Genomic DNA, 144,179 nt, shown 5'->3' on the forward strand with positions numbered 1-144,179 from the left:
ATGTTCTCTGAATGCAGATAACAATATACTGCATAGTACAGAAATATGTATATATGTATAGATACATATATATGTATGGATACATATATATGTATAGATACACATATATGTATATATGTATGGATACACATTTATGTATATATGTATAGATACATATATATGTATATATGTATAGATACATATATATGTATATATGTATAGATACGTATGTATATATTTATAGATACACATATATGTATATATGTATAGATGCACATATATGTATATATGTATAGGTCAGGGGTAGGGAAACTATGGCTCTAGAGCCAGATGTGGCTCTTTTGATGACTGCGTCTGGCTCTCAGATACATCTTAGCTGACATTGCTTAACACGATAAGTAATGAATAATTCCGCTGGTAATAAGGGGCAAAAATAACGTTCAAAATATAAAACATTCTCATGCATTTTAATCCATTCATCTGGTTTCTATCGCACCTGTTCAAGAAGTCGCATTAACGGTAAGAATTATTGGATCTATTGTTGGTTAGCTTCAGAATAACAATGTTATTAAAAAGAATAAGAAAATTATTATATTCTAAAAATGTTGGTCTTACTTAAAAATGCACGCATTTAGTTGTATTCAGTGTTAAAAAAATATATATATTCATGGCTCTCACGGAAATACTTTTGAAAATATTTGGCTTGTATGGCTCTCTCAGCCAAAAAGGTTCCCGACCCCTGGTATAGATACACACACACACACACACACATATATACAATATATATATATATATATATATATATATATATATATATATATATATAGCATAGCTCGGTTGGTAGAGTGGCCGTGCCAGCAACTTGAGGGTTGCAGGTTCGATTCCCGCGTGTGCCATCTTAGTCACTGCCGTTGTGTCCTTGGGCAAGACACTTTACCCACCTGCTCCCAGTGCCACCCACACTGGTTTAAATGTAACTTAGATATTGGGTATCACTATGTAAAGCGCTTTGAGTCACTTGAGAAAAAGCGCTATATAAATGTAATTCAATAAATAAAAAAATTTAATTCAATTATATATATACATATATATATGTTTACTGTTATATTGTTATTCCCATTGTTTTTATTCTTTTTGTAATATTTCTCTATTTTGTTTCCTTTTAAACCCCCATTATTTACTTTTTACTTTTTTCTTTAAATTGATCTCAACTCTGTACACTGCTGCTGGAATTTTAATTTTCCTGAAGGAACTCACCTGAAGGAATCAATAAAGTACTATCCATCTATCTATCTATCTATCTATATATATATATATATATATATATATATATATATATATATATCTATATATATATATATATACACATTTACATATACATATATACATATACATATATACATATACATATATATACATCCATCCATCCATTTTCTACCGCTTATTCCCCTGTGGGGTCGCGGGTGGCGCTGGTGCCTATCTCAGCTACAATCGGGCGGAAGGCGGAGTTCACCCTGGACAAGTCGCCACCTCATCGCAGGGCCAACACAGATAGACAGACAACATTCACACTCACATTCACACACTAAGGACCATTTAGTGTTGCCAATCAACCTATCCCCAGGTGCATGTATTTGGATATATATATATATATATATATATATATATATATATATATATATATATATATATACTTCTGTAATATGCAGTATATTGTTCTCTGTGTACAGGTTATATTTAATTGTAATTTTACTTAATTTATATACAGTAGTTGTAACCTTTGTTTATGTACATAACTAATGCTAATAAACATTTATTAAACAGTTTTTGGACAACAAACTACTAAATATGACAATGCGTATATTGTAACTGTTAGCACAATACAAACAGTAATCTATTGATCATACTAAAACATTACTAAAATATTATATTATATATATACATATATATATATAAAATTAAAACTTATAATAAAATCATCATTAATCAATGTGTTTGAAGGTTACCGACTTCTAATAGGGCTTCTAAATTGCGTATTTATCAAATCTGACAGAAATAAATGACTAAATAATAACACAATGTTTTGTAAACATGTTTGCATCAATATCGTCATGAGTAGCGTGTTGGCTAGTGTGTAAAACAGTTTAGAGTCGAAAGTTGCAAATAAAAGGTGTGACGAGTTTCTTAGTGACTGCAAACAAGAGCAGTGTTTGAAATGCATGACTTCTGTGGCATTGTGGGTAATGTAGTTGTGACATGCGTGTTTGCCATTGCTAGGGGCGTCCTCAAGACTACAAACCCCATCCACGCTGTCGGAAGTTCACGGATGTGTATCGCGCCGGAAGAGAAGCACCTCCTTTTCCCAGCCATCTTGTGGCTTCACCGAGCGAAGTGTTCGCACCGAGCCTCATAGAATCGGAGGAACATCCTGCTGAAGGGGCGCCATCATGCCCGGACAAATGCAAGAAGGTTTCGGCATCGCCGTAACCAACCGATACGACCAGTTATTGGACGATGAATCGGACCCGTTTGAGCTGATCAAGCAGGCCGAGAAGAAGAAGAAGGAGGCTGCCGCTGCTGGCGCCGCCAAGCCCGCAGCGCCGGTCAGCAGACAGCCCAAAAAGGAGTCCCAGAAGGAAAGGAAAACCCCGCTGGGGGACAAGAAGGAGGAGACGCAGACGCCGGCCCCGCTCAAGAAGGATGGTGAGCATATTCGTCTTTTAAAGCCTCCTTTCGGACTAAATGTTAGCTCATAGCCTGCTAGCAACGCGCGTCGAGCCGCGGTGACGGCATGGCTGCCTCTCCGTGGAACAATGGCCGCCCAAAACACGCTTTTATCCCCGCCAAGTGGGCTTCTCGCATAACGTCACAAACTGCTTTGTGGGAGTCCTCCTGGCTGCCCACGGCCCACACTTGACTCTTCTACGGCTTGCTCCTCGTCATTAGCCGCGCTAACTAGTTAGCCAGCTCACGTTGCGTGTTAATAACCTGCACAAAACACGCGTGACCGTGGGAGAATTAAAGTGGCCGATGTGGGCGAGCACGAAGTCACTTTGGAGAGCAGCTTGTCAACAGAGGCGCGAACCTCGTGCTTCTTTCACACGAGCATGCGGGTCTTCAAACGGTGGGGCACAACCAAAAGTGCCCCATGGTGTACCATCAAGCTACTACAGCTGTACTTTAAACTTTCACTCTTAAAAAGTAGGACACTCATCTAGATATTATTGTTGTAAATGTACAACACAAGTGTTTAGGTCTCCAAACGGTGGGGCACAACCAAAAGTGCCCCATGGTGTACCATCAAACTATTACAGCTGTACTTTAAACTTTCACTCTTAAAAAGTAGGACACTCGTCTAGATATTATTGTTGTAAATGTACAACACAAGTGTTTAGGTCTCCAAACGGTGGGGCACAACTTGAAGTGCCCCATGGTGTACCATCAAACTACTACAGCTGTACTTAAAACTTTCACGCTTATAAAGTAGGACACTCGTCTAGATATTATTGTTGTAAATGTACAACACAAGTGTTTAGGTCTCCAAACGGTGGGGCACAACTTGAAGTGCCCCATGGTGTACCATCAAACTACTACAGCTGTACTTTAAACTTCCACTCTTAAAAAGTAGGACACTCGTCTAGATATTATTGTTGTAAATGTACAACAAGTGTTTAGGTCTCCAAACGGTGGGGCACAACTTGAAGTGCCCCATGGTGTACCATCAAACTACTACAGCTGTACTTTAAACTTTCACTCTTAAAAAGTAGGACACTCGTCTAGATATTATTGTTGTAAATGTACAACACAAGTGTTTAGGTCTCCAAACGTTGGGGCACAACTTGAAGTGCCCCATGGTGTACCATCAAACTACTACAGCTGTACTTTAAACTTTCACTCTTAAAAAGTAGGACACTCGTCTGGATATTATTGTTGTAAATGTACAACACAAGTGTTTAGGTCTCCAAACGGTTGGGCACAACTTGAAGTGCCCCATGGTGTACCATCAAGCTACTACAACTGTACTTTAAACTTTCACTCTTAAAAAGTAGGACACTCGTCTAGATATTATTGTTGTAAATGTACAACACAAGTGTTTTGGTCTCCAAACGGTGGGGCACAACCAAAAGTGCCCCATGGTGTACCATCAAACTACTACAGCTGTACTTTAAACTTTCACTCTTAAAAAGTAGGACACTCGTCTAGATATTATTGTTGTAAATGTACAACACAAGTGTTTAGGTCTCCAAACGGTGGGGCACAACTTGAAGTGCCCCATGGTGTACCATCAAACTACTACAGCTGTACTTTAAACTTTCACTCTTAAAAAGTAGGACACTCGTCTAGATATTATTGTTGTAAATGTACAACACAAGTGTTTAGGTCTCCAAACGGTGGGGCACAACTTGAAGTGCCCCACGGTGTACCATCAAACTACTACAGCTGTACTTTAAACTTTCACTCCTAAAAAGTAGGACACTCGTCTAGATATTATTGCTGTAAATGTACAACACAAGTGTTTAGGTCTCCAAACGCTGGGGCACAACCAAAAGTGCCCCATGGTATACCATCAAACTACTACAGCTGTACTTTAAACTTTCACTCTTAAAAAGTAGGACACTCGTCTAGATATTATTGTTGTAAATGTACAACACAAGTGTTTAGGTCTCCAAACGGTGGGGCACAACCAAAAGTGCCCCATGGTGTACCATCAAACTACTACAGCTGTACTTTAAACTTTCACTCTTAAAAAGTAGGACACTCGTCTAGATATTATAGTTGTAAATGTACAACACAAGTGTTTAGGTCTCCAAACGGTGGGGCACAACCAAAAGTGCCCCATGGTGTACCTTTAAACTACTACAACTGTACTTTAAACTTTCACTCTTAAAAAGTAGGACACACGTCTAAATATTATTGTTGTAAATGTACAACACAAGTGTTTAGGTCTCCAAACGGTGGGGCACAACCAAAAGTGCCCCATGGTGTACCATCAAACTACTACAGCTGTACTTTAAACTTTCACTCTTAAAAAGTAGGACTCTCGTCTAGATATTATTGTTGTAAATGTACAACACAAGTGTTTAGGTCTCCAAATGGTGGGGCACAACCAAAAGTGCCCCATGGTGTACCATCAAACTACTACAGCTGTACTTTAAACTTTCACTCTTAAAAAGTAGGACACTCGTCTAGATATTATTGTTGTAAATGTACAACACAAGTGTTTAGGTCTCCAAACGGTGGGGCACAACCAAAAGTGCCCCATGCAGTACCCTCAAACTACTTCACCAGTCTTTTAATCTTTCACTCTCAAACTACTTAAAGGCCTACTGAAATTAGATTTTCTTATTTAAATGGGGATAGCAGGTCCATTCTATGTGTCATACTTCATCATTTCGCGATATTGCCATATTTTTGCTGAAAGGATTTAGTAGAGAACATCCACGATAAAGTTTGCAACTTTCGGTGCTAAGACACAAGTGACAGATGATGACGTCGCAGGTGTGGGGGCTCCTCACATATTCACTTTGATTTTAATGGGAGCCTCCAACAAAAAGCGCTATTCGGACAGAGAAAAGGACAATTTTCCCCATTAATTTGATCGAGGATGAAAGATTGCTGTTTGAGGATTTGATAGCGACGGACTAGAAAGAAAAAAAAGTTATAAAAAAAAAACGCGATTGCATTGGGACGGATTCCGATGTTTTTAGACACATTTACTAGGTCAATTCTGGGAAATCCTTTATCTTTCTATTGTGTTGCTAGTGTTTTAGTGCGTTAAATAGTACCTGATAGTCGGAAGGGTGTCTCCACGGGTGTCTTGACGCGCAGTGTCTCAGGTGAGTCGACGGCAGCTATGGATGGAGCAAGCTCAGCTTTTCTCCGGTAAGAAGCGACTTTTTAACCACAATTTTCTCACAGAAACCTGCTGGTTGACATCCGTCGTGTTTCATGTTGGTTTGACCGCGCTCTGATCCATATTAAATTTTCACCTCCAGGAATTTTAAACAAGGAATCACCGTGTGTTTGTGTGGCTAAAGGCCAAAGCTTCCCAACTCCATCTTGCTACTTTGACTTCTCCAATATTAATTGAACAAATTGCAAAAGATTTAGCAACATAGTTCTCCAATATACTGTGTAATTATGCCGTTAAAGCAGACGACTTTTAGCTGTGTGTGTGTGCAGCGCTCATACTTCCTAAAAACCCATGACGTCTTGCGTACACGTCATCATTACACAACGTTTTCAAGATGAAACTCCCTGGAAATTTAAAATTACAACTTAGTAAACTAAAAAGGCCGTATTGGCATATGTTGCAATGTTAATATTTCATCATTGATATATAAACTATCAGACTGTGTGGTGGGTAGTAGTGGGTTTCAGTAGGCCTTTAAATCAATCACTCAATCAATGTTTATTTATATAGCCCTAAATCACAAGTGTCTCAAAAAGCTGCACAAGCCACAACGACACCCGCGGTACAGAGCCCACATAAGGACAAAGAAAAACTCATCCCAGTGGGACGTCAAACTACTACACCTGTATTTTAGATTAGTCTCCGTCAGGAGAGTTCCTTCAGGAAAATAAAAAATTTTATTTTTATTTTTTTTTATATTAGATATTTAATCTTTCACAGTTATAAAGTAGGACATTTGTGTAGTTTGTATTGTTTTAACTACACAACACAAGTGTTTAGGTCTCCAAAAGGTAGGGCACAACTTGAAGTGCCCCATGCAGTACCCTCAAACTACTTCACCTATCACTCAATCAATGTTTATTTATATAGCCCTAAATCACAAGTGTCTCAAAAAGCTGCAGAAGCTACGACATCCGCGGTACAGAGCCCACATAAGGGCAAAGAAAAACTCATCCCAGTGGGACGTCAAACTACTACACCTGTATTTTAATCTTTCACACTTATAAGGTGGGGCGTTTGTGTAGTTTGTATTGTTTTAACTACACGACACGAGTGTTTAGGTCTCCAAATAGTGGGGCACAACCCAAAGTAGCCCATGCAGTACCCTCATGTGACCCAGACCACTCCACCTGTCGTTTAATCCCTCGCCTAAAAGTAGGACGTGTCTAGTTTTTATTATTTTAAATGCCCGACACGGGTGTACAGGTCTCCAAACGGTGGGGCACAACTCCTAGTGCCCCATGCAGTACCCTCACGTGACCCAAACTGCAGGAGATTTGTCAGTTTTTATTGTTTTAAATACATAGCACAAGTGTATAGGTCTCCAAACGATGGGGCACAACCCAAAGTGCCCCATGCTGTACCCTCACACTACTTCACCTGTCTTTTAATTTTTCACACTCATGAAGTAGGACATTTATCAGTTTTTATTTTAAAAACACAACACACGTGTTTAGGTCTCCAAATGGTGGGGCACAACCCAAAATGCCCCATGCTGTACCATCGAACTGCTACAGTTGTACTTTAAACTTTCACACTTAAAAAGTAGGACACCTGTCTAGTTATTATTGTTGTAAATGTACAACACAAGTGTTTAGGTCTCCAAACGGTGGGGCACAACCCAAAGTGCCCCATGCAGTACCCTCAAACTAGTTCACCTGTCTTTTAATCTTTCACACTCAAACTACTTAAATCAATCACTCAATCAATGTATAATTTAGGCTCACAAAATTAGGCTCACAGCCTATTGTGATCGAGGGAGTTGAGGTACAGACCGTGGACTCATTCAAGTACCTCGGGGTTTGGGTGGACAATAAGCTGGACTGGACTGTTAACATGGACCACCAGTACAAGAAAGGACAGAGCAGGCTGTACTTCCTCAGGAGACTGCATTCCTTCAACATCTGCAAAAAACTCCTGTGGATGTACTACCAGTCTGTGGTTGCCAGTGTTCTGTTCTACATGGTAGTGTGCTGGGGGGGCAGTACATCTAAGAAGGACAGCTCCAGACTTGAGAAACTAATCAGGCGGGCCGGTTCTACAATCGGAATGAAACTGGACACACTGGTGACGGTGGCAGAGAAGAGGACTGTTGACAAACTAGTGAGCATCCTGGATGATGCCAGTCACCCTCTGCATAGTGTTATCAGTAGCCAGAGGAACCTGTTCAGTGCTAGACTGCTTCATCCCAAGTGCAGGACTAATAGACTCAAAAACTCCTTTGTCCCACACGCCATTAGACTGTACAACTCCTCTCTGGGGCGGGGGGCGAGGATGACAGGGGATGCAAAACAATAACAGTGCAATATGTTTTTATAACATGGTCACTACTGCCTACTTTCTCTTGTTAAAATCTTATTTTACTGTTATATTTGTATTCCCATTGTTGCTTTTTAGTTTTTATTCTTATTGTAATATTTCTCTATTTTGTTTCCATTTCAACCCCCATTATTTACTTTTTACTTTTATTTAAATTGATCTCAACTCTGTACACTGCTGCTGGAATTTTAATTTTCCTGAAGGAATCAATAAAGTACTATCCATCTATCTAATGCCCTAAGTCACAAGTTTCTCAAAAAGCTGCACAAGCCACAACGACATCTGCGGTACAGAGCCCACATAAGGGCAAAGAAAAACTCATCCCAGAGGGACTTCAAACTACTACACCTGTATTTTAGATTAGATTTGATAGTACTTTATTTATTCCGTCAGGAGAGTTCCTTCAGGAATTTTTTTTTTTTTTAAATATTTTTTTTAGATTAGATATTTAATCTTTCACACTTATAAAGTAGGACGTTTGTGTAGTTTGTATTGTTTTAACTGCACAACACAAGTGTTTAGGTCTCCACAAACGGTGGGGCACAACTTGAAGTACCCCATGCAGTACCCTCAAACTACTTCACCTGTCTTTTCATCTTTCACACTCAAACTACTTAAATCAATCACTCAATCAATGTTTATATATATAACCCTAAATCACAAGTGTCTCAAAAAGCTGCACAAGCCACAACGAAACCCGCGGTACAGAGCCCACATAAGGGCAAAGAAAAACTCATCCCAGTGGGACGTCAAACTACTACACCTGTATTTTAATCTTTCACACTTATAAAGTAGGACGTTGCGTGGTTTGTATTGTTCTAACTACACAACATGAGTGTTTTTGGGGACACAACCCAAAGTACCCCATGCAGTACCCTCATGTGACCCAGACCACTCCACCTGTCTTTTAATCCCTCTCCTAAAATTGGGGCGTGTATCTAGTTTTTATTTTAAACGCACGACACGGGTGTACAGCTCTCCAAACGGTGGGGCACAACTCATAGTGCCCCATGCAGTACCCTCATGTGACCCAAACTGTAGGACATTTGTCCGTTTTTATTGTTTTAAATACACAACTCGAGTGTATAGGTTTTCAACCGGCGGGGCACAAGCTAAACAGCCCCATACTGTACCCGCAAACTATTTCGCCTGTCTTTCAATCTTTCACACTTACAAAGTAGGACATTTGTCTAGTTTTTATTAATTTAAACGCACAACACGTGTGTACAGCTCTCCAAACGGTGGGGCACAACTCAAAGTGCCCCATGCAGTACACTCATGTGACCCAAACTGTAGGACATTTGTCAGTTTTTATTGTTTTAAATACACAATATGTGTGTATAGGTTTCCAAACGGTGGGGCACAACCCAAAGTGCCCCATGCAGTACCCTCATGTGACCCAAACTACTCCACCTGTCTTTTAATCTCTCGCTTTTAAAAAGTAGGACATTTGTCTAGTTTTAATTGTTTTAAACGCACACCACGCATGTTTAGGTCCCAAAATAGTGGGGCAAAACCCAAAGTGCCCCATGCAGTACCCTCATTTTATGTTTTATTTCACTTTTATTAAAGGGATTGTTGGGACCTAACATGTATAACGGTAAGAATAAACCCACTTGTTCAAATAAAAGCATCAATATCAATGTATTCAATTCTTTTTTAGATATATTTAGCTGATATGTTCCATTTTTTACAGGGTTTACCAATATTTTGGGTCAGAACCCAAAACGAGTCACCTTTGACCTTATAACCCTCGATGTGCACATTCTGCTTACCGTATTTTTCGGAGTATAAGTCGGTCCGGAGTATAAATTGCACCTGCCGAAAATGCATAATAAACAAGAAAAAAACAACATATATAAGTCGCACTGGAGTATAAGTCGCATTTTTTGGGGGAAATTTATTTGATAAAACCCAACACCAAGAATAGACATTTGAAAGGCAATTTAAAAAAAAAGAATAGTGAACAACAAGCTGAATAAGTGTGTTATATGACGAGTAAATAACCAACCGAGAAGGTGCCTGGTATGTTAACGTAACATATTATGGTAAGAGTCATTCAAATAACTAACATATAGAACATGCTATACCTTTACCAAACTATCTGTCACTCCTAATCGATAAATCCCATGAAATCTTAGACGTCTAGTCTCTTACGTGAATGAGATAAATAATATTTGACATTTTATGGTATTGTGTTAATAATTTCACACATAAGTCGCACCCCCGGCCAAACTGAGAAAAACTGCGACTTATAGCCCGGAAAAATAAGGTTTTCTTTGATGTCGATATTTTCTAAAATATTTCATAATATTTAATGTAAACAACAACTTATTTAACTTTACTAGGATTTTTTTTGTGTTTGATCACAAGTTGAGTGTAGTTTTTGGCTGTTTTTTTAATTGGGGAAATCTGTAGTTCTTGTGACATATATAATTCATTAAAAGATAGAATACCGTGAAGATTTGATGTCAAATTGAAAAATGTTTTTCTTACAATCATAAGAGGAATGGATTTGGCCCAGAAGAATACAACTACTTAGAAGGCCCACAACCATGTTTATTTAGTCAGAAATGTAGTTTCAGTTGATGTGTAGCTTTGGGAAAGTCACCCAAAGACATTGTTCCAATTGTGCACGTAAACTGTGTTGGTCCTGATTAGCATGTGTAAAAAGGTGTGCTTTAATAAAGTTGTGGATGAGTACTGTGTTGGTCCTGATTAGCACTGTAAAAGGTGTGCTTTAATAAAGTTGTGGATGAGTACTGTGTTGGTCCTGATTAGCACGTGCAAAATGTGGGCGTTAGTGCATGAATAAATGTTGGTCCTGATTAGCACGTGTAAAAGATGTGCTTTAATAAAGTTGTGTATGAGTACTGTGTTGGTCCTGATTAGCTGGTATAAAAGGTGTGCTTTAATAACCTTGTGCGGGAGTAACTGTTGGTTCTGATTAGCGCGTGTAAAAGGTGTGCTGTAATAACGCCGTGCATGAGTACTGTGTTGGTCCTAATTAGCACATGTAAAACGTGTGCTTTGGTGCATGAATAACTGTTGGTCCTGATTAGCACGTATAAAAGGTGTGCTTTGGTGCATGAATAACTGTTGGTCCTGATTAGCACGTATAAAAGGTGTATTTAAATATAGTGTTGGTCCTGCTTAGCATGTGTAAAATGTGTGCTTTAGCATATGATTAACCGTTGGTCCTGATTAGCGCTTATAAAAGGTGTGCTTTAGTGAATGAAACTGTTGGTCCTGATTTTCACGTATAAAAGGTGTGCTTTAATAACAAAGTGCATGAGTACTGTGTTGGTCTTGATTAGCACTTGTAAAAGGTGGGCTTTAGGGAATGAAACTGTTGGTCCTGATTTGCACGTATAAAGTATGCTTTAATTACACAGAGCATGAGTACTGTGTTGGTCCTGATTAGCACATGTAAAAGGTGTGCTTTAGTGCATGTATAAATGGTGGTGGTAATTAGCACGTGTAAAAGATGTGCTCTGGCGCATGAAACTGTTGGTTGTAATTAGCAGGCGTGCATGAATAATTCACGATTTGCGTAAGTGCCGTGGACCAGCTCACGCACGCCAGCGTACTCTTTCCGCTTTTCTTCAAGTCGTCGCGGCCGAGGAACGTCACGCCGCAGCCGTTCCGCATTCCAGTGCTAAATATACACAGCACTCCTATTTTTGCTGACGCTGCAGTAAATCCATTACATTTTGGTAAACTGCTAGGGTTGGACAAGCAACACTAAAAGTATGTTGTTACCTTTCAAAATAAAATACTCCCTCTTCAAGGCGGATGGTGTTCTACACTTTGAAAGGCGACAAATGTGGTGAGGTAGACAAAGCCGCACCAGAAGGCGGTGGGGATTGGCGAGGGCAGAGTGTGGTGAAGCCGTTTGGCAGTGAGTGTAAATGTGAGCGTGCTGACCTCAGAGGAGATGGAACAGGTGCTCCTGTGTGCCGCACAGCTGCTACATGGGTCTATTTCTGTAAGGAGGACGACTCTCTGCTTGTCAGTCATGATCACGTCGTCCTGCACACACCCCAGCAGCACACCAGTCCGCACCATCTTGGAAAACCGCCATGTTTGTTAGCCATGCAGTCAAATTGTCACTTAGAATGATATCATCATTCTTTGTTGGCGCACTATCACAAACCTGCATGATATGGGTCAAAGTATTAATTATATGTGAGTCAATATTGGTATGTATCACAGTGTCACTTAGGAATACCCGATCAGATTCGATTTTGAGTCCTGATTTACAACTGACAATAATAGATCATGGAATGTTTTGTAGCAAGTTACCACAGCAAACACGATCTTACCTTATTACATGTTGAATTTGATGGTATTGTTGTATATCCGATGTACCAATATTTGGTATCGGTACCAAAATGTATTTCTATACTTTTTGATACTTTTGTAAACAATGGGGAGCCCAAAAAATGCCATTACTGGCTTTATTTTAACAAAAAAATCTTAGGGTACATGAAACATGTTTATTATTACAATTGTTTTGTTAAATAAAATAGTGAACAAGCTAGACAACTTGACTTTTAGTAGTAAGTAAACAAAGAAAGACTCCTAATTAGTCTGCTGACATATGCAGCAACATGTTAAGTTAAAGTACCAATGATAGTCACACACACACTAGGTGTGGCGAAACTATTTGACCCGTCATCCTTGATCACCCCCTGGGAGATGAGGGGAGCAGTGAGCAGCAGCAGTGGCCGCACCTAGGGATCATTTTTGGTAATTTAACCCCCAATTCCAACTTTTGATGCTGAGTGCCAAGCAGGGAGGTACCAGGTCCCATTTTTTTATAGACTTTGGTACGACTCAGCCAGGGTTTGAACTCACAACGTACCCATCTCAGGGCGAACACTCTAACAACGAGGCCACTGAGTTGTCATTTTCTATTATTGTGTCAACATTATTAAGGACAAGTAGTAGAAAATTGATTATTAATCTACTTGTTCATATACTGTAACTGCTTACTTTTTCTTTTAACATGGTGTCTGTCTATCCGTGTTGGTCCTACGATGAGGTGGCGACTTGTCCAGGGTGCACACCGCCTTCCGCCTGATTGTAGCTGAGATAGGCACCAGCGACCCCAAAGAGAATAAGCGGTAGAAAATGGATGGATGGATGTTCTATCTACACTTCTGTTCAAATGTAATAATCGCTTATTCTTCTCTTCTTTGATACTTTACATTAGTTTTGGATGATAACACAAATTTGGGTATCAATCCGATACCAAGTAGTTACAGGATTATACATTGGTCATAATTTAAGTCCTCATGTGCCCTGGGATGTATTTCCTGAGTTTATGAACATAATATACATTTTTGACAACAAACAATTGTAATCGTAGTAGTATCGACTAGATACGCTCTTGTACTTGGTATCATTACAGTGGATGTCAGGTATAGATCCATCCATGGCATTTGTTTACATTGTGACGCCGGTGAGCTACAGTAGTGAAGCATGTTTAGCTACTCCTCGTCCTGCAGGGATGATATCTGTGAGAAACTTTGTCAACATGGAGACAATGATTAGTGATAGGGTTGGGTATCGAGTATCGATTGGGACCGGGACTAACTTTCCGATTCTCCTGGTATCGTTCAAAAGTTTAAATTCCGATTCCTAGTTTCGATACCCAGTCCGCCAACCGGAAGAAAAAAAATGTCCGCCGACCCGGAAGAAGAAGCCGTTGAACACCAACGAAGGAGCGCCCACCGTGTTGTTTTTTAAAATTGGGGACATTGTGAGTATACCAGGGACTCACTACCATGGAAACCTAACATCGCTGCAACCCTATGCTATATGGATTTTAGAACATGCTACTTACTCTGTATGAAGTGTAAAGTTAGATACTTTAAAGATGAATAAAGCATATCAATCATCTAAGCCAGTGGTTCTCAACCTTTTTTCAGTGATGTACCCCCTGTGAACATTTTTTTAATTCAAGTACCCCCTAATCAGAGTAAAGCATTTTTGGTTGAAAAAAAGAGATAAAGTTGTAAAATACAGCACTATTGTCGTCAGCTTCTGATTTATTAAATTGTATGAAAGTGCAAAATATTGCTCATTTGTAGTGGTCTTTCTTAAACAATTTTGCAAAAAAAGATATAACAAACATTTGTTGAAAAATAAACAAGTGATTCAATTATAAATAAAGATTTCTGCACATAGAAGTGATCATCAACTTAAAGTGCCCTCTTTTGGGATTGTAATGAAGATCCATCTGGATTCATGAACTTAAAGGCCTACTGAAATGAGATTTTATTATATAAACGGGGATAGCGGGTCCATTCTATGTGTCATACTTGATCATTTTGCGATATTGCCATATTTTTGCTGAAATGATTTAGTAGAGAACATCGACGATAAAGTTTGCAACTTTTGGTTGCTAATAAAAAAGCCTTGCCTTTACTGGAAGTAGCAGAGGATGAGCGTGTGATGTCACCGGTTGTAGGGCTCCTCACGTTGTTTATAATCATAGCCTCCAGCAGCAAGAGCTATTCGGACCGAGAAAGCGACGATTTCCACACACACAAACACAGCAGGCCTAGACAGGAGGAAGACAGAATGTAGGTACGCAGAACATCAAACTGTCAAATGTGCGAGAAAATGAGAGCAGACTGTGTTGACAAACAATGTTGCAACCTTGTGTGGGAACCACAGGTGCAGAAACACAAAAGAAGAATCCCTGTGGGATGCAGAAACGGGCAGAGAAATTTTCCGTGCAACGTTCATATTGTTGTTACTCAACCAGCGTTTGTGGGTCTGATGGACCCGTTGCATTTCGTGGCTTTTAATGCCTCACAATCAAACACTTTTATGTTAAAATACTGAACGGATGTTTATTGGGATAACGTGAACATCTGCTCAGTATTTTAGCATAAAAGTGGCTGAACAATATGAACATTACACAAGGGTTAAACTAGCAACACATTTAGCATCATCTTCTGGCGTTATTATAGAATGTAGTCATGTTTGGAGACTCTACATCTGTCCCTCCACGACCCCTGACCAAAGAGCACTGCAGCAAGCACGACATCATACTTGCTTGGCGCTGTTGCTCTAGTTTCCCTTTCTCTTTTTAAAAAGCTGCCACTGTCTTCTTAATGTTGACACATTTTGTACGTCTGCAATATACCACGCCGCTCGTCCACATCACAGACATGCTGACAACGCTTCAGACAGTGCCGTGTGTTTCGTCAACACCCGTTTTCGGGTGATCAAAATCTTTTTCCGGTACATCACTTGTCAATAGTGCTTAAATAGTAGGCTATACATACATCAATTCATAGTATAATGACCAGCTAATGTTTCATGTTCCTGTGGTTTAGAATAGAATGGAATTTATTGTCATTATATTTGCATATAACGAGATTAAGGACTCCAACTTAAGGTGCGGTAGTGGGAACAAATATGGGGGGAAATAACACAAGAGGTAAAACTGACAGTTGAAATAAACAGACTACTATCCAATAAAAATAATAAGCAATCCTGTACAATATACAAAACACTATAGAACTACAAAATACTGTACAATATACAGAACAAGACAAGAGTCCCGAAGTAATAAATAGCAAACAGTGTCGGACGTGTTGCACTCGAAGGGTAGTATTGCACAGTAGGGTATTATTAGGGCATGATATTGTATAATTATTATTATTGTAAGTTAGAGTTTGGGCTTGATGTCAGTTTTCCCCACGTTTGCAAACACACCGTACGTTCCTGAAAGGTGATTGGCGGAGAATGAGGAAGTGTTGTGTGTCGAGGGATGCAAAGACTTGAGGAGACAAAAGTGTTTTCATGGGAGCTAAAACCTTTTAGAATTGTGCTGTTGGTTGTTATCATAAGATTGGTAATAAAGGTGAAAACATTTCCTTCAAGGGCTACAATATATTTAGTTTTCAAGTAAAAAAAAAAAAAAGATGCCCTTATTTTCAAGGTGTGCTGGTAACAAAATGGCGTGGCTGCGTGCCACATTCACTTGCACTAAGGGGAAACCCTGATATATCATGGGAGCTAAAACCAAGGGCCATAGGCTAAAACAAGGGAGAGTATTACTTGCAAGGTAAGCAAAAATAAATATTTGTCACAAGTTAGTGTTTAAAAATTGACAATAACGTGATTGAACATTGTTATTCAAGTAATGCTACTTTTTCAACATCTGCATCTTGCAGCAATTTGAACTATCCAGGGTTTTGTTAGCAATTTTAGTCAATTGGTGCTGAATCAAATGGTCAAAATTGGAACGGAAGCGTTTGTTGTTGTAAGAGGCCCGCAACCAATGAAATAAAGGGTTACTGCGTTGTTTGAATAAATAGATTTGTGGCAGTCAAATGTGATGTCATCCTTAGGCCCCGGCGTGAGGAGAATGGGCCGCAGGCCAGAGGGCGAGGGTTCGAGACCCCAGGGCGGCCAACAGGGAGATGGACGTTTCCCCGCAGACAGACGGCCGATGGACAGGCGGCCACCACCCCGCCGCTTCGAACGACCCCCCACCGACGCCAGCGACAAGCCTGAGGGCGGAGAGTTCTCTGTGGAGAAGTAGGCTCCCCTTCCCAGAAGAATCCACCTGGACCAGTTCTCATTTGTGATTTCCACCCTCAGACCAGTTGGCGACCGGCCAATGAGAGGGCGTGGCGGCGGCCGGGGAGCACGAGGGGGCAGAGGGCGCGGCATGGGTCGCAGCGACGGCTTTGACTCCAGAGGGAAACGGGAATTTGACAGGCACAGTGGCAGCGACCGATCGTAAGTACGCTTTTACTTCAGCAATATCCACACTCAGAAGTACTTTTCTACATCTCAAAACATCAGTAGGCTTTTTCTGCTGGAATATCCACATTCAGAAGTACTTTCGTACTTCTCAAGACATCAGTAGGCTTTTTGTACAGTAATATCTACATTCAGAAGTACTTTTCAAGACATCAGTACGTGTTTTTCTTAGTAATATCCAATATCAGAAGTACTTTTCAAGACATCAGTACGTGTTTTTCTTAGTAATATCCAATATCAGAAGTACTTTTCAAGACATCAGTACGTGTTTTTCTTAGTAATATCCAATATCAGAAGTACTTTTCTACTTCTCAAGACATCAGTAGGCTTTTTGTACAGTAATATCTACATTCAGAAGTACTTTTCAAGACATCAGTACGTGTTTTTCTTTGTAATATCCAATATCGGAAGTACTTTTCTACTCAAGACATCAGTAGGCTTTTTGTACAGTAATATCTACATTCAGAAGTACTTTTCAAGACATCAGTACGTGTTTTTCTTAGTAATATCCAATATCAGAAGTACTTTTCTACTTCTCAAGACATCAGTAGGCTTTTTCTACAGTAATATCGACATTCAGAAGTACTGCATTAAGAAGTACTTTTCTACATCTCAAGACATCGGTATGCTTTTTCTACAGTAATATCCACATTCAGAAGTACAAACCCTGTTTCTATATGAGTTGGGAAATTGTGTTAGATGTAAATATAAACGGAATACAAGGATTTGCAAATCATTTTAAATGAATGAATGAAATAAGTTTATTTCGGTCATATAATCAATCAAATCAAATCAATCAACCATTGTATGTGACCAGTTTTACAGTACATGTTATATATATACAATAATGCACATTTATACATGAAAGAAAAGAAAAAGAATGACCAAAAAAGGAATAGGCTGAAGCCAAAGCTTATATTTGCCTATCCTATACCTTCACAGAAAATTAGATTGCCTGGAACATCAACATAAAAAAATAAATAAATCAAAAATCAATGGGATGAAAGTAATTGTTACTATATTTTATAATTTTCAATTATTTCACCTTTCAATGTTTTCTTAAACCTTACCAAAGAATTGCATGTCTTCAGCTCATCACTGAGCTTGTTCCACCATTTAACTCCTAAAACTGTAATACTTTTGTATTTTATATTTGTTCTCGCTTTACCCATTTTCAACCCATATTCAGTTGAATATGCTACAAAAACAACACATTTGATGTTCAAACTGATAAACATTTTTTTTTTGCAAATAATCATTAACTTTAGGATTTGATGCCAGCAACACGTGACAAAGAAAGTGGGAAAGGTGGCAATGAATACTAATAAAGTTGAGGAATGCTCATCAAACACTTATTTGGAACATCCCACAGGTGTGCAGGCTAATTCAGCTATCTCAGCTACCATCGGCATAATGATGCAATATGTACATACAGCTAGCCTAAATAGCAAGTTTGCATCGATTAGCATGGCGTGACCATTATGTCTGATTAGCACACTTCACGTAAGTCAACTTGAATCGGTCTCTGTTAGTGTTGTTACACCCGACAACACACCGAAAAGGCACAATGTCTCCAAGGTACAGAAAACAATCGAAAAAACGGAAAATAACAGAAGTTTTTTTACTTGGTGTGTGTAATGTGTTTGAGAAAATGGCGGATTTTTCCCGTTGTGACGTCACGGGTGAAGGGTCATTGCTCCGACAGCGAACAATTGAAAGGCGTTTCAATCGCCAAATTCACCCTTTTGGAGTTCGGAAATCGGTTAAAAAAACATGGGCTTTTTTCTGCAACATCAAGGTATATATTGACGCTTACATAGGTCTGGTGATAATGTTCCCCTTTAAAAGAAAAGGTGATGTAACACAGTGGTGAACATGCCCTTTCTCAACTACTTTGGCACGTGTTGCAGCCATGAAATTCTAAGTTAATTATTATTTGCAAAAAAATATAAAGTTTATGAGTTTGAACATCAAATATTTTGTATTTGTAGTGCATTCAACTGAATATGGGTTGAAAAGGATTTGCAAATCGTTTTATTCAGTTTATATTTACATCTAACACCATTTCCCAACTCATATGGAAACGGGGTTTGTACTTTGGTACTCTCAAGCCATCAGTAGGCTTTTTGTACAGTAATATCTACATTCAGAAGTACTTTTGTACCTCTCAAGACATCAGTAGGCTTTTTCTACAGTAATATCTACATTCAGAAGTACTTTTGAAGACATCAGTACGTCTTTTTCTACAGTAATATCCACATTCAGAAGTACTGCCTTAAGAAGTACTTTTCTACTTCTCAAGATATCAGCATGCTTTTTCTCCAGTAATATCCACATTCAGAAGTACTGCATTAAGAGGTACTTTTCTACATCTCAAGACACCGGTATGCTTTTTGTGCAGTAATATCCACATTCAAAAGTACTTTTGGTAAAAAGTACATCTCAAGACATTGGTGCGTTTTTTCTGCAGTAATATCAACATTCAGAATTTTTTTTTACTTCTCAAGACATCAGTATGCTTTTTGTACAGTAATATCCACATTCAGAAGTACTTTTGTACCTCTCAAGATATCAGTAGGCTTTTTGTACAGTAATATATCCACATTCAGAAGTACTTTTGAAGACATTAGTACGTCTTTTTCTACAGTAATATCCACATTCAAAAGTACTGCATTGAGAAGTACTTTTCTACATCTCGAGACATCTGCATGCTTTTTCTCCAGTAATATCCACATTCAGAAGTACTGCATTAAGAGGTACTTTTCTACATCTCAAGACACCGGTATGTTTTTTGTGCAGTAATATCCACATTCAAAAGTACTTTTGGTAAAAAGTACATCTCAAGACATTGGTGCGTTTTTTCTGCAGTAATATCCACATTCAGAAGTAGTTTTCTACTTCTCAAGACATCAGTATGCTTTTTCTACAGTAATATCCACATTCAGAAGTACTGCATTAAGAAGTACTTTTCTACATCTCAAGACATTGGTACGTTTTTTCTGCAATAATATCCACATTCAGAAGTACTTTTGTACTTAACAGATCAGTAGGCTTTTTTTACAGTAATATCTACATTCAGAAGTACTTTTTCTAGACATCAGTACATCTTTCTACAGTAATATCCACATTCAGAAGTACTTTTCTACTTCTCAAGACAGTATGCTTTTTCAACAGTAATATCCACATTCAGAAGTACTGCATTAAGAAGTACTTTTCTACAGCTCAAGACATCAAGTAGGCTTTTTCTCCAGTAATATCCACATTCTGTAGTACTGCATTAAGAAGTACTTTTCTACATTTCAAGACATTGGTACGTTTTTTTCTCCAGTAATATCCACATTCAGAACTACTGCATTAAGAAGTACTTTTCTACATCTCAAGATATTGGTACCTTATTTCTGCAGTAATATCCACATTCAGGAGTACTTTTCTACTTCTCAAGACATCAGTATGCTTTTTCTACAGTAATATCCACATTCAGAAGTACTGCATTAAGAAGTACTTTTCTACATCTCAAGACATCGGTATATTTTTTCTGCAGTAATATCCACATTCAGAAGTGCTTTTTAAGACATCAGTATGTCTTTTTCTACAGTAATATCCATTTTCAGAAGTACTTTTCTACTTCTCAAGACATCAGTAGGCTTTTTCTACAGTGATATCTACATTCAGAAGTACTGCATTACAAAGTACTTTTCTACATCTCAAGACATCAAGTCGGCTTTTTCTACAGTAATATCCACATTCAGAAGTACTGCATTAAGAAGTACTTTTTTACATTTCAAGACATTGGTACGTTTTTTTCTGCAGTAATATCCACATTCAGAACTACTGCATTAAGAAGTACTTTTCTACATCTCAAGATATTGGTACCTTATTTCTGCAGTAATATCCATTTTCAGAAGTACTTTTCTACTTCTCAAGACATCAAGCATGCTTTTTCTCCAGTAATATCCACATTCAGAAGTACTGCATTAAGAAGTACTTTTGTACTTCTCAAGACATCAGTAGGCTTTTTCTCCAGTAATATCCACATTCAGAAGTACTGCATTAAGAAGTACTTTTGTACTTCACAAGACATCAGTAGGCTTATTGTACAGTAATATCCACATTCAGAAGTACTGCATTAAGAAGTACTTTTGTACTTCACAAGACATCAGTAGGCTTATTGTACAGTAATATCTACATTCAGAAGTACTTTTCAAGACATCAGTACGTGTTTTTCTACAGTAATATCCACTTTCAGAAGTACTTTTCTACTTCTCAAGACATCAGTAGGCTTTTTCTACAGTAATATCCACATTCAGAAGTACTGCATTATGAAGTACTTTTCTACATCTCAAGAGATCGGTACGCTTTTTCTACAGTAACATCCACATTCAGAAGTACTACATTAAGAAGTACTTTTCTACATCTGAAGACATCATGTAGGCTTTTTCTACAGTAATATCCACATTCAGAAGTACTGCATTAAGAAGTACTTTTCTAAATCTCAAGACATTAAGTAGGCTTTTTCTACAGTAATATCACATTCAGAAATACTACATTAAGAAGTACTTTTATACTTCTCAAGACATCAGCATGCTTTTTGTACAGTAATATCCATATTCAGAAGTACTATATTTAGAAGTATTTTTCTATATCTCAAGACATCATGTAGGCTTTTTCTACAGTAAGATCCACATTCAGAAGTACTGCATTAGGAAGTACTTTTCTACATCTCAAGACATCAAGTAGGCTTTTTCCCCAGTAATATCCACATTCAGAAGTACTGCATTAAGAGGTACTTTTCTACATCTCAAGACACCGGTATGCTTTTTGTGCAGTAATATCCACATTCAAAAGTACTTTTGGTAAAAAGTACATCTCAAGACATTGGTGCGTTTTTTCTGCAGTAATATCCACATTCAGAAGTACTGCATTAAGTACTTTTCTACATCTCAATATATCGGTACGTTTTTTCTGCAATAATATCCACATTCAGAAGTACTTTTGTACTTAACAGATCAGTAGGCTTTTTTTACAGTAATATCTACATTCAGAAGTACTTTTTCTAGACATCAGTACATCTTTCTACAGTAATATCCACATTCAGAAGTACTTTTCTACTTCTCAAGAAAGTATGCTTTTTCCATAGTAATATCCACATTCAGAAGTACTGCATTAAGAAGTACTTTTCTACAGCTCAAGACATCAAGTAGGCTTTTTCTCCAGTAATATCCACATTCTGTAGTACTGCATTAAGAAGTACTTTTCTACATTTCAAGACATTGGTAAGTTTTTTTCTGCAGTAATATCCACATTCAGAACTACTGCATTAAGAAGTACTTTTCTACATCTCAAGATATTGGTACCTTATTTCTGCAGTAATATCCATTTTCAGAAGTACTTTTCTACTTCTCAAGACATCAAGTAGGCTTTTTCTCCAGTAATATCCACATTCAGAAGTACTGCATTAAGAAGTACTTTTCTACTTCTCAAGACATCGGTAGGCTTTTTCTACAGTGATATCCACATTCAGAAGTACTGCATTAAGAAGTACTTTTGTACTTCACAAGACATCAGTAGGCTTATTGTACAGTAATATCTACATTCAGAAGTACTTTTCAAGACATCAGTACATCTTTTTCTACAGTAATATCCACTTTCAGAAGTACTTTTCTACTTCTCAAGACATCAGTAGGCTTTTTCTACAGGAATATCCACATTCAGAAGTACTGCATTAAGAAGTACTTTTCTACATCTCAAGACATCAAGTAGGCCTTTTCTCCAGTGATATCCACTTTCAGAAGTACTTTTCTACTTCTCAAGACATCAGTAGGCTTTTTGTACAGTAATATCTACATTCAGAAGTACTTTTCAAGACATCAGTTCGTCTATTTCTACAATAATATCCACATTCAGAAGTACTTCATTCAGAAGTACTTTTCAAGACATCAGTTCGTCTATTTCTACAATAATATCCACATTCAGAAGTACTTTTCTACTTAAGACATCTGCAGAGGATACATTTTGATGGTAGTGCACTTTATTAGCAGCTGTGGTGTCAGATTGTAGTGCTTTAACGTGTTGATCCTGCCTAAAGCTAATGTTGTTCCAGTGGTCTGAAAGGGGAAGAAAAGCGAGGCGGCAGTGGATCTCACAACTGGGGCAACGTCAAAGATGAAATCAAGTGAGTTTCAATTTACACCTGAAGTGAAGTACCTTCAGCTGCATGCTTTTGCTCAAAGAACAGCTTCATTCTATTCAGTCGTGAATTAAACCTCATTACTAAAGTCAAATAATGACATGAAGTAGTTACAAAGTGAAATAATAACAGGAAGTAGTTATACAGTGAAATGATTACATGTTGTAGTTATAAAGGGAAATAATGACATTTTGTGAATTGAAATAATGACATGATGTACTTATAAAGTGAAATAATGACGTGTTGTAGTTAAAAAGTGAAATAATGTCATGTATTTAAGTGAAATAATGACATGATGTACTTAAGTGAAATTACATGATGTACTTATAAAGTGAAATAATGAATTGAATTAATTATAAAGTAAAATAATGTAATGATGTAGTTATAAAGTGAAATAATGACTTGATGTAATTATAAAGTAAAATTATGTAATGATGTAGTTATAAAGTGAAATAATGACTTGATGTAATAATAAAGAAAAATAATGACATGATGTACTTAAGTGAAATGACATGATGTAGTTATAAAGTGAAAAAATGACATGATGTAGTTATAAAGTGAAATGTTGTGATGTATTTAAGTGAAATAATGACATAATGTTGTTATAAAGTAAAATAATGACATGTGATGTAGTTAAAAAGTGAAATAATGTTGTGATGTACTTAAGTGAAATGATGACATGATGTACTGGAAGTTATAAAGTGCAATATCGAAGTTATAATGTGAAATAATGACAATGATGTAGTTATAATGTGAAATAATGACAATGATGTAGTTATAATGTGAAATAATGACAATGATGTAGTTATAATGTGAAATAATGACATGATGTAGTTATAATGTGAAATAATGACAATGGTGTAGTTATAATGTGAAATAATGACACAATGTACTTAAGTGTAGGGACATGTGATGTAGTTATGAAGTGAAATAATGACATATGATGTAGTTATAAAGTGAAATAATGACATGCTGTAGTTATAAAGTGAAATGATGACATAATATAATTATAAAGTAAAATAATGACATGATGTACTTAAGTGAAACAAAGTGAAATAATGACATGATGTACCGGTAGTTATACAGTGAAATGATTACATGATGTAGTTATAAAGTGAAATAATGACATGCTGTAGTTATAAAGTGAAATGATGACATAATATAATTATAAAGTAAAATAATGACATGATGTACTTAAGTGAAACAAAGTGAAATAATGACATGATGTACCGGTAGTTATACAGTGAAATGATTACATGATGTAGTTATAAAGTGAAATAATGACATGTGATGTAGTTATGAAGTGAAATAATGACATGTGATGGAGCTGTCATATAATTATAGTTATACAATGAAATAATGACATGTGATGTAGTTATAAAGTGAAATAATGAAGTGTGATGTAGTTATGAAGTTAAATAATGACATGATGTAGTTATGAAGTGAAATGATTTTTGACGTAGTTATGAAGTGAAATAATGAAGTGTGATGTAGTTATGAAGTTAAATAATGACATGATGTAGTTATGAAGTGAAATGATTTTTGACGTAGTTATGAAGTGAAATAATGACGTGTGACGTAGTAATGAAGTGAAATAATGAAGTGTGACGTAGTAATGAAGTGAAATAATGACATGATGTAATTATGAAGTGAAATAATGACATGATATAGTTATGAAGTGAAATAATGACGTTTGAAGTGAAATAATGACATGTGATATAGTTATGAAGTGAAATAATGAAATTGATTTAGTTATGAAGTGAAATAATGACGTTTGATGTAGTTCCATCCATCCATCCATCCATCATCTTCCGCTTATCCGAGGTCGGGTCGCGGGGGCAACAGCCTAAGCAGGGAAACCCAGACTTCCCTCTCCCCAGCCACTTCGTCTAGCTCTTCCCGGGGGATCCCGAGGCGTTCCCAGGCCAGCCGGGAGACATAGTCTTCCCAACGTGTCCTGGGTCTTCCCCGTGGCCTCCTACCGGTTGGACGTGCCCTAAACACCTCCCTAGGGAGGCGTTCGGGTGGCATCCTGACCAGATGCCCGAACCACCTCATCTGGCTCCTCTCCATGTGGAGGAGCAGCGGCTTTACTTTGAGTTCCTCCCGGATGGCAGAGCTTCTCACCCTATCTCTAAGGGAGAGACCTGGAAACTCATTTGGGCCGCTTGTACCCGTGATCTTATCCTTTCGGTCATGACCCAAAGCTCATGACCATAGGTGAGGATGGGAACGTAGATCGACCGGTAAATTGAGAGCTTTGCCTTCCGGCTCAGCTCCTTCTTCACCACAACGGATCGGTACAACGTCCGCATTACTGAAGACGCCGCACCGATCCGCCTGTCGATCTCACGATCCACTCTTCCCTCACTCGTGAACAAGACTCCTAGGTACTTGAACTCCTCCACTTGGGGCAGGGTCTCCTCCCCAACCCGGAGATGGCACTCCACCCTTTTCCGGGCGAGAACCATGGACTCGGACTTGGAGGTGCTGATTTTCATTCCGGTCGCTTCACACTCGGCTGCGAACTGATCCATCGAGAGCTGAAGATCCCGGTCAGATGAAGCCATCAGGACCACATCATCTGCAAAAAGCAGAGACCTAATCCTGCGATTACCAAACCGGAACCCCTCAACGCCTTGACTGCGCCTAGAAATTCTGTCCATAAAAGTTATGAACAGAATCGGTGACAAAGGACAGCCTTGGCGGAGTCCGACCCTCACTGGAAATGTGTTCGACTTACTGCCGGCAATGCGGACCAAGCTCTGGCACTGATCGTACAGGGAACGGACCGCCACAATAAGACAGTCCGATACCCCATACTCTCTGAGCACTCCCCACAGGACTTCCCGAGGGACACGGTCGAATGCCTTCTCCAAGTCCACAAAGCACATGTAGACCAGGTGGGCAAACTCCCATGCACCCTCAAGAACCCTGCCGAGAGTATAGAGCTGGTCCACAGTTCCACGACCAGGACGAAAACCACACTGTTCCTCCTGAATCCGATGTTCGACTATCCGACGTATCCTCCACTCCAGTACACCTGAATAAACCTTACCGGGAAGGCTGAGGAGTGTGATCCCACGATAGTTGGAACACACCCTCCGGTCCCCCTTCTTAAAGAGAGGAACCACCACCCCGGTCTGCCAATCCAGAGGTACCGCCCCCGATGTCCATGCGATGCTGCGGAGTCTTGTCAACCAAGACAGCCCCACAGCATCCAGAGCCTTAAGGAACTCCGGGCGGATCTCGTCCACCCCTGGGGCCTTGCCACCGAGGAGCTTTTTAACTACCTCAGCGACCTCAGCCCCAGAAATAGGAGAGTCCACCACAGATTCCCCAGGCACTGCTTCCTCATAGGAAGACGTGTTGGTGGGATTGAGGAGGTCTTCGAAGTATTCCTTCCACCTATCCACAACATCCGCAGTCGAGGTCAGCAGAACACCATCCGCACCATACACGGTGTTGATAGTGCACTGCTTCCCCTTCCTGAGGCGGCGGACGGTGGTCCAGAATCGCTTCGAAGCCGTCCGGAAGTCGTTTTCCATGGCTTCCCCGAACTCTTCCCATGTCCGAGTTTTTGCCTCCGCGACCGCTGAAGCTGCGCACCGCTTGGCCTGTCGGTACCTGTCCACTGCCTCCGGAGTCCTATGAGCCAAAAGGACCCGATAGGACTCCTTCTTCAGCTTGACGGCATCCCCCACCGCTGGTGTCCACCAAGGGGTTTTAGGATTGCCGCCCCAACAGGCACCAACTACCTTGCGGCCACAGCTCCGATCTGCCGCCTCGACAATAGAGGTGCGGAACATGGTCCATTCGGACTCAATGTCCAGCACCTCCCTCGTGACATGTTCAAAGTTCTTCCGGAGGTGGGAATTGAAACTTTGTCTGACAGGAGACTCTGCCAGACGTTCCCAGCAGACCCTCACAATGCGTTTGGGCCTCCCAGGTCTGTCCGGCATTCTCCCCCACCATCGCAGCCAACTCAACACCAGGTGGTGATCGGTAGAAAGCTCCGCCCCTCTCTTCACCCGAGTGTCCAAAACATGAGGCCGCAAATCCGATGACACAACTACAAAGTCGATAATGGAACTGCGGCCTAGGGTGTCCTGGTGCCAAGTGCACATATGGACACCCTTATGTTTGAACATGGTGTTTGTTATAGACAAACCGTGACGAGCACAAAAGTCCAATAACAAAACACCACTCGGGTTCAGATCCGGGCGGCCATTCTTCCCAATCACGCCTCTCCAGGTTTCACTGTCGCTGCCAACGTGAGCGTTGAAGTCTCCCAGTAGGACAAGGGAATCACCCGGGGGAGCACTTTCCAGTACTCCCTCGAGTGTTCCCAAAAAGGGTGGGTACTCTAAAACTGCGGTTTGGTGCGTAAGCACAAACAACAGTCAGGACCCGACCCCCCACCCGAAGGCGGAGGGAGGCTACCCTTTCGTCCACCAGGTTGAACTCCCAACGTACAGGCTTTGAGCCGGGGGGGAACAAGAATTGCCACCCCAGCCCGTCGCCTCTCACTGCCGGCAACGCCAGAGTGGAAGAGGGTCCAATCCCTCTCGAGAGAAGTGGTTCCAGAGCCCTTGCTGTGCGTCGAAGTGAGTCCGACTATATCCAGCCGGAATTTCTCGACTTCGCGCACTAGCTCAGGCTCCTTCTCCCCCCAGTGACGTGACGTTCCACATCCCAAGAGCTAGCTTCTGTAGCCGAGGATCGGACCGCCAAGTGCCCTGCCTTCGGCTGTCGCCCAGCTCACAATGCACCCGACCTCTATGGCCCCTGCTATGGGTGGTGAGCCCATTGGAGGGGGGACCCACGTTGCCTCTTCGGGCTGTGCCCGGCCGGGCCCCATGGGAACAGGCCCGGCCACCAGGCGCTCGCCATCGTGCCCCACCTCCGGGCCTGGCTCCAGAGGGGGGCCCCGGTGACCCGCGTCCGGGCGAAGGAAATCTGGGTCCATGATTTTTCTTCTTCATAAAGGTCTTCGAGCTGCTCTTTGTCTGATCCCTCACCTAGAACCTGTTTGCCTTGGGAGACCCTACCAGGGGGCTTTATGCCCCCGGACAACATAGCTCCTAGGATCATTGGGACACGCAAACTCCTCTACCACGATCAGGTTGCAGCTCAGAGAGGAGTTTGATGTAGTTATGAGGTGAAATAATGATGTTTGACGTAGTTATGAAGTTAAAAAATGACGTGTGACGTAGTAATGAAGTGAAACAATGACATGATTTAATTATAAAGTGAAATAATGACATGTGATATAGTTATGAAGTGAAATAATGACATAATATAATTATAAAGTAAAATAATGACATGATGTACTTAAGTGAAATAAAGTGAAATAATGACATGATGTACCGGTAATTATACAGTGAAATGATTACATGATGTAGTTATAAAGTGAAATAATGACGTGATGTAGTCATGAAGTGAAATAATGACGTGTGATGGAGTTATGAAGTTAAATAATGACGTGATGTAGTTATGAAGTGAAATTACTTTTGACGTAGTTATGAAGTGAAATGACGTGTGATGTAGTAATGAAGTGAAATAATGAAGTGTGACGTAGTAATGAAGTGAAATAATGACATGATGTAATTATGAAGTGAAATAATGACGTGATATAGTTATGAAGTGAAATAATGACGTGATATAGTTCTGAATTGAAATAATGACTTGATATAGTTATGAAGTGAAATAATGACGTGATATAGTTATGAAGTGAAATAATGTAATTGATCTAGTTATGAAGTGAAATAATGACGTTTGACGTAGTAATGAAGTGAAATAATGACGTGATTTAATTATAAAGTGAAATAATGACGTGATGTAGTTATGAAGTGAAATAATGACATCTGATGTAGTTTTGAGGTGAAAATGATGTTACGTAGTTATGAATTTAAATAATGTTTGATGTAGTTATGAAGTGAAATACTGACGTGTGATGTAGTTATGAAGTGAAATAATGTTTTATGTAGTTATGAAGTAAAATAATGTTTTCTGTAGGTATGAAGTGAAATAATTACATGTGATGTAGTTATGAAGTGAAATAATTTCATGTGATGTAGTTATGAAGTGAAATAATGACATGATGTAGTTATGAAGTGAAATAATTACATGTGATGTAGTTATGAAGTGAAATAATGACGTGATGTAGTTATGAAGTGAAATAATGACATGATGTAGTTATGAAGTGAAATAATGACGTGATATCGTTATGAAGTGAAATAATGTAATTGATCTAGATATGAAGTGAAATAATGACATGATGTAATTATGAAGTGAAATAATGACGTGATATAGTTATGAAGTGAAATAATGATGTGATATAGTTATGAAGTGAAATAATGTAATTGATCTAGTTATGAAGTGAAATAATGACGTTTGATGTAGTTATGAGGTGAAATAATGATGTTTGACGTAGTTATGAAGTGAAATAATGACGTGATTTAATTATAAAGTGAAATAATGACATGTGATGTAGTTATGAAGTGAAATAATGACATTTGATGTAGTTATGAGGTGAAAATGATGTTACGTAGTTATGAATTGAAATTATGTTTGATGTAGTTATAAAGTGAAATACTGACGTGTGATGTAGTTATGAAGTGAAATAATGTTTTATGTAGTTATGAAGTGAAATAATTACATGTGATGTAGTTATGAAGTGAAATAATGACGTGATGTAGTTATGAAGTGAAATAATGACGTGATGTAGTTATGAAGTGAAATAATCACATTATGTAGTTATGGAGTGAAATAATGACATGATGTAGTTATGAAGTGAAATAATGACATGATGTAGTTATGAAGTTAAATGGTGACGTGTGATGTAGTTATGAAGTGAAATAATGACGTGTGATGTAGTTATGAAGTTAAATGGTGACGTGTGATGTAGTTATGAAGTGAAATAATGACGTGTGATGTAGTTATCATATATTACAGTTGTAAAGTGTTGACTGTTTGATGTTTACAGTGAACTTAAGCAATCAAACGTGACGGAGGAGAACGCTGAAGGGGAGGAACATCCACCTGCCGACTCTGAGAACAAGTAAGTTCTTCTTATGCTTGGAGTTTGGTTTAGGGTCGTGCAGTTGACTCATTGTGTGTGTGTGTGTGTTTGCGCGTGTGTGTGTTTGCGTGTGTGTGTGTGTGTGTGTGTGTGTGTGTGTGTGTGTGTGTTGAAGGGAGAATGAGGTGGAGGAGGTGAAGGAGGAAGGACCCAAGGAGATGACATTGGACGAGTGGAAGGCCATGCAGAACAAGGAGCGCACCAAAGTGGACTTCAACATCCGCAAAGCCAACGAGGGAGCGGATTGGAACAAAGGGTTCGTGCTGCACAAGTCCAAGGCAGAAGTGAGTCCTTCACACTCAACACCAGCTGCAACTGTTCCAAGTTGCTGGCTTGCATCCAATCATTTAGTGGCAGCTGTCAGTAGTTGAAGGTTTTACTTGTACTCACATTACACGGCATATACTGTAGCACCCTCTATGGACAACTGAAGGTATTTCTAGGAATGTGCGTTGTTTTACAATCTTTTTACTGACATTACACGGCATATACTGTAGCACCCTCTATGGGTGACTGAAGGTATTACTAGGAATGTGTGTTGTTTTACAATTTTTTTACTGACATTACATGTCATATGTAGTGGCACCCTCTATGGACAACTGAAAGTATTACTGAAGGTATTACTAGTTATTGCTGTATTTTCAATCGTTTTACTAACATTACAGATATACTCTAGCACCCTCTATGGGCAATTGAAGGTATTGCTAGTTCTTTGTGTATTTTACAACCTCTACTATCATTACACATCATATACTCTAGCACCCCATGTGGACAACTGACGGTATTACTAGTTATTGGTGTATTATTTTACAATCTTTTTACTAACATTACACATATACTGTAGCACCCTCTTTGGGCAATTGAAAATATTGCTAGTCATTTGTGTATTTTACAATCTAGGCACCAGCGACCCCAAAGGGAATTAGCGGTAGAAAATGGATGGATGGACAACCTCTACTATCATTACACATCATATACTGTAGCACCCTCTATAGACAACTGAATGTATTGCTAGTTATTGGTGTGTTATTTCACAATATTTTTACTAACATTACATATACTGTAGCACCCTCTATGGGTAACTGAAGGTATTACTAGTTATTGCTGTATTATTTTACATCCTTTTTACTAACATGACGCAATAACTGTAGCACCTTCTATGAACAACTCATGGTGTTTCTAGATATTGGTGTATTATTTTACAACCTTTTTGCTAACATCCATCTATGTTCTACTGCGTATTTCCTTTACACATCATATACTGTAGCACCCTCTATGGGCAACTGAAGGTATTAGTAGTTATTGCTGTATTATTTTATATTCGTTTTAATCAATAAAGTACTATCTATCTACCAACATTATGTCATATACTGTAGCACCCTCTATGGGCAACTGATGTTATTGGTGTGTTATTTTACAACCTTTTTACTAACATTACACATTTACTGTAGCACCCTCTATGGGCAATTGAAGGTATTAGTAGTTATTGCTGTATTATTTTATATTCGTTTTAATCAATAAAGTACTATCTATCTATCTACCAACATTATACGTCATATACTGTAGCACCCTCTATGGGCAACTGATGTTATTGGTGTGTTATTTTACAACCTTTTTACTAACATTACACATTTACTGTAGCGGGCTTCACGGTGGCAGAGGGGTTAGTGCGTCTGCCTCACAATACGAAGGTCCTGGGTTCAAATCCAGGCTTGGTATCTTTCTGTGTGGAGTTTGCATGTTCTCCCCGTGAATGCGTGGGTTCCCTCCGGGTACTCCGGCTTCCTCCCACTTCCAAAAACATGCACCTGGGGATAGGTTGATTGGCAACACTAAATTGGCCCTAGTGTGTGAATGTGAGTGTGAGTGTTGTCTGTCTATCTGTGTTGGCCCTGCGATGAGGTGGCGACTTGTCCAGGGTGTACCCCGCCTTCCGCCCGATTTTAGCTGAGATAGGCGCCAGCGCCCCCCGCGACCCCGAAAGGGAATAAGCGGTAGAAAATGGATGGATGGATGGATGGATTAACTGTAGCACCCTCTATGGGCAATTGCAGAAGTGAGTTGTTATTGCTGTATTATTTTACAACCTTTTTTACTAATGTGACACATTAACTGTAGCACCCTCTATGGACAACTGAAGGTATTACTAGTTATTGGTGTAATATTTTACAACAGGACACAAATAGACATACGTGTCACACCTGCCTTCTTTTCTAAAACATGCTCAGGTGTGAGTGATGCCTCATTAGAGCCTTTTTAAATTGTACTGAGATTATGGGGTGGAATTCCTAATGACGGGATCATTATTGTGCAATAATGTTTGTGAACATTCATGATTTACTTTCCATCAAAATGTTGTATTTATTTAGCGGAATCACCTTAAAGACGAGAAGAAACATAGATCCTTTAGAATTGAGAGGATGCTCACTCTGACCAAAGTTGACCAACCTTTTCTTCTGGCTTCTCTCTCAGGGCAAAAAAGATGAGCTGATAGACCCGGAATCCTTTGAGTCCAAGGTGAGCCTGGTGGTGTATGTGCTTGTGTATTCTATGGCCTTCATCACACTTCTCCTGGCAGATGGATGACAACGAGCACCACTTCCGCAAGCCGGCCAACGACATCACGGCCCAGCTGGACATCAACTTCGGAGAGCTGGGGCGTCGCGGTCGCGGCGGCCCGCGTGGAGGCGGCGGTGGACGGGGCGGACGTGGGCGCGGCGGCCCCGGCAGCAGCGGCCCCGGGGGCAGCATTGCTGCTGGCGGCGGCAGCGAGATGGCCCCCAGGCCAGCACGCGGAGGACGCAGCGAAAAGGTAAAGTTTGAAGAACACAGGTCACACTCACTCAGGAATGTTGACTAATCAACCCCCCTCCCCCGTCAGTCGTCGTCCTCAGTGCCCAACGTGGACGACCCCGAGGCCTTTCCCGCCTTGGCTTGAAGCCTCCGGAGCACCTTGCATGTTTGGATCCTTCAGCAAAGCAATGATGGAGTGGAGGTGAGGACTGCCTTTTAGCCAATGGAAAGCAAAACCAAGGACTTGTTGCTACTGCGGAGCAGCACATTGCTCCAGGTTTTCTACTTCTGGCTTCACACCATTTGTTTCAGAGCGCATCTTGTAGTCGCGCATTGTGCCATCCGCCCTTCCCCTTCTGTCGTGCACTGGACCGCCGTTTTTCTCTTTTCTACTCTCTTCTTCAAACCTCTCTTCTTCTCCTGCTCCCAGGAAGCAACCTTAGGTCATTGAGCTCTTTCCCCCGCTAACTGTTGACACACTCCTCCTCCTCTGCCACACGCACCACTGCATCATGGCTCTGAAAGAAATGTGGTTCACTGCGCTCAACATGTGTGAAGTCCAGCCCTGCTATTGATGCCTCTGTCGCTAAATAAAGATGGTCGCTCAATTCTTCTCATGGTCCTTTCATTTTGACAACTTGTAATGTCACCTCTTATATAGGTAATACACCTGCACGTCACCTTTAATAGTGGTAATACACCTTCACGTCACCTTTAATAGTGGTAATACACCTGCAGGTCACCTTTAATAGTGGTAATACACCTGCAGGTCACCTTTAATAGTGGTAATACACCTGCATGTCACTTTTAATAGTGGTAATACACCTGCACGTCACCTTTGATAGTGGTAATACACCTGCACGTCACCTTTGATAGTGGTAATACACCTGCACGTCACCTTTAATAGTGGTAATACACCTGCATGTCACTTTTAATAGTGGTAATACACCTGCATGTCACCTTTAATAGTGGTAATACACCTGCAGGTCACCTTTAATAGTGGTAATACACCTGCATGTCACTTTTAATAGTGGTAATACACCTGCACGTCACCTTTGATAGTGGTAATACACCTGCACGTCACCTTTAATAGTGGTAATACACCTGCATGTCACTTTTAATAGTGGTAATACACCTGCATGTCACCTTTAATATTGGTAATACACCTGCACGTCACTTTTGATAGTGGTAATACACCTGCACGTCACCTTTAATAGTAGTATTACGCCTGTATGTCACCTTTAATAGTGGGTTTACACCTGCACGTCACCTTTAATAGTGGGTTTACACCTGCACGTCACCTTTAATAGTGGGTTTACACCTGCACGTCACCTTTAATAGTGGGTTTACACCTGCACGTCACCTTTAATAGTGGGTTTACACCTGCACGTCACCTTTAATAGTGGGTTTACACCTGCACGTCACCTTTAATAGTGGGTTTACACCTGCACGTCACCTTTAATAGTGGGTTTACACCTGCACGTCACCTTTAATAGTGGGTTTACACCTGCACGTCACCTTTAATAGTGGGTTTACACCTGCACGTCACCTTTAATAGTGGGTTTACACCTGCACGTCACCTTTAATAGTGGGTTTACACCTGCACGTCACCTTTAATAGTGGGTTTACACCTGCACGTCACCTTTAATAGTGGGTTTACACCTGCACGTCACCTTTTAATAGTGGTAATACACCTGCACGTCACCTTTTATAGTGGTAATACACCTGCAAGTAACCTTTAATATTGGTAATACACCTGCATGTCACTTTTAATAGTGGTAATACACCTGCACGTCACCTTTAATATTGGTAATACACCTGCACGTCACCTTTAATAGTGGTAATACACCTGCATGTCACTTTTAATAGTGGTAATACACCTGCACGTCACCTTTTAATAGTGGTAATACACCTGCATGTCACCTTTAATAGTGTTAATACACCTGCACGTCACCTTTTAATAGTGGTAATACACCTGCACGTCACCTCCAATAGTGGTAATACACCTGCACGTCACCTTTAATAGTGGTAATACGCCTGCACGTCACCTTTTAATAGTGGGTTTACACCTGCACGTCACCTTTAATAGTGTTAATACACCTGCACGTCACCTTTAATAGTAGTATTACGCCTGTATGTCACCTCCAATAGTGGTAATACACCTGCACGTCACCTTTAATATTGGTAATACACCTGCACGTCACCTTTAATAGTGGTAATACACCAGCACGTCACCTTTAATAGTGGGTTTACACCTGCACGTCACCTTTAATAGTGGTAATACACCTGCACGTCATCTTTGATATTGGTAATACACCTGCACGTCACCTTTAATAGTCGTAATACACCTGCACGTCACCTCCAATAGTGGTAATACACCTGCACGTCACCTTTTAATAGTGGTAATACACCTGCACGTCACCTTTAATAGTGGTAATACACCTGCACGTCACCTCCAATAGTGGTAATACACCTGCACGTCACCTTTAATAGTGGTAATACGCCTGCACGTCACCTTTTAATAGTGGGTTTACACCTGCACGTCACCTTTAATAGTGGTAATACACCTGCACGTCACCTTTAATATTGGTAATACACCTGCACGTCACCTTTAATAGTGGGTTTACGCCTGTATGTCACCTTTAATAGTGGTAATACACCTGCACGTAACCTTTTATATTGGTAATACACCTGCACGTCACCTTTTATATTGGTAATACACCTGCACGTCACCTTTTATATTGGTAATACACCTGCACGTCACCTTTAATAGTGGTAATACACCTGCATGTCACTTTTAATAGTGTTAATACACCTGCACGTCACCTTTTAATAGTGGTAATACACCTGCATGTCACCTTTAATAGTGTTAATACACCTGCACGTCACCTTTTAATAGTGGTAATACACCTGCACGTCACCTTTAATAGTGGTAATACACCTGCACGTCACCTCCAATAGTGGTAATACGCCTGCACGTCACCTTTAATAGTGGTAATACGCCTGCACGTCACCTTTTAATAGTGGGTTTACACCTGCACGTCACCTTTAATAGTGTTAATACACCTGCACGTCACCTTTAATAGTAGTATTACGCCTGTATGTCACCTCCAATAGTGGTAATACACCTGCACGTCACCTTTAATATTGGTAATACACCTGCACGTCACCTTTAATAGTGGTAATACACCAGCACGTCACCTTTAATAGTGGTAATACACCTGCACATCACCTTTAATAGTGGTAATACACCTGCACGTCATCTTTGATATTGGTAATACACCTGCACGTCACTTTTGATAGTGGTAATACACCTGCACGTCACCTTTAATAGTGGGTTTACACCTGCACGTCACCTTTAATAGTGGTAATACACCTGCATGTCACTTTTAATAATGTTAATACACCTGCACGTCACCTTTTAATAGTGGTAATACACCTGCATGTCACCTTTAATAGTGGTAATACACCTGCACGTCACCTTTTAATAGTGGTAATACACCTGCACGTCACCTTTAATAGTGGTAATACACCTGCACGTCACCTCCAATAGTGGTAATACGCCTGCACGTCACCTTTAATAGTGGTAATACGCCTGCACGTCACCTTTTAATAGTGGGTTTACACCTGCACGTCACCTTTAATAGTGCTAATACACCTGCACGTCACCTTTAATAGTAGTATTACGCCTGTATGTCACCTCCAATAGTGGTAATACACCTGCACGTCACCTTTAATATTGGTAATACACCTGCACGTCACCTTTAATAGTGGTAATACACCAGCACGTCACCTTTAATAGTGGTAATACACCTGCACGTCACCTTTAATAGTGGTAATACACCTGCACGTCATCTTTGATATTGGTAATACACCTGCACGTCACTTTTGATAGTGGTAATACACCTGCACGTCACCTTTAATAGTGGGTTTACACCTGCACGTCACCTTTAATAGTGGGTTTACACCTGCACGTCACCTTTAATAGTGGGTTTACACCTGCACGTCACCTTTAATAGTGGGTTTACACCTGCACGTCACCTTTAATAGTGTTAATACACCTGCACGTCACCTTTAATAGTAGTATTACGCCTGTATGTCACCTCCAATAGTGGTAATACACCTGCACGTCACCTTTAATAGTGGTAATACACCTGCACGTCACCTTTAATAGTGGTAATACACCTGCACGTCACCTTTGATATTGGTAATACACCTGCACGTCACTTTTGATAGTGGTAATACACCTGCACGTCACCTTTAATAGTGGGTTTACACCTGCACGTCACCTTTAATAGTGGGTTTACACCTGCACGTCACCTTTAATAGTAGTATTACGCCTGTATGTCACCTTTAATAGTGGTAATACGCCTGCACGTAACCTTTTATATTGGTAATACACCTGCAAGTCACCTTTGATATTGGTAATACACCTGCTCATAACCTTTTATATTGATTATACACCTGCACGTCACCTTTCATAGTGGTAATACACCTGCTCATCACCTTTTATATTGGTAATACACCTACACGTCACCTTTTAATATTGATAATACACCTGCAAGTCACCTTTGACATTGGTTATACACCTGCACGTCACCTTTATTAGTGGTCTTATACCTACATGTCACCTTTTAATATTGGTATTACACCTGCATGTCACCTTTTAGTATTGGTAATACACCTGCATGTCACCTTTTAATAGTGGTTATACACCTGCACATCACCTTTTATATTGGTTATACACCTGCATGTCACCTTTTAGTATTGGTAATACACCTGCATGTCACCTTTTAATAGTGGTTATACACCTGCACATCACCTTTTATATTGGTTATACACCTGCACATCACCTTTATTAGTGGTCTTATACCTACACGTCATCTAATGGTGGTAATATACCTACACGTCACCTTTAATAGTGGTAATACACCTGCAAGTCACCTTTATACACTTGCATGTCACCTTTAATATTGATAATACACCTGCATGTCACCTTAAATGTCGGTAATACATCTGCATGTCTCCTTTATCGTCGGTAATACACCTGATAAACCTGTCCAACAGGTGTGTCCTCTACTTGAGGTACATCTGCTTGTAGAATCTAGTTGGGTGAGTTATATTTTGACAGGATAAACTCTTAATTCCAGAAGAAGGTTGAACAAACTCAATGTTTATTTTATACAATACTTTGTTGACCTCCAAACTGTCACAAGTTAACTAAGTTTCATGCATTGGGAATTGAGCCTGCAGGCAGTTTAAGAAGGGTCACCTTCTTTAGTAAGACCACATGTGCCTCGGTTTTGGTACGGCCCACTTCTCCACTGACTTGGCTTCCTTTTGTCTTAGTCCTGATGCAGCAAACCTTACGTGAAACTCAATCATTCCTGGAGTCTAGTGTCCAAACTACGGTGCTCCTGATACCAAAATGTATCTCGATCCTTTTCAAAATAAAGGGAACTAGAAAAAATGTCAAAATTGGCTTTATTTTAACAGAAAATCTTACAAAATCCAAAAGCAGTGAAGTTGTCACGTTGTGTAAATGGTAAATAAAAAGAGAATACAATGATTTGCAAATCCTTATTAGCTCATTTAGAATTTGATGCCTGCAACATGTTTCACAAAAGCCGGCACAGGTGGCCAAAAAGACTGCTCATCAAACACTTATTTGGAACATCCCACAGGTGAACGGGCTAATTGGGAACAGGTGGGTGCCATAATTGCGTATAAAAGCAGCTTCCACGAAATGCTCCGTGTTTCACAAACAAAAACGGGGCGAGGGTCACCACTTTGTCAACAAATGCCTCAGCAAATTGTTTAAGAACAACATTTCTTAACCAGCATTTGCGAGGAATTTAGGGATTTCACCATCTACGTCTGTAATATCATCAAAAGGTTCAGAGAATCTGGAGAAATCACTGCACTTAAAGGGGAACATCATCACCAGACCTATGTAAGCGTCAATATATACCTTGATGGTGCAGAAAAAAGACCATATGTTTTTTTAATTGATTTCCGAACTCTTAAATGGGTGAATTTTGGCGAATTAAACGATGACGTCAGAACATGACGTCTCCGAGGTAATCCAGCCGCCATTTTCATTTTCAACACATTACAAACACCGGGTCTCAGCTCTGTTATTTTCAGTTTGGTGCTAGCGGGGTGTATAATACAGCCAAGAGTCATGGATGCATTGGAATCCTGGGTAATTCTTATGTTGCGTTTATAATGTGTTACACAGCCAATGTTCTCTAGAAATGTGTTTGTTATTCTTGTTTGGTGTGGGTTCACAGAGTGTGGTGCATATTAGTAAGTGTTAAAATTGTTTTACATCACAGCCATTAGTGTGATCTGTATGGCATTGGAACAAGACCCCTGATTTATTAACAGTAAATACAAATATAAACTCCTCCGCCATTTTGAAAATGATGGCAGGGGAAGTGTCACTCGTGACATCACAAATTTGACTCGGTGGCAAAAGTAAGCATGCAGTAATATATTTGGGGAGCAGTAATTCAAGGCAGGTGCACATTAGATGCCAGGTGGATATTCAAGGAAATATGGTAAGTTGAAAAGGACTTGCAAATCATTGTATTCTCTTTTTATTTAGCATTTACACAATGTGACAACTTCACCACTTTTGTACAATACAATAAACATGTTTCCTATTGCACTCAAAGAACAATGTTAGGTTAAAATATAAATTAAAAGGCATTAAACACATCAGGCTTTTCTTGCAAGTCCAATTTCCATATTACATCTCGTCTGCCATAATCAAATATTAGCTTAGAATATGGGAAAAAAAAGATTGATGGACATATTAAATGTTTCTCGTTTGTGCTTTCAGAAAAATACAATTATTAGTAGATACTAAAAACAAAACCATGGATAAATGTAGTGCAATAAGTCATGTAACAGGTAAAACACACTTTTGTTAAAAATAGAACACAAATTGTAGAATTTTATTACACATTATTATTATTTTACTTGCATAAATGACTTAAGATGGGCGGTCCTAACTCTGCTAATATTTGCCATCAATCAAAGCAGCTCTATACTTGTCACAGATCTACTTGTCACGTATCTACATGTCACGTATCTACTTGTCACGTATCTACATGTCACCACGTATCTACTTGTCACGTATCTACATGTCACGTATCTACATCTCACGTATCTACATGTCACGCATCTACATGTCACCACGTATCTACATGTCACGTATCTACTTGTCACGTATCTACATGTCACCACGTATCTACTTGTCACGTATCTACTTGTCACGTATCTACATGTCACGTATCTACTTGTCACGTATCTACATGTCACCACGTATCTACTTGTCACGTATCTACTTGTCACGTATCTACATGTCACGTATCTACTTGTCACGTATCTACATGTCACCACGTATCTACTTGTCACGTATCTACTTGTCACGTATCTACATCTCACGTATCTACATGTCACGCATCTACATGTCACCACGTATCTACATGTCACGTATCTACTTGTCACGTATCTACATGTCACCACGTATCTACTTGTCACGTATCTACTTGTCACGTATCTACATGTCACGTATCTACTTGTCACGTATCTACATGTCACCACGTATCTACTTGTCACGTATCTACTTGTCACGTATCTACATCTCACGTATCTACATGTCACGCATCTACATGTCACCACGTATCTACATGTCACGTATCTACTTGTCACGTATCTACATGTCACCACGTATCTACTTGTCACGTATCTACTTGTCACGTATCTACATGTCACGTATCTACTTGTCACGTATCTACATGTCACCACGTATCTACTTGTCACGTATCTACTTGTCACGTATCTACATGTCACGTATCTACATGTCACGTATCTACATGTCACGCATCTACATGTCACGTATCTACTTGTCACGTATCTACATGTCACGTATCTACTTGTCACGTATCTACATGTCACGTATCTACTTGTCACGTATCTACTTGTCACGTATCTACTTGTCACGTATCTACATGTCACGTATCTACTTGTCACGTATCTACATGTCACGTATCTACATGTCACGTATCTACTTGTCACGTATCTACATGTCACGTATCTACTTGTCACGTATCTACTTGTCACGTATCTACTTGTCACGTATCTACATGTCACGTATCTACTTGTCACGTATCTACATGTCACGTATCTACATGTCTCGTCACGTATCTACATGTCAGGTATCTACATGTCACCACGTATCCACGTCACGTATCTACATGTCACGTATCTACAGGTCACGTATCTACAGGTCACGTATCTACAGGTCACGTATCTACATGTCTCGTCACGTATCTATATGTCTCGTCACGTATCCATATGTCACCACGTATCTACGTCACCACGTAGCCACGTCACGCATCTACATGTCACGTATCTACATGTCTCGTCACGTATGTACATGTCGTGTAACTACATGTCACATATCTACATGTCAGCTATCTACATGTCTACATGTCACCACGTATCTACATGTCAGGTATCTACATGTCACGTATCTACATGTCTCGTCACGTATTTACATGTCACCATGTATCTACATGTCAGGTATCTACATGTATATACATGTCACGTATCTATATGTCACCACGTATCCACGTCACGTATCTACATGTCATGTATCTACATGTCACGTCACGTATGTACATGTCATGTATCTACATGTCACGTATCTACTTAAATGATAAATGGGTTGTACTTGTATAGCGCTTTTCTACCTTCAAGGTACTTAAAGCGCTTTGACACTACTTCCACATTCACACACACATTCACACACTGATGGAGGGAGCTGCCATGCAAGGCGCTAACCAGCACCCATCAGGAGCAAGGGTGAAGTGTCTTGCTCAGGACACAACGGACGTGACGAGGTTGGTACTAGGTGGGGATTGAACCAGTGACCCTCGCGTTGCGCACGGCCACTCTTCCACTGCGCCACGCTGTCCCTACAGTCATCTACATGTCACGTATCTACATGTCACGTATCTACATGTCACGTATCTACATGTCTCGTCACGTATCTACATGTCAGGTATCTACATGTCACGTATCTACATGTCACCACGTATCCACGTCACGTATCTACATGTCACGTATCTACATGTCATGTATCTACATGTCTCGTCACGTATCTACATGTCACATATCTACATGTCACGTATCTACTTGTCACGTATCTACTTGTCACGTATCTACATGTCTCGTCACGTATCTACATGTCTCGTCACGTATCTACATGTCACGTATCTACATGTCTCGTCACGTATCTACCTGTCACCACGTATCCACGTCACGCATCTACATGTCACGTATCTACTTGTCACGTATCTACATGTCTCGTCTCGTATGTACATGTCATGTATCTACATGTCACATATCTACATGTCACGTATCTACATGTCACGCATCTACATGTCTACATGTCACCACGTATCTACATGTCAGGTATCTACATGTCAGGTATCTACATGTCTCGTCACGTATTTACATGTCACCACGTATCTACATGTCAGGTATTTACATGTATATACATGTCATGTATCTACATGTCACCACGTATCCACGTCACGTATCTACATGTCATGTATCTACATGTCTCGTCACGTATGTACATGTCATGTATCTACATGTCACATATCTACATGTATCTACATGTCACGCATCTACATGTCACCACGTATCTACATGTCAGGTATCTACATATCTCGTCACGTATGTACATGTCATGTATCTACATGTCACATATCTACATGTCACGCATCTACATGTCACCACGTATCTACATGTCAGGTATCTACAAGTATCTACATGTCACGTATCTACATGCCACGTATCTACATGTCACGTATCTACATGTCTCGTCACGTATCTACATGTCACGTATCTACATGTCTCGTCACGTATCTACATGTCACGTATCTACATGTCATGTATCTACATGTCTCTTCACGTATCTACATGTCACCACGTATCTACATGTCACGTATCTACATGTCACCACGTAGCCACGTCACGTATCTACATGTCACGTATCTACATGTCAGGTATCTACATGTCACCACGTATCCACGTCACGTATCTACATGTCAGGTATCTACATGTCACCACGTATCCACGTCATGTATCTACATGTCACGTATCTACATGTCTCGTATCTACATGTCTCGTCACATATGTACATGTCACATATCTACATGTCAGGTATCTACATGTCACGCATCTACATGTCTCTACATGTCACCACGTATCTACATGTCAGGTATCTACATGTCACCACGTATCCACGTCACGTATCTACATGTCATGTATCTACATGTCACGTATCTACATGTCTCGTATCTACATGTCTCGTCACATATGTACATGTCACATATCTACATGTCAGGTATCTACATGTCAGGTATCTACATGTCACGTATCTACATGTCACGTATCTACATGTCACGTATCTACATGTCATGTATCTACATGTCATGTATCTACATGTTTACGTATCTACATGTCATGTATCTACATGTTTACGTATCAACATGTCATGTATCTACATGTCTCGTCACATATGTACATGTCACATATCTACATGTCAGGTATCTACAAGTATCTACATGCCACGTATCTACATGTCACGTATCTACATGTCTCGTCACGTATCTACATGTCACGTATCTACATGTTTCGTCACATAGCTACATGTCACGTATCTACATGTCATGTATCTACATGTCTCGTCACGTATCTACATGTCACCACGTATCTACATGTCACGTATCTACATGTCACCACGTATCCACGTCACGTATCTACATGTCACGTATCTACATGTCACCACGTATCTACATGTCAGGTATCTACATGTCACCACGTATCCACGTCACGTATCTACATGTCACGTCACGTATGTACATGTCATGTATCTACATGTCACATATCTACATGTATCTACATGTCACGTATCTACTTAAATGATAAATGGGTTGTACTTAAAGCGCTTTGACACTACTTCCACATTCACACACACATTCACACACTGATGGAGGGAGCTGCCATGCAAGGCGCTAACCAGCACCCATCAGGAGCAAGGGTGAAGTGTCTTGCTCAGGACACAACGGACGTGACGAGGTTGGTACTAGGTGGGGATTGAACCAGTGACCCTCGCGTTGCGCACGGCCACTCTTCCACTGCGCCACGCTGTCCCTACAGTCATCTACATGTCACGTATCTACATGTCACGTATCTACATGTCACGTATCTACATGTCTCGTCACGTATCTACATGTCACGTATCTACATGTCATGTATCTACATGTCTCGTCACGTATCTACATGTCACATATCTACATGTCACGTATCTACTTGTCACGTATCTACTTGTCACGTATCTACATGTCTCGTCACGTATCTACATGTCTCGTCACGTATCTACATGTCACGTATCTACATGTCTCGTCACGTATCTACCTGTCACCACGTATCCACGTCACGCATCTACATGTCACGTATCTACTTGTCACGTATCTACATGTCTCGTCACGTATGTACATGTCATGTATCTACATGTCACATATCTACATGTCACGTATCTACATGTCACGCATCTACATGTCTACATGTCACCACGTATCTACATGTCAGGTATCTACATGTCAGGTATCTACATGTCTCGTCACGTATTTACATGTCACCACGTATCTACATGTCAGGTATTTACATGTATATACATGTCACGTATCTATATGTCACCACGTATCCACGTCACGTATCTACATGTCATGTATCTACATGTCTCGTCACGTATGTACATGTCATGTATCTACATGTCACATATCTACATGTCACGCATCTACATGTCACCACGTATCTACATGTCAGGTATCTACATATCTCGTCACGTATGTACATGTCATGTATCTACATGTCACATATCTACATGTCACGCATCTACATGTCACCACGTATCTACATGTCAGGTATCTACAAGTATCTACATGTCACGTATCTACATGCCACGTATCTACATGTCACGTATCTACATGTCACGTATCTACATGTCTCGTCACGTATCTACATGTCACGTATCTACATGTCTCGTCACGTATCTACATGTCACGTATCTACATGTCATGTATCTACATGTCTCTTCACGTATCTACATGTCACCACGTATCTACATGTCACCACGTATCCACGTCACGTATCTACATGTCACGTATCTACATGTCAGGTATCTACATGTCACCACGTATCCACGTCACGTATCTACATGTCAGGTATCTACATGTCACCACGTATCCACGTCATGTATCTACATGTCACGTATCTACATGTCTCGTATCTACATGTCTCGTCACATATGTACATGTCACATATCTACATGTCAGGTATCTACATGTCACGCATCTACATGTCTCTACATGTCACCACGTATCTACATGTCAGGTATCTACATGTCACCACGTATCCACGTCACGTATCTACATGTCATGTATCTACATGTCATGTATCTACATGTCATGTATCTACATGTCACGTATCTACATGTCTCGTATCTACATGTCTCGTCACATATGTACATGTCACATATCTACATGTCAGGTATCTACATGTCAGGTATCTACATGTCACGTATCTACATGTCACGTATCTACATGTCATGTATCTACATGTTTACGTATCTACATGTCATGTATCTACATGTTTACGTATCAACATGTCATGTATCTACATGTCTCGTCACATATGTACATGTCACATATCTACATGTCAGGTATCTACAAGTATCTACATGTCACGTATCTACATGCCACGTATCTACATGTCACGTATCTACATGTCACGTATCTACATGTCTCGTCACGTATCTACATGTCACGTATCTACATGTTTCGTCACATAGCTACATGTCACGTATCTACATGTCATGTATCTACATGTCTCGTCACGTATCTACATGTCACCACGTATCTACATGTCACGTATCTACATGTCACCACGTATCCACGTCACGTATCTACATGTCACGTATCTACATGTCAGGTATCTACATGTCACCACGTATCTACATGTCAGGTATCTACATGTCACCACGTATCCACGTCATGTATCTACATGTCACGTATCTACATGTCTCGTATCTACATGTCTCGTCACATATGTACATGTCACATATCTACATGTCAGGTATCTACATGTCACGCATCTACATGTCTCTACATGTCACCACGTATCTACATGTCACGTATCTACATGTCAGGTATCTACATGTCACCACGTATCCACGTCACGTATCTACATGTCACGTATCTACATGTCATGTATCTACATGTCACGTATCTACATGTCTCGTCACATATGTACATGTCACGTATCTACATGTCAGGTATCTACATGTCAGGTATCTACATGTCACGTATCTACATGTCACGTATCTACATGTCATGTATCTAAATGTCATGTATCTACATGTTTACGTATCTACATGTCATGTATCTACATGTCTCGTCACATATGTACATGTCACATATCTACATGTCAGGTATCTACATGTCACGCATCTACATGTCTCTACATGTCACCACGTATCTACATGTCAGGTATCTACATGTCACGCATCTACATGTCTCTACATGTCACCACATATCTACATGTCAGGTATCTACATGTCAGGTATCTACATGTCACGTATCTACATGTCATGTATCTACATGTTTACGTATCTACATGTCAGGTATCTACATGTCAGGTATCTACATGTCACGTATCTACATGTCATGTATCTACATGTCATGTATCTACATGTTTACGTATCTACATGTCAGGTATCTACATGTCACGTATCTACATGTCACGTATCTACATGTCAGGTATCTACATGTCACGTATCTACATGTCACGTATCTACATGTCATGTATCTACATGTCACGTATCTACATGTCACGTATCTACATGTCATGTATCTACATGTTTACGTATCTACATGTCATGTATCTACATGTCTCGTCACATATGTACATGTCACGTATCTACATGTCAGGTATCTACATGTCACGCATCTACATGTCTCTACATGTCAGGTATCTACATGTCACGTATCTACATGTCATGTATCTACATGTTTACGTATCTACATGTCAGGTATCTACATGTCAGGTATCTACATGTCACGTATCTACATGTCATGTATCTACATGTCATGTATCTACATGTTTACGTATCTACATGTCAGGTATCTACATGTCACGTATCTACATGTCACGTATCTACATGTCAGGTATCTACATGTCACGTATCTACATGTCACGTATCTACATGTCATGTATCTACATGTCACGTATCTACATGTCACGTATCTACATGTCATGTATCTACATGTTTACGTATCTGCATGTCATGTATCTACATGTCTCGTCACATATGTACATGTCACGTATCTACATGTCAGGTATCTACATGTCACGCATCTACATGTCATGTATCTACATGTCACGTATCTACATGTCTCGTCACATATGTACATGTCACGTATCTACATGTCAGGTATCTACATGTCACGCATCTACATGTCATGTATCTACATGTCACGTATCTACATGTCATGTATCTACATGTTTACGTATCTACATGTCATGTATCTACATGTCTCGTCACATATGTACATGTCACGTATCTACATGTCTCGTCACATATGTACATGTCACGTATCTACATGTCACGTATCTACATGTCACGCATCTACATGTCATGTATCTACATGTCACGTATCTACATGTCATGTATCTACATGTTTACGTATCTACATGTCATGTATCTACATGTCTCGTCACATATGTACATGTCACGTATCTACATGTCAGGTATCTACATGTCACGCATCTACATGTCTCTACATGTCAGGTATCTACATGTCACGTATCTACATGTCATGTATCTACATGTCACGTATCTACATGTCATGTATCTACATGTCATGTATCTACATGTCTCGTCACATATGTACATGTCATATCTACATGTCAGGTATCTACATGTCACGTATCTACATGTCATGTATCTACATGTCATGTATCTACATGTCTCGTCACATATGTACATGTCATATCTACATGTCAGGTATCTACATGTCACGCATCTACATGTCTCTACATGTCACCACGTATCTACATGTCACGTATCTACATGTCGGGTATCTACATGTCACACTTGAATTCCCTCCACACACAGGTCTTACAATGGCTCAAGGGTATTCATACCAATCAGTACTTGTGGTTGAAACTCTGGGCGGGACTCCAGAACCACGAGTGCTAGTGTTGCTACTTCTGTGTCTGCACCAACAAAATATTTGGGGAATGTAACAATCATTTCAGTGTAGCCCAGGTCGGGTACAGTTTGGCCGGCTGCCCTTCAACTGCGGAGCTGGCACTGAGCGCTGGGACGGAGAGTCTTGGCGGTGTCTTGGCTGGCTGAGCAGGTGTCGGACACCTCAGTCACCTTGGACGTATCATCGCTCATCCATGCGGAGGAGCGATGCCGATAGCGATAGCCGATAGCGATTCCTGCTATCGGCTTATAAGCACCACTAATTGGACCGCGGCGGTCACGTGACAAGGAAGGAGTGCGCCAAGTTGCCAAAGATTAACTAGAGCAAGAGCATACCAGTCACTTTCAGCTACCGGTATATACCTACAGCTGATTGGACTGTGGCGGTCACGTGACCAGGAAGTGCGCAAAGAGTAAATAGAAAGACAAGAGCCTAATAGTCTCCGCAAATTTATTTGACACCTGTGTTACAGGGAATAAGTGGTAGAAAATGGATGGATGGATGGGTTACACTATAAATCAGTGTCATGTCCCACAACTTGTCTATCAATCAGTGTCATGTCCCACAACTTGTCTATCAATCAGTGTCATGTCCCACAACTTGTCTATCAATCAGTGTCATGTCCCACAACTTGTCTATCAATCAGTGTCATGTCCCACAACTTGTCTATCAATCAGTGTCATGTCCCACAACTTGTCTATCAATCAGTGTCATGTCCCACAACTTGTCTATCAATCAGTGTCATGTCCCACAACTTGTCTATCAATCAGTGTCATGTCCCACAACTTGTCTTATCAATCAGTGTCATGTCCCACAACTTGTCTATCAATCAGTGTCATGTCCCACAACTTGTCTATCAATCAGTGTCATGTCCCACAACTTGTCTTATCAATCAGTGTCATGTCCCACAACTTGTCTATCAATCAGTGTCATGTCCCACAACTTGTCTATCAATCAGTGTCATGTCCCACAACTTGTCTATCAATCAGTGTCATGTCCCACAACTTGTCTATCAATCATTGTCATGTCCCACAACTTGTCTATCAATCATTGTCATGTCCCACAACTTGTCTATCAATCAGTGTCATGTCCCACAACTTGTCTATCAATCATTGTCATGTCCCACAACTTGTCTATCAATCATTGTCATGTCCCACAACTTGTCTATCAATCATTGTCATGTCCCACAACTTGTCTATCAATCATTGTCATGTCCCACAACTTGTCTATCAATCAGTGTCATGTCCCACAACTGACGGACAGGCTTCACAGTGTCTTGGCTGAATGAGCAGGAATAGGACACCTCGGTCTCCTTGGAAGCATCCATGTGGACTGGACACCGGCCGAGTTAGTGGGCGGCCGAGGGTGCTTGGTTGCTTTGTTGGGTCTGCTCCTGTCTCTGGCCATGCTCCCTCCTCCCCAGCAGACGATGGCGTGGAACACCGCAGAGGCCACCACAGTGTGTATGTTTCTTTTACTTTTTATTTATAGCTGTATGTAGAAGTGTCTGCTTGCATCAGCTCTGCTCTTTTAATGTCTTTAATGTCCTTTGTGCTCTTTGATGTTGGATTTTTCCCCCATGTACTATGGCTGTAAGTAGTTTTTTTTCCCCTTGGCCTCAGTCTGGAACCCCTCTGTGTGTGTGTGTGTGTCAGTTACCTGAATGCAGCATCAGCAAGTGTGTGAGTTACACTGTAAAAAAAAAATTCTGTAAAAAAATGCCCGGAAAAGGGTGGAGTTCCATCTCTGGTTTGGGGAGGAGACCCTGCCCCAAGTGGAGGAGTTCAAGTACCTAGGAGTCTTGTTCACGTGTGAAGGAAGAGTGGATGGTGAGATCGACAGGCGGATCGGTGCGGCGTCTTCAGTAATACGGACGTTGTACCGATCCGTTGTGGTGAAGAAGGAGCTGAGCCGGAAGGCAAAGCTCTCAATTTACCGGTCGATCTACGTTCCCATCCTCACCTATGGTCATGAGCTTTGGGTCATGACCGAAAGGATAAGATCACGGGTACAAGCGGCCCAAATGAGTTACCTCCTCTACCAACCGGTATAGCTCGGTTGGTAGAGTGGCCGTGCCAGCAACTTGAGGGTTGCAGGTTCGATTCCCGCTTTAGCCATCCTAGTCACTGCCGTTGTGTCCTTGGGCAAGACACTTTACCCACCTGCTCCCAGTGCCACCCACACTGGTTTGAATGTAACTTAGATATTGGGTTTCACTATGTAAAGCACTTTGAGTCACTAGAGAAAAAGCGCTATATAAATATAATTCACTTCACTTCACTTCACTTAGAGATAGGGTGAGAAGCTCTGCCATCCGGGAGGAACTCAAAGTAAAGCCGCTGCTCCTTCACATCGAGAGGAGCCAGATGAGGTGGTTCGGGCATCTGGTCAGGATGCCACCCGAACGCCTCCCTAGGGAGGTGTTTAGGGCACGTCCAACCGGTAGGAGGCCACGGGGAAGACCCAGGACACGTTGGGAAGACTATGTCTCCCGGCTGGCCTGGGAACGCCTCGGGATCCCCCGGGAAGAGCTAGACGAAGTGGCTGGGGAGAGGGAAGTCTGGGTTTCCCTGCTTAGGCTGTTGCCCCCGTGACCCGACCTCGGATAAGCGGAAGAAGATGGATGGATGGATGGATGGATGGAAAAAGGGTCATCTACTGGCAGCTATGGCTGCCAAACGAAAACCATAAAATTAAAGTAAAACATTGTAAACCAAAGAATGATCAAAAACATATTTACAGAAATTTTCATGAAACATTTTGCGGGGAAATATTGGTAATTTTACAGATTTTTACTAATTTATTAAGAGTAACCACCTTAATAAAGTGACGATGCAAACAGTTCTGCAGAAAAATACTTTTATTCTACAGAGTTTTTCCAAATTATCATGATCAACCACCTTTATTGAAGTAAAAAATAACATTGTTTTACAGATTTTTTCTGAATTGTTAGGATCATTTTACCAGGGGCCACATACTTACCGATCCTACCGCTTTTTCGGTGACCTTCTCATAGGATTAATCCGATGTTTGCCCCGGACAAATGTATCGTGGACGTACCGGACATATGATAGTGACTGCAAGACATACTTGGTCAACAGCCATACAGGTCACACTGAGGGTGGCCGTAAAAACAACTTTAACACTGTTATAAATATGCACCACACTGTGAACCCACACCAAACAAGAATGACAAACACATTTCAGGAGAACATCTTCACCGTAACACAACATAAACACAACAGATAAAATACCCAGAAACCCATGCTGCGCTGACTCTTCCGAGCTACACATTACCGCCCCCCCTCCGCGCCGGTTGAAGTGGGCGGGGTTTGGTGGTGGGGGTGTATATTGTAACACAACGGACTCTGGGTATTTTATATGTTGTGTTTATTTTGTGTTACGGTGAAGATGTTCTCCTGAAATGTGTTTGTCATTCTTGTTTGGTGTGGGTTCACAGTGTGGCGCATATTTGTAACAGTGTTAAAGTTGTTTGTACGGCCACCCTCAGTGTGACCCGTGTGGCTGTTGGCTGTGATCAAGTGTGTCTTGCAGTCACCAATGTATGTTTTATTGTAGAAAAAAATGTTAAATTGAAGGCACGAGGATATGGTTTTAAATAAGAGGCTACATATATTTTTCGACTTGAACGTAAAAATACACATAAATATTAAAAAAATAAGATGTACCTGAAAATTACATATAAAACTGTTAGATTGTTAGTATGGATATAGACTTTTATATAACAAGTTACCTATTTAATGAAAGTTAATGACTGTAATTTTGCATGAATTTGAAATTAATTTGAGAAAACAGAAAATGATATGTTTAATTAATTTGGTATTTTTCTGTAAAAAAAAAAAAAATTGAAATTTACAGTTTGTCATTACTGGCATATTACTTAAAATAACAGGCGGTTTGTTTATTTACAGATAATGTCTTCAATTCTACAGTTTTTTAACCTATTTAAAAATTTTTGAAAAATTACAGTAGAAATTTAGAGTAAATTAACCAAAAAAATTAGATTTTTTTTTTTTTCCAGTGTACCTGATTGCTGCATCAGCAAGTGTGTGTTACTCGAACACAGCATCAGAAAGTGTGTGTCGCCTGAACGCAGCATCAGGAAGTAAGTGTGTGTGTGTGTGTGTGTGTGTGTGTGTGTGTGTGTGTGTGTGTGTGTGTGTGTGTGTCACCTGAACGCAGCATCAGGAAGTGTGTGTGTGTGTGTGTCACCTGAACGCAGCATCAGGAAGTGTGTGTCGCCTGAACACAGCATCAGGAAGTGTGTGTGTGTGTGTCACCTGAACGCAGCATCAGGAAGTGTGTGTGTCACCTGAGCGGTGCAGCGTGTCCTTGATGCTAAGATGGCGTCCGCGCTCACTAGCGCCATGATAGAAGCCTATGCCCTCATGATTTTGCTCATGGCCGCCTTCTTCCTGTACCTGTGCGGCATGCTGTGGGCGTTTTCTAACCCGAAGGTGAGCGCGGGAGGCGAGCAGCGGACAAACGAGTCCAGGATGCAGACGTCGGACACCAGCTCAGGTGTCACTCTGACTTCCTGTGTCCACCTTGACCAGCACAAACACTTCCTGTCGTGGAAACAAGACGCTGCTGCTCACCGCCACTATTGTGGCTTTGACCTGCAGATGGAGGATGTGTGATCACACACTAATAAAGTGTGTGTATGCGTGCGTGCGTGTGTGTGTGTGCGTGTGTGTGTGTGTTAAAAAGGAGGAGTCTCATCCCCTGTTGGACTTTTTGAAAAAGAGGAGAAATCACATCCCCTGTTGGACTTTTTTTTAAAAGAGAAGGAGTCACATCCTCTGTTTGACTTTTTGAAAAAGAGGAGGAGTCACATCCTCTGTTTGACTTTTTGAAAAAGAGGAGGAGTCACATCCCTGTTGGACTTTTTCAAATGGAGGAGGAGTCCCATCCCTGTTAGAGATTTTGAAAAAGAGGAGGAGTCACATCCCCTGTTGGAATGTTTGAAAAGAAGGAGGAGTCACATCCCCTGTTGGAATGTTTGAAAAGAAGGAGGAGTCACATCCCCTGTTGGAATGTTTGAAAAGAAGGAGGAGTCACATCCCTGTTGGACTTTTTCGAAATGGAGGAGGAGTCCCATCTCTGTTAGAGATTTTGAAAAAGAGGAAGAGTCACATCCCCTGTTGGAATTTTTAAAAAGAAGGAAGAGTCACATCCTCTGTTGGAATTTTCAAAAAAGAGGAGGAGTCACATCCCTGTTGGACTTTTTGAAAAAGAGGAGCAGTCAGATCCCTGTCGGACTTTTTGAAAAGGAGGTGGAGTCACATCCCTGTCGGACTTTTTGAAAAGGAGGTGGAGTCACATCCCTGTTGGACTTTTTGAAAAGGAGGAGGAGTCACATCCCCTGTTGGAGTTTTTGAAAAGGAAGAGGATTCATATCCACTGTTGGACTTTTTGAAAAGGAGGAGGAGTCCCATCCCCTTTTGGACTTTTTGAAAAGGAAGAGGAGTCACATCCCCTTTTGGACTTTTTGAAAAGGAGGCGGAGTCACATCCCCTTTTGGACTTTTTGAAAAGGAGGCGGAGTCACATCCTCTGTTGGACTTTTTGAAAAGGAGGAGGAGTCACATATTTGTTGGACTTTTTGAAAACGAGGAGGAGTCCCATCCCCTTTTGGACTTTTTGAAAAGGAGGCGGAGTCACATCCCCTTTTGGACTTTTTGAAAAGGAGGCGGAGTCACATCCCCTTTTGGACTTTTTGAAAAGGAGGCGGAGTCACATCCTCTGTTGGACTTTTTGAAAAGGAGGAGGAGTCATATCCCCGTTTGGACTTTTTGAAAAAGAAGAGGAGTCACATCCCCTGTTGGACTTTTTTGAAAAGGAGGAGGAGTCACATCTCCAATAGATCCAGATGTTTTGATCCTGGATGTTTGTTTTCTAGTTATGATGTCAACAAATGTAACAATAGTAATGAGAGTTAATGTAACTAAGTACAAATATGTTTGAAAATACAGTGAGAAGTACAGTATGTAGAATAAATGTAACTAAGTAAAAGTAGGTACTTCTTGACAAAAGTACTCAAGTTAAAGTATGTTGCATTAAAAATACTGTGAGAAGTAGAGTTAGTAGAGTAAATGTAACTAAGTAAAAGTAGTTACTTCTTGAAACAAATACTCCAGTAAAAGTATGTTGCATTCAAAGTAGAGTTAGTAGAGTAAATGTAACTAAGTAAAAGTATTTATTTCTTGAAAAAAGTACTCAAGTTTAAGTATGTTGCATTAAAATAATGTAAAAAGTAGAGTTAGTAGAGTAAATGTAACTAAGTAAAAGTAGTTACTTCTTGACAAAAATACTCCAGTAAAAGTATGTTGCATTAAAAGTAGAGTTAGTAGAGTAAATGTAACTAAGTAAAAGTAGTTTACTTCTTGACAAAAATACTCCAGGAAAAGTATGTTGCATTAAAAGTAGAGTTAGTAGAGTAAAAGTAACTAAGTAAAAGTAGTTACTTCTTGACAAAAATACTCCAGTAAAAGTATGTTGCATTAAAAGTAGAGTTAGTAGAGTAAAAGTAACTAAGTAAAAGTAGTTACTTCTTGACAAAAAATACTCCAGTAAAAGTATGTTGCATTAAAAGTAGAGTTAATAGAGTAAATGTAACTAAGTTGAAGTAATGTGACAAAGAATATTGACTTTTACAAAAAAAACATAACTTTCATCTTTGAGCTAGCATGTGTTTACATTAGCCTGTTAGACATTGTTTGTAACACACACACACACACACACACACACACACACATCAGCATCATCACTATTATCATCATCATCATCATCTCTATCATTATCACTATCATCATCACTATTGTCATCATCATCACTATCATCATCACTATCGTCGTCATCATCATCATCACTATCATCATCACCATCATCATCACCATCATCACCATCATCATTATCATCACTACCACCATCATCATCATCACTATCATCATCACTATCATTATCATCATCAAAATCATCATCATCATCATCATTACTATTATCATCACTATCATCATCATCATCTTCATCATCACTATCATCACCATCATCATCATTATCACCATCATCATCATTATCATCACTATCATCATCACCAACATCACTATCACCACCATCATCACCATCATCACTATCATCATCATCACTATCATCATTATCATCATCAAAATCATCATCATCATCATTACTATTATCACCATCATCACTATCATCATCACCATCATCACTATCATCATCACCATCATCACTATCATCACCATCATCATCACTATCATCATCAAAATCATCATCATCATTACTATTATCATCATCATCACCATCACCATCATCACTATCATCATCATCACCATCATCATCATTATCATCACTATCATCATCACCAACATCACTATCACCACCACCATCATCACTATCATCATCATCACCATCAGAATCATAATCGCCATCATCATCATCACTATCTTCATCATCATCATCACCATAATCATCACATCATTTTCATCATGATCATCATCATCATCATCATCACCACCATCTTCATCGTCATCATCACTATAATCATCATCACTATCATGATCATCATCACCATCGTCACTATCATCCTCCCCATCATCATCACCACCATCATTATCACCATCATCATCACTATCATCACCAACATCACTATCACCACCATCATCACTATCATCATCATCACCATCATTATCACCATCATCATCACTATCATCATCACCAACATCACTATCATCATCACTATCATCATCATCACCATCAGAATCATAATCGCCATCATCATCATCATCACTATCTTCATCATCATCATCACCATAATCATCACATCATTATCACCATTTTCATCATGATCATCATCACCACCATCTTCGTCATCATCACTATAATCATCATAACCATCCTCCCCATCATCACTTTCATCATCACTATCATCACAATCATCACCATCTTCACTATCATCACTTTCATCATCACTATCATCACAATCATCACCATCTTCACTATCATCATCACCATCATCATCATCATCTTCACTATCATCATCATCATCACTATCATTATCACCATTTGAATCATCATCACCATCACCATCATCACTATCTTCGTCATCATCATCATGATTGTTATGAAAGACACAGTTGTGATCAAAATTATTCAACCTCCACACAATTTTGGTGTTTTAGCAAGTTGGACATTTATTCTGTATTTAGTTTATAGTCATATCAAATAAAGATGTGTCAAATAGACAAATGCAACTTGAATAGTAACACTGTATTTTACAAAATACCAAAAAAGGACATTTTTCGCCCATTCCTCTTGGACAAAGGCCTCCAGTTCATTCATATTCTTGGGCTTGTGTTCTGCAACTGCCTTCTTCAAGTCCCACCTCAGGTGTTCTAGAGGATTTAGGTCTGGCGACTGTGAAGGCCACTCCAGAGTCTTCCAGCCCTTCTTCTGATGTTGATTTGGAGGTATGCTTGGGATCCTTGTCCTGTTGGAAGGTCCAACATCTCCCAAGCCTCAGCTTCCTCACTGACTTCATGACATTTGCAGCTAATATATCCTGCTAGGAAATAGAATTCATAATGCCTTGAACGTGCTGGAGATTCCCGGTACCTGAGGCAGAGAAACAGCCCCACAGCATGATTGACCCCCCACCATGCTTAACAGTAGGCAGGGTGTTCTTCTCTTTGTAAGCTTCATTTTTTTCTCCTCCAGACATAACGTTTTGATTCATAGACCCAAAGAGTTCCAGTTTGGTCTCATCACTCCATAGAACAGTTTCCCAAAACTTTTGGGGTTTGTCCAGATGATTTTTGGCATACTGGAGTCTATTTTCTTGTGCCTGGTAGTCAGAAATGGGGTGGGCCTGGGAGTTCTGGTATGGAGGCCTTCATCTCGTAGTGTCTGGGACGAAACCTGCCTTCCCCCCTCTGCAATGTCCTGTTGTAGTTCCTCAACTGTTACCCGGGGGTTTTTCACCACTGTACACACACAGCATCCTCTTTCTACCACGCCCAGGTAGTGTTTCCACTGTTCCTTTAGCTTTAAACTTGCGAATTATGCTCCCAACTTTGTCTCTTGGAATGTGTAATGTCTTTGCTATTTTCTTCTATCCATATCCTTTCTTATGAAGAGAAATGACCTCCTCTCTTGACTTCTTTGACCACTCCCTGGACTTCACCATGTTGCAAATACACCATTGACCATCTACAAGAAGCTGAGCGTCACAGTCTTTTTCAATCAGTTTAATTGTTGCTCGTTATGGTTCTAATCACATCTACAGGTGTTTTCAACACCTGATTGAAAAGACCTTATTCGAATTCTGTTCTTACAAGTTATGATCTTCAAGGGGTTGAATAATTTTGTCAATGAGGTATTAAGAGAAATGACACTGTTTGGTATGTTACAAAATATAATGTTGTAATTCAAGTCGATCATAATATTTTATTAGAACGTATCAAAACACGAATTGGTATGTCAGACTCAGCCCTGTCTTGGTTTAACTCTTATCTTACTGATAGGACGCAGTGTGTCTCCCATAACAATGTGACCTCGGACTACGTTAAGGTAACGTGTGGAGTTCCCCAGGGTTCGGTCCTTGGCCCTGCACTCTTCAGCATCTACATGCTGCCGCTAGGTGACATCATACGCAAATACGGTCTTAGCTTTCACTGTTATGCTGATGACACCCAACTCTACATGCCCCTAAAGCTGACCAACACGCCGGATTGTAGTCAGCTGGAGGCGTGTCTTAATGAAATTAAACAATGGATGTCCGCTAACTTTTTGCAACTTAATGCCAAAAAAACGGAAATGCTGATTATCGGTCCTGCTAGACACCGAACTCTATTTAATAATACAACTCTAACATTTGACAACCAAACAATTAAACAAGGCGACACGGTAAAGAATCTGGGTATTATCTTCCACCCAACTCTCTCCTTTGAGTCACACATTAAAAGCGTTACTAAAACGGCCTTCTTTCATCTCCGTAATATCGCTAAAATTCGCTCCATTTTGTCCACTAAAGACGCCGAGATCATTATCCATGCGTTTGTTACGTCTCGTCTCGATTACTGTAACGTATTATTTTGGGGTCTCCCCATGTCTAGCATTAAAAGATTACAGTTGGTACAAAATGCGGCTGCTAGACTTTTGACAAGAACAAGAAAGTTTGATCACATTACGCCTGTACTGTATATACCTTTATATACATATATACATACATATATACCTATACTGTATATACCTTTATATACATATATACATACATATATACCCATACTGTATATACCTTTATATACATATATACATACATATATACCTGTACTGGCTCACCTGCACTGGCTTCCTGTGCACTTAAGATGTGACTTTAAGGTTTTACTACTTACGTATAAAATACTACACGGTCTAGCTCCATCCTATCTTGCCGATTGTATTGCACCATATGTCCCGGCAAGAAATCTGCGTTCAAAGGACTCCGGCTTATTAGTGATTCCCAAAGCCCAAAAAAAGTCTGCGGGCTATAGAGCGTTTTCATTTCGGGCTCCAGTACTCTGGAATGCCCTCCCGGTAAAAGTTCGAGATGCTACCTCAGTAGAAGCATTTAAGTCTCACCTTAAAACTCATTTGTATACTCTAGCCTTTAAATAGACTCCCTTTTTAGACCAGTTGATCTGCCGTTTCTTTTCTTTTTCTCCTATGTCCCACTCTCCCTTGTGGAGGGGGTCCGGTCCGATCCGGTGGCCATGTACTGCTCGCCTGTGTATCGGCTGGGGACATCTCTGCGCTGCTGATCCGCCTCCGCTTGGGATGGTTTCCTGCTGGCTCCGCTGTGAACGGGACTCTCGCTGCTGCGTCGGATCCGCTTTGGACTGGACTCTCGCGACTGTGTTGGATCCATTATGGATCAAACTTTCACAGTATCATGTTAGACCCGCTCCACATCCGTTGCTTTCCTCCTCTCCAAGGTTTCTCATAGTCATCATTGTCACCGACGTCCCACTGGGTGTGAGTTTTTCCTTGCCCCTATGTGGGCCTACCGAGGATGTCGTGGTGGTTTGTGCAGCCCTTTGAGACACTAGTGATTTAGGGCTATATAAGTAAACATTGATTGATTTGTCTATTTAATGCATCTTTATTTGATATGACTATAAACAAAATACGGAATAAATGTCCTACTTGCTAAAACACCCATATATACAAACGTACATCCATATATATACACGTATATATACATACACACGTGTATATATATATATATATATATATATAACGTTTAGATTCGTAGGCCCAAAGAGTTCCAGTTTTGTCTCATCACTCCATAGAACAGTTTCCCAAAACCTCTGTCCAGATGATTTTTGGCATACTGGAGTCTATTTTCTTGTGCCTGGTAGTCAGAAGTAGGATGCGCCTGGGAGTTAACTCAAAATTACTTGCTCTTAACGGCAAATAGATATATTTTTCCGTCATCAATAAGTGTACCCCAGACAGATCACTTTAAGATTTTAATACCATGACTGGATATTTACATTTAATTTGCTTTAATAAAATCTTTTGAAACGTGATACTTTTTGAAACAGCTCAACACAAAAAAGGATACAAACACGCTTTTAAAGAGTACAAAAAAAAAAAAAAAAAATACCTGCAGTGCGTTGGTATTGTGTAGGAATACAGAATTGATATCGCTTTAGGAGCACTTGCATTTAGAGCAGAGGGGCTACTCTTCCCATGTTTGGATAACAACAACACAACAACAACACAAAATGTGGATTGTAACAATCAGGCTTTGATAGTCAAATATGTCAAGTGACTTTAAACTTCCTCTCTACCGTCTTTGTTTCTCCCGAGCTTGTGTTCCCTCTCACTAATCCAAAGCCGGACATGAAGCTCCATCCATCATCCATCTTCTTCCGCTTATCCGAGGTTGGGTCGCGGGGGCAGCAGCCTAAGCAGGGAAACCCAGACTTCCCTCTCCCCAGCCACTTCGTCTAGCTCTTCCCGGGGGACCCCGACTTAAACAAGTTGAAAAACTTATTCGGGTGTTACCATTTAGTGGTCAATTGTACGGAATATGTACTGTACTGTGCAATCTACTAATAAAAGTATCAATCAATCAATCAAAATCCCGAGGCGTTCCCAGGCCTCCTCCTCCTCTCTAAAAGCAGCAATGCGTTGGCTCCAATGATGTCGTGAGGTCCACTTGTCATGGCTTTGGTTCGGAGAGTTCCAGAAGGTCCTCCTTCCTTTCTGCCGTTCTGCTTGCTATTTCCAACCTTTATGGCTTCAATCAATCAATCAATGTTTATTTATATAGCCCCAAATCACAAATGTCTCAAAGGGCTGCACAAATCATTACGACTACAACATCCTCGGAAGAACCCACAAAAGGGCAAGGAAAACTCACACCCAGTGGGCAGGGAGAATTCACATCCAGTGGGACGCCAGCGACAATGCTGACTATGAGAAACCTTGGAGAGGACCTCAGATGTGGGCAACCCCCCCCCTCTAGGGGACCGAAAGCAATGGATGTCGAGCGGGTCTAACATGATACTGTGAAAGTTTAATCCATAGTGGCTCCAACACAGCCGCGAGAGTTCAGTTCAAGCGGATCCAAGACAGCAACGAGAGTCCCGTCCACAGGAAACCATCTCAAGCGGAGGCGGATCAACAGCGTAGAGATGTCCCCAACCGATACAGGCGAGCGGTCCATCCTGGGTCTCGACTCTGGACAGCCAGTACTTCATCCACGGTCATCGGACCGGACCCCCTCCACAAGGGAGGGGGGGACATAGGAGAAAGAAAAGAAGCGGCAGATCAACTGGTCTAAAAAGGAGGTCTATTTAAAGGCTAGAGTATACAGATGAGTTTTAAGGTGAGACTTAAATGCTTCTACTGAGGTAGCATCTCGAACTGTTACCGGGAGGGCATTCCAGAGTACTGGAGCCCGAACGGAAAACGCTCTATAGCCCGCAGACTTTTTTTGGGGCTCTAGGAATCACTAATAAGCCGGAGTCTTTTGAAGGCAGATTTCTTGCCGGGACATATGGTACAATACAATCGGCAAGATAGGATGGAGCTAGACCGTGTAGTATTTTATACGTAAGTAGTAAAACCTTAAAGTCACATCTTAAGTGCACAGGAAGCCAGTGCAGGTGAGCCAGTATAGGTATATATGTATGTATATATGTATATAAAGGTATATACAGTATAGGTATATATGTATGTATATATGTATATAAAGGTATATACAGTATAGGTATATATGTATGTATATATGTATATAAAGGTATATACAGTATAGGTATATATGTATGTATATATGTATATAAAGGTATATACAGTATAGGTATATATGTATGTATATATGTATATAAAGGTATATACAGTATAGGTATATATGTATGTATATATGTATATAAAGGTATATACAGTACAGGCGTAATATGATCAAACTTTCTTGTTCTTGTCAAAAGTTTAACGGCAACGTTACGCTTTTCCTCAGGCTACGGAACGGGCCAAGTCGAAAACATTAATCGTGCGTTACAAAAATGATCACTGTTAAAGGAATGCATTGTATATATATATATATATATATATATGTATATATATATATATGTTATGTACTAAGTTTGACTGGAAGATGTAAGGTCAGATGAGATATGTAGGAGGGCTCGGTGTATTTCCTGGAAGGATGGTCTTTCCTTGGCGTTCCTCCTCCAGCAGCCCAGCATCACCTGGTAGAGCGAGTCCGGGCACAGGATCGGCTGAGGCAGGTAAATCTGCAAGGTGGGCAAAATAGCTTTCACCCTGTTTTCTCCATAAAGTCCTTTTTTATCAAGTTGGCATCCTAAATATGTATTTATAACATCCTTTTAATACCAAATATTTGCTCGGTTGGTAGAGCGGCCGTGCCAGCAACTTGAGAGTTGCAGGTTCGATTCCCGCTTGCGCCGTCCTAGTCACTGCCATTGTGTCCTTGGGCAAGACACTTTACCCACCTGTTCCCGGTGCCACCCACACTGGTTTGAATGTAACTTAGATATCGGGTGTCACTATGTAAAGCGCTTTGAGTCACTTGAGAAAAGCGCTATATAAATATAATTCACAATTCACAAAATCCTTTTAACAAGTTATCTTACAAATACGTACTTACAACATTCTTTTAATACCAAATATTTACTTATAAAGTAATTAAATGAAGTTAGAAATACCCAAATATTTACTTATAAAGTCATCTATTAAAGTTAGAATACTAAATAATTATCTGTGATGTCATATATTAAAGGTAAACATAATAAATAATTATTTAAGTCATTCAATGAAGTTAAAAATACTAAATATTTACTTATAAAGTCATTTAATAAAATACTAAATAATCATTTATAAAATATTTTAATACAAGTAAACATATGAAAAAATTATTTTTGGCGTTTAATGAAGTTAAAATACTAAATTATTATTTATAAAGTCATATAATAAAGGTAAACATAAAAAAATAATTATTTAGGTCGTTTAATGAAGTTAAAATACTAAATATTTACTTACAAAGTCATTTAATAAAGTTAAAATACTAAATAATTATTTATAAAGTCGTATAATAAAGGTAAACTACTAAATAATTATTTATAAAGTCATATAATGAAGGTTAACATAAATAATTGTTTATGTCGTTTATTGAAGTTAAAAATACAAAATAATTATAAAGTAATTTAATGAAGTTAAAATACTAAATAATTATTTATAAATTCATTTAATAATGGTAAACATACAAAATAATTATTTATGTCATTTAATGAAGATAAAATACTAAATCATTATAAAGTCATATAATAAAGGTAGACATAATAATTAATTATTTAAAAAGTCATTTAATAAAGGAAAACATTAAATATTTATAAAGTCATTTAATAAAGGTAAATATATTAAATACTTATTTATGTCATTTAATGAAGTAAAAAATATGAAATATTCACTTATAAAGACATTTAATAAAGATAAATACAAAATAATTATTTATAAAGTCATTAAATAAAGATAAACATATCATATAATTATTTATGTCATTTAATGAAGTTAAAAATACTAAATATTTACTTATAATGACATTTTATAAAGTAAAAATACTAAACAATTATTTATATTGTCATTTAATAAAATTAAACATATTAAATAATTATGTATTGTGACAATCCGTCACTTAATTTCTGATAGTTTTTCGTGTTTTGTACTTTATTTCCTGTTCAGTGCTCTTATTTTGTTATACTTCCTGTTTACTCCGCTGAGCACTGTTTTTGTCACACTCGCCATTGATTGGCAGCGGTCCTCAGCTGCTGTCAATCAACATAGGTCTATTTATGTTACACTCGAGCACTCCTCAGTGACTTGAGGTCACACAACTGCAGCCATGCGAAGTCCTAACAGTAACTTCGAGCCAGAAAATTGTAACTTCGCGAGAATCCCTGTCGGCAATCCTCAGCCGACGTTCTGGACCGCACAATTCCTGGAGGACTTGAAGGCCAGGTTTGTGCGGTCCCAGCCAACAGACGCGGACCCTCTTCCCGCGACAACGCTACCGGCTACGGCTCTCCGACCGGCGCGTCCTCTGCCGCCATCCTTCCTCTCGGCAACGCTGCCGGCTACGGTTCTCCGACCGGCACGCCCGCCGCTGCCACCCTTCCCGTCGTCTACTGTGCTGCTTCTCCCTGCTCCAGCGGTTGCTCCCAGGCTACTCTTCCTGCCAGCTCCCGCTCTCTTTTCTGGTTCGCCGAGGGCTCCAGTGGAGACCACTGTGAGGTCTCTTTTGTCCTCCTGCTGGGACTCGGCGCGGGACGTGTCTTCGTCCCTCCTCCTGGCCCCCTCCCGCCCGTCCCTGGTTTTCGCACCAGGAGACTCCGACGATGAGGCACGTCTTCCCGCTAGTGTGGACGGCGTCTGGCAGCCGCCTAGTGGAAGGGGGCATACTATACACAGCGGTGCAGCCAGGCACACACCGCTGTCATCCTCGCCAGCGTCTCCTTCCACGGAGACATCTACGTCCCTGGCGGGCTTTCGCACAGCTCCAACGCCGGCTCCACGCCGAGCTCCGACGCCGGCTCCACGCCGAGCTCCGACGCCGGCTCCACGCCGAGCTCCGACGCCGGCTCCACGCCGAGCTCCGACGCCGGCTCCACGCCGAGCTCCGACGCCGGCTCCACGCCGAGCCCCGACGCCGGCTCCACGCCGAGCCCCGACGCCGGCTCCACGCCGAGCTCCAACGCCGGCTCCAACGCCGGCATTACGCACGGCTCCAACGCCGCCAGTAGCAGCACAACGCCAAGCTTTGTCGCCGCCGGCATCTGCTACTCCTCGGCCGGCATCTGCTGCTCCTCGCCCGGCATCTTCATCTGTCGCTTCCACGCCGCCGATGACGCCTGCCACTACTCGCGGTGGTGCAGCTGAGCACACGCCGCTGTCCTCATCCACGCCGCCGATGACACCTGCTACTTCCATGCCGCTGTCATCCACGCCATCATCATTGTCGTCATCGTCGCCGCCTGCTCCAATGCCGGCATATGCTGCTCCTCGGCCGGCATTTGCTTCTCCTCGCCCGGCTTCTTCATCTGCCGCTTTCACGCCGCCGATGAAGCCTGCGGTTTTCACGCCGCCGATGACGTCTGCTCCTTCCCGGCCTGCTTCAGCGCGCCCGCCTCTACGTCGGCCGCGGATGTGGCCGTGCCCTGGGCGTTCTCCTCGCGGGACGCACTCTCATCTTTTTCGGCCAGTGATGCCACCTGACTTTCCCTCGCTGGCTGCGGGGACACGAGGTTTGGCAACCCTCCACCAAATCCTCCCTGCACCCTCCCTTACTTTGTGGACTTTTTTTCCATTTTTCTTTTCCAGGGAACATCTGGTATCTGTTCCTTGAGGGGGAGGTCCATTACCGTTAGGACTTCGCATGGCTGCAGTTGTGTGACCTCAAGTATGCAAGAATCCAGGAGAGCAGAAAGCAGGTAAGATGATTTTAATTTCATCAAAGTAAAAGATATAAACAGAAAGCAGTCTTGCATGGAGATGTTCCCAACATGGTTTTAACTTCCAGCACTGAGGAGTGCTCGAGTGAAACATAAATAGACCTATGTTGATTGACAGCAGCTGAGGACCGCTGCCAATCTACGGCGAGTGTGACAAAAACAGTGCTCAGCGGAGTAAACAGGAAGTATAACAAAATAAGAGCACTGAACGGGAAATAAAGTACAAAACACAAAAAACTATCAGAAATTAAGTGACAGATTGTCACATGTATGTCATTTAATGAAGTTAAAAATGCGAAATATTTACTTATAAAGTCATATAACAAAGTTGAAGTACTAATTAATTACTTATAAAGTTATTTAATAAAGGTTAAAATATTGAATAATTATTTGTTATTTAATTAAGTTAAAAATACTAATTATTTACTTATAAAGTCATATAATAAAGTAAAAATGTTAATTATTTATAAAGTAATCTATTAAAGATAAACATGTCAAATATGTTTTATGTCATTTAATGATGTTAAAAATACCAAATATGTACTTTTAAATTCATGTAATAAAGTTCAAATACTAAATAATTACTTATATTGTCATTTAGTAAAAGTAAACATATGCAATAATTATCTATAAAGTCAATTAACAAAGTTAAACATATTAAATTATTATTTATGTAATTCAATGAAGATAAAATACTAAGTATTTAATTATAAAGTTATTTAGTAAAGTTAAAATACGAAACATTTATTTGTATAGTCATTTATTAAAAGTAAACATAAAATATAATCATTTATGCTATTCAATGTAGTTAAAATAGAAAAAAAATATTTATATTATCATTTAATAACGGTAAACATATTTAATAATTATTTATTAAGTCATTTAATAAAGGCCAATATATGAAATAATTATTTATAAAGTAATTTAGTGAAGTTACAAAATATGAAATATTAAGTTATTTAACAAAGTCAAAATATTAAATAATTATTTATTAAGTCATTTAATAAAGGCAAACATATTAAATTATAATTTGTGTAATTTAATGAAATAAAAAAACACTAAATATTCACTTATAAAGACATTTAAAAAACTTAAAATACTGAACAGTTATTTATATTGCCATTTAATAAAGTTAAACATATTAAATCATTATTTATAAAGTCATTTAATAAATGTAAATATATTTATAACGTCAATTAATGAAGTTAAAAACACTAATTATTTACTTACAAAGTCATTTAATAAAGTTAAAATTATACATAATTTTAAAGTCATATGATGTAATTTAATAAAGTCGAAAATACTAAATATTCACTTATAAAGTCAGTTAATGAAGTTAAAATACTAAATAATTATTTATAAAGTCATTTAATGAAGTAAATATATTAAGTATTTACTTATAAAGACATTTAAAAAACTTAAAATACTGAACAGTTATTTATATTGCCATTTAATAAAGGTAAACATATTAAATCATTATTTAAAAAGTCATTTAATAAAGGTAAATATATTTATAACGTCAATTAATTAAGTTAAAAACACTAATTATTTACTTACAAAGTCATTTAATAAAGTTAGAATTATACATAATTATTATAAAGTCATATGATAAAGGTAAACAAATTATTTATGTAATTTAATAAAGTTGAAAATACTATATATTTACTTATAAAGTCAGTTAATGAAGTTAAAATACTAAATATTTTTTAATAAAGTCATTTAATGAAGTAAATATATTAAATATTTACTTATAAAGTTATTTAATAAAGTTAAAATACTAAATAATTATTTATAAAGTCCTATAATAAAGGTAAACATATTTTATCATTATTTATGTCATTTAAAAAAGTAAAAAATACTAAATATTTACTTATAAAGTCATTTAATTAAGTTAAAATACTAAATAATTATTTATAAAGTCACTTAATGAAAGTAAACATATATAATCATTAATTATGTCATTTAAAGAAGTAAAAAAATACTCAATATTTACTTATAAAGTAATTTAATAAAGTCGATATAATAAATATTTACTTATAAAGTCATTTGATAAAGTTGGGACATGAAATATTAGATTTGTAGTTTTTGAGGGTTCGGAGGCTCACCTGTCTTTTGTGATCTCGGAAGAACTCGCCCGTGTTTTCCACGACTTGTTCGTCTGTGAGTTGCGAGTAAGGCTGCTCCTTGCACAGCATCAACACTTCCCACAGCGTCACCGCAAACGCCCACACGTCACTCGCCGTGGTGAACTTGCCCTGCACAATCATCTACATTTACTATACTAAATATCTCCAATTACTATACTAAATATCTACATTTATTATACTAAATATCTACATTTATTATACTAAATATCTTCATTTATTATACTAATTATCTACATTCATTATACTAAATATCTACATTCATTATACTAAATATCTCCATTTATTATACTAAATATCTCCATTTATTATACTAAATATCTCCATTTATTATACTAAATATCTCCATTTATTATACTAAATATCTTCATTTATTATACTAAATATCTCCATTTATTATACTAAATATGTACATTTATTATACTAAATATGTACTCATCAAGTCATTTATTATTATTGTTATACTAAATATGTACATTTATAATACTAAATATTTACATTTTTTATACTAAATATCTACATTTATTATACTAAATATGTACTTATCAAGTCATTTATTATTATTTTTATACTGAATATGTACATTTATTATACTTAATATGTACTCAAGTCATTTATTATTATTATTATACTAAATATGTACATTTATTATACTAAACATGTACTCATTAAGTAATTTATTATACTTATTATACTAAATATGTACTCATCAAGTCATTTATTATACTTATTATACTAAATGTGTACTTAAGTCATTTATTATTATCATACTGAACATGTACGTTTATTATACTAAATATGTACTCATCAAGTCATTTATTATTATTATACCAAATATACACATTTATTATACTAAATATGTACTCATCAAGTCTATTATTATTATTATACTAAATATGTACATGTATTATACTAAATATGTACTCATCAAGTCATTTATTATACTTATTATACTAAATATGTACTAATCAAGTCATTTTTTTCTACTATTGTACTAAATATGTAAATTTATTATACTAAATATGTACTCATCAAGTCATTTATTATTATACTAAATATGTACTCATCAAGTCAAATTTTCTTATTATTATAATACTAAATATGTACTGAAGTCATTTATTATTATTATTATTATACTAAATATGTACATTTATTATACTAAACATCCACTCATTAAGTAATTTATTATACTTATTATACTAAATATGTACTCATCAAGTCATTTATTATACTTATTATACTAAATATGTACTTAAGTCATTTATTATTATCATACTAAACATGTACGTTTATTATACTAAATATGTACTCAAGTCATTTATTATTATTATACCAAATATACACATTTATTATACTAAATATGTACTCATCAAGTCTATTATTATTATTATACTAAATATGTACATGTATTATGCTAAATATGTACTCATCAAGTCATTTATTATACTTATTATACTAAATATGTACTAATCAAGTCATTTATTATTACTATTGTACTAAATATGTAAATTTATTATACTAAATATGTACTCATCAAGTCATTTATTATTATTATACTAAATATGTACTCATCAAGTAAATTTTTCTTATTATAATTCTAAATATGTACTCAAGTCATTTATTATTATTATACTAAATATGTACATTTATTATACTTAACATGCACTAATTAAGTAATTTATTATACTTATTATACTAAATATGTAATCAAGTCATTTATTATACTTATATGTACTTAAGTCATTTATTATTATCATACTAAACATGTACGTTTATTATACTAAATATGTACTCATCAAGTCATTTATTATTATTATACCAAATATACACATTTATTATACTAAATATGTACTCATCAAGTCATTTATTATTATTATACTAAATATGTACATTTATTATACTTAACATGCACTAATTAAGTAATTTATTATACTTATTATACTAAATATGTAATCAAGTCATTTATTATACTTATTATACTAAATATGTACTTAAGTCATTTATTATTATCATACTAAACATGTACGTTTATTATACTAAATATGTACTCATCAAGTCATTTATTATTATTATACTAAATATGTACATGTATTATACTAAATATCTACTCATCAAGTCATTTATTATACTTATTATACTAAATATGTACTAATCAAGTCATGTATTATTACTATTGTACTAAATATGTAAATGTATTATACTAAATATGTACACATCAAGTCATTTATTATTACTATACTAAATATGTACTCATCAAGTCAAATGTTCTTATTATAATACTAAATATGTACTCATCAAGTCATTTATTATTATTATTATACTAAATATGTACATTTATTATACTAAACATGCACTCATTAAGTAATTTATTATACTTATTATACTAAATATGTACTCAAGTCATTTATTATACTTATTATACTAAATATGTACTTAAGTCATTTATTTTTATCATACTAAACATGTACGTTTATTATACTAAATATGCACTCATCAAGTCATTTATTATTATTATTATACCAAATATATACATTTATTATATTAAATATGTACTCATCAAGTCATTTATTATTATTATACTAAATATGTACATGTATTATACTAAATATCTACTCAAGTCATTTATTACACTTATTATACTAAATATGTACTCATCAAGTCATTTATTATTAATATACTAAATATGTACTCATCAAGTCAATTTTTCTTATTATTATTGTACTAAATATGTACTCAAGTCATTTATTATTATTATACTAAATATGTACTCATCAAGTCATTTATTATATTTATTATACTAAATATGTACTCATCAAGTCATTTATTATTAATATTATACTAAATATGTACTCAAGTCATTTATTATTATTAGATTAAATATGTACATTTATTATATTAAATATGTACTCATCAAGTCATTTATTATATTAGATTAAATATGTTCATTTATTATATTAAATATGTACTGATCAAGTCATATATTATATTTATTCACATCCTGTTGAGCTGACAGGATGGTGACTTGTGTCATCACCCCTCTCTAAGTGATGGTGCAGTCTAACTGACAGGATGGTGACTTGTGTCCACACCCCTCTCTAAGTGATGGTGCAGTCTAACTGACAGGATGGTGACTTGTGTCCACACACCTCTCTAAGTGACAGTGCAGTCTAACTGACAGGATGGTGACTTGTGTCCACACACCTCTCTAAGTGATGGTGCAGTTTAACTGACAGGATGGTGACTTGTGTCCACACCCCTCTCTCAGTAATGGTGCAGTCTAACTGACAGGATGGTGACTTGTGTCCACACACCTCTCTAAGTGACGGTGCAGTCTAACTGACAGGAGGGTGACTTGTGTCCACACCCCTGTCTAAGTAATTGTGCGGTCTAACTGACAGGATGGTGACTTGTGTCCACATCCCTCAATCCGTGATGGTGCAGTGTAACTGACAAGATGGTGACTTGTGATGGTGCAGTCTGTAGTGACTTTGCGAGTCCTCACCAGCAAGATGCTCTCCCAGGACATCCAGCGAATGGGCAGCACGGCTCGTCCTTGGATGCGATAATAGTCCCCGCTGTACAAGTTCCTGCTCATGCCAAAGTCCGCGATCTTGATGGTGAACTTGGTGCCCACCAGACAGTTCCGTGTGGCCAAGTCTCGGTGCACCAGCTTGAGACCGGACAGGTACTTCATGCCAGACGCTATCTGAGCCGCCATGTGGCACAGGTTGCTGAAACTGCATTGGGGGTGGGGGGTGAGAGGGAGGAGGAGCTTCAAAGACAGGCGATGTCCAGAGCAGAGACTCGTGAATTGGATGTCATTTCTCGACCAATAGAGAATTTGGCAGTACATCCCACCGGCCTCACCACCGCATACCATGTGTAACAACACCAGCCTAGGACCGCCACACCCACACAGGTGATGTCTCACCTGACCGTTGGTGCGTTGCTGAGTGCCGCCAGCTGACCCTCCGGCTGGTGACGGGACAAAAACTGGTTGAGGTCGCCGTTCTCCATGTACTCTGTGATCATGCAGAGGGGATCGCTGTGGACGCACACGGCCAGCAGGCGGACAATGTTGGGGTCCTTCAGGCCAGACATGATCTTCATCTCCTTCAGGAAGTCCTTCCTGGGAACATGACAACGCTCTAAGACCCTTCTTCTTCTGCGGGATTCAAGTAAGACCCTTCTTCCTTCTGCGGGATTCAAACGCACACACATGTGAAGCTCACGTGCACATTTTGCGGGAGTGAGACCAATGCTTTGACATTTACCTGTCACCTGTTAGAAAAAATTCACACCTGTAAAAAGTACACACCTAGCATTTTACCTTAAAAATGTACACACCAAGCATTTTACCTGCGAAAAGTACAAACTTAAAATTTTACCTGAACTAAGTACACACTTTGTATTTTACCTGCAAAAAGTACACACCTGGCATTTTACCTGCAAAAAGTACACACCTTGCTTTTTACCTGCGAAAAGTCCACGCCTAGCATTTTACCTGCAAAAAGTACACACCTAGCATTTTACCTCCAAAAAGTACAAACTTAAGATTTTACCTGAACTAAGTACACACTTTGTATTTTACCTGCAAAAAGTACACACCTGGCATTTTACCTGCAAAAACTCCACTCCTAGCACTTTACCTACAAAAAGTACACACTGAGCATTTTACCTGCAAACAGTACACACTTAAAATTTTACCTGCAAAAAGTACACACCTAGCATTTTACCTGCAAACAGTACACACTTAAAATTTTACCTGAAAAAAGTACACAACTAGCATTTTACCTTCAAAAAGTCCACACCTAGCATTTTACCTGCAAAAAGTACACACCTGGCATTTTACCTGCAAAAAGTACACACTGAGCATTTTACCTGCAAAAAGTACACACCTAGCATTTTACCTGCAAACAGTACACACTTAAAATTTTACCTGAAAAAAGTACACAACTAGCATTTTACCTTCAAAAAGTACACACCTAGCATTTTACCTTCAAAAAGTACACACCTAGCATTTTACCTGAAAACAGTACATACCTAACATTTTACCTCCAAAAAGTACAAACTTAAAATTTTACCTGAACTAAGTACACACTTTGTACTTTACCTGCAAAAAGTACACACCTACCATTTTACCTGCAAACAGTACACACTTAAAATTTTACCTGAAAAAAGTACACACTGAGCATTTTACCTGCAAAAAGTACACACCTAGCATTTTACCTGCAAACAGTACACACTTAAAATTTTACCTGAAAAAAGTACACAACTAGCATTTTACCTGCAAAAAGTACACACCTGGCATTTTACCTGCAAAAACTCCAATCCTAGCACTTTACCTACAAAAAGTACACACTGAGCATTTTACCTGCAAAAAGTACACACCTAGCATTTTACCTGCAAACAGTACACACTTAAAATTTTACCTTCAAAAAGTACACAACTAGCATTTTACCTGCAAAAAGTACACACTGAGCATTTTACCTGCAAACAGTACACACCTAGCATTTTACCTGCAAAAAGTAAATTCATTTTTCTTCCGCTTGTATTTACTCCAATTTAAGACAAATAATAGAACATAAGTACTTTTATTACTACACTAAATACATTTATAGATTTCATGTACAGAAATACTTCGATTACTCCACTAAGTACATTTATTGATTTCATGTAATTTAAATATTTGTCTTATTCCACTACGTATATTTATAGATCTCACGTACATGAATACTTCTACTATTCCACTAAGTATATTTATATATTTCACATCCATAAATACTTCCATTACTACACTAAGTACATTTATATATTTCATGTACATAAATACTTCTATTACTACACTAAGTACGTTTATAGATGTATATCACTACACTAAGTACATTTATAGATTAACTGTACATAAATAATTATGTTACTTCACTAATTACATTTATATATTTTGTGTACATAAATACTTTCATTACTACACTAAGTACATTTATATATGTCATGTACATACAGTAAATACTGCTATTACTCACCTAAGTACATTTATATATCAAATGTACAAAAATAATTATATCACTACAATAAGTACATTTATATATTTCATGTACATAAATAATTATATAATTACACTAAGTACATTTATAGATTTAATGTACATAAATACTTCCATTACTACACTAAGTATATTTATAGATGTATATCACTACTCTAAGTACATTTAAAGATTTCATGTACACAAATAATTATATTACTAAACTAAGTACATTTATATATTTTGTGTACATAAATACTTCCATTACTACACTAAGTACATTTATATATTCCATGTCCATAAATATTTCTATTACTACACTAAGTACATTAATAGATGTCATGTACATAAATACTTCCATTACTACACTAACTACATTCATAGACTTCATGTACATAAAAAATGTATATCACTACACTAAGTACATTTATAGATAAAATGTACATAAATAATTATATTACTTCACTAAGTACATTCATACATTTTACCTGCGAAAAATAAACACCTTGCATTTTATCTGTAAAAAGTACACACCTGGAATTTTACCGGCAAAAAGTACACACCTAGTATTTTACCTGCAAAAAGTACACACTTGAAAATTTAACTGAAAAAAGTACACAACTAGCATTTTACCTGCAAAAAGCACACACCTAGAATTTTAAGTGCAAAAAGTACACACCTCGCATTTTACTTGCAAAAAGTCCACACCTAGAATTGTATCTGCAAAAAGTACACACCTAGTATTTTACCTGCAAAAAGTACACACATGAAAATTTAACTGAAAAAAAGTACACAACTAGCATTTTACCTGCAAAAAGCACACACCTAGAATTTTAAGTGCAAAAAGTACACACCTTGCATTTTACTTGCAAAAAGTCCACACCTAGAATTGTATCTGCAAAAAGTACACACCTAGTATTTTACCTGCAAAAAGTACACACCTAGTATTTTACCTGCAAAAAGTACACACTTGAAAATGTATCTGAAAAAAGTACACACCTTGCATTTTACCTGCAAAAAGCACACACCTAAAATTTTAAGTGCAAAAAGTACACACCTCGCATTTTACTTGCAAAAAGTCCACACCTAGAATTGTATCTGCAAAAAGTACACACCTAGTATTTTACCTGCAAAAAGTACACACTTGAAAATTTAACTGAAAAAAGTACACAACTAGCATTTTACCTGCAAAAAGCACACACCTAAAATTTTAAGTGCAAAAAGTACAAACCTCGCATTTTACTTGCAAAAAGTACACACCTAGAATTGTATCTGCAAAAAGTACACACCTAGTATTTTACCTGCAAAAAGTACACACCTAGCATTTTACCTGAAAAAAGTACACACCTTGCATTTTACCTGCAAAAAGCACACACCTAAAATTTTAAGTGCAAAAAGTACACACCTCGTTTTACTTGCAAAACGTCCACACCTAGAATTGTATCTGCAAAAAGTACACACCTAGTATTTTACCTGCAAAAATTACACACTTGAAAATTTATCTGAAAAAAGTACACACCTTGCATTTTACCTGCAAAAAGCACACACCTAGAATTTTAAGTGCAAAAAGTACACACCTCGCATTTTACTTGCAAAAAGTCCACACCTAGAATTGTATCTGCAAAAAGTACACAACTAGTATTTTACCTGCAAAAAGTACACACCTAGTATTTTACCTGCAAAAAGTACACACCTAGCATTGTACCTGCGAAAAGTACATGTAACCTGGGTGACAAAACCCCATAAAATATCCTCATTTAAATATCCTTTTAAAACCCCATTGAATGTTCTTTGTAATTAAATCTTCCTATTTAAATAATTGTATTTAAATATCCTCTCAAATATTATTTCTAATTAAATATATTACTATTTAAATATCATTTTACTTAAATATCCTATTTATTTTCGTGTCTTTGCGTGCGTCATTACGTCACGCGGTCACATGAGCTCGTGCGTCATTGCGTCACGCGGTCACGTGACCTATGGCGGGAAGCATAAAATCCAGGAAGAGCGAGAGGGACGTTGCCGCAGGTATGTGACTCGCTTTTGACACTAATTACTAACTTAAGCTTTTAACTGAAATGTAATAATGTCGAACTGCAGGAGCCAACTACTGAAGCCGTGCGAGAGTGTTTAAGTGGGATTTATCTGCGGAATTGGTGAGTTGCATCTGTGTAGCTTAGCCGCTACATTCATTTTGAATGGAGCTGTTAGCATCTACTTATATGTCTGTTTCTTTGAATATAGTCAACTGAATGGAACGTTAGCACTCTCAACAATTGTCTGATTTGTTTCTTTGAATATAGTCAACTGAATGGAACGTTAGCACTCTCAACAATTGTCTGATTTGTTTCTTTGAATATAGTCAACTGAATGGAACGTTAGCACTCTCAACAATTGTCTGATTTGTTTCTGGGTTGTGTTAATTGTTTGATGCTTGTCAATGCTATGCATCCAATTGTGAATTATATTTATATAGCGCTTTTCTCTAGTGACTCAAAGCGCTTTACTTAGTGAAACCCAATATCTAAGTTACATTTAAAGCAGTGTGGGTGGCACTGGGAGCAGGTGGGTAAAGTGTCTTGCCCAAGGACACAACGGCAGTGACTAGGATGGCGGGAGCGGGAATCGAACCTGCAACCCTCAAGTTGCTGGCACGGCCACTCTACCAACCGAGCTATACCTAAACTTAAATAAAACAAAAACAATACGGATCACCTTACAAAGAATAACTTGAGCATTTTGAAATGTTTTTTAAAATGTAAAGTGCTATATAGAAAGACAGTATTAATATTATTAACAATGTTTATTAGTCTATGACAGAAACGATTTAAAGTCTTGCCTGAAATAAAAAAAAAATAAATCATAAACGATAAACATTGTTTGACTGACTTGAACTACTTGATAGAAAAAAAACAACTCAATAACCAATTCAAATCTGTATGTAATGCACAGTATATGTAAGAAATGTAACATCTATGCATTTTATGATGCAGTCCAGTCAACCACTGTCTGCCATGCACTTTATTTGTGGTTGCAATTGGTAGATTTTGATATTAGAGAATTAATATTTTGATATAAAAATTATTATATTATTTATTCTAATTGGATTCATAAATTATTGTACAATATTAAGAAATATGCTTGCTATTTGAATACAGTAGTATTATTTAGTATTTAGTATCTGAATGTATTTTGTGTGCGTGCACTGGAAAATTGCCTGGTGCTGCCCTTGTTGTACAGGACATGTTGGATGGCGAGTTAGAGCCTGAACTAGAGCCTGAAGCTTTATGCCTGGAACCGAACCAACCGAACTGAATCCACCCAACCGAGCCGGGCGGGTAGGAGGCTCCTCAGCAGCCGCTCTGTTTTTTCCCTTTGGTTTTTCATAACACAACAAGTTCATTTCTGTCCTCCCTGAACTTTCACATTTAGCCGTTACCTTCACTAAAACCCCTCTGGACACGGCCACCACAACGTGGACTTTGCGAGGTCGTTTAATGAACTGTCGTGTTGCGCCTATACCATTCTTGGTAAAAACAAGGACTGAATCAAGTACTGTATCACATTGTAAATATTGAACGTTCTGTAATTTATGTTAAAAATGTGAATGGCCATTCGAATTTACATGTCTTTTTGTTGTTTATTTTTCCTATAATTCTTTAATATAATTTGGTACCATTTAAACTTAAAACCTGTCTTCATTACTCTCCATTCCTAGAGCTGAATTTAGTTTGTTCTCATCTAGCCCAGTTATATAATTCATTGTTTACTTAATACTTGTACAGTGCTTTACTTAAGTAACATACAGGCTACATATTCACCTGGCATTTTACCTGCAAAAAGTACACACTTTAAATTTGAACTGAAAAAAGTACACAACGGGCATTTTACCTGTAAAAAGTACACCCCTAGCATTTTACCTGCAAAAAGTACACACCTTGCATTGTACCTGTAAAAAGTACACACTTAAAATTGTACCTGAAAAAAGTACACAACTAGCATTTTACCTGCAAAATGTACACACCTAGTATTTTACCTGCAAAAAGTACACATCTTACATTTTACCTGCTAAAAGTACACAACTAGAATTTTACCTGTAAAAAGTACATAACTAGCATTTTACCTTCAAAATGTATACACCTAGCATTTTACCTGCACAAAGTACACACCTAGAATTTTACCTGCCAAAAGTAAACACCTAGCATTTTACCTTCAAAAAGTACACACCTTGCATTTCACCAGCAAAAAGTACACAACTAGAATTTTACCTGCAAAAAGTACACAACTAGCATTTTACCTGCAAAAAGTACACAACTAGCATTTTACCTGCAAAAAGTACACAACTAGCACTTTACCTTCAAAATGTACAAACCTAGCATTTTACCTGCAAAAACCACACACCTAGCATTTTACCTGCACAATGTACACACCTAGAACTTTACCTGCAAAAAATAAACACCTAGCATTTTACCTTCAAAAACTACACACCTAGCGTTTTACCTGCAAAACGTACACACTTAAAATTTTACCTGAAAAAAGTACACACCTTGCAATTTACCTGCAAAAAGTACACAACTAGCATTTTACCTGCAAAAAGTACACAACTAGCATTTTACCTGCAACAAGTACACACCTAGCATTTTACCTGCAAAAAGTACACACCTTGCATTTCACCAGCAAAAAGTACACAACTAGAATTTTACCTGCAAAAAGTACACAACTAGCATTTTACCTGCAAAAAGTACACAACTAGCATTTTACCTGCAAAAAGTACACACCTTGCATTTCACCAGCAAAAAGTACACAACTAGCATTTTACCTGCAAAAAGTACACAACTAGCATTTTACCTGCAAAAAGTACACAACTAGCATTTTACCTGCAAAAAGTACACACCTAGCATTTTACCTGCAAAAAGTACACACCTAGCATTTTACCTGCAAAAAGTACACACCTAGCATTTTACCTGCAAAAAGTACACACCTAGCATTTTACCTGCAAAAGGTTCACACCTAGCATTTTACCTGTAAAAAGTACACAACTAGCATTTTACCTGCAAAAAGTACACAACTAGCATTTTACCTGCAAAAAGTACACAACTAGCATTTTACCTGCAAAAAGTACACAACTAGCATTTTACCTGCAAAAAGTAAACACCTAGCATTTTACCTGCAAAACGTACACACTTAAAATTTTACCTGAAAAAAGTACACACCTTGCAATTTACCTGGAAAAAGTATACAACTACAATTTTACCTGCAAAAAGTACACACTTACAATTTTACCTGCAAAAAATACACAACTAGCATTTTACCGGCAAAAAGTACACACCTCGTATTTTACCTTCAAAAAGTACACAAACTAGAAATTTACCTGCAAAAAGCACACACCTAGCATTTTACCTGCAAAAAGTACACACTTAAAATGTTAACTGAAAAAAGTACACATCTAGCATTTAACCTGCAAAAAGCACACACCTTGCATTTTACCTGCAAAAAGTACACTCCTAGCATTTTATCTGCAAAAAATACACACCTAGAATTTTACCTGCAAAAAGTACACACCTAGTATTTTACCTGCAAAAAGTACACACTTAGTATTTTACCTGCAAAAAGTACACAGCTTGTATTTTACCTGCAAAATGTACACACCTAATATTTTACCTGCAAAAAGTACACACACAGCATTTTACCTGCAAAAAGTACATACCTAGCAGTTGTATCAGATAGCACAGTACCACAGGTGTCGCACGTTCTGAGGTAGCGTGCAGTTGGCACGCTGACTGCAGGAATGTCCACCAGAGCTGTTACCCGTAAATTGAATGTTCATTTCTCGACCATAAGTCTCAAGAGGCGTTTCAGAGAATTTGTCAGTACATCCCACCGGCCTCACAACAGCAGACAAGACGTTGGCACATTCATTGACCAACATTCCACAATCAACAATCAAGTGGTCTTTTCTTGTGGCAGCCTAAGGCACATTTGTGCAATACCCCTGCTGTTTCATCAGCATCTTGATATGCCACACCTTCTTGTCAAAGAAGAAATGCTCACTAACACAGATTTGGACACATTTGTCAACAATATTTGGTCTTTTGTGTGTATAGTACAGTCAAATTTTGACATCTTTTACTTCAACTCGTGAGAAATGTGAGTGTCTATGTTCTAGAGTACAGGTAGAAATTGTACACACCTTGCATTTTTGTTGGCGTCCGATCGCAGCGTCTTGACGGCCACAAGAAGAACGCCATCTTCTTTTACCTCACATGAAAATTCCTCCTTCACAAACTCCTGCATGCACGCCGCCTCACACAGGTGCACCTGCAAGACAACAAGACATAATAATAGTACTAATAATCATCATAATATTAATAATAATGACAATGATGTAATAATCACAATTATTAATCATGCTATTATTATTATTATGATGAATATGATGATGATAATTATTATAAACACAATTAAAACCTTAATGATAACAATATTGATTACATTAATATTATTACAATAATAACAATACTTTTATATTGATAATAATAATAATAATAATAATGATTAATAATAATCATAATGGTGATTATTATAATTACAATCATAACAGTAATAATAACAATAACAATAATAATAATTAGTATTATTACATTTATAATAATTATAATAATAATAATGATTATCATTATTACATTTATAATAGTAATAATTATAATAATAATTCTACTGATTAATATTATTACAATTTTAACCCATCCATCCATCCATCCATTTTCTACCGCTTATTCCCTTTTGTGGTTGCAGTGTGCGCTGGCGCCTATCTCAGCTACAATCGGGCGGAAGGCGGGGTACAGCCTAGACAAGTCGCCACCTCATCGCATTACAATTTTAACAGTAATAATATGTTAAACAAATGATATTAATAATTAATAAAAAAAACATTAATAATAAATAGTAATTATTACTATCCCATTAATAATAATACTAAAAATAGTAAAATACCACTACTACTTCTAATAATAATAATAATTATTATTATTAATTATTTTTATCCATCAATCCATTTTCTACTGCTTATTCCCTTTGGGGGGTGTTAGTGCCTATCTCAGCTAAAATCGGGCGGAAGGTGGAGTACACCCTGGACAAGTCGCCGCCTCATCGCAGTAATTATTTTTATAATAATATTTATTATTACATTTACAACAGTAATAATTATAATAATAATATTTATTATTAATATTACAACAATAACAATCATTTTATAATAATAATACAATTTCATGATGGATTGTATGATGATTATTATAACAATTTCAACCATAACAGTAATTATAATAACAACAATAATAATGATTAATATTATTAATTATTATTATCACATGTATAATAGTAATAATTATTATAATCACAATATTGGTTATTATTATGATTATTATACTTACATTTATAACAGTAATAATTATAATACTAAAGGTACTGCTTACTATCATTACAATTTTAACAGTAATAATCATTTTTAAAAAATGATATTAATAATAATTATTATTATTCCATTAATAATAATACTAATAGTAGTAAAATAATAATTATTAATTATTATTTTAATAGTAATAATGATTATTGTAATTATTATTATAATTACAACAGTAATAATTATAATAATAAAAATATTGATTATTATTATCACAACTTAAACAGTAAATATAATTAAAACATGTATGTTGATATTATTATTATTCCATAAATAATAATACTACTAATGCTAATACTACTAATACTACTACTACTACTACTAAAAATAATCCAAAATATTAATAGTAAAATAACAATAGTACAAAAATAATAATTAAAAAATAATAATAAAAGGAAGAAGATTACCTCTCCAAACTGTCCTTCTCCTAGTTTCTCCTTGAAGGTCAACAATTTGCGAGGAAATTCTTCCACTGTGGCATTTTTCCCACAGAGAAGATCCAAGTTGTAGTTGTTGTTTGTCACCGCCTGCACGTTGATGATGTTTGCTTCTGCATAATGAGGGGCGGCATCTTGGACTGCTGCTGTCACTGCATCACAAACACACACACACACACACACACTCTTCATCATTGTAATCATCATTTTCTGTTACACCTGTGTGTGTGTGTGTGTGTGTGTGTGTGTGTGTGTGTGTGTGTGTGTGTGTGTGTGTGTGTGTGTGTGTGTGTGTGTGTGTGTGTGTGTGTGTGTGTACCAGGTAGCGGTGAGTTGCTAGAAGGTTGTTGGTATTGTGTTGTGGGGAAGATGCGTTCATAAGTGGAATGTTGATCAGCGCTCACACTGGACTGGCTGTGGCTGTAGGCGAACGTCTCACTCTGCATTGACCAAAAAGAAAACATTTTTCGTCCGCATTCAACACAAATCTTTATACTAAACACAAATCATGTGTTGTTGATCTTGTTATCTTAGTTGTTGTACGATAGACAATGACAGCTGACACTTTGACATCAATTATTAATGTATTGAAATATGACATTACATTACATTATACTACATTACAATATATTGCATCATGTTACATTAGATTATATTACATCATGTTACATTACATTATATTACATTGCATTACATTATACTGTATAACATTATGTTAAATTACATTACTATATGTTACATTACATTACAATAAATTACATTATGTTATATCATATTACATTACATTGCATTATAATACATTACATTGTTGCATCATGTAGCATTAGATTATATTACATCATGTCACATTACATTATATTACATTACATTATATTATACTATATTACATTAAATATACTATATTACATTACATTACAATATATTACATTACATTGAATTACATTATGTTACATTATATTCCATCAAATTGCATTATTTTACATTATATTATGTTACAATATATCACATTATGTTACGTTACGTTACATTACATTATGTTACATTGTTACATTACATTACACTGGACTCACTACACTTTGTAGAAACATAGATCACTGGTTGAGTCACACTGGACTAACTACACTTCCTAGAACGATAGACCCCTTTTTGAGTCACACTTGACTAAATACACTCTATAGAAGCATAGATCACTGTGTGAGTCACACTGGACGAACTAAATTTCCTTAGAACAAAGCTCCCTGTTTAAGTCACACTAGACTTACTACACTTTGTAGGAACATAGATCACTGGTTGAGTCACACTGGACTAACTACATTTCCTAGAAACATAGCTCACTGTTTGAGTCACACTGGACTTACTACACTCCCTAGAAACATAGTTCACTCTGTGAGTCACAATGGACTAACTACATTTCACCCTGGACTAACTACACTTCCTAGAAACATGGATTACTGGTTGAGTCACACTGGACTAACTACGCTTCCTAGAAATATAGACCACTTGTTGAGTCACACTTGACTAACTACACTGTCTAGAAACATAGAACACTGTGTGAGTCACACTGGACTAACTACACTTCCTAGAAATATAAAGACCACTATGTGAGTCACACTTGAATAACTACACTTTATAGAAACATAGATCACTGTGACACTGGACTAACTGCACCTCCTAGAAACATAGGAAATGTGTGAGCCACACTGGACTAACTACATTGCCTAGTAACATAGCTCGCTGTTTGAGTCACACTGGACTTACAACACTTACTAGAAACAAAGATCAATGTGTGAGTCACAATGGACTAATTACACTTCCTAGGAACATAGTCACTGTGAGTTACACTGGACTAACCACACTTTTTTTTTACAAACATAGGTCAGTGTGTGAGTCACACTGGACTAACTACACTTTCTACAAACATTGATGACTGTGTGAGTCACACTGGACTAACTACACTTCCTAGAAACATAGATCAATGTGTGAGTCACACTGGACTAACTACACTTCCTAGAAACATAGATCAATGTGTGAGTCACACTGGACTAATAACACTTTCTTGAAAAATTGATCACTGTGTGAGTTCCAATTGACTAACTACACTTACTAAAAACATAGATCACTGATTGAGTCACACTTGACTAACTACACTAGAGCAAGTTTGGACACAGGCTTTTACAGCGTCTGTGAGCTCGGGTGAAAAGTCAGTTAAACTATTAACGTTAACAATGGCCAATATTATATAATTATATTGGCCATTGTTAATGTTCATGAAATATTTTTTTGTCATATTAGCCATTGTTAATGTTTGGTCACATCTAGTCTTAGACTTAGATTGGTCACATCCCGATGTAGATCTGAAAGAAATCCACAAGATGGTAGCATGCTCAGAAACCAGCAGCTTTAGCTACTCTGCATGCGCTATAAAAAGTTACGGGTGCTGAGTCAGCACTTTGCTGCTGTGACAACATGACAATACACGTGTTCACAATAATAATAACAATCATAATAACAACAATAATAATTATAATAACAATCACAATAATTATCATAATCATCACCGTCTACTTCATTTGCATGTTCTTGTGTTATCCAATGATTGCAGCCCAGTCTATTCTGCCTAGCAACAGGCATAATAATAATATCAATATCATAATAATAAAAATAGTCTACTTAATTTGCATGTTCTTGTGTTAGCCAAAGATTGTGGCCCAGTCTATTCTGCCTAGCAACATGCATAATTATAATAATCATAATAATAACAATAATAATGATAATAATAATAGTCTACTTAATTTGCATGTTCTTGTATTAGCCAATGATTGTGGCCCAGTCTATTCCGCCTAGCAACATGCATAATTATAATAACCACAATAATAATAATAATAATAATGGTTTACTTAAGTTGCATGTTCTTGTGTTAGCCAATAATAGTAGCCCAGTCTATTCTGCCTAGCAACAAGCATTACTATAATAATAATCATCATAATAACAATCATCATAATAATAATAATAATAGTCTATCTAATTTGCATGTTCTTGTATTAGCCAGTGATTGTGGCCCAGTCTATTCTGCCTAGCAACAGCCATAATTATAATAATAATCATCATAATAATAATAATGATAATAATAATAATAATAATAGTTGACTTAATTTGCATGTTCTTGTATTAGCCAATAATTGTGGCCCTGTCTATTCTGCCTAGCAACAGGCTTAAATATAATAATAATAATTATAATAGTAATCATAATAACAATAATAATAATAGTCTACTTAAATTGCATGTTCTTGTGTTAGCCAATGATTGTGGCCCAGTCTATTCTGCCTAGCAACATGCATAATTATAATAATAATAACAATAATATTAATAATGATAATAATAATGATACTAATAATAATAGTGTACTTAATTTGAATGTTCTTGTGTTAGCCAATGATTGTGGCCCAGTCTATTCTGCCTAGCAACATGCATAATTATAATCATAATAACAATAATAATAATAGTCTACTTAAATTGCATGTTCTTGTGTTAGCCAATGATTGTGGCCCAGTCTATTCTGCCTAGCAACATGCATAATTATAATAATAATAATAATAATAATGATAACAATAATGATACTAATAATAATAATAGTGTACTTAATTTGAATGTTCTTGTGTTAGCCAATGATTGTGGCCCAGTCTATTCTGCCTAGCAACATGCATAATTGTAATAATAATAATCAGAATCATAATGATAACAATAATGATACTAATAATAATAGTGTACTTAATTTGAATGTTCTTGTGTTAGCCAATGATTGTGGCCCAGTCTATTCTGCCTAGCAACATGCATAATTATAATAATAATGATAATAATAATAATAATAGTCTATTTAATTTGCATGTTCTTGTATTAGCCAGGGATTGTGGCCCAGTCTATTCTGCCTAGCAACAGGCATAATTATAATTATAATAATAATAATAATAATAGTCGACTTAATTTGCATGTTCTTGTATTAGCCAATGATTGTGGCCCAGTCTATTCTGCCCAGCAACAGGTTTAATCATAATAATAATAATAATAATCATAATAGTAGTCATAATAACAATAATAATAATAACCCTACTTAATTTGCATGTTGTTGTGTTAGCCTATGATTGTGGCCCAGTCTATTCTGCCTAGCAACAGGTTTAATCATCATAATAATAATAATCATAATAGTAATCATGATAACAATAATAATAATAACCCTACTTAATTTGCATGTTGTTGTGTGAGCCTATGATTGTGGCCCAGTCTATTTTGCCTAGCAATAGGCCGCACTCACCTTCTGCACCATCTTGTGCCACAACTGTCTCCACAAGATGATGATAATGATGGCTGCCAGGACGAAGATGATGGCCGCCAGGCAGCCAATCAGAATGCGAGTGGTGCTGTCGTCCACCTTGTGGGTGGGGTCGTCCTCTGGGGGGCGGGGCCAGAGACAACTTGCGTGTTATTCATTTTTCTTCCGCTTGTATTTACTCCAATTCAAGACAAATAATAGAACATTAGTACTTTTACTACTACACTAAGTACATTTATAGATTTCATGTACAGAAATACTTTGATTACTCCACTAAGTTTATTTATAGATTTCATGTAATTTAAATATTTGTCTTATTCCACTACGTACATTTATAGATCTCACGTACATAAATACTTCTACTATTCCACTAAGTACTATTATAGATCTCACGTACATAAATACTTCAACTATTCCACTAAGTACTATTACAGATCTCACGTACATAAATACTTCTACTACTACACTGAGTACATTTATATATTTCACGTCCATAAATACTTCTATTACTACACTAAGTACATTTATAGATGTATATCACTGCACTAAGTACATTTATAGATTAACTGTACATAAATAAATATGTTACTTCACTAAGTACATTTATAGATTTCATGTACATAAATACTTCCAATACTACACTAAGTACATTTATAGATGTCTTGTACATAAATAATTATATCACTACACTAAGTACATTTATAGATTTCATGTGCATAAATACTTCCATTACTACACTAAGAACATTTATATATTTCATGTACATAAATAATTATATCACTACACTAAGAGCATTTATAGATTTAATGTACATAAATAATTATATTACTTCACTACGTACATTTATATATTTCATGTACATAAATAATTATATCACTACAATAGTACATTTATAGGATAATGTAAATAAATAATTATAATACTTCACTAAGTACATTTATAGATTTCTTGTACACAAATAATTATATTACTTCACTACGTACATTTATATATTCCATGTACATAAATACTTCTATTACTACACAAAGTACTTTTATAGATGTCATGTACATAAATACTTCCATTACTACACTAAATACATTTATAGAAGTCATGTACATAAATACTTCCATTACTACACTAACTACATTCATATATTTCATGTACATAAAAATGTATATCACTACACTAAGTAAATTTATAGATATAATGTACTTAAATAACTATATTACTTCAATAAGTACATTTATACATTTTGTGTACATAAATACTTCCATTACCACACTAAGTACATGTATATATTCCATACATAAATACTTATATTACTAAACTAACTACATTCATAGATTTCATGTACATAAAAATGTATATCACTATACTAAGTACATTTATAGATTAAATGTACATAAATAAATATGTTACTTCACTAAGTACATTTATATGATTTGTGTACATAAATACTTTCATTGCTACACTAAGTACATTTATAGATTTCAGGTACATAAATACTTCCAATACTACACTAAGTACATTTATATATTTCTTGTACATAAATAATTATATCACTACACGAAGTAAATTTATAGATTTCATGTGCATAAATACTTCCATTACTACACTAAGAACATTTATATATTTAATGTACATAAATACTTAATTTACTATAATAAGAGCATTTATATACTTCATGTACATAAATAATTATATCACTACACTAAGAACATTTATAGATTTAATGTATATAAATAATCATATTACTTCACTAAGTACATTTATACATTATGTGTACATAAATACTTCCATTGCTACACTAAGTACATTTATAGATGTCATGTACATAAATACTTCCATTACTACACTAACTACATTCATAGATTTCATGTACATAAAAATGTATATGACTACACTAAGTAAATTTATAGATATAATGTACATAAATAATTATATTACTTCACTAGGTACATTTATATATTTCATGTACATAAATAATTATATCACTACAATAGTACATTTATAGGATAATGTAAATAAATATAATACTTCACTAAGTACATTTATAGATTTCTTGTACACAAATAATTATATTACTTCACTACGTACATTTATATATTCCATGTACATAAATACTTCTATTACTACACTAAGTACTTTTATAGATGTCATGTACATAAATACTTCCATTACTACACTAAATACATTTATAGATGTCATGTACATAAATACTTCCATTACTACACTAACTACATTCATATATTTCATGTACATAAACATGTATATCACTACACTAAGTAAATTTATAGATATAATGTACATAAATAATTATATTACTTCACAAAGTACATTTATACATTTTGTGTACATAAATACTTCCATTGCTACACTAAGTACATTTATAGATTTTATGTACACAAATATTGTATTACTTCACTAAGTACATTTATATATTTTGTGTACATGAATACTTCCATTACCACACTAAGTACATGTATATATTCCATGTACATAAATACTTCTATTACTAGACTAGGTACATTTATAGATGTCATGTACATAAATACTTCCATTACTACACTAAGTCCATTTATAGATGTCATGACCATAAATACTTCCATTACTACACTAAGTAGATTCATAGATTTCATGTACATAAAAATGTATATCACTACATTAAGTACATTTATAGATTTAATGTACATAATTATATTACTTCACTAAGTACATTTATACATTTTGTGTACATAAATACTTCCATTGCTACACTAAGTACATTTATGGATGTCATGTACATAAATACTTCCAATACTACACTAAGTACATTCATAGATTTCATGTACATAAAATATGATATCTCTACACTAAGTACATTTATAGATTTAATGTACATAAATAATTATTACTTCACTAAGTACATTTATACATTATGTGAACATAAATACTTCCATTGCTACACTAAGTACATTTATAGATGCCATGTACATAAATACTTCCATTACTACATGTTATGTACATAAATACTTCCATTACTACACTAAGTAATTTTATAGATGTGTATCACTACACTAATTAAATTTATAGATTTCATGTACATAAATAACTATATTACTTCACTAAGTACATTTATGTATTTTGTGTACATTAATACTACCATTACTTCTCTAAGTACATTCATAGATTCTGTGTACGTAAATACTTCCATTACTACACTAAGTACATTTATAGATATCATGTACATAAATACTTCCATTACTTCACTAAGTACAATTATAGATTTCATGTACAAAAATAATTATATTACTTCACTAAGTACATTTATATATTTTCTGTACATAAATAATTCTACTACTACACAAAGTACATTTATAAATTTCATGTACATAAAAACTACACAATGTACATAATCATATTTATAATTATTGAACTTAAACAACTCCAACACTGCAGTAAACACATGTATATATTTCACGTACATACATTTTTCTAACACTACACAACAGTAAATAATATGTAGTGTATATTTCATGTACATGAATGTATGTAACAGTACAGTAAATAATGTTGTATGAATTTTTGAACTCACCCGGTTGGATGACAGGTGGTAGTCCTGACTTGGGAGGATGGAATGTTGTGTTGTACTTGTCTGAAACATCATCATGGAAGATTAGATTCATACATTCATCACATCAAATACTGTACATACATACTATATGTCTATTAGAAATACTGTATAATAAATAGTGATGTAAAATATAATAAATAAATACAAGAGTATAGATTATTATTAAATAAAAAAACATGTATTTTGTTAGTGTAACAGATAGTACACACCTGATTGGAAGGTGAGCTCACTGAACAAAGTATATATTATAAATACAGGATACTGGATATGTGGAATATGATCAGTAATAAATAAACAAACATGTTTTTTGGAAGTGTAACAGATAGTACACGCCCGATTGAAAGGTTATCTCACTGAACAGAGTATCTATTGTAAATACAGTATACTAGATATGAGAAATATAATGAATGATGACAATTAAACATGTATTTTGCAAGTGTAACATATAGTACACTCCTGATTTGAAAGTGATCTCAATTAGCAGAAAATAATCCTACTTTTTTGAATAGCCGCCGGGCATGTATTGTGCGCCTGCTTTGAATTACTATGCACCTGACTTGAATTACTATGCACCTGACTTGAATTACTCACTCCCAAGTAAATAGGCGCAAACTTATTTTTATTGGTGGGTCAAGTTTGTGACTTCCCGAGTGACCCTTACCTTGCAGTCATTTTAGTACGGCGGTAAAGTTTATTTCTGTTTTTGTTATGTGTAAACCATGGGTCTTGTTCCACAGCCAGGCAGATCCCACTAATGGTTGTGATATAAAACAACTTCAACACTCCCACACTCCGCAAACCCACATTCAACTGCGACAAACACACTTCTGGAGAACATACGCCCTGCAACACACCACAAACGCAACACAACACCTACCCACAATGCAATGCATCCACGACTCCTGGCTACACCGTCCATACACCCTTTGGCACCAAACCCCGCCCCCCCCCCCCCCCCCCCCCCCCCCAGATAGTACACACCTGATTGAAAGGTTATCTCACCAGAGTATCTATTATAAATGCAGTATACTAGATATGGGAAGTATAATAAGTAATGAAAAAATAAACATGTATTTTGAAAGTGTAACAGATAGTACACACCTGATTGGTAGGTGATCTCAATGAACAGATTATTTATTATAAATACAATATACTAGATATGGGAAATATAATAAATAATGAAAAAATAACATGTATTTTGAAAGTGTAACAAATAGTACACACCTGATTGAAAGGTTATCTCACCGAACAGAGTATCTATTATAAATGCAGTATACTAGATATGGGAAATATAATAAGTAATGAAAAAATAAACATGTATTTTGAAAGTGTAACAGATAGTACACACCTGATTGAAAGGTTATCTCACCGAACAGAGTATCTATTATAAATGCAGTTTACTAGATATGGGAAATATAATAAGTAATGAAAAAATAAACATGTATTTTGAAAGTGTAACAGATAGTACACACCTGATTGGTTGGTGATCTCAATGAACAGATTATTTATTATAAATACAATATACTAGATATAGGAAATATAATAAATAATGAAAAATTAAACATGTATTTTGGAAGTGTAACAGATAGTAAACATCTGATTGGAAAGTGATCTCACTGAACAGAGTTCATATTATAAATACAGTATAATAGATATGTGAAATATGGCAAGTAATAAATAAACATGTATTTTGGAAGTGTAATAGATAGTACACAACTGATTGAAAGGTTATCTCACTGAGCAGAGTATCTATTATAAATACAGTATAACAGATATATTAAATACAATAAGTAATAAATAAATAAACATGTATTTTTGAAGTATAACAAATAGTACACACCTGATTGGAAGGTGATCCACTAAACTGAGTATATGTTATAAGTACGGTATAATAGATATGTGAAATATGATAAATAATAAATAAACAAACATGTATTTTGGAAGTGTAACAGATAGTACACACCTGATTGGAAGGTGATCTCACTCAACTGAGTATATGTTATAAATACGGTATAATAGATATGTGAAATATGATAAGTAATAAATAAACAAACATGTATTTTGGAAGTGTAACAGATAGTACCCACCTGTTGACTGGAAGGTGATCTCGCTGAAGAGCAACCAGACGTCTGCAAAGTAGAAGTGACACTTGATCGCGGTGGCCATGCGGTTGGACAAGTGGACTTGGACGAAGCGCGCACTCGTGTCCTCGTCGTCCACGGCTGGACTGAAGGAAAGGGCGTGGCCTCCAGTCTGCCTCGGAGCGGAAGTAACACACCACCTGGTGGAACACCTTGACCTTGTGGGTGAACATGTTGCTGCAGTGAACCTGAGGGACGCACAACAAAGTCGTTCGAGACAGGAAATACAAACAAATACAGGAAACACAATGAAATACAGGAAATGCAATCAAAATACTGGAACTACAATCAAAATACTGGAACTACAATCAAATACATGAAATACAGGAAATGCAATTAAATACTAAACAATGTCTTTCAATAATTAAAGACATTGAACACATTTAAAACATTAAATTATTAAATAAATGAAATAATTAAATACATTGGAAAAAATAAAACATTGTAAATATTAGATCATTTAAAAGATAATAATATAAGACATTGAAAAACAACAACAATGAAGACATTTAATAATTGAAGAAATAAATATAAGTATATATTGAAAGGATGAAAATATTAAAAAAGAAATAATTAAAGACATTGCAGACATGAATGTCCCGTGAGAAATGCTCACCCTCATGGCGGTGAAGTTTCGGAGGCGGTCGAATTCAAAGATCATTTCCAAGTATTGATCCATGAAGCTGTGATTATTCCATCCAACATAGTCAGAACCAGACCACAGGTCGGACACGTGACTCTTGGTGAAGTCGTCACTTCCGCACACGCCGTCTGTCAGCTGACCCAGACCTTCTGTCATGCTGCACACAAACAGTCATCGAATCAACAATCCTCACAACAATCGTCAAAATACTAACAACAATCATCATCATATTAAGAACAATCACCATAATCATCACAACAATCATAATGCTAGGAACAATCATCTAATCATCATAACAGTCATTATAATACTGAGAACAATCATCAAAATACTAAGAACAATTATCATATTCCTAATAACAATCCTCATAATCATCACAACAATCATCATAATACCAAGAACAAGCATCATAATCAGAACAATCATCATAATCATCAAAACAATCATCATAATCATCTCAACATATCATCATAATAATGAGAACAATCATCACGATATTAAGAAAAATCATCATCATCACAACAGTCATCAAAATACAAATAACAATCATCATAATGCTAAGAACAATCATCATAATATTAAGAACAATCATAATCATCACAACAATCATAATACTAAGAACAATTACCATGATATTAAGACCAATAATCATAATACTAAGAACATTCATCATAATACTAAGAAAAATCATCTAATCATCACAACTGTCATCATAATACTAAGAACAATCATCAAAACACTAAGAAAACCATCATATTCCTAATAACAATCATCATAATCATCACAAAAATCAACATAATCATCAGACCAATCATCATAATCATCACAACAATCATCATAATAATCAGAACAATCATCACAATACTAAGAAAAATCATAATCATCACAACAGTCATCAAAATACAAATAAAAATAATCATAATGCTGAAAACAATCATCATAATATTAACAATAATCATAATCATCACAACAATCATCATAATACTAAGAAAAATCATCAAAATACTAAGACCAATCATCCTATTACTAAGAACAGTCCTCACAATACTAAGAACAATCATAATCATCACAACAATCATCATAATAACAATCATCATGATACTAAAACCAATAATATATTACTAAGAACATTCATCACAATACTAAGAACAGACATTATAATACTAAGAACAATCATCATAATCATCACAACAGTCATCAAAATACGAAGAACAATCACCATAATCATTACAAAAATCATCATAATACTAAAAAAAAATCATAATACTAAGAAAAATCATCAAATTACTAAGACCAATCATCATAATACTAAGAACAATCATTAAATCATCACAGCAATCATCATAATACGAAAAACAATCATCATAATCACAACAACCATCAAATACTAAAAACAATCATAATAATCAGAACAATCATCATAATACCATAAACAATCATAATACTGAAAACAATCATCAGGATACTAGGAACAATCATCATAATCATCAGAAAAATTATAATCTTCACAACAATCGTCATATTGTAACAACAATCATCATGATACTAAGAAAAATCATCATAATACTAAGAACAATCATCATAATCATCAGAAAAATCATAATCTTCACAACAATCGTCATATTGTAACAACAATCATCATGATACTAAGAAAAATCATCATAATACTAAGAACAATCATCATAATCTTTACAACAATCATCATAATACCATAAACCATCATGATACTAAGAACAATCATAATATCACAACAATCATCATAATCATCAGAACAATCATAATTATCACAACAATCATAATCTTCACAGCCATTGTCATAATTCTAATAACAATAATCATAATACTAAAAACAATCATCATAAACACAACAATCATCAAATACTAAAAAAAATCATTATAATAATCAGAGCAATCATACTAAAAACAATCATCAAAATACTAAGAACAATCATCATAGTCATCACAACAATCATCATCATAATCATCAAAACAATCATCATAATCATCACAACAATCATCATGATTATCAGATCATAATCATAACAATCACTAACTATTGACGATATTAATAACAATTATTATATTAATGACAGGCTCTGCGATGAGGTGGCGACTTGTCCAGGGTGTACACCACCTTCCGCCCGATTGTAGCTGAGATAGGCACCAGCGCCCCCCGTGACGCCAAAGGGAATAAGCGGTAGAAAATGAATGGATGGATATTAATGACAATGATACAACGATGAAAGTAATAATAATAATAAAAATAATTAAAGCTGCAAGCAGCGTTGGTCGGGTCCGCCTTTGGTTGCTGCGGCCGCTTCTCAAGCCCTGGTCTTAGTCAGACCTACATAGAGGTTTTTGTTTCATGTCTACGAAATTCCTAACAGACGTTACAAGCAGTTTTGCCTGGGTTTTTTCCTAGGGGGAGTTAGAGCCCAATTGTGATTGATTTTTGGGGTTTGGTTTTTTATTAGATGGCAATTTTTACCAGTCCTGATGTGTGTGTAAAATTTGGTGAGTTTTGAAGCATGTTAAGGGGGTGAAATTACAGATCGGCGATTGATTTTTGCCGAAGGATGTCAATTATCTAAATGTAGGTCTAAGTGAGACCTACATAGAAGTTTTTGTTTCATGTCTTTCCGGCATTCCTACTGGAAGTTTCAAGCAATTTTGTTTGTGTTTTCTTCCTAGGAGCAGTTTTTGCTGTGTTTTATTCAAAAATTGCGCTGGAGCGCATTTTATAATTTTCGGGTTTAGTTCTAGATCGCAATTTCTGCCAGTACTGATGTGTGTGCCAAGTTTAGTGAGTTTTGAAGCATTTTAAGGGGGTCAAATTACAGCTCAAAGAGGCAAAAATAGCATTTTTTTTGCGAAAAGTTTGCTTTGAATGAGTTTTTGCAAACTTTCTGTTGATTTTAGGTATAGAACTTTTTATTGGAAATGTAGGTCTAAGTCAGACCTATATAGAAGTTTTTGTTTCATGTCTCTACGACATTCCTAACGGAAGTTACAAGCAGTCTGTTTTTTGTTCCTTCCTAGGGGGCGCTAGCGCACAATTTTCATTTTTGGGGTTTGGTTGCCAGACCGACATGTGTGTGTCAAATTTGGTGAGTTTTGAAGCATGTTAAGGGGGTCAAATTAGGGTGCGACGGAGGGCAATAATAATAAAGAATAATAATAATAATAATAATAAAACGCACCAGTTTCCATAGGGTCCTTGGCCCATGGGCAGGGCGGACCCTAAGAATTGTAATAACAATAATCATAATACTAGCGACAATATTGATAGCAACAATAATAATGATACAAAGATGATATAGATAATAATAATAATAATAATAATATAAATAGCAATAATAATGATTCAAAGATGATATAAATAATATTAGTATCAATAGCAATAAAAATTATACAAAGATAGTAATGATAATAATCACAACATTAATAATAAAAATAATAATAATGAAACAAAAATGATAATAATAATAATAATAATAATAATATCATCCATCCATTTCCTACAGTTTGTCCCTCTCGAGGTGGTGAAGGAGGGACTGATAAGTGAGCGCGAGCAACGACTCAGGGCACTGACAGGAAGTTTGCCGTCACCATGGCGACCCCAAGGCTTACCTGTAGATGAGCGCTCCATCGTAGGCGGAGTCATGGAGGTCAACGCTGCCCTCAGGTAAGTTCATCAGCTGACCAATGGGAGCGTTGTAGGACACCAGGCCATCTGCCAATCAAAGAAGAGGGTCAGCTGATGCTGTTGTCACGGTAACGCCGCCGCCCTGCTCCCACCCAGCCATGGGCAGCCGTACAGCTCCACCCTCATGCACACACTCCTGGTGTGCGCCGTCACCGGCATGAAGCGCACCCAGCGGGCGATGATGGCCGGCTCCATGTTCGTCAGCGTCGTGTCATACGCGTTCCTGTTTCCCTCTATCACCTGCAAGTACACAAAGTACACGTCGCAGTACTCTGTCTTTTCATCACTCTGCTCACAGCTACACAACACAGTACCAAGTCTAAGACTTTAGACCTGATCGTACCAAGTCTAAGACTAGATGTGTCCAATCAAAGTCTAAGACTAGATTTGACCAATCCGAGTGTAAGAGTAGATGTGACCATACCAAGAGTAAGACTAGATGTGACCAATCCAAGTCTAAGACAAGATGTGACCAATCTAAGTCTAAAACTAGATGTGACCAATATAAGTCTAAGACTAGATGTGACCAATATAAGTCCAAGACAAGATGTGACCAATCCAAGTCTAAGACTAGATTTGACCAATCCAAGTCTGAGACTAAATGTGACTAACCTAAGTCTAAAACGAAATGTGACCAATCTAATTCTAAAACTAGATGTGACCAATCTAAGATTAAGACTAGATGTGACCAAGCCAAGTCTAAGACTAGATGTGACTAATCCAAGTCTAAGACTAGATGTGACCAATCTAAGATTAAGACTAGATGTGACCAAGCCAAGTCTAAGACTAGATGTGACTAATCCAAGTCTAAAACTAGATGTGACCAATATAAGTCTAAGACTAGATGTGACCAATATAAGTCCAAGACAAGATGTGACCAATCCAAGTCCAAGACAAGATGTGACCAATCCAAGTCTAAGACTAGATTTGACCAATCCAAGTCTGAGACTAAATGTGACTAACCTAAGTCTAAAACGAAATGTGACCAATCTAAGTCTAAAACTAGATGTGACCAATCTAAGATTAAGACTAGATGTGACCAAGCCAAGTCTAAGACTAGATGTGACTAATCCAAGTCTAAGACTAGATGTGACCAATCTAAGATTAAGACTAGATGTGACCAAGCCAAGTCTAAGACTAGATGTGACTAATCCAAGTCTAAAACTAGATGTGACCAATATAAGTCTAAGACTAGATGTGACCAGTATAAGTCCAAGACAAGATGTGACCAATCCAAGTCTAAGACTAGATTTGACCAATCCAAGTCTGAGACTAAATGTGACTAACCTAAGTCTAAAACGAAATGTGACCAATCTAAGTCTAAAACTAGATGTGACCAATCTAAGATTAAGACTAGATGTGACCAAGCCAAGTCTAAGACTAGATGTGACTAATCCAAGTCTAAGACTAGATGTGACCAATCTAAGATTAAGACTAGATGTGACTAATCCAAGTCTAAGACTAGATGTGACCAATCTAAATCCAAGACTACATGTGACCAGTCCAAGTCGAAGACTAGATGTGACCAATCTAAATCTAAGATTAGATGTGACCAATCCAAGTCTAAGACAAGATGAGACCATTCTAAGTCAAAGAATAGGTGTGACCAATCTAAGTCCAAGACTACATGTGATCAATCTAAGTCTAAGACTAGATGTGACCAATGTCAGTGTAAGATTAGATGTGACCAATCCAAAACTAAGACTAAATGTGACCAATTCAAGTCTAGGACTAGATGTGACCAATCCACATCTAAAACTAGATGTGACTAATCTAAGTCTTAGACTAGATCTGACCAATCCAAGTCTTAGAATAGATGTGACCAATCTAAGTCTAAGATTAGATGTGACCAATCTAAGTCTAAGACTAGATGTGACCAATCTAAGTCTAAGACTAGATGTGACCAATCTAAGTCTAAGACTAGATGTGACCAATCTAAGTCTAAGACTAGATGTGACCATTCTAAGTCTACGACAAGATTAGACCATTCTAAGTCTAAGAATAGGTGTGATCAATCTAAGTCTAAGACTAGATGTGACCAATCTAATTCTAAGACTAGATGTGACCAATCTAAGTCTAAGACTAGATGTGACCAATCTAAGTCTAAGACTAGATGTGACCAATCTAAGTCTAAGACTAGATGTGACCATTCTAAGTCTACGACAAGATTAAACCATTCTAAGTCTAAGACTAGATGTGACCAATCTAAGTCTAAGACTACATGTGATCAATCTAAGTCTAAGACTAAATGTGACCAATTCAAGTCTCGGACTAGATGTGACCAATCTACATCTAAGACTAGATGTGACTAATCTAAGTCTTAGACTAGATGTGACCAATCCAAGTCTTAGAATAGACGTGACCAATCCAAGTCTAAGACTAGATGTGACCAATCCAAGTCTAAGACTAGATGTGACCAATCCAAGTGTAAGACTAGATGTGACCAATCCAAGTGTAAGACTAGATGTGACCAATCTAAGTCTAAGACTAGATGTGACCAATCTTAGTCTAAGACTAGATGTGACCAATCCAAGTCTAAGACTAGATGTGACCAATCCAAGTCTAAGACTAGATGTGACCAATCTAAGTCTAAGACTAGATGTGACCAATCTAAATCTTAGACTAGATGTGCCCAATCTCAGTCTAAGATTAGCTCCAAGTCTTAGACCGAACAGGTAAATAAATAAGTAGATACAAAACATAAACAAGTGAATAAAGAAGTCAACAAATGGTGGACTGACCTGCTTGTCGAGCAGGTTCCTCCAGGAGATCCAGCGAGTGCCATCCCGACTGTACTTGATCTTGTACATCTCAGCAAACTCGTTGCCCATGCCGCCCGCGTGGCGCCCCTGGGTGCCCACCAGGGTGATGAAGTGCAGCGAGTGCAAGTCCACCTGCAGGAACTCCTTCAGGTGCTCCGGGTCCCCCGTCAACTCGGGACACCAAGCACCGTCCCCCTCCTCGCAGTCCAGCCTGGAACACACCACAGCCATCCACTTCAGCCTAACGCAGGCTAGTACACAATGTAGTCCACATTGTAGTACACAAAGTAGTACTAATTCTAGTACATAAAGTGGTACGTTTCGTAGTACACAAAGAAATCCACACTACTTGTACATGCTGTACTATGCAAAGTATTACACTTTGTAGTGCACATAGTAATACATAAAGTACCACACGTAGTAATACACAAAGTAGTACATATGGTAGTGTATGCTGTACTTCACAAAGTAGTTAACATGCTAGTACACACTGTACAGCACAAAGCAGTACAAATGGTAGTACACATAGTGATACGCACTCTACTATACTAGGTCGTACAAATGTTAGTGCACATTTTAGTTAACACTGTAGTCCAGGGGTGCCCACACTTTTTCTGCAGGCGTGCTACTTTTCAATCGACCAACTCGAGGGGATCTACCTCATTTATATATATCATTTATATTTATTTATTTATGAAAGAGACATTTTTGTAAACAAGTTAAATGTGTTTAATGATAATACAAGCATGTGTAACACATATAGATGTCTTTCTTTCACAAAGACAAGAATATAAGTTGGTGTATTACCTGATTCTGATGACTTGCATTGATTGGAATCAGACAGTAATGATGATAACGCCCACATTTTCAAATGGAGGAGAAAAAAAGTTCTCCTTTCTGTACAATACCACATGAAAGTGGTTGGTTTTTGGCATCTAATTCATCCAGCTTCCATACACTTTACAAGAAAAACATTGGCGGCAAATTCCGTAGCTTGCTTGATTGACATTCACGGCACCCGAGGGTCTTGTGAGATGACGCTGGCTGCTGCCACTTCATTATTAGGAAAAAATGACAGAGAGGAAGGCGAGAAACACTTTTTATTTCAACAGACTTTCGCGCCGTCCCTTCCGTCAAAACTCTAAAGGCCGACTGCACATTTCCTATCTTCACAATAAAAGCCCTGCTTCGTGCCGCCTGCGCTAACAAAATAAGAGTCTCACAAGAGTCACTTGTGCACGCCAGCTTTCTGAGGGATTGCTTGTGCGCGCCAGTTTTCCGAGACTCTGTGTTTAGTTAGCGCAGGCAGCATGAAGCAGGGCTTTTATTGTGAAGATAGGAAATGTGCAGTCGGCCTTTAGAGTTTTGACGGAAGGTACGGCGCGAGAGTCTGTTGAAATAAAAAGTGTTTCTGGCCTTCCTCTCGGTCATATTTTCATAATAATGATCTTGCAGCAGCCAGCGTCATCTCACAAGACCCTCCGGTACCGTGAATGTCATTTAAGTGACGTCTTGGTGAAGATTGATGATCACTCATTTTTAGGTCTATTTTTTTTTAAAAGCCTGGCTGGAGATGGACTGACACACCCCCCGCGGTCGACTGGTAGCGCGCCATCGACGTAATGGGCACCCCTGATGTAGTACATAAAGTAGTACAAATGGTGTATACATTGTACTACATGCTGTGCTACACTTGGTAGTACACGCTGTACTACACAAAGTAGTACAGGCTGTAGTGCGCATAGTAGTACACGCTGTACTACACCAGGTGTTATACATAGTAGTGCAAATTGTAGTACACAAAAAGCCTGACTTACTTTTAAGTCACGGCTTTGGGAAGGCCATTCTAAAACCTTCATTCTAGCCCTGATTTAGCCATTCCTTTACCACTTTTGAGGTGTGTTTGGGGTCATTGGCCTGCCTCCAAATTCTTCATGACAAGCTAAAATCATCAGCCCATAGGTGGGGTCTTGGGCGCAGTTGGGTGTTCCAACAGGATAATGACCCTAAACACACCTTGAAAGTGGTAAAGGAATGGCTAAATCAGGACTAGAATGAAGGTTTTAGACTGGCCTATATACAGGTGCTGTTCATATTATTAGAATATCATGAAAAAGTTGATTTATTTCAGTAATTATATTCAGAATGTGAAACTTACGTATTATATCAATTCATTACACACATAGTGATATATTTGAAATGTTTATTTCTTTAAATTTTGATGATTAGTACTGACAATTACTGAAAATCACAAATTCAATATCTCGGAAAATTAGAATATTAGTTCAATCAATCAATGTTTATTTATATAGCCCCAAATCACAAATGTCTCAAAGGACTGCACAAATCATTACGACTACATGGAAGAACCCACAAAAGGGCAAGGAAAACTCACACCCAGTGGGCAGGGAGAATTCACATCCAGTGGGACGCCAGTGACAATGCTGACTATGAGAAACCTTGGAGAGGACCTCAGATGTGGGCAACCCCCCCCCTCTAGGGGACCGAAAGCAATGGATGTCGAGCGGGTCTAACATGATATTGTGAAAGTTCAATCCATAGTGGCTCCAAGACAGCAGCGAGAGTCCCGTCCACAGGAAACCATCTCAAGCGGATCAGCAGCGTAGAGATGTCCCCAACCGATACAGGCGAGCAGCCCATCCTGGGTCCCGACGAGCGGTCCATCCTGGGTCTCGACTCTGGACAGTCAGTACTTCATCCATGGTCATCGGACCGGACCCCCTCCACAAGGGAGGGGGGGACTTTGGAGAAAGAAAAGAAGCGGCAGATCAACTGGTCTAAAAAGGAGGTCTATTTAAAGGCTAGAGTATACAGATGAGTTTTAAGGTGAGACTTAAATGCTTCTACGACTAGTTACGACTAGTACCAAAAAATATTTTTTAGAAAGTATGAACATGGAAAGTTTCAGCATGTACGGCAATCAATACTTAGTTGCAGCTCCTTTTGCCTGAATTGCTGCAGCAATACGGCGTGGCATAAAGTCGACCAGTCTGTTGCACCCTCAGGTGTTATGAGAGCCCAGCTTGCTTTAATAGTGGCCTTCAGCTCTTCAGCATTGTTGGCTCTGGCATCTGGCATCTTCCGCTTCACAATACCTCATAGCTTTTCTACGGGGTTAAGGTCAGGTGAGTTTGCAGGCCAATCAAGAACAGGGATACCATGGTCCTTAAACCAGGTACTGGTAGATTTGGCACTGTGTGCATGTGCCAAGTCATGTTGGAAAATGAAATCTTCACCTCCATAAAATTGGTCAGCATAAAGTGTTCTAAAACTTCCTGGTAGACTGCTGCATTGACCCTAGACCTCAGGAAACACAGTGGACCAACACCAGCAGATGACATGGCACCCCATGGAAATTTGACTCTGGGACCTTGATTTCCAAAGGAGATACAAAATGTACTTTCATCTGAAAGCATAACTTTGGACCACTCAGCAGCAGTCCAGTCCTTTTTGTCTTGAGCCCAGGCGAGACACTTTTGACGTTGTCTCTTATTCAAGAGTGGCTTTATACAAGGAATGCGACATATCTTGCATAGGTCGGTGCGTGGTGGTTCTTGAAGCACTGACTCCAGCTGCAGTCCACCCTTTGTGGATCTCCCCCACATTTTTGAATCGGTTTTGTTTGACAATCCTCTCCAGGGCGCGGTTATCCCTCTGGCTTGTACACTTTTTTCTACCACATCTTTGTCTTCCCTTGGCCTTTCTATTAATGTGCTTGGACACAGAGCTCTGGGAACCTCCAACCTCTTTGGCAATGACCTTTTGTGTCTTGCCCTCCTTCTTTAAAGTATCAATGGTCATCTTCTGGACAGTTGTCAAGTCAGCAGTCTTCCCCATGATTGTGTGTCATACAGAATCAAAACGAGAGACCATTTAAAGGCTTTTCCAGGTGTTTTGAGTTAGTTAGCTAATTAGAGTGTGGCGCCAGGTGTCTTTAATATCTGACCTTTTCACCATATTTTAATTTTCTGAGATGTTGAATTTAGGGTTTTCATTGGTTGTCAGCTGTAATCATCTCCTTTTTGGCAAAAAACACTTGAAATGTATCAGTCTGTTTGGAATGAATGTATACATTCTACAAGTTTGACTTTCTAAATGGAATTAATGAAATAGATACACTTTTTCATGATATTCTAATAATATAACCAGCACCTATATATATATATATATATATATATATATATATATATATATATATATATATATATATATATATATATATATACACACACACACACACACACAGGCATACAGGTGAGGATGAGACGATACCAACCTGCCGTATCGAGCAGCAGTGGTTTCGGACCACTGACTGGAGGCAGAGATGTCCTCATCTTCAATTTGTCCTGAAGACATTCCCAGAGGATAACGACACGCACCTGCAGGAGAAAGATGGAGGAACAGTCATGTGACCCACAGAAGGATGGAGGAACAGTCATGTGACCCACAGAAGGATGGAGGAACAGTCATGTGACCCACAGAAGGATGGAGGAACAGTCATGTGACCCACAGAAGGATGGAGGAACAGTCATGTGACCCACATAAGGATGGAGGAACAGTCATGTGACCCACAGAAGGACGGAGGAGCAGTCATGTGACCCACAGAAAAACGGAGGAGCAGTCATGTGACCAAAAGAAGGAGAGAGGAGCAGTCATGTGACTGACAGACGGATGGAGGAGCAGTCATGTGACCGACAAGACGGAGGAGCAGTCATGTGACCAAAAAAATGTCGGAGGAGCAGTCATGTGACCGACAGAAAGATGGAGGAGCAGTCATGTGAAGGATGAAGGAGCTGTCATGTCACCCACCAAAAGATGGAGGTGCAGTCATGTGACCCACGAAAGGACGGAGGAGCAGTCATGTGACCCACAAAAGGACGGAGGAGCAGTCATGAGACCCACAGGATGGAGGAGCAGTCATGCGACCCACAGAAGGATGGAGGTGCAGTCATGCGACCCACAGAAGGATGGAGGAGCAGTCATGCGACCCACAGAAGGATGGAGGTGCAGTCATGCGACCCACAGAAGGATGGAGGAGCAGTCATGCGACCCACAGAAGGATGGAGGAGCAGTCATGCGACCCACAGAAGGATGGAGGAGCAGTCATGCGACCCACAGAAGGATGGAGGAGCAGTCATGCGACCCACAGAAGGATGGAGGAGCAGTCATGCGACCCACAGAAGGATGGAGGAGCAGTCATGCGACCCACAGAAGGATGGAGGAGCAGTCATGCGACCCACAGAAGGATGGAGGAGCAGTCATGCGACCCACAGAAGGATGGAGGTGCAGTCATGCGACCCACAGAAGGATGGAGGAGCAGTCATGCGACCCACAGAAGGATGGAGGAGCAGTCATGCGACCCACAGAAGGATGGAGGAGCAGTCATGCGACCCACAGAAGGATGGAGGAGCAGTCATGCGACCCACAGAAGGATGGAGGAGCAGTCATGCGACCCACAGAAGGATGGAGGAGCAGTCATGCGACCCACAGAAGGATGGAGGAGCAGTCATGCGACCCACAGAAGGATGGAGGAGCAGTCATGCGACCCACAGAAGGATGGAGGAGCAGTCATGCGACCCACAGAAGGATGGAGGAGCAGTCATGCGACCCACAGAAGGATGGAGGAGCAGTCATGCGACCCGCAGAAGGACGGAGGAGCAGTCATGCGACCCGCAGAAGGACGGAGGAGCTGTCATGCGACCCGCAGAAGGACGGAGGAGCTGTCATGCGACCCGCAGAAGGACGGAGGAGCTGTCATGCGACCCGCAGAAGGACGGAGGAGCTGTCATGCGACCCGCAGAAGGACGGAGGAGCTGTCATGCGACCCGCAGAAGGACGGAGGAGCTGTCATGCGACCCGCAGAAGGACGGAGGAGCTGTCATGCGACCCGCAGAAGGACGGAGGAGCAGTCATGCGACCCGCAGAAGGACGGAGGAGCAGTCATGCGACCCGCAGAAGGACGGAGGAGCAGTCATGTGACCCGCAGAAAAACGGAGGAGCAGTCATGTGACCCACAGAAGGAGAGAGGAGCAGTCATGTGACCAAAAGAAGGAGAGAGGAGCAGTCATGTGACCGACAAGACAGAGGAGCAGTCATGTGACCAAAAAAAGGTCGGAGGAACAGTCACGTGACTGACAGACGGACAGAGCAGCAGTCATGTGACCGACTACACGGAGGAGCAGTCATGTGACCGACGGAGGGACGAAGGAGCGGTCACGTGACCGACAGGACGGAGGAGCAGTCATGTGACCAAAAGAAGGACGGAGGAGCAGTCATGTGACCGACGGAGGGACGAAGGAGCGGTCACGTGACCGACAGGACGGAGGAGCAGTCATGTGACCAAAAGAAGGACGGAGGAGCAGTCATGTGACCGACGGAGGGACGAAGAAGCAGTCACGTGACCGACAGGACGGAGGAGCAGTCATGTGACCAAAAGGACAGAGGAGCAGTCATGTGACCGACAGGACGGAGGAGCAGTAATGTGACTGAAAGAAGGACGGACGAGCAGTCATGTGACCGACAGAAGGATGAAGGAGCAGTCATGTGACCGACAGAAGGATGGAGGAGCAGTCATGTGACCCACAAAAGGACGGAGGAGCAGTCATGTGACCGACAGAAGGATGGAGGAGCAGTCATGTGACCGGCAGAAAGATGGAGGAGCAGTCATGTGACCGACAGAAGGATGGAGGAGCAGTCATGTGAAGGATGAAGGAGCTGTCATGTGACCCACCAAAAGATGGAGGAGCAGTCATGTGACCCACAGAAGGATGGAGGAGCAGTCATGTGAAGGATGAAGGAGCTGTCATGTGACCCACCAAAAGATGGAGGAGCAGTCATGTGAAGGATGAAGGAGCTGTCATGTGACCCACCAAAAGATGGAGGAGCAGTCATGTGACCCACAAAAGGACGGAGGAGCAGTTATGCGACCCACAGAAGGATGGAGGAGCAGTCATGTGACCGTCAGAAGGATGGAGGAGCAGTCATGTGACCCACAGAAGGATGGAGGAGCAGTCATGTGACCCACAAAAGGACGGAGGAGCAGTTATGCGACCCACAGAAGGATGGAAGAGCAGTCATGTGACCGACATGTGGTCCATGAAGTGGAAGTGTCCATAATGCAGACTGTGGGATTTGACTATTCAAAAGTTCTGAACAAAGTGCTCTTTGAGCAGAAGAACTTTCCCCTGAGTGTTGACTTGCAGGCTTTGCAGTGGTGCACCTGACAGGATGTGACCCCCGGGTAACCCGAGGTGCAGTGAAAGAGTCCGTGTGACATCAGCTCACAACATTTGCAGGAAGTGGAAGAAGGATCGAGCTTCTTTCAGAAGATCAGCACAGCTCAGAGTTCTCTTCCTGTGTGCTCAATATCCAAATATTTTCTTCACGGTCAGAACACTAAAAGCTGTGAAGGTTTCGAGACGTGACCTCTGACCAGATGAACACAGCCCAGCACTCCTAAAAGTGAAACTACTTTATGACTTTACCATCAGCATCAGAGCAGACCAACTCGTTTTCCAGTTTTAACCGATGTTTTTGATTCCTGCGACACATCAGAGGTGTCAATCTCAAGCAGCATCCTGCTAGCTGCTGAGAGCAAAGCAGCAGTAGCGAACCGGCGAGACACCTCAAGGCCTAACGAGAAGCCACTGGGCCCCGCTAGAAGCCACCAGGTCAGGCAAGATACTTCCCGTCCCCGTGGTACGCAACAAGGCCTGAAAAGACGCCACCTGCCAGGCGAGACGCCGACAGGCCCTATGAGACGCCACCAGCTCTGTGAGACACCTCCAGGCCTAGCAGTAAGCCACTGGGCCCCACTAGAAGCCACCAGGCCAGGCAAGACACTTGCTGTCCTCGTGATACGCAACAAGGCCTTTTAGAGACCCCACCGGCCAGGCCAGACACCGATAAGCCCTGTGAGACACCCCCAGCACTGTGAGACACCTCCAAGTCTAGCAAGAAGCCACTGGGCCCCTCTAGAAGCCACCAGGCCAGGCAAGACAGTTCACGACCATGCGATAGCCCACCAGGCCTGAAGAGACGCCACCTGCCAGGCGAGACACCCACAGGGCCTCTGAGACGCCACTAGGCGCTATGAGACATCACCAGGCCCTATGAGACATCACCAGACCCTATGAGACACCACCAGCTCTGCGAGACAACTCCAGGCCTAGCAGTAAGCCACTGGGCCCCACTAGAAGCCACCAGGACAGGCAAGACACTTCCTGTCCTCGTGATACGCACCAAGGCCTGAGGAGAGCCAACCTGCCAGGCGAGACACTGATAAGCCCTATGAGACATCACCAACTCTGCGAGACACCTCCAGGCCTCCGGAGAATCCAGTGGGCCCCACTAGAAGCCACCAGGCTAGGCAAGACACTTTCTGTTCCTGTGATACGTAACAAGGCCTGAAGAGACCCCAGCTGCCAGGCGAGACACCAACAGGCCCTATGACAGGCCACCAGCCCTGCGAGACACCTCCGGGCCTAGGGAGAAGCCACTGGGCCACGCTAGAAGCCAACAGGCCAGGCAAGACACTTCCTGTTCCTGTGATACACAACAAGACCTGAAGCGACGCCACCTGCCAGGAGAGACACAGACAATCCCCATGAGAAGTCACCAGCTCTGCTAGACACCTCCAGGCCTAGCAAGAAGCCACTGGGCCCCGCGAGAAGCCACAAGGTGAGGCAAGACACTTCCCATCCCCGTGGTACGCAACAAGGCCTGAAGAGACGCCACCTGCCAAGCGAGACACCGTCAGGCCCTATGAGACGCCACCAGCTCTGTGAGACACCTCCCGGCCTAGCAGGAAGCCACTGGGCCCCACTAGAAGCCACCAGGCCAGGCAAAACACTTCCTGTCCTCATGATACGCAACAAGGCCTTAGGAGACCCAGCCTACCAGGCGAGACACCGACAGGGCCTACGAGATTCCACCAGGCCCAGCTTGACTCCTCAGGCCGGTGACAACCTCGATGGCAGCTGGCATCTACCAAAGCAGCGACAACCTCACTGCCAACACCACGGGCCCAAAGAAGGCGCTGACGGCCGAGGGATGCCATGACATCCGAAAGACGTCGGAATTCTGGAAAGCTGAGATGTCCACTGCTAGGCGATCCTGCAGCTGGTGGAGGAGGTGCCAGGCAGCAACATTAGCATACAATCCTGCAGCTGGTGGAGGAGGTGCCAAGCAGCAACATTAGCATGCAATCCTGCAGCTGGTGGAGGAGGTGACAAGCAGCAACATTAGCATGCAATCCTGCAGCTGGTGGAGGAGGTGCCAGGCAGCAACATTAGCGTACGATCCTGCACCTGGTGGAGGAGGTGCCAAGCAGCAACATTAGCGTACAATCCGGCAGCTGGTGGAGAAGGTGCCAGGCAGCAACATTAGAGTATGATCCTGCAGCTGGTGGAGAAGGTGCCAGGCAGCAATATTAGCGTACAATCCTGCAGCTGGTGGAGAAGGTGCCAGGCAGCAACATTAGCGTACGATCCTGCAGTTGGTTGAGGAGGTGCCAGGCAGCAACATTAGCATACGATCCTGCAGTTGGTGGAGGAAGTGCCAGGCAGCAACATTAGCATACGATCCTGCAGCTGGTGGAGAAGGTGCCAGGCAGCAACATTAGCGTACGATCCTGCAGCTGGTGGAGAAGGTGCCAGGCAGCAACATTAGCGTACGATCCTGCAGTTGGTGGAGAAGGTGCCAGGCAGCAACATTAGCGTACGATCCTGCAGTTGGTGGAGGAGGTGCCAGGCAGCAACATTAGCATACGATCCTGCAGTTGGTGGAGGAGGTGCCAGGCAGCAACATTAGCATACGATCCTGCAGTTGGTGGAGAAGGTGCCAGGCAGCAACATTAGCGTACGATCCTGCAGTTGGTGGAGGAGGTGCCAGGCAGCAACATTAGCGTACGATCCTGCAGTTGGTGGAGAAGGTGCCAGGCAGCAACATTAGCGTACGATCCTGCAGTTGGTGGAGGAGGTGTCCGGCAGCAACATTTGCGTACAATCCTACAGCTGGTGAAGGAGGTGCCAAACAGCAACATTAGCGTACGATCCTGCAGCTGGTGGAAAAGGTGCCAGAGAGCAACATTAGCGTACGATTTGCAGCTAGTTGAGGAGGTGCCAAGCGGCAACATTAGCGTACGATCCTGCAGTTGGTGGAGGAGGTGTCCGGCAGCAACATTTGCGTACGATCCTGCAGCTGGTGGAGGAGGTGCCAAGCAGCAACATTTGCGTACGACCCTGCAGTTGGTGGAGGAGGTGCCAGGCAGCAACATTAGCGTACGATCTTGCAGCTAGTTGAGGAGGTGCCAAGCGGCAACATTAGCGTACGATCCTGCAGCTGGTGGAGGAGGTGCCAGGCAGCAACATTAGCGTACGATCCTGCAGTTGGTGGAGGAGGTGCCAGGCAGCAACATTTGCGTACGATCCTGCAGCTGGTGGAGGAGGTGCCAAGCAGCAACATTTGCGTACGACCCTGCAGTTGGTGGAGGAGGTGCCAGGCAGCAACATTAGCGTACGATCTTGCAGCTAGTTGAGGAGGTGCCAAGCGGCAACATTAGCGTACGATCCTGCAGTTGGTGGAGGAGGTGCCAGGCAGCAACATTTGCGTACGATCCTGCAGCTGGTGGAGGAGGTGCCAAGCAGCAACATTTGCGTACGACCCTGCAGTTGGTGGAGGAGGTGCCAGGCAGCAACATTAGCGTACGATCTTGCAGCTAGTTGAGGAGGTGCCAAGCGGCAACATTAGCGTACGATCCTGCAGCTGGTGGAGGAGGTGCCAGGCAGCAACATTAGAGTACGATCCTGCAGCTGGTGGAGGAGGTGCCCGGCAGCAACATTAGAGTACGATCCTGCAGCTGGTGGAGGAGGTGCCAGGCAGCAACATTAGAGTACGATCCTGCAGCTGGTGGAGGAGGTGCCCGGCAGCAACATTAGAGTACGATCCTGCAGCTGGTGGAGGAGGTGCCAGGCAGCAACATTAGTATACAATCCTGCAGCTGGTGAAGGAGGTGCCAAGCGGCAACATTAGCGTACGATCCTGCAGCTGGTGGAGGAGGTGCCAAGCGGCAACTTACACTTATTCACTAACTGTGGTACAAAAAAGGTGTACTATAATGTATTGTAGTACCATGTGAAGTAGTACATGAAGTAGACGTACCAGGGTCGACTTGTGATGTGACTTCTCCAAACAAGATCACCAGACCCAGCAGCCAGAACCACGTGCACTTCATGACCGACACGTGCACACTGGACGCTGAGCTGGAAAAGAAAGATGGCCGCTTAGGATGGACAATGTAGTACATGGACAACTTAGTACGTGGACAACTTAGGATGGATGATGTAGTACATGGACAGCTTAGGATGGACAATGTAGTACGTGGACAACTTAAGTTGGACGACATAGCACATGGACAACTTAGTATGTGGACAGCTTAGGATGAACGACGTAGTACATGGACAACTTAGAATGGACGATGTAGTACATGGACAACTTAAGATGGACCATGTAGTACATGGACAACTTAGGATGGACCATGTAGTACGTGGACAACTTAGGATGGACCACGTAGTACGTGGACAACTTAGGATGGACGACGTAGTACGTGGACAACTTAGGATAGACCATGTTGTACATGGACAACTTAGGATGGACGACATAGTACAAGGACAACTTAGGATGGTCGATGTAGTACGTGGAAAACTTAGGATAGACCATGTAGTACATGGACAACTTAGGATGGACCATGTAGTACATGGACAACTTAGGATGGACGGCGTAGTACATGGACAACTTAAAATGGACCATGTAGTACGTGGACAACTTAGGATGGACCACGTAGTACGTGGACAACTTAGGATGGACCACGTAGTACGTGGACAACTTAGGATGGACCATGTAGTACGTGGACAACTTAGGATGGATGACATAGTACATGGACAACTTAGGATGGACGACATAGTACAAGGACAACTTAGGATGGTCGATGTAGTACATGGACAACTTAAAATGGACCACGTAGTACGTGGACAACTTAGGATGGACCATGTAGTACATGGACAACTTAGGATGGACGACATAGTACAAGGACAACTTAGGATGGTCGATGTAGTACCTGGAAAACCTAGTACATGGACAACTTAGGATGGACAATGTAGCACATGGACAATGTAATACATGGACAACTTAGGATGACCGATGTAGTACTTGGACAACTTAAGTTGGACGACGTAGCACATGGACAACTTAGTATGTGGGCACCTTAGGATGGACGACGTAGCACATGGACAACTTAGGATGGACAATGTAGCACATGGACAATGTAATACATGGACAACTTAGGATGGACGACGTAGTACTTGGACAACTTAAGTTGGACGACGTAGCACATGGACAATGTAATACATGGACAACTTAGGATGGACGACGTAGTACTTGGACAACTTAAGTTGGACGACGTAGCACATGGACAACTTAGTATGTGGGCACCTTAGGATGGACGACGTAGCACATGGACAACTTAGTATGTAGACAGCGTAGGATGGACGACCTAGTGCATGGACAACTTAGGATGGATGACGTAGTACTTGGACACCTTAGGATGGACGACGTAGCACATGGACAACTTAGTATGTAGACAGCGTAGGATGGACGACCTAGTGCATGGACAACTTAGGATGGATGACGTAGTACTTGGACAACTTAAAATGGACAACGTAGTACATGGACAACTTAGGATGGACAACTTAGGATGAACAATGTAGTACATGGACAACTTAGGATGGACGTTGTAGTACATGGACAACTTAGGATGGACGATGCAGTACGTGGACAACTCAGGATGGACAATGTAGTACGTGGACAACTTAGGATGGACGACATAGTACATTGACGACTTAGTATGTGGACAACTTTGGATGGAAGACGTAGTGCATGGACAACTTAGGATGGACGACGTAGCACATGGAGAACTTAATATGTGGAGAACTTAGGATGGACAACGTAGTGCATGGACAACTTAGTATGTGGACAGCTTAGGATGGACGACGTAGCACATGGACAACTTAGTATGTGGACAACCTAGGATGGACGACGTAGTGCATGTACAATTTAGGATGAGCGACGTAGTACATGGACAACTAAGGATGGACGACTTAGTACATGGACAGCTTAGGATGGACCATGTAGTACATGGACAACTTAGGGTGGACCATGTAGTACATGGACAACTGAGGATGGACAACGTAGTACAAGGACAACTTAGAATGGTCGTTGTATTACGTGGAAAATTTAGGATGGACGACATAGTATGTTGACAACTTAGGATTGACGATGTAGTACAAGGACAACTTAGAATGGACGATGTAGTACATGAAAACTTAGGATGGACAACGTAATACATGGACAACTTAGGATGGACGATGTAGTACAAGAACAACTTAGAATGGATGATGTAGTACATGGACAACTTAGAATGGACAATGTTGTACATGGACAACTTAGGATGGATGATGTAATACGTGGAAAACTTAGGATGGACGACATAGTACATGGACAAAATAGGATTGACGATGTAGTCCAAGGACAACTTAGGATGGACGATGTAGTAAGAGGACAACTTAGAACGGATGACATACTACAAGGACAAATTAGGATGGACGATGTAGTGCATGGACAACTTAGGATGGAGGATGTAGTATGTGGAAAACTTAGGATATACGACATAGTACATGGACAACTTAGGATCGGCGATGTAGTACATGGACAACTTAGGATGGACGATGTAGTATGTGGACAACTTAGGATAGACGACGTAGTACATGGACAAGCTAGGATGGACGATGTAGTACATGGACAACTTAGGATGGAGGATGTAGTATGTGGAAAACTTAGGATATACGACATAGTACATGGACAATTTAGGATGGACGATGTAGTACATGGACAACTTAGGATGGACGATGTAGTATGTGGAAAACTTAGGATGGACGATGTAGTATGTGGACAACTTAGGATAGACGACGTAGTACATGGACAACCTAGGATGGACGATGTAGTACATGGACAACATAGTACGTGGAAAACTTAGGATGGACGATGTAGTACGTGGAAAACTTAGGATGGATGATGTAGTATGTGGACAACTTAGGATAGACAACATAGAACATGGACAATCTAGGATGGACAATGTAGACATGGACAACTTAGTACGTGGAAATTTATGATGGACGATGTAGTTTGTGGAAAACCTAGGATGGACGATGTAGTACGTGGACAACTTGGGATAGACGACGTAGTACATGGACAATTTAGGATGGACGATGTAGTACATGGACAACTTAGGATGGACGATGTAGTATGTGGACAACTTAGGATAGACGACGTAGTACATGGACAAGCTAGGATGGACGATGTAGTACATGGACAACTTAGTACGTGAAAAACTTAGGATGGACGATGTAGTTCGTGGAAAACCTAGGATGGACGATGTAGTACGTGGACAACCTAGGATGGACGATGTAGTACATGGACAACATAGTACGTGGAAAACTTAGGATGGACGATGTAGTATGTGGACAACTTAGGATAGACGACGTAGTACATGGACAACCTAGGATGGACGATGTAGTACATGGACAACATAGTACGTGGAAAACTTAGGATGGACGATGTAGTACGTGGAAAACTTAGGATGGATGATGTAGTATGTGGACAACTTAGGATAGACAACATAGAACATGGACAATCTAGGATGGACAATGTAGACATGGACAACTTAGTACGTGGAAAACTTAGGATGGACCATGTAGTTCGTGGAAAACTTAGGATGGACAATGTAGTACGTGGACAACTTAGAATAGCCGACGTAGTACATGGACAACTGAGGATGGACGATGTAGTACATGGACAACCTGGGATGGACGATATAGTACAAGGACAACTTAGGATGGACAACGTAGAACATGGATAACTTAGGATGGAAAACGTATTACATGGACAACTTAGGATGGACAAATTAGTACACGGACAACTTAGGATGAACAACGTAGTACATGGACAACTTAATATGAATGACATAGTACATGGACAACTTAGGATGGACAATGTAGTACATGGAGAACTTAGGACGGACGATGTAGTACACGGACAACTGGATGGACGGAGTAGTACACGGACAACTTAGGACGGACGACGTACTACAAGGACAACTTAGGATGGACGATGTAACACATGGACAACTTATGATGGACAACATGGTAAATGGATTACTTAAGGTAGGCGTAGTACATGGACAACTTAGGATGGATGGAGTAGTACATGAAAACTTGGGAATGGACGATGTAGTACATGGACAACTTAGGATGGATGATGTAGTACGTGGACAACTTAGGATGGACAACGTAGACGTAAATCCATCTTAGTACCACAACAAAACCACAAATTACTTCTTATGTGTGTATCTGGTATTTACTAATAAAGATTGTAAATCCATCCTAGTACTACAGGAAAAACCACAAGGAACTTTTTACGTATTTATCCAGTATTTACTTCTAAAGAATGCAAATACTACAGGAAAAACACAAAATACCTATTTCATGTGTATCTAGTATTTACTACAATATCATGTAAAGCCATACTAGTACTACAGGAAAAACACAAAGTACTTATTTACATGTGTATCTAGTATTTAATACTAAATAATGCAAATCCATCCTAGTACAACAATAACAACACAAAGTACTTCCTATGTGGGTATCTAGTATTTACTACTAAAGAATGTAAATCCATCCTAGTACTACAGGAAAAACACAAAGTACTTTTTACATATGTATCTAGTATTTACTACTAAAGAATGTAAATCCATCCTAGTACTACAGGAAAAACACAAAGTACTTATTTACATGTGTATCTAGTATTTACTACTAAATAATGCAAATCCATCCTAGTACAACAATGATAACACAAAATACTTCCTACGTGGTATCTAGTATTTACTACTAAAGAATGTAAATCCATCCTAGTACTACAGGAAAAACACAAAATACTTTATACATATGTATCTAGTATTTACTACTAAATAATGTAAATCTATCCTAGTACTACAGGAAAAACACAAAGTACTTATTTACATATATATCTAGTATTTACTACTAAATAATGCAAATCCATCCTAGTACAACAATAACAACACAAAGTACTTCCTATGTGGGTATGTAGTATTTACTACTAAAGAATGTAAATCCATACTAGTACTACAGGAAAAATACAAAGTACTTATTTACATGTGTATCTAGTATTTACTACTAAATAATGCAAATCCATCCTAGTACAACAATAACAACACAAAGTACTTCCTATGTGGGTATGTAGTATTTACTACTAAAGAATGTAAATCCATCCTAGTACTACAGGAAAAACACAAAGTACTTTTTTACATGTGTATCTAGTATTTACTACTAAATAATGCAAATCCATCCTAGTACAACAATAACAACACAAAATACTTCCTACGTGGGTATCTAGTATTTACTACTAAAGAATGTAAATCCATACTAGTACTACAGGAAAAACACAAAATACTTTATACATATGTATCTAGTATTTACTACTAAATAATGTAAATCTATCCTAGTACTACAAGAAAAACACAAAGTACTTTATACATGTGTATATAGTATTTACTACAAAATAATGCAAATCCATCCTAGTACAACAATAACAACACAAAGTACTTCCTACGTGGGTATCTAGTATTTACTACTAAAGAATGTAAATCCATACTAGTACTACAGGAAAAATACAAAGTACTTATTTACATGTGTATCTAGTATTTACTACTAAATAATGCAAATCCATCCTAGTACAACAATGACAACACAAAATACTTCCTACGTGGGTATCTAGTATTTACTACTAAAGAATGTAAATCCATCCTAGTACTACAGGAAAAACACAAAGTACTTTTTACATATGTATCTAGTATTTACTACTAAATAATGTAAATCTATCCTAGTACTACAAGAAAAACACAAAGTACTTCTTATGTGTGTATCTAGTATTTACTGCTAAGGAATGTAAATCCATCTTAGTACTCCAGGAAAAAGACAAAGTACTTTATACATATGTATCTAGTATTTACTACAGGATAATATAAATCCATCCTAGTACTACATGAAAAACATAAAGTACTTCTTACGTGTGTATCTAGTACTTACTACAGGATAATGTCAATCCAGTCTAGCACTACAGAAAAAACACAAAGTACTTCTTACGGTGGTTCTTGCGGCTGCTGGACTGGAATCTTGGAAGAGTGGTAAGTACTTGCTGATGTAGTACTAGCGAGTAAAGTACTGCAAAGGTGAAAGAAGTACTCTTTTGACGTCCAAGTCGGTGTGCTGAAGAGGAAAAAATCCGCCAGAGAAGAAAGTCTTTGACATTGTGAGATTGTTGGAAGTCAGCCAGAGTGCAGAATTCCACATCAGGTTTCAATTTAGAGAAAATCCAAGAGACGCTTTGAAAAGACTCTTTCTTTGCACCTCAACCTAACTTTGCACCTCAACCTAACTTTGCACCTCAACCAAACTTTACACCTCAACCTAACTTTGCACCTCAACCTAACTTTGCACCTCAACCAACCCGTTGTGCCTCAACTTGACCTTTGCACCTCAACCTAACTTTGCACCTCAACCAACCCGTTGTGCCTCAACTTGACCTTTGCACCTCAACCTAAAATGCACCTCAACGTAACTTTGCACCTAAATCTAACTTTGCACCGCAACCTAACTTTGCACCTCATCATAACTTTGCACCTCACTTTGCACCTCAATCTAAATGTTCACCTCAACCTAACTTTGCACCTCAACCTAACTTTGCACCTCAACCTAACGTTGCACCTCAACCTAACCTTTGCACCTCAACCTAACCTTTGCACCTCAACCTAACCTTTGCACCTCAACCTAACCTTTGCACCTCAACATCACTTTGCACCTCAACATCACTTTGCACTTCAAGCTAACTTTGCCCCTCAACCTAACTTGGCACCTCAACCCAACGTTTGCACCTCAACCTAATTTTGCACCTAACGTTGCACCTCAACCTAACTTTGCACCTCAACCTAACCTTTTCACCTCAACATCACTTTGCACCTCAACCTAATTTTGCACCTAACCTTTGCACCTCAACCTAACCTTTGCACCTCAACCTAATTTTGCACCTAACGTTGCACCTCAACCTAACTTTGCACTTCAACCTAACCTTTTCACCTCAACATCAATTTGCACCTCAACCTAACCTTTGCACCTCAACCTAACTTTGCACCTCAACATCACTGTGCACTTCAAGCTAACTTTGCACCTCAACCTAACCTTTGCACCTCAACCTAACCTTTGCACCTCAACCTAACCTTTGCACCTCAACATCACTTTGCACTTCAAGCTAACGTTGCACCTCAACCTAACCTTTGCACCTCAACATCACTTTGCACTTCAAGCTAACTTTGCCCCTCAACCTAACTTGGCACCTCAACCCAACCTTTGCACTTCAACCTGACCTTTGCACCTCAACCTAACTTTGCACCTAACGTTGCACCTCAACCTAACGTTGCACCTCAACCTAACTTTGCACCTCAACCTAACTTGGCACCTCAACCCAACGTTTGCACTTCAACCTGACCTTTGCACCTCAACCTAATTTTGCACCTAACGTTGCACCTCAACCTAACTTTGCACCTCAACCTAACTTTGCACCGCAACCTAACTTTGCACCTCATCATAACTTTGCACCTAACTTTGCACCTCAATCTAAATTTTCACCTCAACATAACTTTGCACCTAAATCTAACTTTGCACCTCAACATCACTTTGCACCTCAAGCTAACTCAGCACCTCAACATCACTTTGCACTTCAAGCTAACTTTGCCCCTCAACCTAACTTTGCACCTCAACCTAACTTTGCACCGCAACCTAACTTTGCACCTCATCATAACTTTGCACCTAACTTTGCACCTCAATCTAAATTTTCACCTCAACATAACTTTGCACCTAAATCTAACTTTGCACCTCAACATCACTTTGCACCTCAAGCTAACTCAGCACCTCAACATCACTTTGCACTTCAAGCTAACTTTGCCCCTCAACCTAACTTTGCACCTCAACCCAACGTGTGCACTTCAACCTGACCTTTGCACCTCAAGCTAACTTTGCACCTCAACATCACTGTGCACTTCAAGCTAACTTTGCCCCTCAACCTAACGTTGCACCTCAACCTAACCTTTGCACCTCAACATCACTTTGCACTTCAAACTAACCTTTGCACCTCAACCTAACCTTTGCACCTCAACCTAATTTTGCACCTAACGTTGCACCTCAACCTAACTTTGTACCTCAACCTAACTTTGCACCTCAACCTAACTTTGCACCTCAACCTAACTTTGCACCTCAACCTAACCTTTTCACCTCAACATCACTTTGCACTTCAAGCTAACTTTGCCCCTCAACCTAACTTGGCACCTCAACCCAACGTTTGCACTTCAACCTGACCTTTGCACCTCAACCTAATTTTGCACCTAACGTTGCACCTCAACCTAACTTTGCACCTCAACCTAACCTTTTCACCTCAACATCACTTTGCACCTCAACCTAACCTTTGCACCTCAACCTAACCTTTGCACCTCAACCTAACTTTGCACCTCAACATCACTGTCCACTTCAAGCTAACTTTGCCCCTCAACCTAACGTTGCACCTCAACCTAACCTTTGCACTTCAACATCACTTTGCACTTCAAGCTAACGTTGCACCTCAACCTAACCTTTGCACCTCAACCTAACTTTGCACATCAACATCACTTTGCACTTCAAGCTAACTTTGCCCCTAACTTGGCACCTCAACCCAACCTTTGCACTTCAACCTGACCTTTGCACCTCAACCTAACTTTGCACCTAACGTTGCACCTCAACCTAACTTTGCACCTCAACCTAACTTTGCACCTCAACCTACCCTTTGCACCTCAACCTAACTTTGCACCTCAACCTACCCTTTGCACCTCAACCTAATTTTGCACCTAACTTTGTACCGCAATCGAACTTTGCACCTCAACCTAACGTTGCACCTCAGCCTAACTTTGCACCTAACTTTGCACCTAAATCTAACCTTGGACCTAATTTTGCACCTCATCCTAACGTTGCACCTCAACCTAACCTTTGCACCTCAACCTAAATTTGCACATAACTTTGCACCTCAATCCAACTTTGCACCTCAACGTAACTTTACACCTAACTTTGCACCTCAATCTTACTTTGCACCTCAACATAAATAAATAAATAAAATGATAAATGGGTTGTACTTGTATAGCGCTTTTCTACCTTCAAGGTACTCAAAGCGCTTTGACACTACTTCCACATTCACACACACATTCACACACACATTCACACACTGATGGAGGGAGCTGCCATGCAAGGCACTAACCAGCACCCATCAGGAGCAAGGGTGAAGTGTCTTGCTCAGGACACAACGGACGTGACGAGGTTGGTACTAGGTGGGATTTGAACCAGGGACCCTCGGGTTGCGCACGGCCACTCTGCAACTGCGCCACGCCATCCCACTTTGCACCTGAATCTAACTTTTCACCTAACTTTGCACCTCAACATAACTTTGCACCTCAACTTAACCTTTGCACCTCAACATAACTTTGCACCTCAACATAACCTTTGCACCTCAACCTAACTTTGCACTTCAACATAACTTTGCACCTCAGCCTAACTTTGCACATAATTTTGCACCTCAATTTAACTTTGCACCTCAAGCTAACCTTTGCACCTCAAACTAACTTTGCACCTAACTTTGCACCTCAATCTAACTTTGCACGTCAGCATAACTTTGCACCTCAACCTAACCTTTGCACCTCAACGTGACTTTGCACACAACTTCGCACCTCAATCTAACATTGCACCTCAACGTAACTTTGCACCTAACTTTGCACCTCAATCTAACTTTGCACCTCAACCTAACCTTTGCACCTCAACGTGACTTTGCACACAACTTCGCACCTCAATCTAACATTGCACCTCAACGTAACTTTGCACCTAACTTTGCACCTCAATGTTACTTTGCACCTCAACATAAATGTGCACCTAAATCTAACTTTGCACCTCAACATCACTTTGCACCTAAAGCTAACTTTACACCTAACTTTGCACCTCAACCTAACCTTTGCAGCTCAACATAACTTTGCACCTCAACCAAACCTTTGCACCTCAACTTAACTTTGCACCTCCACCTAACCTTTGCACCTCAGCCTAACTTTGCACATAACTTTGCACCTCAATCTAACTTCGCACCTCAACATAACTTTGCACCTAAATCTAACTTTGCACCTCAACCTAACCTTTGCACCTCAACCTAACTTTGCAACTAACTTTGCACGTCAACATAACTTTGCACCTCAACTTAAACTTTTTACTTCAACCTAACTTTGCACCTCAAACTAACTTTGCACTTCAACATAACTTTGCACCTACATCTAACTTTGCACCTCAACCGAACTTTGCACATCAACCTAAGATTGCACCTCAACCTATTTTTGCACCTCACCCTAACTTGCTCCTCTACCTAACGTTGCACCTCAACCGAACCTTTGCACCTCCACCTAACCTTTGCACCTCAGCCTAACTTTGCACATAACTTTGCACCTCAATCTAACTTCGCACCTCAACATAACTTTGCACCTAAATCTAACTTTGCACCTCAACCTAACCTTTGCACCTCAACCTAACTTTGCAACTAACTTTGCACGTCAACATAACTTTGCACCTCAACTTAAACTTTTTACTTCAACCTAACTTTGCACCTCAAACTAACTTTGCACTTCAACATAACTTTGCACCTACATCTAACTTTGCACCTCAACCGAACTTTGCACATCAACCTAAGATTGCACCTCAACCTATTTTTGCACCTCACCCTAACTTGCTCCTCTACCTAACGTTGCACCTCTACCTAACGTTTCACCTCAACCGAACCTTTGCACTTCAACCTAACTTAGCACCTTAATTTGCACATCAATCTATTTTGGCACCTCAACCTAACTTTGCACCTCAACCTAACCTTTGCACCTCAACATAAATGTGCACCTAAATCTAACTTTGCACCTCAACATCACTTTGCACCTAAATCTAACTTTCCACCTAACTTTGCACCTCAACCTAACTTTGCACCTCAACCAAACCTTTGCACCTCAACCAAACCTTTGCACCTTAACTTAACTTTGCACCTCAACCTAACCTTTGCACCTCAGCCTAACTTTGCACCTCAATCTAACATTGCACCCCAACATAAATTTGCACCTAAATCTAACTTTGCACCTCAACCTAACCTTTGCACATAACTTTGCACCTCAATCTAACTTTGCACCTCAACCTAACCTTTGCACATAACTTTGCACCTCAATCTAACTTTGCACCTCAACCTAACCTTTGCACCTCAACCTAACTTTGCAACTAACTTTGCACCTCAACCTAACTTTGCAACTAACTTTGCACCTCAATCTAACTTTGCATGTCAACATAACTTTGCACCTCAACTTAAACTTTTCACTTCAACCTAACTTTGCACCTCAAACTAACTTTGCACCTAAATCTAACTTTGCACCTCAACCTAAGATTGCACCTCAACCTATTTTTGCACCTCACCCTAACTTGCTCCTCTACCTAACATTGCACCTCTACCTAAGATTGCACCTCAACCTAAGATTGCACCTCAACCTATTTTTGCACCTCACCCTAACTTGCTCCTCTACCTAACATTGCACCTCTACCTAAGATTGCACCTGAACCTATTTTTGCACCTCACCCTAACTTGCTCCTCTACCTAACATTGCACCTCTACCTAAGATTGCACCTGAACCTATTTTTGCACCTCACCCTAACTTGCTCCTCTACCTAACGTTTCACCTCAACCGAACCTTTGCACTTCAACCTAACTTAGCACCTTAATTTGCACATCAATCTATTTTGGCACCTCAACCTAACTTTGCACCTCAACCTAACATTTGCACCTCAACATCATTTTGCCCCTAAATCTAACTTTGCACCTCAACATAACTTGTTAAGGGTGTGGGGAAAAACCGATTCGAATTTGAATCGCGATTCTCATGTCGTGCGATTCAGAATCGATGTTCTTTTTTTTTTTTTAAATCGATTTTTTATTTTTATTTTCTTATCAATCCAACAAAGCAATACACAACAATACCATAACAATGCAATCCAATTCCAAAACCAAACCTGACCCAGCAACACTCAGAACTGCAATAAACAGAGCAATGGAAAGGAGACACAAACACCACACAGAACAAACCAAAAGTAGTGAAACAAAAATGAATATTATCAACAACAGTATCAATATTAGTTATAGTTTCAGCATAGCAGTGATTATTATTATTATTATTATTATTAAGGTTTATTTGAAATAGGAACAGATACCAAAAACATAGACATCTGAAACAGTTATCCAATGTATGCATCACAGTGTTCGTAGCCAAAGCTAATTTACAACACTTGTCCCCAACAACAACAACAACAACAACGTAGATCCAACATCAATAAAATATAAAAATAATAAAAATAAAAAAATGAGTCGATAATAGAAATAATACAGACAAAGTGCAAACTAGATAAAAGCCAACAATAATAATAATAACAACAAAAAGTGCAGACAAGATAAAAAACAATTGGTAAAAATTAGTAAAAACTAAACATGGGAACACGATTTCTGCTCCATCCATCCATCCATCCATCCATCCATCCATCTTCTTCCGCTTATCCGAGGTCGGGTCGCGGGGGCAGCAGCCTAAGCAGGGAAGCCCAGACTTCCCTCTCCCCAGCCACTTCGTCTAGCTCTTCCCGGGGGATCCCGAGGCGTTCCCAGGCCAGCCGGGAGACATAGTCTTCCCAACGTGTCCTGGGTCTTCCCCGTGGCCTCCTACCGGTTGGACGTGCCCTAAACACCTCCCTAGGGAGGCGTTCGGGTGGCATCCTGACCAGATGCCCGAACCACCTCATCTGGCTCCTCTCCATGTGGAGGAGCAGCGGCTTTACTTTGAGTTCCTCCCGGATGGCAGAACTTCTCACCCTATCTCTAAGGGAGAGACCCAAACTCATTTGGGCCGCTTGTACCCGTGATCTTAACCTTTCGGTCATGACCCAAAGCTCATGACCATAGGTGAGGATGGGAACGTAGATCGACCGGTAAATTGAGAGCTTTGCCTTCCGGCTCAGCTCCTTCTTCACCACAACGGATCGGTACAACGTCCGCATTACTGAAGACGCCGCACCGATCCGCCTGTCGCGTTTATACTTCTTTGTAATACTGCATTTCTACTGCTCTTTATAAGGGCTCAGTCAATAATAGATGCAGAGACGTGAGCGAGGCAGCAATAACTATAGTACTCTAATAATAATAATAATAAAAACAAAATGAGTGCAGTACTCTAATAATGACAATAATCCAAACAAAAATTATATATATTTATATATATATATATATATATATATATATATATATATATATATATATATATATATATATATATATATATAGGGCTTCACGGTGGCAGAGGGGTTAGTGCGTCTGCCTCACAATACGAAGGTCCTGATTAGTCCTGGGTTCAATCCCGGGCTCTGGATCTTTCTGTGTGGAGTTTGCATGTTCTCCCCGTGAGTGCGTGGGTTCCCTCCGGATACTCCGGCTTCCTCCCACTTCCAAAGACATGCACCTGGGGATAGGCCCCTCCCACCTCCAAAGTTGATTGGCAACACTAAATTGGCCCTAGTGTGTGAATGTGAGTGTGAATGTTCTCTGTCTATCTGTGTTGGCCCTGCGATGAGGTGGCGACTTGTCCAGGGTGTACCATGCCTTCCGCCCGATTGTAGCTGAGATAGGCGCCAGCGCCCCCCGCGACCCCGAAAGGGAATAAGCGGTAGTAAATGGATGGATGGATGGATATATATATATATATATATAAAATATAAAATAAACAATGATATCAGGAAATGGAGTGTGACAAAATCCAAAGGTGTGTATGTTGTGCGACTACGTGTAGGAATTAATCAATCAATCAATCAATGTTTACTTATATAGCCCTAAATCACTAGTGTCTCAAAGGGCTGCACAAACCACCACGACATCCTCGGTAGGCCCACATAAGGGCAAGGAAAACTCACACCCAGTGGGACGTCGGTGACAATGATGACTATGAGAACCTTGGAGAGGAGGAAAGCAATGGATGTCGAGCGGGTCTAACATGATACTGTGAAAGTTCAATCCATAATGGATCCAACACAGTGGCGAGAGTCCAGTCCAAAGCGGATCCAACACAGCAGCGAGAGTCCCGTTCACAGCGGAGCCAGCAGGAAACCATCCCAAGCGGAGGCGGATCAGCATCGCAGAGATGTCCCCAGCCGATACACAGGCAAGCAGTACATGGCCACCGGATCGGACCGGACCCCCTCCACAAGGGAGAGTGGGACATAGAAGAAAAAGAAAAGAAACGGCAGATCAACTGGTCTAATAAGGGAGTCTATTTAAAGGCTAGAGCATACAAATGAGTTTTAAGGTGAGACTTAAATGCTTCTACTGAGGTAGCATCTCGAACTGTTACCGGGAGGGCATTCCAGAGTACTGGAGCCCGAACGGAAAACGCTCTATAGCCGGCAGACTTTTTTTGGGCTTTGGGAATCACTAACAAGCCGGAGTCCTTTGAAGGCAGATTTCTTGCCGGGACATATGGTACAATACAATCGGCAAGATAGGATGGAGCTAGACCGTGTAGTATTTTATACGTAAGTAGTAAAACCTTAAAGTCACATCTTAAGTGCACAGGAAGCCAGTGCAGGTGAGTATGTTCCCGGGAGTGTTGGGCGGGAGGCGGAAGATCAGGGGGAGAAGGCGGGCTCGAATATCCGTAAGGCAAGCAGGAAGTTGGGGGCTAAGCGGGGCGTAGGAGGTCCATGTCCAAGCGGGAGGTAGAGATCCAAGAGGCAGTTCGTGAAGTAGAGAAGCAAACTATGACGAGACGCACAGGTTATCGACGCGGGAACATGCTGGGAGGAAGACAAGGTAGACACGGGAAAACGCATAATGAAACACAGAGGGGAAAAGAAATAGAGCGCAGGATTGCATCAAGCATGTATACAGCTCGCAGTACGATAACGGATGGTTACGTTCTGGCCCGGAATAGCAGGTTGAGCAGGCTTATAAGGGCAGGTCTGATCATCAGACCCAGGTGTGCTGATTGTTGATGGAAAGCAGCTGCTGCTGCCGGCCGGAGTGATGTGAGCGGAGATGAGCGGCCGTGACAGCAGTACTCTAATAATGATAATAATCCAAACAAAAAGGAGATGGGACAAAAGTGCAGACTTTAAAATTCAGTCTACAAACCCCATTTCAATATGAGTCGGGAATTGTGTAGATGTAAATATAAACAGAATACAATGATTTGCAGATCCTTTTCAACCCATATTCAGTTGAATATGCTACAAAGACAACATATTTGATGTTCAAACTCATAAACTTTTTTTTTTTTTGTGCAAATAATCATTAACTTAGAATTTCATGGCTGCAACACGTGCCAAAGTAGTTGGGAAAGGGCATGTTCACCACTGTGTTACATCACCTTTTCTTTTAAAGGCCTACTGAAATGAGAATTTCTTATTTAAACGAGGATAGCAGGTCCATTCTATGTGTCATTCTTGATCATTTTGCGATATTGCCATATTTTTGCTGAAAGGATTTAGTAGAGAACATCGACGATAAAGATCACAACTTTTGGTCGCTAATAAAAAAGCCTTGTCTGTACCGGAAGTAGCAGACGATGTGCGCGTGAAGGGCTCCTCACATCCTCACATTGTTTATAATCATAGCCTCCAGCAGCAAGAGCTATTCGGACCGAGAAAGCAACAATTTCCCCATTAATTTGAGCGAAGATGAAAGATTCGTGGATGAGGAAAGTTAGAGTGAAGTAGTAAAAAAAAAAAAAAAGGCGACTGCTCCAGGCGGCGGCAGTGGGTGCGTTTCAGATGTAATTAGACAGATTTACCAGGATAATTCTGGAAAATCCCTTATATACTTATTGTTTTAATAGTGTTTTAGTGAGATTGTAAAGACATACCTGAAAGTCGGATGGCTGCGCTGAACGCCAGTGTCTATGAGAGAAGCCGAGGAGCCAAGATCGCAGCTGCCTTTTTAAGCTGCAGGAGGAGGCCGCATAATCCACTAAAGTCTCCGGTAAGAGCCAACTTAATATCACAATTTTCCCATCCAAAAACTTGCTGGTTGACGTAGAGAAACATGTTCGCTTGACCGCTCTGTGTTAAAGCTTCACAACAAACAAAGAAACACCTGCTGTGTTTGTTTTGCTAACGGCAGCTGCAATCCACCGCTTTCCACCAACAGCATTCTTCTTTGACGTCTCCATTATTAATTGAAGAAATTACAAAAGCTTCAGCAACACAGATGTCCAAAATAATGCGTAATTATGCGATGAAAAGAGACGACTTTTAGCCGTGTTTGGTGCTGGGCTGAAATGTTCGCTCCAATCAATAACGTCACAAGCACGCGTAAAACATAAGCGTCATCATTCCGCGACGTTTTCAACAAGATACCTCGCGGGAAATTTAAAATTGCAATTTAGTAAACTAAACCGGCCGTATTGGCATGTGTTGCAATGTTAAGTTTTCATCATTGATACATAAAAAATCAGACTGCTTGGTCGGTAGTTGTGGCTTTCAGTAGGCCTTTAATAACACTCATTAAACGTTTGGGAACTGAGGAAACTAATCGTTAAAGCTTTGAAAGTGGAATTCTTTCCCATTCTTGTTTTATGTAGAGCTTCAGTCGTTCAACAGTCCAGAGTCTCCGCTGTCTTATTTTACGCTTCATAATGCGCCTCACATTTTCCATGGGAGACAGGTCTGGACTGCAGGCGGGCCAGGAAAGTACCCACACTTTTTTTACAAAGCCATGCTGTTGTAACACGTGCAGAATGTGGCTTGGCATTGTCTTGCTGAAATAAGCAGGGGCGTCCATGAAAAAGACAGCGCTTAGATGGCAGCATATGTTGTTCCAAAACCTGTATGTACCTTTCAGCATTAATGGTGCCTTCACAGATGTGTAAGTTACCCATGCCTTGGGCACTAATGCACCCCCATACCATCACACATGCTGCCTTTTGAACTTTGCGTCGATAACAGTCTGGATGGATCGCTTTCCCTTTGGTCCGGAAGACACGATGTCGAATATTTCCAAAAACAATTTGAAATGTGGACTCGTCAGACCACAGAATACTTTTCCACTTCGCATCAGCCCATTTTAGATAATCTTGGGCCCAGAGAAGCCGGCGGCGTTTCTGGATGTTGTTGATAAATGTCTTTCGCTTTGCATAGTTGAGCTTTAACTTGTACTTACAGATGTAGCGACAAACTATGTAGTGACAATGGTTTTCTGAAGTGTTCCTGAGCCCATGTGGTGATATCCTTTAGAGATTGATGTCGGTTTTTGAGACAGTGCCGTCTGAGGGATCGAAGGTCACGGTCATTCAATGTTGGTTTCCGGCCATGCCGCTTACGTGGAGTGATTTCTCCAGATTCTCTGAACCTTTTGATGATATTATGGAGCGTAGATGTTGAAATATCTAAATTTCTTGCAATTGCACTTTGAGAAACATTGTTCTTGAACTGTTTGACCATTTGCTCACACAGTTGTGGACAAAGGGGTGTACCTCGCCCCATCCTTTCTTGTGAAAGACTGAGCATTTTTTGGGAAGCTGTTTTTATAGCCAATCATGGCACCCAGCTGTTCCCAATTAGCCCGCACACCTGTGGGATGTTCCAAATAAGTGTTTGATGAGCATTCCTGAGCTTTATCAGTATTTATTGCCACCTTTCCCAACTTCTTTGTCACGTGTTGCTGGCATCAAATTCTAAAGTTAATGATTATTTGCTGAAAAAAAAAATGTTTATCAGTTTGAACATCAAATATGTTGTCTTTGTAGCATATTCAACTGAATATGGGTTGAAAATTATTTACAAATCATTGTATTCTGTTTATATTTACATCTAACACAATTTCCCAACTCATATGGAAACGGGGTTTGTACAAAGAGGCTTCCAGGGATCAGCAAAGGAATGGCCAGGACACTTGGGGAATGTTCCATGTAAATAAGAACAACTCTCAACCTCTAGAGAGGAGAACAACAAATAGAGATTGGAGTAAAAACCAAGTGGACAGTAGCCCCCAGTTCACTTACCGGGTGTGTCAGACCTTTTGCAAGGGGATTGGGGTCATCAATCAATCAATCAATCAATGTTTACTTATATAGCCCTAAATCACTAGTGTCTCAAAGGGCTGCACAAACCACTACGACATCCTCGGTAGGCCCACATAAGGGCAAGGAAAACTCACACCCAGTGGGACATCGGTGACAATGATGACTATGAGAACCTTGGAGAGGAGGAAAGCAATGGATGTCGAGCGGGTCTAACATGACACTGTGAAAGTTCAATCCACAATGGATCCAACACAGTCGCAAGAGTCCAGTCCAAAGCGGATCTGACACAGCAGCGAGAGTCCCGTTCACAGCGGAGCCAGCAGGAAACCATCCCAAGCGGAGGCGGATCAGCATCGCAGAGATGTCCCCAGCCGATACACAGGCAAGCAGTACATGGCCACCGGATCGGACCGGACCCCCTCCACAGGGGAGAGTGGGACATAGAAGAAAAAGAAAAGAAGCGGCAGATCAACTGGTCTAAAAAGGAGGTCTATTTAAAGGCTAGAGTATACAGATGAGTTTTAAGGTGAGACTTAAATGCTTCTACTGAGGTGGCATCTCGAACTGTTACCGGGAGGGCATTCCAGAGTACTGGAGCCCGAACGGAAAACGCTCTATAGCCCGCAGACTTTTTTTGGGCTTTGGGAATCACTAATAAGCCGGAGTCCTTTGAAGGCAGATTTCTTGCCGGGACATATGGTACAATACAATCGGCAAGATAGGCTGGAGCTAGACCGTGTAGTATTTTATACGTAAGTAGTAAAACCTTAAAGTCACATCTTAAGTGCACAGGAAGCTAGTGCAGGTGAGCCAGTATTGGTATATATGTATGTATATATGTATATAAAGGTATATACAGTATAGGTATATATGTATGTATATATGTATATAAAAGGTATATACAGTATATGTATATATATATATAAAGGTATATACGGTATAGACATATATGTATGTATATATGTATATAAAGGTATATACAGTATAGGTATATATGTATATAAAGGTATATACAGTATAGGTATATATGTATGTATATATGTATATAAAAGGTATATACAGTATATGTATATATATATATAAAGGTATATACAGTATAGACATATATGTATGTATATATGTATATAAAGGTATATACAGTACAGGTATATATGTATATAAAGGTATATACAGTATAGGTATATATGTATGTATATATGTATATAAAGGTATATACAGTATAGGTATATATGTATGTATATATGTATATAAAGGTATATACAGTATAGGTATATATGTATATAAAGGTATATACAGTATAGGTATATATGTATGTATATATGTATATAAAGGTATATACAGTACAGGTATATATGTATGTATATATGTATATAAAGGTATATACAGTATAGGTATATATGTATGTATATATGTATATAAAGGTATATACAGTACAGGTATATATGTATGTATATATGTATATAAAGGTATATACAGTATAGGTATATATGTATGTATATATGTATATAAAGGTATATACAGTATAGGTATATATGTATATAAAGGTATATACAGTATAGGTATATATGTATATAAAGGTATATACAGTACAGGTATATATGTATGTATATAAAGGTATATACAGTATAGGTATATATGTATGTATATATGTATATAAAGGTATATACAGTATAGGTATATATGTATGTATATAAAGGTATATACAGTATAGGTATATATGTATGTATATATGTATATAAAGGTATATACAGCACAGGCGTAATGTGATCAAACTTTCTTGTTCTTGTCAAAAGTCTAGCAGCCGCATTTTGTACCAACTGTAATCTTTTAATGCTAGACATGGGGAGACTCCAAAATAATACGTTACAGTAGTCGAGACGAGACGTAACAAACGCATGGATAATGATCTCAGCGTCTTTAGTCTTTAGTCATGGTCAGTCTTACTTCAGGATACCACCCACAGAGTAACGGGCAAGCGGAGAGAACTAACCAGTGTGTGGAGACCATACTGCGGTGTGGTTCCATCCACCAACCTGCCTCTTGGAGCAAGTTCTGGTCCCGGGTTGAGTTCGCCTACAACTCCATGAAGAGCTCGGCCACTGGTGTGTCACCATTTGAATGCTCCCTTGGCTATCATCCCCCTATGTTTCCCCAGACACATCAAGAGATGCCGGCAGATTTGAAAAACCGCCTCTGTTGCCCTGTTGAGGGTCTCTGAGAGAATGTGCCGCAGTGCCAGTCAACAAGTCCTGTTACGAGCTAAGGACCTCCGCATACAGATACCATCCCTTATACCAGGGGTGCCCATTACGTCAATCGCGAGCTACCAGTCGACCGCGGGGGGTGTGTCAGTCGATCTCCAGCCAGGCTTTTAAGAAAAATAGACCTAAAAATGAGTGATCATCAATCTTCACCAAGACGTCACTTAAATGACATTCACGGTACCGGAGGGTCTTGTGAGATGACGCTGGCTGCTGCAAGATCATTATTATGAAAATATGACCGAGAGGAAGGCCAGAAACACTTTTTATTTCAACAGACCTTCCGTCAAAACTCTAAAGGCCGACTGCACATTATCCATGCGTTTGTTACGTCTCGTCTCGACTACTGTAACGTATTATTTTCGGGTCTCCCCATGTCTAGCATTAAAAGATTACAGTTGGTACAAAATGCGGCTGCTAGACTTTTGACAAGAACAAGAAAGTTTGATCACATTACGCCTGTACTGTATATACCTTTATATACATATATACATACATATATACCTGTACTGTATATAACTTTATACACATATATACATACATATATACCTATACTGTATATACCTTTATATACATATATACATACATATATACCTATACTGTATATACCTTTATATACATATATACATACATATATACCTATACTGTATATACCTTTATATACATATATACATACATATATACCTATACTGTATATACCTTTATATACATATATACATACATATATACCTATACTGGCTCACCAGCACTGGCTTCCTGTGCACTTAAGATGTGACTTTAAGGTTTTACTACTTACGTATAAAATACTACACGGTCTAGCTCCAGCCTATCTTGCCGATTGTATTGTACCATATGTCCCGGCAAGAAATCTGCGTTCAAAAGACTCCGGCTTATTAGTGATTCCTAGAGCCCAAAAAAAGTCTGCGGGCTATAGAGCGTTTTCCGTTCGGGCTCCAGTACTCTGGAATGCCCTCCCGGTAACAGTTCGAGATGCTACCTCAGTAGAAGCATTTAAGTCTCACCTTAAAACTCATCTGTATACTCTAGCCTTTAAATAGACCTCCTTTTTAGACCAGTTGATCTGCCGCTTCTTTTCTTTCTCCTATGTCCCCCCCCTCCCTTGTGGAGGGGGTCCGGTCCGATGACCATGGATGAAGTACTGGCTGTCCAGAGTCGAGACCCAGGATGGACCGCTCGTCGGGACCCAGGATGGACCGCTCGCCTGTATCGGTTGGGGACATCTCTACGCTGCTGATCCGCTTGAGATGGTTTCCTGTGGACGGGACTCTTGCTGCTGTCTTGTAGCCACTATGGATTGAACTTTCACAGTATCATGTTAGACCCGCTCGACATCCATTGCTTTCGGTCCCCTAGAGGCGGGGGGGGGTTGCCCACATCTGAGGTCCTCTCCAAGGTTTCTCATAGTCAGCATTGTCACTGGCGTCCCACTGGATGTGAATTCTCCCTGCCCACTGGGTGTGAGTTTTCCTTGCCCTTTTGTGGGTTCTTCCGAGGATGTTGTAGTCGTAATGATTTGTGCAGTCCTTTGAGACATTTGTGATTTGGGGCTATATAAATAAACATTGATTGATTGATTGATTGATTTCCTATCTTCACAATAAAAGCCCTGCTTCATGCTGCCTGCGCTAACTAAATACAGAGTCTGGGAAAACTGGCGTGCACAAGCGATCCCTCAGAAAGCTGGCGTGCACATCACTTGTGCACGCCAGCTTTCCGAGACCCTTATTTTGTTAGCGCAGGCAGCATGAAGCAGGGCTTTTATTGTGAAGATAATGTGAGGTGCTTAGGGCACGTCCGACCTATAGGAGGCCACGGGGAAGACCCAGGACACGTTGCGAAGACTATCTCTCCCGGTTGGCCTGGGAAGGCCTCGGGATCCCCAGGGAAGAGCTGGACGATGTGGCTGGGGAGAGGGAAGTCTGGGCTTCCCTGCTTAGGCTGTTGCCCCCGCGACCCGACATCGGATAAGCGTATGAAAATGGATGGGTGGATTCATACCTTTTATGTCGCTTTTATACTGTTTTCATGTCCCTTTTTATACTATTTGATGCTACTTCATGCCTTTTATGCTGCTTTTGTACTGTTTTCATGTCGCTTTTTTGCTGCTTTTTATGCTATTTTATGCTGCTTCATACCTTTTATGCTGCTTTTATACTTTTTCATGTCGCTTTCTATGCTGCTTTTTATGCTATTGTATGCTACTTCATACGTTTTATGCTGTTGTTCATGTTTTTATGCTACTTTTTATACTGTTTTTTTATGCTGTTTTTATGCTGCTTTATGTTTTTATTGCCTCTTTGTGATGCTGCTTTTAATGCACGTACTCATTGATTTTTTTCATACTTCACTTCCTTTAAACAGATTCACTTTGTTAGCTCACTGGGTTAAAAAGTCTTCATGACTTTTTTTTTTTTTTTTTCATTATTAGTATGACTAAAAAATACACAAAATACAAACAATAATAAAAAAAATATATAAAATAAATAAACAACAAAATAATTTGAATAAAAATGTTGGCCAAATTGGAAACTGTTTTTAATCTAATAATATGTAATATACAAAATATGAATACACCATTTAAAATATAAGTTATAATTGCTAGAATATTAAAACACTTCAATGTGTTATCATGTATGAACAATATGGAATAATTGAATTTAAATTAATTCATACCACAAGGTATCATTTGAATTTGCATTATTTGGTCATCTAAACCTTTATTTTACTTTTTTTTGTCTGAAAGCTTTGAAGCTGCATTGTCAGCCAACAAGAGTCAACATTTATTATTTTAATTTTTTTTCAATTATCAACCATTGCCAATCAATGGATCACGTGATGCTTTCTGTTAGATTATTATTACAATAATACCGTTTTCTCTTATAGTTTATTATTACAGTTTTACCTTTTTTTCTTATAGATTATCATTCCAGTATTACATTTTTCTCTTATAGATTATTATTACAGTATTACCTTTTTCTTTTATAGATAATTATTGCAATATTACCTTGTTCTCTTATAGATTATTATTACAGTATTAGCGTTTTCTCTTATAGATTATCATTCCAATATTACATTTTTCTCTTTTAGGTTAATATTACAGTATTACCTTTTTCTTTCGTAGATTATTATGAGAGTATTATCTTTTTCTCTTATAGATTATTATTACAGCATTACATTTTATTTCTTATAGATTGTTTTTACAGTATTACCATTTTCCTCTTATAGATTATTATTATTACTATATTGCCTTTTTTCTCCTATAGACTATTATTACAGTATTATATTTGTGTTTTTTTATAGATTATTATTACCGTATTACCCTTTTTCTCTTATAGACTATTATTACAGTATTATCTTTTTGTTTTATAGATTATTATTACAATATCATCTTTTTGTCATATTGGTTTTTACTACAGTATTACCTTTGTCTATTTATTGATTATTATTACAGTATTGCCTTTTTCTTTTATATATTATCATTACAGTATTACCTTTTTCTTTTACATATTATTACATAGCAATACCTGCGTTATTTTTCCTATAAGTTATTATTACAGCACTACCCTTTTATTTTATATTCATTATATACCTGTTTATTTGATAAATTATTATTACAGCAACACCTGCGTTCTCTTGCTCATTAAAAATCGTATAATTATAAATATTAATATTGTTATTATTATTATTATTACCCCAAAAGGGACAAGCGGTAGCTAATGGATGGATGGATTATTATAAAAGCTTGCCAAATAGAACCATACCCGCCATTTTAAACTCGGATAGAGTTTGTCCCTCCGACTTGCCGTAGCTTCGTTGTGATTGGTTGTGACGGAACAAAATGGCGCCAGCCGTGTACTAGCAAAACCGAGTAGTTTGTTGGCTGAAATTTTGTTGATTTTCTTTATTGTTGTGAAGCTGCAGAGCAACAACATTAGTAGTCTCCTCTACCTGATTTATGTAAGGAACACCAGCCTGGATTATTCTCTCTGCAACGCGACGTTCGGGGAGAAGGTAAGTAAACATCGTAAACATAATAACTTCATGTTGTGTAGTCGACTAAATCATCTCATAACTTTTGTACTAGTTATATTATATGTTCTCTATTTGTAATAATATTCTGTCTTCTGTATTAGTAGTAATATTATATATTCTCTATTAGTTATAATCTTATATCTTCTCTATTATCCATCCATCATCTTCCGCTTATCCGAGGTCGGGTCGCGGGGGCAACAGCCTAAGCAGGGAAACCCAGACTTCCCTCTCCCCAGCCACTTCGTCGAGCTCTTCTCTATTAGTAATCATCTAATATGTTCTGTATTAGTAATAATATTGTATCTTCTGTATTAGTAATAATATATCTTCTGAATTAGTTATAATATTATATGTTCTGTCCATCCATCCATCCATTTTCTACCGCTTATTCCCTTTCGGGGTCGCGGGGGGCGCTGGCGCCTATCTCAGCTACAATCGGGCGGAAGGCGGGGTACACCCTGGACAAGTCGCCACCTCATCGCAGGGCCAAGACAGATAGACAGACAACACTCACACTCACATTCACACACTAGGGCCAATTTAGTGTTGCCAATCAACCTATCCCCAGGTGCATGTCTTTGGAGGTGGGAGGGGCCTATCCCCAGGTGCATGTCTTTAGAAGTGGGAGGAAGCCGGAGTACCCGGAGGGAACCCACGCATTCACGGGGAGAACATGCAAACTCCACACAGAAAGATCCCTAGCCTGGATTTGAACCCAGGACTGCAGGACCTTCGTATTGTGAGGCAGACGCCCTAACCCCTCTGCCACCGTGAAGCCCTTATATGTTCTGTATTAGTAATAATATCATATCCATCCATCCGATTTTTAGCGCTTATTCCCTTATGGGTCGCGGGGGGGCGTTGGTGCCTATCTCAGCTACAATCCGGCGGAAGGACAAGTCGCCACCTCATCGCAGGGCATAATCTAATATGTTCTGTATTAGTAATAATATTATATCTTCTGTATTGGTTATAATCTTATATATTCTTTATTAATTGTACTCATATATTCTGTATTAGTTTTAATCTTATATGTTCTGTATTAGTAATAATATTATATCTTCTGTATTGGTTATAATCTTATATATTCTTTATTCATTGTAATCTTATCTATTCTGTATTAGTTTTAATCTGATATGTTCTGTAATAGTTAATTATTGTATCTTCTGTATTACTTATAATGTAATAGGTTCTGTATTAGTAATAATATGATATGTTCTGTATTTGTAATAATATCATATGTTCTGTATTTGTAATAATATTATATTTTCTATATTTGTAGTAATATATGTTCTGTATTAGTACTGATCTAATATGGTCTGTATTAATAATAATCTAATAGTCTGAATTAGTACTGATCTAACATCGTCTGTATTAGTAATGATCTAATGGTCTGTTTTAGGAATGATCTAAAGGTCTGTATTAGGAATGATCTAATATCAATCAATCAATCAATGTTTACTTATATAGCCCTAAATTACGAGTGTCTCAAAGGGCTGCAAATGGTCTGTATTAGTCATTCTCTAATGGTCTGTATTAGTACTGATCTAATATGGTCTATATTAGTAATGATCTATTGGTCTATATTTGTAATGATCTATTGGTCTGTATTAGAAATGAGCTAATGGTCTGCATTAGTAACGATCTAATGGTCTTTATTAGTACTGATCTAATGGTCTGTATTAGTATCTGTAATGATCTAATGGTCTGTATTAGTACTGATCTAATATGATCTGTAATAGTATTGATTTAAATGGTCTGTATTAGTACTGATCTAATGGTCTGTATTAGTAACGATCTAATGGTCTGTATTAGTACTGATCTAATGGTCTGTATTAGTACTGATCTAATGGTCTGTATTAGTACTGCTCTAATGGTCTGTATTAGTAATGATTTACTGGTCTGTATTAGTACTGATCTAATATGATCTGTAATAGTATTGATTTAAATGGTCTGTATTAGTACTGCTCAAAAGGTCTGTATTAGTACTGCTCTAATGGTCTGTATTAGTACTGATCTAATGGTCTGTATTAGCACTGATCTAATGGTCTGTATTAGTAACGATCTAATGGTCTGTATTAGTACTGATCTAATGGTCTGTATTAGTAATGATCTAATGGTCTGTATTAGTACTGATCTAATGGTCTGTATTAGTAATGATCTAATGGTCTGTATTAGTACTGCTCTAATGGTCTGTAGTAGTAATGATTTACTTGTCTGTATTAGTACTGATCTAATATGAACTGTAATAGTATTGATTTAAATGGTCTGTATTAGTACTGATCTAATGGTCTGTATTAGTACTGATCTAATGGTCTGTATTAGTACTGATCTAATGGTCTGTATTAGTAACGATCTAATGGTCTGTATTAGTACTGATCTAATGGTCTGTATTAGTAATGATCTAATGGTCCGTATTAGTACTGATCTAATGGTCTGTATTAGTAATGATCTAATGGTCTGTATTAGTACTGCTCTAATGGTCTGTAGTAGTAATGATTTACTTGTCTGTATTAGTACTGATCTAATATGATCTGTAATAGTATTGATTTAAATGGTCTGTATTAGTACTGCTCTAATGGTCTGTATTAGTACTGCTCTAATGGTCTGTAATAGTAATTATCTAATGGTCTGTATTAGTAATGATCTGATGGTCTGTATTAGTAATTATCTAATGGTCTGTATTTGTTAAATTAAAGTTAAAGTACCAATGATAGTCACACACACACTAGGTGTGGTGAAATGTGTCCTCTGCATTTGACCCATCCCCTTGTTCACCCCCTGGGAGGTGAGGGGAGCATTGAGCAGCAGCAGTGTCCGCGCCCGGGAATCATTTTGGTGATTTAACCCCCAATTCCAACCCTTGATGCTGGGTGCCAACCACGGAGGTTTTATAGTATTTTTATAGTCTCTGGTATGGGTCGGCCGGGGTTTGAACTCACGATCTACCGATCTCAGGGCGGACACTTTAACCACTAAGCCACTTAGTATGTGTATGGTACTGTATGTAAGGTTGTAGTAATGAGATGATCAAGTTTCAACAAAGTTGTTTTTTTAGCAGCACGAAAGATGCCAGCCTTCCATCAAGTAGGAGAGAAGCAGCTTCCTAACACCGTCTTGTTCATGGCATGGTCGCCCAGGAGAGACCTGATTGCTCTGGCCAGCACCACCGGGGAGGTACACTACATTCAACCATGCAATCTATTCCGTCTACAGATGTGTAATTTTATTAGAGTCTATAAATCTTCTTATGTTTCATTAGTTGGTCTTTATATTCATGTTTTATTAGTCTGTCTTAATATTTATGTTTTATTAGTCTGTGTTAATATTCATGTTTATTAGTCTGCCTTAATATGCATGTGTTTTATTAGTCTGTCTTAATTAATCCATCCATCCATCCATTTTCTACCGCTTATTCCCTTTTGGGATCGCGGGGGGCGCTGGCGCCTATCTCAGCTACAATCGGGCGGAAGGCAGGGTACACCCTGGACAAGTCGCCACCTCATCGCAGGGCCAACACAGATAGACAGACAACATTCACACTCACATTCACACACTAGGGACCATTTAGTGTTGCCAATCAATCTATCCCATATGTTTTATTCGTCTGTCTTAAGATTCCTGTTTTATTAGCCGTCTTAATATTCATGTTTTATTAGTCTGTCTTAATATTGATATGTTTATTAGTCTGTCTTGATATTCATGTTTTATTAGCCGTCTTAATATTCATGTTTTATTATTCTGTCTTAAAATTCATGTTTTATTAGTCTGTCCTTATATTCATGTATTATTAGTCCGTCTTAATATTCATGTTTTATTAGTCTGTGTTAATATTCATGTTTATTAGTCTGTCTTAATATGCATGTGTTTTATTAGTCTGTCTTAATTAATATTCATATGTTTTATTAGTCCGTCTTAATATTCATGTTCTATTAGCCGTCTTAATATTCATGTTTTATTAGTCCGTCTTAATATTCATGTTTTATTATTCTGTCTTAATATTCATGTTTTATTAGTCTGTCCTTATATTCATGTATTATTAGTCTGTCTTAATACTCATGTTTATTAGTCTGTCTTAATATTCATGTTTATTAGTCTGTCTTAATTAATATTCGTATGTTTTATTAGTCCGTCTTAATATTCATGTTTTATTAGCCGTCTTAATATTCATGTTTTATTAGTCTGTCTTAATATTCATGTTTTATTAGTCTGTCTTAATATTCATGTTTTATTATTCTGTCTTAATATTCATGTTGTATTAGTCTGTCCTTATATTCATGTATTATTAGTCTGTCTTAATATTCATGTTTATTAGTCTTTCTTAATATTCATGTTTATTAGTCTGTCTTAATTAATATTCGTATGTTTTATTAGTCCGTCTTAATATTCATGTTTTATTAGTCTGTCTTAATATTCATGTTTTATTATTCTGTCTTAATATTCATGTTTTATTAGTCTGTCTTAATATTTCATGTTTTATTATTCGGTCTTAATATTCATGTTTATTAGTCTGTCTTAATATGCATGTGTTTTATTAGTCTGTCTTAATTAATATTCGTATGTTTTATTAGTCGGTCTTAATATTCATGTTTTATTAGCTGTCTTAATATTCATGTTTTATTAGTCCGTCTTAATATTCATGTTTTATTAGTCCGTCTTAATATTCATGTTTATTAGTCTGTCTTAATATTCATGTTTTATTAGTCAGTCTCAATATTCATATGTTGTATTAGTCTGTCTTGATATTCATGATTGCTTTTGCTGATTCTGTCTAAATATTTATATGTTTTATTAGTCTGTCTTAATATACATATATTTTATTAGTTTGTCTCAACATTTATGTTTTATCAGTTTGTGTCAATATTCATGTTTTATTAGTCTATCTTAATATACATGTGATTCATTAGTTTGTCTTAAAATTCACGTTTTGTTAGTCTGTCTCAAAATTAACGTATTATTTGTCTGTCTTAATAATGTTTTATACATCTTTCTTTTATATTTATGTTTTATTAGTCTGTCTAAATATGCATGTGTTATTAGTCCGTCTTAATATTCATGTTTTATTAGTCTGTCTTAATATTGATATGTTTATTAGTCTGTCTTGATATTCATGTTTTATTAGTCCGTCTTAATATTCATGTTTTATTAGTCTGTCTTAATATTCATGTTTATTAGTCTGTCTTAATATTCATGTTTATTAGTTTGTCTTAATATGCATGTTTTATGTTGGATTTGGTTGTCTTTTTATTTCCTAGTCAGATTTTAGAACAGCTAAAGTGTAGCCTTTTACATAGACCTTGAATTTGGAATCTGTGAATGAAGACATAACAATCTGTTATCTCAACTGTCCAAGGTAGGGAGGAGAAGAAGAGGGGCGGGTGAGAGTGAGTGAGGAGGGAGAAACTGCCATTTTAGGATTAGATCAATTTAGACTGAGCTTTGAAATGTTGTATATAGATTGATCTCCCAAGGCGCTTTGGTAATAAAATAGAAAAATGAGCAACCTCTGTCTCTGATTGATTTGAAACCAACTTATGTGTCATCAAACAATCTGGGGGCGTTGACCGAAGGAAGAACAGGTCCAAAAACGCAACAATTTGGGGGCTCGTCCGGGATGACACGCTGAAAATTGGACTGCTCTTGCAAACTTACGGACAGACTCAGTTGGCCAACATCAAGGTAATCAGTGCCTTTTTCTAAAATCTGCATTAGGAGTCTGTCCAAAAGTCTGCCCAAATTGTTGCGTTTTTAACTTTTATTAGTCTGTCCTTATATTTATGTTTTATTAGTCTGCCTAAATATGTATGTTTTATTAGTTTGTCTTAATATTCATATGTTTTATTAGTCTGTTTAAATATTCATATGCTAAATGAGCCTGCCAGAATCTTTAATGTTTTCTGACTCCTCCCTGTCCGTAGCTTCTGCTACATCGCTTGGTGAACTTCCAGCGGGTGTGGAGCCTGGCGCCCAGCGAGCACATCGGCAAGGAGATCAGCGCACTGGCCTGGAGACCCGACGGCAAAAGTCAGTCTTGCTAGAGCTCCTGTTGCCAGCTCTTCTCACCGAATCGTTCCCTTTCTTCCTGAACGCTCAGTTTTGGCCTTCAGCTTGGGCGATACAAAACAGGTGGTTCTGTGCGGTGTGGAGAAAGCGGAGGTTCTCCACGTGTTCCTCATGCAGGAGCCGGTCAGCTGCATGTGCTGGATGGAGGTGACAGGGGAGAGCAGGTAGGCTGCTTTATATATTCTTGTGCCTCCAGGGTAGTTAGCATGAATGTTGTTGTCGTCCTCGATGTGCTCCAGTGCCCTGGGCTCCTTTTGTCAGTCAGAAGATGAATCCAAGCTGTTCCTCCCCAAACTAGCATCGCTGCCCAAAAGGTAAGTGGAACACGTCAGATGACCAAAATCATCCGCCTGGGTGACCTGCTGCTGTCATGTTTCATTTCATACCTCTTGCTGTTTAGCTACAGCACAACATCCATGCTCTTTAGGTAAGACCACCTTAGCATCTCCTCCCCAGTGTCCTGGAGATACTGACTCTTGTTTATTTCTGCTGCAGCGAGGAAAAGTCTGACAAGATCATGAACCTGCTGGGAGAAGTCAGGTAACTTGTCTCTATTTATTAAGCAGTTGACTCGTTATTTGCAAAGTATTTTCTTTCTGTGCAGGCTGAACATACTTGCCCTTGGAGGAGAGGCAGGAAACGTGGAGCTTTACGCCTACGGCATGTACAAGATTGCATCCTTAGCCGCTGTAAGACACTTGATACGGATGACTTTTATACAGAATATACTTATATGGATGATTATTATACAGAATATACTTATATTGATGACTTTTATACAGAATATACTGATATGGATGATTATTATACAGAATATACTTATATGGATGACTTTTATACAGAATATACCGATATGGATGATTATTATACAGAATATACTCATGTGGATGACTTTTATACAGAATATACTTATATTGATGACTTTTATACAGAATATACTGATATGGATGAAAATTATACAGAATATACTGATATGGATGACTTTTATACAGAATATACTGATATGGATGATTATTATACAGAATATACTTATATGGATGACTTTTATACAGAATATACTGATATGGATGATTATTATACAGAATATACTGATATGGATGACTTTTATACAGAATATACTGATATGGATGCATTGTATACCAAATATAGTGTAGATAATCAGGTTTTAGACACTTGTCCTAGATTTCAGTTACAGATACTTTCACTGTGCAGTGGTGAATATTATACAGGATATTTTTTTGTAGTTTTGTATACACCTGTCCGAGTATAATAATTAGTAGCTTTGTTCCCACCTGTCCAAGTATATTACTTAGTAGTTTTGTACACACTTGTCGTAGTATAATAATGAGTAGTTTTGTACACATGTGTCCTAGTATATTAATTAGTAGTTTTGTACACACCTGTCCTAGTATAGTGATTAGTAGGTTTGTACACATCTGTCCTAGTATATTATACAAATAATATACTATATTATAATATTATATTATATTATATATATATATATATTATATATTATATAATAAATATATATATATATATATATATATATATTATATGTATAAAAGTCATATATTATAATATAATATATTAGTAGTGTTGTGCACACCTATCCTAGTATATTAATATTCTGGTGCACACCTGTCCTAGTATATTAATATTCTGGTACACACCTTTCCTAGTGTACTAATTAGTAGTTTTGTACACACCTGTTGTAGTATATTAATTAGCAGATTTTGTACACACCTGTCCTAGACTTCAGTTAGATACTTTCACTGTGCAGAGATGATTATTATACAGTATATTAATTAATAGATTTTTACACACCTGTCCTAGTATATCAATTAGTAGCTTTGTTCACACCTGTCCTAGTATAAATTTTAGCAATTTTCTACACACCTGTCCTAGTATATCATTTGTAGTTTTGTACACACCTGTCCTAGTATATTATTCAGCAGATCTTGTACACGCCTGTCCTTGTATATTAATTAGCAGTTTTTGTACACACCTGTCCTAGACTTCAGTTAGATACTTTCCCTGTGCAGTGATGACTATTATACAGTATACTAATTAGTAGATTTGTACACAACTGTCCTATTATAATAATTAGTAGTTTTGTACATACCTGTCCTAGTATATTAATATTCTGGTACACACCTTTCCTAGTATACTAATTAGTAGTTTTGTACACACCTGTTGTAGTATATTAATTAGCAGATTTTGTACACACCTGTCCTAGAGTTCAGTTAGATACTTTCACTGTGCAGAGATGATTATTATACAGTATATTAATTAATAGATTTTTACACACTTGTCCTAGTATATCAATTAGTAGCTTTGTTCACACCTGTCCTAGTATAATATTTAGCAGTTTTCTACACACCTGTCCTAGTATAATATTTAGCAGTTTTCTACACACCTGTCCCAGTATATCATTTGTAGTTTTGTACACACCTGTCCTAGTATATTATTCAGCAGATCTTGTACACACCTGTCCTTGTATATTAATTAGCAGTTTTTGTACACACCTGTCCTAGACTTCAGTTAGATACTTTACCTATGCAGTGGTGACTATTATACAGTATATTAATTTGTAGATTTGTACACAACTGTCCTATTATAATAATTAGTAGTGTTGTACACACCTGTCCTAGTATATTAACACCTGTCCTAGTATATTAATATTCTGGTACACACCTTTCCTAGTGTACTAATTAGTAGTTTTGTACACACCTGTTGTAGTATATTAATTAGCAGATTTTGTACACACCTGTCCTAGACTTCAGTTAGATACTTTCACTGTGCAGAGATGATTATTATACAGTATATTAATTAATAGATTTTTACACACTTGTCCTAGTATATCAATTAGTAGCTTTGTTCACACCTGTCCTAGTATAATATTTAGCAATTTTCTACACACCTGTCCTAGTATATCATTTGTAGTTTTGTACACACCTGTCCTAGTATATTATTCAGCAGATCTTGTACACACCTGTCCTTGTATATTAATTAGCAGTTTTTGTACACACCTGTCCTAGACTTCAGTTAGATACTTTCCCTGTGCAGTGATGGCTATTATACAGTATACTAATTAGTAGATTTGTACACAACTGTCCTATTATAATAATTAGTAGTTTTGTACACACCTGTCCTAGTATAAATTAGTTGAATTGTACACACCTGTGCTAGTATATTAATGAGTAGCTTTGTACATATTAATTAGCAGATTTTGTACACACCTGTCCTAGACATCCTTTAGATACTTTCACTGTGCAGCGATGACTATTATACAGGATATTAATTAGTAGATTTGTACACACCTGTCCTAGTATATCAATTAGTAGCTTTGTTCACACCTGTCCTAGTATAATATTTAGCAATTTCACACCTGTCCTAGTATAATATTTAGCAATATTCTACACACCTGTCCTAGTATATCATTTGTAGTTTTGTACACACCTGTCCTAGTATATTATTCAGCAGATCTTGTACACACCTGTCCTTGTATATTAATTAGCAGTTTTTGTACACACCTGTCCTAGACTTCAGTTAGATACTTTCCCTGTGCAGTGATGACTATTATACAGTATACTAATTAGTAGATTTGTACACAACTGTCCTATTATAATAATTAGTAGTTTTGTACACACCTGTCCTAGTATAAATTAGTAGAATTGTACACACCTGTCCTAGTATATTAATGAGTAGCTTTGTACACCCCTGTCTTAGTATATTAATTAG

The 144,179-nt window shown here is 38.7% G+C and overlaps 3 protein-coding genes and 2 long non-coding RNA genes across 7 annotated transcripts in view; 4 read left to right on the forward strand and 1 right to left on the reverse strand.

Annotated features, from left to right (window-relative positions):
• Nucleotides 1–2,307: 2,307 nt before the first annotated feature.
• On the forward strand, nt 2,308–33,682 carry LOC133543875 (SERPINE1 mRNA-binding protein 1-like). 2 transcript variants are annotated; one of them, XM_061888747.1, is made up of 9 exons: nt 2,308–2,682; nt 16,588–16,777; nt 16,841–16,981; nt 23,106–23,177; nt 30,181–30,255; nt 30,389–30,560; nt 32,749–32,793; nt 32,855–33,088; nt 33,158–33,682. In XM_061888747.1, exons 1-9 carry the CDS (start codon nt 2,427–2,429, stop codon nt 33,212–33,214), a joined length of 1,242 nt encoding a protein of 413 aa, XP_061744731.1. In that variant the 5' UTR covers nt 2,308–2,426; the 3' UTR covers nt 33,215–33,682. The 2 variants fall into 2 exon arrangements, with proteins under 2 accessions (XP_061744731.1, XP_061744732.1); XM_061888748.1 differs by having other exon boundaries at nt 2,310–2,682; nt 30,392–30,560.
• A 15,890-nt stretch (nt 33,683–49,572) lies between these two features.
• Nucleotides 49,573–60,591, forward strand: LOC133543981 (uncharacterized). Its single transcript, XR_009804563.1, has 2 exons — nt 49,573–49,891; nt 60,317–60,591. It is a non-coding gene; the product is annotated as an uncharacterized LOC133543981 (long non-coding RNA).
• A 1,448-nt stretch (nt 60,592–62,039) lies between these two features.
• Nucleotides 62,040–116,292, reverse strand: ddr2a (discoidin domain receptor tyrosine kinase 2a). Its single transcript, XM_061888833.1, is given in 18 exon segments — nt 62,040–62,247; nt 67,584–67,733; nt 71,125–71,359; nt 71,554–71,751; nt 79,841–79,968; nt 81,520–81,701; nt 81,869–81,989; nt 85,859–85,995; nt 89,433–89,492; nt 91,559–91,719; nt 91,721–91,800; nt 92,229–92,412; nt 95,886–95,988; nt 96,054–96,201; nt 98,703–98,934; nt 103,021–103,123; nt 109,905–110,005; nt 116,018–116,292. Coding segments are annotated over 17 exon segments (2,451 nt in total). The 5' UTR covers nt 109,978–110,005; nt 116,018–116,292; the 3' UTR covers nt 62,040–62,091.
• LOC133543920 (uncharacterized) lies at nt 75,616–77,321 on the forward strand. Its single transcript, XR_009804559.1, has 3 exons — nt 75,616–75,678; nt 75,751–75,806; nt 76,891–77,321. It is a non-coding gene; the product is annotated as an uncharacterized LOC133543920 (long non-coding RNA).
• A 17,851-nt stretch (nt 116,293–134,143) lies between the features above and the next one.
• Nucleotides 134,144–144,179, forward strand: part of anapc4 (anaphase promoting complex subunit 4) — a 50,622-nt gene continuing 40,586 nt past the window's right edge. The window contains exons 1-8 of one of the 2 annotated variants that reach the window (XM_061888831.1): nt 134,144–134,354; nt 137,434–137,552; nt 140,294–140,399; nt 140,470–140,602; nt 140,678–140,752; nt 140,839–140,865; nt 140,934–140,978; nt 141,043–141,127. In XM_061888831.1, coding sequence (XP_061744815.1) covers nt 137,445–137,552; nt 140,294–140,399; nt 140,470–140,602; nt 140,678–140,752; nt 140,839–140,865; nt 140,934–140,978; nt 141,043–141,127 — 579 coding nt within the window. In that variant the 5' untranslated portion in view covers nt 134,144–134,354; nt 137,434–137,444. The remainder of the gene's footprint in view (nt 134,355–137,433; nt 137,553–140,293; nt 140,400–140,469; nt 140,603–140,677; nt 140,753–140,838; nt 140,866–140,933; nt 140,979–141,042; nt 141,128–144,179) is intronic. The other variant, XM_061888832.1, reaches the window with a different exon arrangement.

Source organism: Nerophis ophidion, linkage group LG26 (genome assembly GCF_033978795.1).
Source record: "Nerophis ophidion isolate RoL-2023_Sa linkage group LG26, RoL_Noph_v1.0, whole genome shotgun sequence".
NCBI classification, from domain to species: domain Eukaryota; kingdom Metazoa; phylum Chordata; class Actinopteri; order Syngnathiformes; family Syngnathidae; genus Nerophis; species Nerophis ophidion.

Coding starts and splice junctions, on each gene's coding strand:
- LOC133543875 (XM_061888747.1), top strand. CDS start 2,427: ATGCCCGGACAAATGCAAGAAGGTTTCGGCATCGCCGTAACCAACCGA. Junction 30,256..30,388: donor CCTGCCGACTCTGAGAACAA/GTAAGTTCTTCT, acceptor GTGTGTGTGTTG/AAGGGAGAATGAGGTGGAGG. Junction 30,561..32,748: donor TGCACAAGTCCAAGGCAGAA/GTGAGTCCTTCA, acceptor CTTCTCTCTCAG/GGCAAAAAAGATGAGCTGAT.